We start from the raw sequence: 144,179 nt of genomic DNA on the forward strand, positions 1-144,179 counted from the left end.
GAAACCCCTGGAATTATCTAACATTTTGACCTGCCAGTTCCTATTAATGAGGCATAATAACCCTTCTAGAATCAACATATACTTAGCCTTAATAATAATATAACTGAAACTCTAGGTTGTAAATTTTCCAGTTAATCTTTCTTTTTGCCAACATTAAGCTAATTTACTTTTTGACAGCATGTAGCCAAATATACTTCCCCAACTTAATTTTTGAGCTAAGACAAGTTATGAAAATCATCAAAATTATATTTTCTATATTAAAGATGGCAATTTATGCAGATCTTATTTTAAACCCTTTTGATTATATAGATTAAAAAGTGTGAGTACTTTGGTACACTAGTGGAGCATAAAATAGTGTAAAGAATGTACCCATCAGCCTTCTTCAAAAGGATTTGCATGCTTTTACTAGGGTGACTGCTATAAAGAAGTGAATATTAAAACCTTGTAGGGGATTGCTAGATACTGGCTCAGAGTTAGTGCTAATTCCAGCGACCTAAAATTCCACTGTAGTTGGAGAAATGGTCAGAGAGAATCCAATCCACTTGGACTGATACACAGTAACTACTGGTTTGTTTAAAAACTTGGAGAAAACAAGATTGAAAGTCTGCTGACACAGGTGTCTGGAGAAGAGGTATATAGATGGGCATCTTGGTATGGACACTGCGTGGGAGGGTGTTTGTGTCCCGTGTAAATACAGTAGATGTCAGTCTCTCCCCAGCCACCCGAGTGTTTGGTCAGTGAGCTCATATACAAAGGGACAATGACTGCTTCTATAAGATGAGCTCAAAAGTGGGACTTCTGCTCATGAAGGCTGCTCTGGCTACTACCTGTGCTGAGAGCCCAAACTTTCACCAGCAGAAGCAAATGCTTAGCATTCAATAAGGCACCATTCCCTTGGAGATCAGTAAGTCATTTAGTGATAGTGATTTGTCCTCACCAAGAATAGAATTCTTTTGGGTATGGCTTTGCTTTTCCTCATAGTAATGATTCTGCTAGCAACTCTTTCTATTGATTTAAGGGTCTCTTGGCCACTGCCTTGGTATGCCATTCAACTAAGAAACTAATTTTATAGTGAAAGCGCAGCTATGGCTACATGGAATTCATTGTCTTTATCATACGCTAAGGATCTGGCTTTGCAAAACACTGGAGTGACCTATAAGCATTTTATTTACCATAGCAGTGGTGAAGTTCAAGGCTGTTTTCACCTTAGAATATGTAGGATTCAAGAATCAAGGGGAGTAAGTGGTAATGGTTTCTCTGTTATTGTACTAAATAACTCTTCTCCTGGTAGAAAGTACTGCTTCAGTCATTGCTTAGTCAGGAAAACAGAAGTGACTTTAGGTATTTCAAACAGAAAATTTTAATATATATCCTAATACTGTTGGAAGGACTAGAAGAGAAAAAGGGAGATGATGGGCATATCTGGAGGCACAAAAAAGAAGAGGGTTTTTAATGCATTTTGTAAAGATCTTGTATCCTGTGTACCATAGGAACACAATACATGATTAACTGTGACTTTTCAGTATTTTCTGTGCAGAAAGAGGCATTCTTCAGTATGTTGCATTCAATGAAGCTTTAATTGTTATTTTTGCTTTACATTTTTAAGCTTAGGGCAGCCATTTGTCCTCAAAGCAAAACAAAATACAACTTATTTTCAATACCTTAATCAGGAATTAGTTCTTTTCATAAATGTATAGATTTCCAGAGAAGTTGCAGAGAGAGAATTGTATTATAACTTGAGCCAACTTACTTTTCATACCCATGCATTTTCAACTTTCTATTAAAAGTCATTTTAAAGATTTTTGTCAATTTTATTTTAGAGAGTGAGATTGTGTGAGTGGGAGAGGGGGGAGGAAGAAAAAGAATCTTAAGCAGACTCCGCGTTGAGCCGGATGCGGTGCTCAGTCTCACAACTCTGAGGTCATAACCTGAGCCAAAACCAAGAGTCGAAGGCTTAACTGACTGAGCCACCCAGGCACCCCAAAAGTCATTTCAAATAGAATTCCATGTTCAGAAATGTATTGTCAATTGAACCACCCAGGTGCCTCTGTATTGCCAGTTCTTGAACTTAGATACTTCTATGATGAAATGACTTGTGGGACCGGACCATTGTTTCTGTACCTGGTCCTTAAAGATGTCTGTCCTCTGCCTCAGGTCCGTGTTTTATCTGGGCTCTAGGGTGATTGGTTCCTGCTGCCACTACCTATCTGTCTACCACCAATAAAGCCACTGAGGTCTCTTTTCTCTTCATGCTGAGATATGAAAACTATTCTTAGTTCAACTAAGATACAGTAGGACTTTATTGAGGGAACTTTCACTAAAAAGCTAATGAATGTATGACTAAAGAGAGAAAAAAAAGACAAGAGCAGTTTTCTTATATAGTTTCAGTCAGATGTTGTCTGGTGTTATCTCAAAGGCTGGCTGATACGGGGTGTTGCCCAGAACACCAACTGTAGCATCTCCATGTACTTCAACTTCCTCATACATTGAAGGCCAGTTTCCAAGAGTGTCCAAAAATATTGGGTGAAAGGTATATTGCCTTAATCCTATAGTGTCATTACCCCTATAGTCACGGACCTGCCTAGACCCAGGGGAAGGGAATGTAGACACTGTTGATAGAAGGAGGAATGTCAGCATTACATTGTAAGAAGGACAAGAGATCTTGTTGTGTGGCCATTTTGGAACACAACAGTTTATATCCCTTCAACTACCCAAATATACTCATTCCCTCTTCTCAAGACCACCATGTTTTATTCCATTATGAAATTAGCTTAAAATCTAGGATCTTATCATTTAAATCAAGTTCAGGTTGGTTGAGACAAGGCTTCTTTGGTGTGACTCCTTGGGTACCATTCTTTTGTGAACTAAAGAGACAAGTTAGTTGCCGCCATCTCCCAGCATATAACATCAAAACAGGCAAGGATACGTGCTATATAACTTCATATTCAAAATGGGGCTGGGGGAACAAGAGGCACACAGAATTCTTAGCAATTCTAGAATTGAGCTATGCACGTGTTGCCACTTCTTTCGTTAGGCAGGGCTCAGTCCTGCTACCTGCAAATTATTTACAGATGTTGACTCTGTTCTCTGGGCTCTTGATTTTGGCCTCTGAACTTTTAACATAAGCTGCAAATGAGGAGCCTTCTCAGCCTGCCCTCCTGTTCATAAAAGGTAGGAGAGTCCGAAACCTCTTTTCATTTTATATTATCTCTAGCCCATGTAGTCCAAGGAGTGGTACTTGTACTAGAACATTCCTCTAAAACACTGTCTTCTGTGAATCTTACTGGGGTTCACTCCAATAGATAAAAATAACAACCACAAATTTGTTTGAAATAAACACTTGCACTTAAACCCTACTTTGGGTTCCTGCCACTGCTTCAGGGCCATGTTGTCAATATTTTTGGAAGTCTTGTCTAACGGAATTTGTGAGGCACACTCTTAAGACCCCCAAAGGGCCATTTGTCTGTTTGAAAAATTCTCCAGGGCACCATAGGTCTTTCTGAGGTTTCAGCAAAAGGTTTTATGGTAATACTATTACTGTTTTCATCTTTAAACCATGTTTTCCTGCCAAACCTATTAAAGGTAAATATTGACTAATATAGTTATGACCTGCTGATAAATTCGGTTGTTACTTTATGAACTCTTGATACACTCTGTGCTTTTGCAACATGTTTCCTAGACTCACCCCTAGATCCTGTCCCCACCAGCCTCCCCTCTGCAGAGGCTCTCCTTTTGTGATCACATCTACTCCCAATCTCTTCATGAACATTATTTCAGTCTTACTCTCACCTCCGTTCAGTTGTGAGCTTGCTGCCTGTCCTCTAACTGGCTAAAACTGAGTTCATCATTTAAATTAGTGCCACGTGACTCCTTTCTGTTTTTGTCTCTATTTCTTTTTTGAAAATTTTCTTACTGTGTTCAGTTAGCCAACATATAGTACATCATTAGTTTTTGATGTAGTGTTCAGCGATTCATTAGTTATGTATAACACCCAGTGCTCTTCACAGCACGTGCTCTCCTTAAGGTACAGCATTCTCTGTCCTTTCGCTTAAATTTGTTCATTGTATGTTCATATTAGTATATGGTTACTGATTGTTGTCTGAGCAGTTCTGTGATTTTTGTTGAACTTTCCAACTGTAATTGTAAGCTTTTCACTTTTTTAGTAATGCATTCAACATTTGCTTCCAGTATTGTGGTGTTATGGTGTATCTTCCTGGCGAATTGATCTCCTTTACTTCTAATAATTTTCCCCTTCAGGGGGGAAAGTTACTGGCAGGTACTACTGCCAGACCAACTCTCTATTTTCTTTTTTGCTAGTATTTTCTCTTATCTCCAACCATTCTAGGTCATTGTTTCTGTAATTAAAAAAATTTTTTTAAACTTAAATTCCCCTTAGTTAACATATAACGTATTACTAGTTTTGGGGAGAGTTCAGTGGCTCACACACTTGCATGTAACACCCCGTATTCAGTACCTCACATGCTCTTTTTAATGTCCATCCCCCAGTTACCGCACCCCCACCTTCTTTCATTTTTTTTTTTACATGACATAAAGCTACACTTGTTTTTTGATTGATAATAAGTAAAATCTATTTACATAAATATTATTACTACTGGTATATTTGGACTTATTTATACCATCATTTTATTTTTTAAGTTTCAAACAGGTTTATTAATCCAGAAATACCACCCTACATTTGTAAATGTTGAGATCTTTAAGGATAAACAATTGTTACAGAAACTATAAGAAAACAGCACTGAAGTGCTTATTCATAGGTTGTAGACATAAACCCACAGAATGAAAGAACTAAAACAACAACAACAAAACCTTTCTGAGGACTATACAAATGGATATTTGAGATGAAGGGAGACTTCTTACTCATCATTGAACTAAAATGTTGGCTTGTGTTCATGGTATTAAACAAAAACTATGTTCCCCAAACATCTACAAGGTCAGCTACTAAAATTCCTTTAAAGATCCATAGTAAGGGCCAGCCTGAGGTGCACCAGTGTGGGGCTGCGTAATGTCACTTGACCTTTTGTGTTTGTCTTATTTTCCTTTGTCCTTGCTTGCCTTTTATTGGCTTGAGCAAGGTGCAATGTTAGTTTTCTCCGATCCTTCTTTTATACCACTACTCATTGGGAAGTTGCACATTTTATTTCCATTTTCTATTTCTATTGATACCCTTACACTAATAAATGCATACTTGATTTATAAAGTCTAAAACTATCAGGATTGGGGCACCTGGGTGATTCACTCAGTCATTAAGCATCTGACTCTTGATTTTAGCTCAGGTTATGATCTCAGGGTCATAATATGAAGCGTTGGGCTCCCGCTGGGTATGGAGTCTGCTTGGGATTTTCTCTCTCTCCCTCTCCCTTTGCACCCTTCCCCACCAAGAAAATCAGGATTATTCAGATCCTGAGTAAAACGAGGATCTTAAGAACAATTAACTTCTGATCTCCCTCTCATGTCTTCCTTATCCTTCCTCCCTTCCTTTTTTTAAAGATTTTATTTATTTATTTATTTATTTATTTGACAGACAGAGATCACAAGTAGGCAGAGAAGCAGGCAGAGAGAAAGGAGGAAGCAGGCTCCCCGCTGAGCAGAGAGCCCATAGGGGGTTTCATCCCAAGACCCTGGGATCACAACCTGAGCCGAAGGCAGAGGCTTTAATCCACTGAGCCACCCAGGTGCCCCTTTATCCTTATTTTCTAACACTATAGTTTCACATTGTTTTAAACCACTCCCCAGACTATTTATTATTACATAAAATAGTTTTTGTTTTTAGCGCCATGATATTTATTAGGTGTTTGGAAATTTCAGTGCTTCCTTGATCCTACTCTTTCTTTTAGGTTTAGTTTCCTATTTCATGAAGCAAATTTTTGAGTTGTTTTTTTAGTGAAGACCTGACTCACAATGTTTTGCTTTCATTCTTAATTGATACTAGCTCAGTGTGGATTCCAGGCTGACAATTATTTTCCCTGAGCACACTGAACATAAAATTTCATTATCTTCTGTCCTCTTGGAAATGGGAAATTAGCTGTCAGCATATTGCTTTTTCTCAGTAGGTCATCTGTCTTCTTTTTTCTCTGACAGCTTTTTTTTTTTTTTTTATTTTTTTTTTTTTTTTTGACAGAGAGAGATCACAAGTAGGCAGAGAGGCAGGCAGAGAGAGAGAGAGGGAAGCAGGCTCCCTGCTGAGCACAGAGCCCAATGTGGGACTCGATCCCAGGACCCTGAGATCATGACCTGAGCCGAAGGCAGCGGCTTAACCCACTGAGCCACCCAGGCGCCCCTCTCTGACAGCTTTTAAGATACTCCTCTATAAGTTATATGTTTAGTAATTTTATCTCGATATGTCTAGCTTTGGTCTTCATTTTTCTTTTTTAATTTAAATTCAATTAATTAACATGTAGTATATTATTAGTTTAAGAGGTAGAGTTCAGTGATTCATCAGTCTTATATAACACCCAGTGCTAATTAGATCACTTGTCCTCCTAAGGCCCATCACCCAGTTACTCCATCCCCCACTCTCATCCCCTCCAGCAACCCTCAGTTTGTTTCCTATAGTTAGGAGTTTCTTTTATGGTTTGTCTTCCTCTCTGATTTTGTCTTCTTTTATTTTACACTCCCTTCCTCTGTGATCCTAGCATAATACACTCTAATTCCATCTATGTTGTTGCAAATGGCGGGACTTCATTTTTTTGATGGCTGAATAATATCCCATTGTGAGTGTGTGTGTGTGTGTGTGTGCGCGCGTGCGTATGTACACATATACACACACATCTTCTTTATCCATTCATCTGTCGATGGACATCTGGGCTCTTTCCATAGTTAAGCTATTGTGGACATTTGCTGCTATAAACATTGGGGTGCATATGCCCCTTCAGATAATTACATTTGTATCTTTGTGGTAGATACCCAGTAGTGCAATTGCTGGTTAGCTCTATTTTCAACGTTTTGAGGAACCTCTCTATTTGTTTTCCAGAGAAGCTGCCCCAGCTTGCATGCCCACCAGCAGTGTAAGAGGGTCCCCTTCTTCTGCATCCTCGCCAGCATCTGTCATTTCCTGTCTTGTTAATTTTAGCCATTCTGACTATTGTAAGGTGGTATCTCATTGCAGTTTTGATTTGTATTTCCCTGATGCTGAGTGTTGAGCATTTTTTCATGTGTCTGTTGGCCATTCTTTTTTGGAGAAATGTCTTATGTCTTCTGCCCATTTTTAAACTGGATTATTTGGTTTTTTTGGGTGTTGAGTTTTATAAGTTCTTTATAGATTTTGAATACTACCCTTTTATCTGATAAGACAGTTGCAAATATCTTCTTCCATTCTACCGGTTGTTTTTTGATTTTGCCGACTGTTTCCTTTGCTGTGCAAAAGTTTTTATCTTGATGAGGTCCCAATAGTTCATTTTTGCTTTTGTTTCCCTTGCCTTTGGAGACATGTCAAGCAAGAAGTTGCTGTGGCCCAGGTCAGAGAGTTTGCTGCCTGGGTGTTCTCCTCTAGGATTTTGTTGGATTCCTGTCTCACATTTAGGTCTTCCATCCATTTTGAGACTGTTTTTGTGTATGGTGTAAGGAAATGGCCCAGTTTCATTCTTCTGCATGTGGCTACACAATTATCCCAACATCATTTGTTGAAGAGACCGTCTTTTTTCCTTTGGATGTTCTTTTTGGCTTTGTCGAAGATTAGTTGACCATAAAGTTGAGGGTCCATTTCTGGGTTCTCTGTTCTTTTCCACCGATCTATATGTCTATTTTTGTGTCAGTGCCATACTGTCTTGATGATTACAGCTTTGATATAGAGCTTGAAGTCTGGCATTGTAATTTCTTGGTTGATCCATTTTTTCTTTGGTAGGATGCTCTTCAACCTCCATGTATTTGAGTTCTTTACAAATTTTCTCTCGTGATTGAGTTCCAGTTTCGAAGCATTGTGGTCTGAAAATATGCCAGGGAATGATCCCCGTCTTTTGGTACCAGTTGAGACTTGATTTGTGACCCACTGTGTAATCTGTTCTGGAGAATGTTCCATGTGCACTCGAGAAGATTGTATATTCTGTTGCTTTAGGATGGAATGTTCTGAATATATCTGTGAAGTCCCTCTGGTCCAGTGTGTCATTCAAAGTCCGTGTTTCTTTTTTTTTTTTAAAGATTTTATTTATTTATTTGACAGAGAGAGATCACAAGTAGGTAGAAAGGCAGGCAGAGAGAGAGAGGAGGAGGAAACAGGCTCCCTGCCGAGCAGAGAGCCCGATGTGGGACTCGATCCCAGGACCCTGAGATCATGACCTGAGCCGAAGGCAGCGGCTTAACCCACTGAGCCACCCAGGCGCCCGAAAGTCCGTGTTTCTTTTTTGATCTTCTGCTTAGGTGATCTGTCCATTGTAGTGAGTGGGGTGTTGAAGTCCCCTATTACTGTATTATTATCAATGTGTTTCTTTAATTTTGTTATTGGTAGGTTTATATAATTTAGCCATGTTATGCTCCCATGTTAGGGGCATAAATACTTATAATTGTTAGATCTTCTTGTTTGATAGACCCTTTAATTATGGTATAGTGTCCTTCCTCATCTCTTATTACAGTCTTTGGTTTTAAATCTAATTTATCTGATATAAGGATTGTTGCTGCAGATTTCTTTTGATGTCCATTAGCATGATAAATGGTTTTCTACCCTTTCACTTTCAATCTGGAGGTGTTTTTGGGTCTAAAATGAGTCTCTTGAAGACAGCATTGCTTTTTTATCCAGTCTAATACCTTGTGTCTTTTGACACAAGTCCCCAAATTTACAAGTTTAGGATTTTATCAGTTTACTGAAACCTTCTCAGACTCACAGTAATCAAATTGAGAACAAAGTAAGCTGATACATTAGAATGCCTATTGATTTATTTACCATGAAGTTAGTAACTGAACCAAAATATTTATATCCCGGTTGAGTCTTAGAGGAAAGTTTACATTACAAACTAGAGTATTACCATGTTTTGTTGCTGACTTCTGGGGGTATGGGCCTCAAGCTAAAGTAATTTCTCTTCCACTCAGGTGCTTCTTCTGCTTCGGTAGGGTCAGCCATGCCCCTATAAGGGGAATTTTTTTCCTTTAATCTCTTCTTCCAGGTTCTATGCAGACTACTACTTTTGGTTGACTTTGTCAGTTCTGGTAGTTATCTCAAAATTTTGAAACACAACGGACAGACATCAGTGTTGTTTACATTGCTTTCATTACATTCCTGTTTCCTAAGGATATATCTTGAAGACTTTGATTTGAATGTGATGATCATTAAGTGTCTGTCAGCTGTGTATTTGCAAACCATATCTTCAGATGAGTATTCATTGTACAGGTTCTAGATATCTAGAGGCATTTTGAGTAGGTTTAAATCACTGCTCTTTTACTTCGTGGACTGACTCCAGAGACTGAGATTATGACCATTACATTATTATGCTTACAAGCCAATATAGAAAATATACTGTAGGTAGAGGCTAATAACCCAGATAAAAGGATGTGTGAAAAGTATATGGATATATAGAATTGTAACCTTCCTACAAAATTAATAGAAAGCTGTAGTATTTGTCAGTATATTTTTATTGTATGTATATATATATATGTATACACACATATATAAATATGCTTAGCACATACTTAAGTCATATAATCTGTTTCTTTATCTATTGGAATTATATTTTACTTCTGTAGAATTGTTTTTACAATTAAATTACAAATGTTCTCATTAAAATTACCTATAAACTCTTCTTGTCCTATTACCAGCTTTAGAAAAAAAGATTTCCAGTAGATCAAATTTTAATTATTAATTGTGGTCAAACTACTCAAAAGTTCCTATATTTAATACTTATATCTAATTAGGGACGCCTGGGTGGCTCAGTTGGTTAAGCGGCTGCCTTCAGCTCAGGTCATGATCCCAGCGTCCTGGGATCGAGTCCCACATCGGGCTCCTTGCTTGGCAGGGAGCCTGCTTCTCCCTCTGCCTCTGCCTGCCACTCTGCCTGTGCTTGCTCTCGCTTCTCTCTCTATGACAAATAAATAAAATAAAATCTTTAAAAAAAATACTTATATCTAATTAGTATAATCACCTTGCAAAGTTCTTTGTCCCTGAAGGGAAAGCTGGAACATACAATTTATCTAATTTGTTTAATTTTTTTCTTTTTACCAGTTCTAATTATATATGGTGTTCTTTCAAAATTTACAGCTGATGGATATTTCCCTTTTGCATAGCTAATTTCACCAAATTAACTATAGAAAATATATCATTCTAATTTTACTTGTAATAAGTGACCAAAAATAAAAAATAAAAAAGGGTACTCTAGGATCTAAGACTTTTTTTGATAAATTTTCACCCAGTTTATCAGTAATACACTTTAAACTGTCAACAAAATCTAGTTTGGTAGTATTGGTTGTCCAGGGACATCATATATTAAAATCAGAAGAACAGAGCTTTGAGGGGGTCATAATAACAGGGAGTTGAATCCTAGTTCCATCCATCACCAAGTTCCTAGTTCCAACCTATTACCAAGATAGGTTAACCTTTTTGTATCTTTTTTCCTGATCCAGAAAGTGGAGTTTATAAAAGTTGCTTTATTAAATTACAGAGATTAGAGATAGCATTTGTTCAGTCCGGCACTGGTTAGATGCTGAACAAATTATATTATCCCCAATAATAATGTAACAGCAGCTCATAATAATAGCGAAGGCTTGCATCAGTTCTTGGCTTTAGAGAATGTAAAATGAGTTTTTCAAATAATGCTGTAAGCAAACATTTTCACTTTGTGTAATTACTTTTTTTTTTTAAGATTTTATTTATCCATTTGACAGAGAGAGATCACAAGCAGACAGAGAGGCAGGCAGAGAGGGAGATAGAGGGAAGCAGGCTCCCTGCCGAGCAGAGATCCTGATGCGGGACTCGATCCCAGGACCCCGAGATCATGACCTGAGCCGAAGGCAGTGGCTTAACCCATTGAGCCACCCAGGCGCCCTGTGTAATTACTTTTTTTAATCTAATTTTTTATTGTGGTAAAACATACCATAAAATTTACCATCATTTTCATTTTAAGTGTACTTAAAAGGGTATTCATGTGGTATTAAATACATTCATAGTGCACAGCCATCACACTATCCATCTCTGTAACTTTATTTTTTTTTTTTTTAAAGATTTTATTTATTTATTTGACAGAGAGAGATCACAAGTAGGCAGAGAGGCAGGCAGAGAGAGAGAGAGGGAAGCAGGCTCCCTGCTGAGCAGAGAACCCGATGCGGGATTCGATCTCAGGACCCTGAGATCATGACCTGAGCCGAAGGCAGCGGCTTAACCCACTGAGCCACCCAGGCGCCCAGCCATCTCTGTAACTTTAAATTCTATAATATTCATCCATCTCTATAATTGAAACTGTATTCCCATTAACTCATTTCCCCCCTGTAGCCTTTAACAGCCAACATTTTACTGTCTATGATTTTGACTACTCTAAATATATACACAAAAGAGTTGAAAACAGGGTCTCAAAGATCATGATCATATGATCATAGCAGCACTAGGCTTAATACATAAAACATGGAAACAACTCAGGTGCCCATCAGGAGATGAATAATAGTTAAGCACTATGGCATAATACATAAAATGGAATATTATTCAACCTTAAAAAGGAAGGAAATTCTGACATAGGCTACAGCATGGATAAGCCTTGAGGACATTATGCTAAGTGAAATAAACCATGTAATTATTTTTTAAACTTAATTAATTTTTTCACACTCTCAAAAACTATTTTAAAGATGATATTAATGTAAAACTCTGTCTTGCCAGCAGGGAACATAATATATTCAGTTCTGTGGGATGTAAGTTACGATTTATAAATACCCAAGAATATGCTCTCTCTTCTTTTGGATTTCTAGAATTAGATATTAAACTTGAATATTCTAGCCATCTTTTCCCGCTCCTGAGTCTGTTGCTTTATTTTTTCTAAGTAGGAGGAAAGCTTTGTTTGAATTTTAAAAATTCTAATTGAAAAATTAGTCCATTTAATGCATTGTTTTATTTTTAATTTTAGTCAGATTATTTGGTTAACTTTTATCTTTTTTTTTTTAAGATTTTATTTATTTGTTTGAGAGAGGGATCACAATTAGGCAGAGAGGCAGGCAGAGAGAGAGGGGGAAGTTTGCTCCCCGCTGAGCAGAGAGCCTGACATGGGGCTCAATCCCAGGTCCCTGAGATCATGACCCGAGTTGAAGGCAGAGGCTCAACACTCTGAGCCACCCAAGCGCCCAACTATTATCTTTTTAAAAATTTTGAGTGGATAGGGGCACCTGGGTGGCTTGTTTAAACATCTGACTCTTGATTTCAGCTCACGTCATGATCTCAGAGTTGTGAGATTGAGTCCCTAGTTGCCTCCTTGCTGGGCATGGGGCCTGCTTAGGATTCTCTGTCTCCCTCTTCCTCTGCCCATTTCACCTTAAAAAAAAAAAAAAAAGAATCAATAGTCTTTCTTTTTTATTAAAGAGATCTATTGATAGTGGCTGAGAGCGAAGTGAAATTTGTGTGATTCAGATGAACATGTTGATTATTTAATGCTAATTGCTCATAGATAAGAAAACTCAAAGTGCTTATATAGTTAAGTGTCAGGACTTCTAGTGAGTCTTAGTTCTGCTTCTAATTATATAGCTTTGAGAAAGATGTAACAACTATAAAGATTGTGTGTTTGAGCATATACAAAACAGTTTACCAGAAGCATTTGATAAAAGGCAAATTAAAGAGTTTCTTTGCTTACATTTAGAACTCTTTAATTATTTTTTTTAAAGATTTTACCCATTTCTTTGAGTGAGAGAGTGCGTGTGCACGAGCTGGGGGAGGGGCAGTGGGAGAGGAAGAAGCAGACTCCTCACTGAGCAGGGAGGCTAAGTCCTGGGGCTCAATCACAGGACCCTGAGATCATGACCTGAGCTAAAGGCAGATGCTCAGTCAACTGAGCCACCCAGGTGCCCCTAAAATTCTTTAAAAGAACTTTATATTTCATTTGACTTTATAAAATCATTTAGAGGCAAGAAGATGGTGGTGATTATCCTTTTTATTAGTAAAAAAATCATGGAGTTAAACCAATTGAGATTTAAATATCACCACTCTCTGTAATCTTGGGCAAGTGTTTTGTAACTCTGACCCTTAGTTTCTACATCTGAAAACTGGTTTTCATAACAGCTAATATATATTGACATATGCCAGGCATGTACTAAACTTCTTAGACACATTATTTTATGTAGTTTGCATAGTAACTTTATAGGGTAAATCCTGCTCCATACTCATTTCACAGGTGAACACCAGAAGTGCAGAAAAGCAGGTGATTTGATCAAGGTCACATAACTAAATTTGTGATACTAAAAAAATTAGAGATGATGTATGTAATATGGATGTAAAGCAGTGTCAGACTCTGAAGTGTTCAGCAAGACATTATCTATTAATTGCTGATGCTGTTTTAAAAGAAACCAAAGTGCATTTGGGTCAGATTTGGTTTATAAATAATCTACAAGTTGAGGTTTAAATACTATTTCAGATGTCTGATTCCCCAACTCTGACTCCAGAATTCCAAGGTGAAATTTCCAGATTAACAACTTGAAGAGAGGCAACCATGTCTCTTAATTTTCTCTTATTTATTTATTCTCTTTTAAAATTTTTTTATTAACATATAATGGTATTATTAGCCCCAGGGGTACAGGTCTGTGAAGGTTTACACACTTCACCACACTCACCATAGCACATACCTTCCCCAGTGTCCATAACCCCACCACCCTCTCCCTACCTTCTCCCCCTGCAACCCTCAGTTTGTTTTGTGAGATTAAGAGTCTTTTATGGTTGTCTCCCTCCCGATCCCATCTTGTTTCATTTATTCTTTTTTTTTTTTTTAAAGATTTTATTTATTTATTTTACAGACAGAGACCACAAGTAGGCAGAGAGGCAGGCAGAGAGAGAGGGGGAAGTAGGCTTCCTGCCAAGCAGAGAGCCCAATGCGATGTGGGGCTCGATCCCAGGACCCTGGGATCATGACCTGAGCTGAAGGCAGAGGCTTAACCCTCTGCCCCTTGTTTCATTTATTCTTTTCCTAACCCCCAAACCCTCCACATTGCCTCTCAACTTCCTCATATCGGGGAGATCATATGATAATTGTCTTTCTCTGATTGACTTATTTCGCTCAGCATGATACCTTCTAGTTCCATCCATGTCGTCGCAAATGGCAAGATTTAATTTCTTTTGACGGCTGCATAGTTAATTTTCTCTTATATTCCATGGCTCTTAATATATATTTGAGAAAGTCGTGTGCATTTGATAAATACTTACTGATGATTATAAATTTCTCTTGAAAGGGAAAATGTGGATGTATTTATAAATTAAAAATGGCCATTTTCTGGGGCTCCTGGGTGGCTCAGTGGGTTAAGCTGCTGCCTTCGGCTCAGATCATGATCTCAGGGTCCTGGAATCGAGTCCCGCATCAGGCTCTCTGCTCAGCAGGGTGTCTGTCTCCCCCTCTCTCTCTGTCTGCCTCTCTGCCTACCTGTGATCTCTATCAAATAAATAAATAAAATCTTAAAAAAAAAATGGCCATTTTCTGTAGAGTATTTCATTTCCTTTAAGGGTTAATTATTTCATTCCATTATTTAAAAAGTTGCCATTGGAGGGTAATTTTAGGACACTCATTATAAGAGTCTTTTGTTTTCACATTGGTATAAGAAAAAGAAAATGAGAAAGCTATAGAGAAGGCTGACCGCTCAAGAATTTCTGTGTGGGGAATTACTAAGGCATGGAAGTCCATAAGCCATTTTTCTCCATTTATTTTTTTTGTATATTTTCAACAAGCTGTACTTCTGCTTAGTGAAAGTTGGCATTTTTTTTAGTACCAGGCCAAATTCCATTCTCATCAACTCAGAGTTCATAGGACATATTGAAGTCTAAATTTACCCTAGATTGAGTGTGTTTTAATAAAGATGGCCTAGTGTATTGGGGCCTCACTTTACCTCAAAACAGTCTTTAAGAATAGTAAATTTTAGGGCATCTGGGTGGCTCAGTCCTTAAGCGGCCACCTTCAGGTCCTGGGATGGAGCCCTGCATGGGGCTCCTCCCTGCTTGGCGGGAAGCCTGCTTCTCCCTCTCCCACTCCCCCTGCTTGTGTTCCCTCGCTTGCTGTCACTCTTTAAAAAAGAAATTAAAAAAAATTAAAGTTAAAAATTAAATTAAAATTAATTAAAAATTAAGTTAACATTAAAATTAATAAAAATAAAAACATAAAGATAAACATTTAGAATTAAAAAAATATTAATTTTATAGCAAATTCTGTAATACATATCCTAGTTTTAGAAAACAGCTTGAATAGTTTTAGTCTGATTATAACAGTAACATAGCTGTGAATGATGCTGGCATACCAGTATGCCTTTCTTTGTTAGAACATAATTTTGTGGTATTTAGTCAGACAATCAGATCTTTACATTTGGAGCAAATGCCTTCTTCCTTTGAAATTTAAGATTTCTGTGTTTCATCACTGGAATAACTTGTGAACTTGTTTGTTTACAAGTAGCAATTGATAAGTGGGAGGAGATTTTCAAATGAGCAACAATGAGATATTTTTCTTCATTATCTTCCTGTGCTTGGTCAGGAATTTTTTTTTTTTTTTTCTTTCACAAACTCTTTAGAATTACGATGCTTTGGTTTACTATGCAGCTTTGTCTTTTTTGTTCACTGATGTATCCAAGGGCCTGGAACAGTGCTTGGCTCATAGTAGGACCCAAATATTTGTTGAATGAGAGAATAAAGGGTCTCTTGTTCGGCTCTTGGGCAACTCTAGTATGCATCTTGCTTTTTTACTTACCAGGTATATTCGGAGGTTTAGCCACTATCCACTAGATTTCGACTCATCCACTGACTCTATATTATAGTAGGATATTAATTTATAGTGACACCTGTGCTTTGTGATGGTAAGAGGGAAAGAACGTACAGACTGACACACTGTAGAGACAGAAAGTAGATTAGTGGTTGCTTGGAGCTGGCATTGGAGGTGAGAACAGAAAGTGGCTGCAGAGGCCAGTTAGGGATCTGTTTGGGTGAAGGAAATGCTCTGAAACTGCGTTGTGGTAATAGATGCACGGCACTATAACTTACTAAAAATCACTGAGTGTCGGAGTAAGTGAATTTACAGTATGTGAACTGTATTTCAGTAAAATTGTTAAAAAAACAAAACCAGGTTGGGAGTCTAAAAATTTTTGGAAAAATTGGAAAACTAGCATGATATAATTATTTATTTCTTACTTTAGGTATGACTTGTTGCTATAGATAACTAATTTGCCTCAAACCAATTTTCTTGTGAAGTATTTCAGGACAGAGAGATGTTCATTTATTCTCTGGAAAAGTACTTCTTTGTGATGTTATCTTGGAATATATAAGGCTTTCAATATAAAACATCTTGTTACATCTAATTTCCTAATTCTCCTTTATAGGAATAATCTAAGGCTAGCAAGATGAATAGATGTAAATTACTTCACATTGCTGGTAGTTTATTTACATTTGGTTACAAAATTAGGACATCCTATTTTTTTTTTCCATTGACTTTCTGAAAGATTAACTCTTAGATTACTTTCTTTTCATTTTCTTAAGCGAATTATTTGTGGACTCTCTCACCGATGTATTAACCTCCCCCTCCCATCCTCCACCACTTTTTTTTTTTTTTTTTTTTTTTTTGGTTTGGAGATTATTTATATTTTAAAATTACTTGTTGGGTGAAAGAAGTTTTTCCACGAAACTAGTATTTTTTGTATTCCGTATGTGTCGCCTCCCCAGGAGTACAGCCCCTTAAAAAATTCGACTCTGTCCTGAAAAATTATTTATAAAAGCTTTCCCACAAGTCTAATAAAAGCCATTAATCTAATTAAAGATCTAATTAAGTTTATTGAGATCAGTTAACTCTGAAGTCCGAAGATGTCAAGCATTGGCAAGGATGTGAGGACCTAGAGACATTGTAATTAAAAGGCACTTGTATTTTAAGAATGAATAGAGGTGGCTTGATTTCTCATCAGTTAGATCATTGTGCAGTTATTCTGTGGCTTGGAACTATTAGATGATAATAGTTGTCATTGTTACTCTTACAATATTTAGTGCTGGCTGTATGTCAGATACTGTTCTAAAGACTTTCCTTAAGGCACTCATTTGATTCTGATAATCCTGCGAAGTCAGGATTACTACTATCCTCATTTAACAGATAAAGGAAAATAGATCACACAGAACTCACAGAGTAACAGGGTCACAGGGTCACACAGCTAGGAAAACCAAAATCAAAAGACAACTTTTCTGTTTTCTTTTTTCAAAAGCAAAAAAACAAAAAAACCTTCATCCTGAAAGGGTTAAGAAATCTGTAGTATAAGAAAATAAGAATTAATACTCTGCTGCTAGGTGGAGAAATATGCTCTTCCATTTCCTTCTTTATTTTTATTTTTTCCTTGTTTCCATTTGTATTTTTATGTTTCTGTTATTTATAAATTTATATTTTTATGTCCTTACGTTACTTTCCATTGTGACTTTTATGACTCATTGTTATTCTCAGTGACTGACATGCTCTGTTTACTCATAATTTTTCATACTGTGCTAGGCTGATAGTTGAAACAGTATTACTTGAATTTAGTCAGAAATCTTTTATTAGGATTTCTTTTATGTGTCTGATAGTTTAATCAGTTGTCCACTGGGATTGGTTGAACATTTCTGTGGCAACTCCTCAAGTGTTACCTGTTGCTTAAAAGGTATGAAGTGTAATCGCACCTCTTATTTCTATCTGTGTTTTGAGAAATCTGTATTATTTTAATTCTAAAGGTGAATTTCACATAAGAATGCTTATGCTCGTTGGTTAAGTGGTAATGTAAGTATCAATATAAATAAGCAAAAAATTTTAATAAATTGATCTCTGTTGAATTAAACTAACCATACAGTAAATGATCTCACAGTATGGATATATTTTGAGGAAAAGTTCAAGGTATTATCTTTTTAAATCATTCATTCCCATTCCTTTGTTTTTATTTTATTTTTTAGGATTTTGGCCCCTAACAGTAATTATCAAGATGTTGAGCCCCTCTATAACTTCCTAATCAAGTACGAGGTATGAGAAATATTTTAAAATGTTTATCATATTTCCACCATAAACAAGTTTTACTAAAATAAACATGATAGAGGTCTAAAACCGTCGGAATGCTATTTAACTGGCATTTGCTTTAAATTTTCAAAGGCCACGGAAGTCTGTCAAAGACAGATTAAACTTTTTCTTTCATTCATAAAATAAAAACATAAGAGTCCTATAATAACACACTTTCTCCAGCACAGAATTGTTTCTCATTAGGGGTGCGGTTGGCATTTCGGGAACGGGTCATTTCTCCATTGTGTGGAAAACGGCAGGTGTTCACATTGCTGCTCCTCACATACTACATCCCAATATCTGAGTCAGTGTAACAACCGAAAATATCCTTCTGCCCCACTCAGCTCACAGACCCAGACGGCCCCTAGGGAGAAAGAGCCACCTCAGTTTGAGAACCAGCGATTAGTGAAAAGGAAAGCTATGATTCCGCTTCCTCTGTAGTTGCAGCATATACCCTTGGTGTGAGAGCTGGGGGCTGTGGCGAGGCTCTGGTGTGTTTTGTGACTGAACTTGGGAGCTTTCCTCATCAGCACTGAATGAGGGAGAGTATTCTATTCTATTCTATTCTATTTTTTAAATTTTTTCAGTGTTCCAAGATTCATTGTTTATGCATCACACCTAGTGCTCCATGCCATATGTGCCCTTCTTAATACCCACCACCAGGCTCACCCATCGCCCCACTCAAAACCTTCAGTTTGTTTCTCAGAGTCCACAGTCTGTCATGGTTTGTCTCCCCCTCTGATTTCCCTCAACTCGCTTCTCCTCTCCATCTCCGTGTTATTCCTTATGCTCCACAAGTAAGTGAAACCGTACGGTAATTGACTCTCTCTGCTTGACTTATTTCAGTCAGCAAAATCTCCTCCAGTCAAGGAGAGCATTCTGTTGATCTTCAGTTTCTCTTCCCATGTACGTGTATGTTCTTTCAAGTGCGCACGCGCGCGTGTGTGTGTGTGTGTGTGTGTGTGTGTGTTGTAAGTTTTTAAATGCTCCAAATGAAGGAATGTGACGTATATTCAGGTCTCACATTTCTTATGGAGTCCAACTTTTTTTTTTAAGATTTTATTTGTTTGACAGAGAGAGACACAGTGAGAGAGGGAACACAAGCTGGGGGAATGGGAGAGGGAGAAGCAGGCTTCCCGCTGAGCAGGGAGCCCCATGCGGGCTTGATCCCAGGACCCAAAGGCAGACGCTTAACACCTGAGCCACCCAGGCGCCCCTGGAGTCCAACTTTTTAAAATATATTCACTTTTATTTCTGGTTTGCCCTTTATATATGTCTTTGTATGTAACATCTGACATTAAGAACACAGACAGGGGTCAAACTACCTGTGTTCAAATGTCGGGTCTACCCCTTTTCAACTGTATGGTATGCTCTTAGAAGAGTTACTTAGTTCTCTTTGTCTCAGTTTCTTCATCTGTAAAATGGGAATAACATCAGTAGATAAATAAGAGATATTTTTTAAAGAATAAATAGTTTAAGGTACATGAAGTGTTCTAAACAGTACCAGACACATTGCTAAGGGTTCAGTAGTGTTACCTTGTTTATGGAGTGTATAGTGTTTATGTGTGCTTTTTAGAAAATCAGACTTAATACTGTATTGATAATAAATGTATTGATAATAAACCCATGATGTGTTTATTAAGAGGATTTCTTCTTTGGGGATGATTTATATAATTATTACAGCATACTTTTTGAATTTTAAATGGAGTCATTAATTCTAACAAAAATATATTTGTGGAAACAATAGGGCAATTTAAAAATTACATATCCTGGAAAAATCTGGGACATAGGTCTTTTTTACGTTTAGCACTTCCTATTGCTGGGAGTACTGGGAGAAATGCCTACGTCATTATGTATAAGACTATGTGGCTCTGTTTCCCAGATTTTTTTTTTTTTAAAGATTTTATTTATTTATTTGACAGAGAGAGTTCACAGTAGACAGAGAGGCAGGCAGGCAGAGAGAGAGAGAGGGAAACAGGATCCCTGCTGAGCAGAGATCCCGATGCGGGACTCGATCCCAGGATCCTGAGATCATGACCTGAGCCGAAGGCAGCGGCTTAACCTACTGAGCCACCCAGGCGCCCTGTTTCCCAGATTTTTAAAATCCTTTCTCTTAGCAGCACTTACCCCCTATACCAGTTACTACATTGGAGGGATTTCTCACATCATAAACATCACATTTGAGATCGTCTAAATCTTTTAAGATGTTTAGCTATTTTATTTTTATTATTAATTTTTAAAAATATTTTATTTATTTATTTGAGAAAGAGAGAGAGTGAGAGCACAAGCTGAGGGAGTAGCCGAGGGAAAGGGAGAAGCAGGCTCCCTGCCAAGCAGGGTCCCAAATGCGGGACATGATCCCAGAACACCGGGATCATGACCCGAGCTGAAGGCAGACTCTTAACTGACCGAGCCACCCACTCAACAGCCACTCCTGTTGAGCTGTTTTAATACTCAACTTTTGCCTTTTGTTCTTCATCTTTTAAGGAGTAAAACCAGTATAGCCATTTCTAGTACGTGGCATTCATCATAAACAGTTCAACAAAGAATTGACACCAATTCCATAGTCAGCTCTATAGTCGTACCTCTGTTTACTGACAAAGGCATCTTTTAGCTCTTTTTTCCCTAGGAGTTAAAATTGGACATAGAAATGATGCTTAGCAGTGTAATTTTAAATGTCCCAAAATGAGTGGTTAAAAATGTATCGAGACTGATGAATATGATGCAAAGAGATATTGCAGGCTAGAACCTGTAGTATATATCATGAATTTGTGCTTCAGTTTTCCTTTATTAGTAGTAAATTAGCTGCCTACTTTTTAAGTCATGTGCTGTGACCTGGAGCTGTACAATCCTAACCCGCTGAGCCACCCCGGCATCCCCCCCCCCCCCCTTTTAAGATGTTATTTGTTTATTTGACGGAGAGAGAAATCATAAGCAGGCAGAGAGGCAGACAGTTGAGCAGAGAGCCCGATGTGGGGCTCTATCCCAGGACCCTGAGATCATGACCCGAGCCAAAGGCAGAGGCCTCTTGGAGCTGTACAATCTTTATACCTCAACTGTGCTCTGGGACAAATGTCTATATGTATGTGGGTGATTGCTTTTAAAGCTAAAGCTATATCTCGATACGTTTTTCTTCTAAAATTCTAAAAGTCCAAGGAACTATTTTATATTCATATTTTTTATTTACATCAGGTTCAGAATCACTTCTTTAGCTGAGTTTTCCTCAACAGTTGATGGAGAACAGATTATTTCCTTCATCCTTTGATCAAACATCAGCAAGGTTGTTGACATTTGCCAGCCTTAAGTCTGCATACATTATAAGTCCTGGCATATTGGGACAATAGTGAAAATACCAGAGTCTTATTCACATGAGAGATCACACAAAGAAAAAGGAATTGGACTGTCTGACATGTATATGGCATGTATATGTAAATGTATATCTTAAACATTTTTAGAAGATCTTTTATATTATCTATTTTTTTAAGGATTTTATTTATGTATCTGACAGAGAGAGAGATATCACAAGTAGGCAGAACAGCAGGCAGAGAGAGAGGAGGAAGCAGGCTCCCTGCTGAGCAGAGATCCTGATGTGGGGCTCGATCCCAGGACCCTGAGATCATGACCTGAGCCAAAGGCAGAGGCTTAACCCACTGAGCCACCTAGGTGCTTTTAATAAAAATTATAAAGTACCTAAAAATTAATTATAATTAATTTTATAGTCATTAAATCTAATATTTTATTTTTATACCAATTTTATAGTCATTAAATCTAATATTAAATATATATAATTAACATAAAGCATATAATCTTAATTTTAAGAAAAAATTTAAGATTATATAGATTTAAAATGTTGTATTTAAAAACTACGGGAGGATGGGGTGCTTGGGTGGCTCAGTTGGTTAAATGTCTGCCTTTGGTTCAGGTCATGATCCCTGGGTCCTGGGATTGAGTCCTGCATTGGGCTTCCTGCTCAGTGGGGAACCTGCTTCTCCCTCTGCCTGCTGCTCCTCCTGCTTATGCTCTCTCTCTGACAGATAAATATATAAAATCTTAAAAAAATAAAAATAAAAACTATGGGGGCACCTGCACGGCTCAGTTGGTTGAGTGTCTGTGCAACTCTTGATTTTGGCTCAGGTCATGATCTCTCGGTCATGAGATCAAGCCCTGCAATGGGCTCTTCACTCAGTATAGAGTCTGCTTGGGATTCTCTCTCTCCCTCTCTCTCTGCCCCTCCCCCCACTTGCATAGGCACATGCACTCTCCCTCTCTCTGAAATAAATAATCTTAAAAAAAAACCAGTATTTTTAACCTCTAGTTAATGAAACATGTTCTATACAATATGATAATTTACTCACCCCCAAATTTATAACTATTTAAATATTTTTTAAGTAAATTGAGCTGAAGATAATCTCATTTAGTTTTCCATCACTAATTCAGAATTTGTGAAAATTTAGGCACTGTGCTGTTTGTTATCTGATAAAAAGAATTTCTTAATATCCAGATCTTCCCCTGCACATAAGTAGAATATAACCTGAATTAATAGGAAGCCCCAAGAAATACAGGATTCCATCACTGTGTCCTCCACATGTGTGCCGTGGTGAGTCTTTGTATGATCAAGGACTTCTATATGTATGTTCTATATGTATCAAGGACTTACACTTGTAAGTCCCAATACAGTATTGTAAATTATATCTCTGAATTATATTATGAACTTAAACATATTAGTTAAAGCATTCAGACCTTGTTAGTCTGAAAGACGTATCTTTAGAAAATGTCTGCAAATAAAACTTTTTATAAAGTTAGTATTTAAATAAAAGAGAAGGTTCATCAGTAATAATTTTTGCAAGGGTCAGCCATAGTATTCAAATGTTGTGAAAGTTGAACGGTTAATTTTGTTTTTCAGCTTGAATTATTTCTAATGTTTAGGATATAAATAAGATGTGGCTGCTTCTACTTTTAAAATAGTCTACCTAAATGGACCCAAATCTACTCTAGTCCTTTAAATATAGAGTAATTTTAGCTTCTTAACATTTGCTTCTTTTAGAAAAGATATACTAAATATGTGCTTTAGAAATCTTTTAAAACTCTAGGCTAATTGAAGCATGAATCTTTTGATGAGCGCCAGTAGGAATAAAATTTAATGTTGCATGGAGTACACATTTTTTTCTTTCCACTTGATCTACAGAGTGCTTATCTGCTCTGTTGTGATTCCCATAACCACAGAATCCTAGATCACTTCTTCTGGTTCTATAAACAGATTAAGTTGTAACAAGAGGACTAGTACATTTACATACAGTTCAATATTGTGTAAAACATTGTGATCACTAACTGTGGTTGTTCTTTTGATGCGTTGTGATCCTGAACTCGGGATTGTTCTTTTTTGTAAATGCTAGAAACTTGACATTCTGCTCCCTCAGAATCTGGGTCACTCTACTGGTGCTCTTACTGCTCATTTGACTCCATACACATTTTTAGTAACTACATCTTGGTTCTTTTCAGGTAAATAGAAATGTCCCATTCACTGCCCAGGAACTTTATGATTGTGTTTCACAGTCTGAGTATCGGTAAGTCCCATCTGTATTCTAGGTAATGCAGTTGTCATAAGTTTTTACTGTATACAGCACCACTTGGTGTGCTGGTGAAGGACTCTTTTTCGGGTCTGTACTGTACTATGCTTTTTAAATTATTTTAATATTTTATTTATGTTTTTTTATTACATGAACTATATTTAGTTCATTATTAATGCATTATTTTTATTACATGTATTTTTTATTACATGTACTATATTTAGTATGTATTACATGTATTACTAATATATTAGTAGTAATATTTATTAAAATAAATATTATTTTATTACTACTACTGTTATTACTACAATATTTTTATTCCTACTACACTAAGATTTTAATTATTTATTTATTAATTTATTATTTTATTATTATATTTCTTTACTAATATGAGATAGTTCATACATACCAGAAGAGCCGTGTGTGTGTGTGTGTGTGTGTGTGTGTGTGTGTATAAACATGGGTATAAGGTTTAACGTGGTTCTCAGTATTTTTGGTCTCAAGGCTCCTTTATATTTTACAAAATTGTTGAAGACCCCACAGACCTGTTTTCTGTGTGGGGTCATATCTATATTTGCTATATTAGAAATTTCAAAATAATAACTAATTAATTGCATGTTACGATAAGAAGCTTATAACTATGCAAAGAGTGAGATTCTTTATTTTTGTAAATCTCTTAATGTGTGGCTTCATAGAAGACAGATGGATTCCAATAGCTGCTTTTGAGTTTAGTCTGTTTTGATAATCACATGTCATGTATGACTGGAAAACTATCGTACATTCTTGCAAAAATGAGATTGCAAAAGGCAAATTGTGTCTTGGTCTTGTTATGAAAATAGCTTTGACCTCTTTGACCTCACAGACCCTTTGAAAGACTTATTCCCCAGACCATGTTTTGAAGACAAACTAGTACAAAGACTACTCATGCCTATCATTCATTGGACAGAATAGACCTTTCCCCAGCCCTGAGTGGATCCTTCCTTCCAGCCTCTCCTTAGAGATTTTGTGTTTATATTCTCATCTTTGTGGATGTATGTGTCAATAAAATATGTTGATTTAATTTTACCTGCTTTTGTACTTAATGGTATCATATATACTCTTTTAAAAATAATTTATAGCATTCATATGTAACAAGAAAGGGGGAAGCAATATAAATCTGATTCTTTAATATACAGGGTGTACATGTCAAGCCCTCCAGTCCTGAGTGCCAGCAAACAAATTCATGAAGAACAAAAACCAACTTAACACTGTCAGTGTTGCCCTCCAGTCTTATACTCCCCGTTCCCGTCCTTCTTTTTTGACTCAACATTGAGATTCATTCATGTGGTGGCATGGAACAGTAGTTGGTATATAGTCAGTCCTACTGTGACATAATCTATTCATTCCTAAATATCATCTCCATGCTATGCAAAATCATGCCAGAGAAGGACACTTGGGAAAAATGGGTCTAAGGCACATCATTTAACCCACTGAGCCACCCAGGCGCCCCTATATTAAGGCACATCATTTAAAAACTCAAGAGATACATTAAAAAAGAAGGTAGGAACCTAATCAAAGTGGCATCTGTTTTACAACATGTTAAATGGCTAAAATAGAAATATGTAAATGTGACTATAAATCTGACCCTTTTTGTTGAAAAAGAACCAAAGTTTGCTTGTGGAAGTGGCCCTTGGAATGGTTACAGCTTGTGGGTCAGTGAGAGTGGTAGAAGGAAGGTTATCTGAAATTGAACGTAAAGTCGCAACACCCAAAGTGAATGAGGTTCTGGTACATGTTTAAAGTGTGTGCACGTGTGTGTTTTGTGTATTCCTAAGTAGCTTGGTTGAGCTGGATAGTTTTCTCTGTTCCTCTGAAATTATATGTAAGAAAATGTGAAATTTGCATCATGTTCCATTTGTTCTTTGATACATCAGTGGTATTGGATCAAGTTCATGTGACGGTACTTCTACTGCCGTGTAATATGCCATTTCTGTCACTGAACCACAACTCATTTGCGACTTTTAACTTGCATATATATCTGTGTTGCTATAAAATTTTATGAGCAGGTACAGTGTTAACTATCAAGGTGCATCGGCTGTTAATCTAGACTGATAAATTTATTTGATGCCAAGACACAAGGATTGATAATTATACACAAATGTTATTAAGTACAGCTATAAAAGCTCACTTACTCACTAGATTAAGTTTTCCAAGAAAATCTAAAACCATTGGGCATGCATAGTCTGTAGTAGCTGGGAGTGAAAATGATTTTTTTACCTTCATCTTCAGACTGTCCCTCAGTTACACTCTACTATGGATCTTTACAGATAAGCCACATTGAAAGGTTTTGTGTACAAGAGATTTGTGTCAAAAGTATAACATCTGTTGGGGCACCTGTGGGGCTTAGTTCGTTAAACGCCCAACTCTTGATTTCCATTAAAGTCATGATCTCATTGTCATGAAATCCAGTCCCACATTGGGCTCTGTGCTGGGCATGGAGCCTGCTTAAGATTCTCTCTCTCCCCTTGCCCACCCCCTACTCTCTCTCTCTCTTTCTCTCTCTCTCTCTCTGCCCACCACCAAATACATACATATATACATAAATAAATAAAATAACATGTATCAAACTCAGCAATACATTAAAAAAAGTCATTCACCATGATCACATGGGATTTATTCCTGGGTTGTGAGAGTAGTTTAATATTTGCAAATCAACTTAATACATCACATCAGTAAGAGAAAGGATAAGAACCATATGGTTATTTCAATAAACACAGAAAAGGCAGTTGACAAAGTTGACATCCATTCATGATAAAAACTTTTAACAAAGTAGGTTTAGAGGGAACATACCTCAACATAATAAAGGCTATCTGTGAGATGCTTACAGCTAATATCATCCTCAGTGGAGGAGAAATTGAGAGTTTTACCCCTGAGGTCAGGAACAAGACACTTTTTAAAAAAGATTTTATTTATTTGAGAGAGAGAGAGCACTCAAGGATGAGCAGGCAGAGGGGGGTGGGGAGCCACATGCTGGCCTCCATCCCAGAACCCCAAGATCATGACCTGGGCTGAGGGCAGCTGCTTAACCGACTGAGTCACCCAGGTGCCCCAGGAACAAGGCACTTTTATTAAATATAATACATTGTACAGAAAGTCCTAGCCACAGCAGCCAGACAACAAAAAGAAATAAAAGGCATCTAAATCAGCAAGGAAGTAGCCAGACTTTCACTATATGTAGAAAACCCTGAAGATTCCACCAAAAAACTACTAAAACTAGTAAGTGAATTCAGCAAAGTCACAGGATACAAAATCAATATACAGAAATTGTTGCATTTCTGTACACTAATAAGCAGTAGAAAGAGAAATTAAGAAAAATAATCCCATTTACAGTTGCACCAAAATCCATAAGGAATAAACCTAACCAAAGAGATAAAAGACCTGTACTCTGAAAACTATACAACACCGGTGAAAGAAATTGGAGATGACACAAAGAAGTGGAAAGGCACTCCATGCTCATGGACTAGTATGATATTGTTCAAGTATCTATATTACCCAAAGCAGTCTACAGTTTTAATGCAATCCCTAACAAAATACCAAGAGCATTTTTCACAGAGTTAGAACAATCAAAATTTGTATGGAAGCTCAAAAGACCCCAAAAAACCAAAGCAATCTTAAAAAAGCAATGCAAAGCTGGAGGAATCGGTTTTGGACTTCAAGTTATATCACAGAGCTGTGGTGATCCAGACAGAATGGTCCCAGCACAAAAACAGACACACAAACCAATGGAACAGAATAGAAAACCCAGAAATGAACCCACAGCTATATGCTCAATTTCTCTTCAAGAAAGCAGGAAAGAACGTCCAGTGGGAAAAAGTCTCATCAACAAATGGTGCTGGAAATACTGGATCACTTTCTTACACTGTACATAAAAATAAATCCAAAATGGATTAAAGACCTAAATTGAGACAGGAAACCATAAATATCCGAGAAGAGAACACAGGCAGTAATTTCTCTGACATTGACCTGAGCAAACGTTTCTAGATATGTCTTCCGAGGCAAAGGAAACAAAAGGAAAAATAAGTTATTGGATGACATGAAAATAAAAAGATTCTGACAGCAAAAGAAACAGTCAAAAAAACTGGAAGGCAGCCTACTGAATGGGATAATATATTTGCAAATGACATATCCAGTAAAGTGTAAGTATCCAAAATGTATAAAGAACTTATAAAACTTAATAGCCCCCCCCCCAAATAATCCAAATGAAAAATGGGCAGAAGAGATGAACAGACGTTTCTGCAAAGAAGCCATACAGATGGCCATCAGACACATGAAAAGATGCTCAACATCACTCAGGGAAATGTAAATCAAAACTACAAGTTACCACCTCTACTGTCAGAATGGCTAAAATAAAAAATACAAGAAACAAATCAGGTGTTGATGAGGATGTGGAAAAAAAGCAACACTTGTGCACTGTTGGTTGGAATGCAAACTGGGGCAGGCACTGTGGAAAACAGTATGGAGATTTCCTCAAACAGTTAAAAATAAAACTACGGTATGATCCAGTAATTGCACTACTGGGTATTTACCCAAAGAATACAAGGTCATTAATTCAAAGGAAGGATACATGTGCCCCTATGTTTATTGCAGCATTGTTTACAATAGCCAAGTTGTGGAAGCAGCTTCAGTGCCCATGAATAGATGAACAGATAATTGAATGGAACTCAGCCATCAAAAGAGAAATTTTGTCATTTGCAATGCCATGGATGAAGCTAGAGAGTATATTAATGCTAAGTGAAATAAATCAGTCAGAGAAAGACAAATACCTTATGATTTCACTCATCTGTGGAATTTTAAGAAACAAAACAAATGAGCAAAGGGAAAAAGAGAGAGGCCAACCAAGAGACAGACTCTTGCCTATAGAGAACAAACTGATGTCTACGGCCATACCACCCTGAACGCGCCCGATCTCGTCTGATCTCGGAAGCTAAGCAGGGTCGGGCCTGGTTAGTACTTGGATGGGAGAACAAACTGATGGTCACCAGATCGGAGATGGGTGAGGGGATGGCTGAAATACGTGATGGGGACGGAGGAGGGCACTTGCTGCGATGAGCACTGGGTGATGTAGGGAAGTGTTGAATCACTAAATTGTTCATCTGAAACTAATACTACACTGTAGGTTAGCTAACTGGAATTAAAATTAAAACTTAAAATATATAATGTCTGTCAATGTTGGCCAATATTTTTGAGTTGGGCACTTAACCAACTGAGCCACCCAGGCATCCCAACCTTAACCATATTTGTGAAGGTAGAGAAAGCTCGCTGTGGAGAACTTGGAGGGCAGAGTCCCTTGCAGGATGGCTCCAATCAGATGTCTAAAATTATTTTGACTTTACTGTTGGAACAGTTGGGTTTTTTTTTAATGGGGTGGCATATTGAATATTCAGATTTGAAGTAGTTGTAGTTGGCTTTTTCTTTTTTGTCTTATCACTTTTTTGCCAGGGATTTGAAGTATGATGTCAATTAATAAGCTCCCTCTTATACCCAAAAGGATGATTTTTGAAGAGAGATGAAATATATCTAATATCTTGAATACATAGAAAAATGGCAATTGCTGCTTAGAAGGCTTTTGGCAAAGAGCTTTTAGATTTGTTATTGTGTTGTTGTTTTTTTTTAAATTATGTGCTGTCTCCGGAATGACCAGTAGCTCTCAGACTTGCCTCAGATGTGCTCTGTGGCTTGTGGTTTTCAAATAAGCTGCCGAATGAGAGAGGTCCTTTTGGTTTCTGTGGCATACTAGACACAGGGCCAGATGCACCAGAAGAAAGGTGGCAGAATTTTTCTGGGACACAGAGTTGAAAACAGAAGAATAACTTAACTTGCAGACAGCGGACCACTTTGGGGAATGCTGAGGAAGATGATTACTTATGTTGTCTGATTTAGAAATCTGGCTTTTTTTTTTTAAGATTTTATTTATTTATTAGACATAGCGAGAAAGATCACAAGTAGAGGGGGAGGGGGCTGGGGGGGGGGGAAGCAGGCCCCCTGCTGAGCAGAGAGCCCGATGTGGGGCTTGATCCCAGGACCCTGAGATCATGACCTGAGCTGAAGGCAGAGGCTTAACCCACTGAGCCACCCAGGCTCCCCTGGCTTTTTTTTTTTTTTTTTAAATTTATAAAATGTTCGTGGTGAAAGAGGAGACTGTTGATATGCCTACCACCACATTTATTGAAACAGAGAAGTAATTCAATAGCTCAAGAACAGAAAACTCTCTCATAGGTTCTGATAAAGTAAGGAAATAAGGTTCAGAATGCAAGTAGCTTTGATCAGACATTGAATTCCAAGACCCAGCAGATAGAACCTTGATGTTTATGTCTATAAATAAGTTTGTGTTTTGTCTTCTGTAGTTCGTAGAATTTTCCAGAGGGTTTTTGTGCTTGTGCTGCCGCTTACCCTGAGCAGACAAGGAGCTGGCCTAGAATATCCAAGATGGTAAATTAATAAGATAATCAAATAGATGGCCAAACAAGTATCCTGGGTGATCACTTTCATATGGATGAGAAATAAGGTAGCTGCAGCCTGCAGTTTGCTTTGTTTGCCCTGAGAGTGCCCGAACCGCGTATTCTAGCATGTGGGCAAGGCCAGTCTCGAAGGTCACTTTTTTCTGTCTGAAATGCAAGTTAGTTGTGACATCAGCATCCTGAAGTAACATCCAGACAGTATGCTGCCTAAACCGGCCTGTGAGTCAGAAGCTGCTTGCTTTTCCTTAGGGCAGGTGCTTTTGGGAATGACTGCTTTCTGATGCCAGGAATCAACTCCATGGTAGTATCTTCTAGATTACCTTAGAGTTGTAGTTCACTTCCTTGTGGTTCCTGGGCCTGAGTATCAGCAGCATCTGGGGACTTGGAAGAAATGCAGACTCGAAGACTCTACCCTGAACCTTCTGTGTCAGAAACTCTGGAGGGTGGAGCCCGGCCGTCTGTGTTGTCCACGCCTGCAGGAAACAATCCAGTTGGAGAATCCTTGCATTAAATGAACCACCTGGTCTGTCCAAGAAGCCTTAGACAGAAAAGAGCCATGGAGAAAAGTAATCTGCAAACTACATTTAGCGCTTCAACACTTCTGCTTTAATTAGAAGAGAAAGACTGTTTTCTGTGTCTGTAGGTAGCAGTAATAGTTTGCAGTAAACTCAACTAATTTTTTTTTTAAGATTTTATTTATTTGACAGAGAGATAAGAGATCACAAGTAAGCAGAGAGGCAAGGCTGACGGAGAGGGGGAAGCAGGCTCTCCACTGAGCAGGGAGCCGGATGCGGGGCTTGATCCCAGGACTCTGGCATCATGACCTGAGCTGAAGGCAGCTGCTTAACCCACTGAGCCACCCAGGCTCATTATTTTTGACAGAAGTTACTACAAAATAAACATAGGCACTTTTTTCTTTTTTTTTTTAATTGAGATAAAAGTCGCATAAAAGAATTAGCCATTATAAAGTGTACCGTTTAGGGATATTTAGTGCATTCACTCTCTTGTGCAAGTCATCCCCTCTCTCGGTCCTGAGACATCCTCGTCGCCCCAGAGGAAAGTCTGATGCCCAGAAAGCCTTTATTCCGCCTTCCTCCCTTCCCCCAGACCCTGCAACCCCTCATCGGCTTTCTCTCTATGGATTTGTGTGTTTTGAATGTCTCTTACAAATAGAATCCTACAACCCGTGACCTTTTGTATCTGGTTTCTGTGACTTAGCTTCATAGTGTTGAGGGTCATCTATGTTGTAGCATGTGTCAGTATTTTCGCTGCTTTCCTGGCCCAGTGAGACTCCCTTGTGTGGACAGGCCGTGCTGTGTTTCTCGACTCGTCTGTTGATGGACACCGGGATAGTTTTCACTTTTGGACTGTTGTGAAGTGTTGCTGTTTGCATACAAGCATTTGCATTCTTCCAGTTCCTTCAGATTGGGGGTGGGGGGTATGTACCTGAGAGTGGAATTCTGCATTTAACTTGTTGAGGAGCTACTGCCTTTTTTCCCTGGTAGCTGCACTGTTTTACCTTCCTACCAGCAATAGATGAAGGTTCCAGTTTTTCTGGATCCTTCACAAAATTTATTTTCTTTTATTTATTTATATTTTGATGACAGCTGTCCAAATGAGTGTGAAGTGTGATCTCTTGATTTTGATTTGTATTTCCCTAAGTTCTGATGATGTGGAGCATCTTTCCATGTGCTTATTGTCTGTCTTTGGAGAAATGTCTACGCAAGTCCTTTGCCCATTTTTCAGTGGGCCATTTTCTTGCTGTTGTTGAGTTATAAGAAATCTTTCTGAGGAGTCTGGCTCCAAGCCAGAATCCTACTTGTGACCTTCCAGGCCTGACATGAGGTGTTTCCAAGGCTTTGTCTGGTGGGCTCCCCTGGGGAAAAAGCTGTGTTCCCCATTCCAGATTTTGCACACAGCCAGCGTATGGCTCTCTTCTGGAGAGAGTTATGGGCAAAGCCCAGGCCCCCTCCCCCTAAGCTTGCATGCATATCTGCATTCCTAGCCCAGGCAACTTCCATTTGGTGGTGTCCTTATTGGGGGCTTTGGCTGAGGCATCTCTCAGGCACTTCTGAGAATTTTTTGGAGGCCTTGGCCGAGGTATTTTTCTCCTCTCTGACCCAATGGGTTTCTATTCCTTTTTCCTTTGCTATGTTCTGAATGTTTGTGTCCCTCCCGAATTCATATGTTGAAATCCTGTTGCCCAAAGTGATGGTCTTAGAAGGTGGGGCCTTTGGGAGGTGATTAGGTCATGAGGGTTGAGCCTCATGAATGGAGTTAATAATGCTCTCATAAAACAGGGCTGTCACCAGAATGTGACCCTGATGGTGCCTTGATCTTGGGCTTCCAGTCTCCAGAACTGTGAGAAATTAATTTCTGTTGTTTATAAGCCTCCCACTCTTGGTATTTTGTTATAGTAGCTGGAATGACCTAAGACCCCCACCTCTCAGTCCCCTGGGTCCATGAAGAGATAGGAGCCTTACTTTTGGGATCCTCAGCAATGAGATTATGTCCCCTGTCTGCACTATATATCATCTGGCCCTAAGCCAGTTCCATTCTTTAAGGAAAAATGGAGCACTAGGGCACTGGCACCTTTAACTTTGTCTCTTGTTTGCAGTGTCACAGTAAATGAAAAATGTTGATTTTATTTTCAGTTTAGCTTCTTGTTCTTATTAACCAGCATGGTACCTGGCAGCTTGATGTGTTACATGTTCTGGGTATTAGACTCCATCAGATATATAATTTGCAAATACTTTCTCTCTATACATTGTCTTTTCACTTCTTTGATAGCACTCTTTGATACACAAAAGTTCTTAATTTTTTTAAAGATTTTATTTATTTGAGAATGAGAGAGAAAGAGAGAGAGCATGGGGGGGAGGGTCAGAAGGAGAAGCAGGCTCCCTGCTGAGCAGGGTGCCCGACCAGGGACTCGATCCTCGGACTCCAGGATCATGATCTGAGCTGAAGGTAGTTGCCCAACCAACTGAGCGACCTAGGGACCCAAAAGTTTTTAATTTTGTTGAAGTCCAATTTGTGTGTTTTTTCTTGTATTTCCAGGGCTTTTTGTATCATATCTAACAGTCTACTGCCAAAGCTAAACTCATGAATGTTTCTAGAATTTTATTATTTAGCTCTTACAGTTAGGTCATTGATGCATTTTTGAGTTGATTTTTGTATATGATGTGAGGTAAGGGTCTGACTTTGTCCATTTGCTTGTGGATATCAAGTTGTCCTAGCACCAAATGTTGAAGAGAAAAAAAAAGTTTGGTTTTTTTTTTCCCCCCCATTGAATGATCTTGGCACCCTTGTTGAAAATCAGTCAACCATGTATTTGAGATTTATTTCTGGGCTTTAAGTTTGTTCCTTTGGTCTGTATGTCTGTATGCCAGTACCACTGTTTTGATTAAAGTTGCTTTGTATTTTGAGTTTTCAAAATTGGGAAGTGGGAGTCCTCTAAACACTGTTTTTCAAGATTTGACTATTTGGGGTCCCTTGCAATTCAATGTGAATATTTGGATCAATTTTTGTAAAAAAAAAAAGATTGTGAGTTTGATAAGGATTTTGTTGACTCTGTAGATTGTCTTGGGGAGTATTATCATTGTCTTCCAATTCATAAGCATGGTATGCCACTAGTTTAGGTCTTTAATTTCTTTTGGCAATGTTTTATGGGTTTTAGTGTACAAGTCTTATGCCTCTTTGAAGTTATTTCTAGGTGTTTTACTTTTTTTCATGCTATTGTAAATGGAATTGTCATTTCCTTTTCTAAGTGTCCATTTCTAGTGTATGGAAATGCAGTTAGGGTGCCTGGTGGCACCCAGTTAAGCATCTGACTCTTGGTTTTGGCTCAGATCTTGATCTCAGGGTGGTATGCTCGAGCCCTGCGTGGGGCTCTGCATGCAGTCCAGAGTCAGCTTGAGATTCTCTCTCTCCCTGTCCCCCTTCCCCACTTGCTCTTGCTCTCTCAATAAAATAAATAAATAAATATTAAAAAAAAAAAAGAAAGAAAAATGCAATTGATTTTTTTGTTTGTTGATTGAATTAGCTTATTCTAACTGGTATTTTGTGGTTTCTTTAGTATCTATAAATAGGGATAATTTTACCTCTTTGATTATAATTTGTATGTTTATTATTATTTGTTTTTTGTGCCTAATTGCTCTGGCTAGAATTTTCAGTACAGTGTTGAATAGAAGTGGTGATACGTGGGCATCCTTGTCTTGTTCACGATTTTAGGGGGAAAGCTTTTCATCTTTACTATTGAATATGCTGTTAGCTGTTATGCTATTTTTTTATTAGCGTTACATTGTATTCCATTTTCCTTCATTTGAGATATACACTGCAAATAAATAGAAAAGTTCAGAGATTTGTAAAACAAATATCCAATGTAGACTTTCTTCTTGAACCTAGAAAGAATTTTGGAAAAACTGTCATTAGATCATTTAAGTTCACTACTGCCATGCCATTTTGACAAAAGTAGCCATGGACATGAATCAGATAACCACTAAAATTATTTTTAAATTGATTTGCTCAAATTTCCAGTTTATTTTGACCTGAGACTTGATCAAAGCGAGTTTGATACCCATAATAGGACAATTCAGGGAAACTGGCAGTTTTGTAGAAATCTCTTGAGCCACATAGAATTACAGAACTAGAAGCAAATTCCAGTCTTGAGCTCTCTTCCAGAACAGAGTAGGAGTTGGGATTGTTTAGTTTGCAAAAGAAAAATACGATCACTATGAGACATAAAATATTTGTACTCTGAGATAATGAGTCTTTTTTTGAATTTAGGCAACTCATGTCAGAGAATGGTTTTTTTTTTTTTTTTTTTTTTTTTTTTTTAAGATTTCACTTATTTATTTGACAGAGAGAAATCACAAGTAGATGGAGAGGCAGGCAGAGAGAGAGAGGGAAGCAGGCTCCCTGCTGAGCAGAGAGCCCGATGCGGGACTCAATCCCAGGACCCTGAGATCATGACCTGAGCCGAAGGCTGAGGCTTAACCCACTGAGCCATCCAGGCGCCCCTTAAAGATTTTATTTATTTACTTGAGAGAGAGACAGTGAGAGAGAGCATGAGCGAGGAGAAGGTCAGAGGGATAAGCAGACTCTCCATGGAGCTGGGAGCCTGATGCAGGACTCGATCCCAGGATTCCGGGATCATGACCTGAGCCGAAGGCAATCGTCCAACCAACTGAGCCACCCAGGCGTAGAGAATGTTTTTTTGGTTTTTGTTTTGTTTTGTTTTTATGTCCAAGGAAGAACTTTCTAGAAATTAAGAGAGACGAAATGGGCTACCTCTCAGAATTGTGTGTGCTCTCACAACTTGGTGAAAGCCAACATGATATGACTCAACCAGAAATGCTGCAGAATATTATGCAAAGGCATTAAGGTGCCCCCACATCTGATATTCTGCCAGTCTACATAAAAGCCCTGGGGATAAGGAACTTAAGAATTCCTGTCTTAATACAGTGGAGACCAAGCGTACACTATGAAAAACACATGCTACTTTCCTCAGTCAGCAATAACAACTTGCTGCAGAAGAGAGAATCTGTAGGTGATAATCCCCTGTGAGAATGCTGACTCACACACACGAAGACACCAGATGCCAGTAGGATGAAAAGAAGAGACAGAGCTCACTTCTAAACTGTGAGAGGAGGGGAAAAAAGAAGGAAGACAAGACACAGAAATAGGTTCAAAGTCTAGTTGTAAAGGGTTCCCCCTACCACATGTGGAATAAATCACCAAGAGCAGGAATGGGCCCTTTTTGTTTCATTTTTAAGTTTATGAGAAAACTTACTTGTGTTAGATAATTTATGAGAAAACTAAGATGGTATTTCATGCAGTTTTTCTAAAATCCTTTCTAGGTACAAGAAGAAAATCTAGTGGGTATTTGTTTTACAACATCTCTCCTATTTGGGGATCTCTTAGGGTCTTCCAAAAATCATTTTCTGAGTAGTTATGAAGAATTGACGGCAACATAACATTACTTGTAAGCACCGTAAATATAGGAAACAGGACTAGAGCAACACAAAACCAAAAGTCAGCTTTTAGGCAGTGTCAGAGAAACCACACATCTTGAGGAAGTGAAGCTGCTCAAAATATGGTGTATTTCCTTTTGCTGTCACTACCACCTCTCGTCCTAATCCCTGAATTCCGAAGGGGGGTGGGGCAGTGGAGAGAGGTGGCTAGTGGTCCTCCCCAACACAGTGGAAATGGCCAGAGCATCTTAGAAGCCAAGAAACTAATAGCAGTGTAATTTACATTTAAAAACCGGCCATTTCTCCAACACCTAATGTGCCAGATACTTTCACTGGTTATTCTTCGTGAGCTTATATAGACCATCTCCCAGTAGACTTAAATAGGTTTCCATGAGATTTGGACTCTAGACATCAGATGTGGTGGGTTGGTGCTCTGATGACTTGCACATCCCGTAGTTTGTAGGCCCAAGTCAGCTTCTGAGAGACAAACTAGGCTTAGTCTTAGATAAAACTCCGAGTTGGCATGGCATATAATAGGCATTGCTCCCTGCTTCCCTGCCTCTGGCTCAGAGTAATTAGTTAATACTCATTTGTTAATTTAGCAGTTCTTTTTAAGAGCCGAAGCTCTGTCCACTTGCCATCTCCTCTCCATTATCTGCTCCTGTCAGGAGGTGTACCCTCTTAGTATCCTCCAGGCTACTCGTTCTTTTGTTAAGACAACACTCTGTGATCTAGGCTACAGCATTGCTTATGCTTTGGATTAGAATGCCATCTCATCAGCCCATCTCCTGCTGGGAGAAGTCCCTTAGAGACCATACAAAGGACTATTTTTAAGCATCCAACTTTGCTTGTTTGCAGGAGGTCTGCCATGGGAACCCTTAGTCCCGAATTCTAGGAATTGTACCAAGATCTTTTCCATGTTGACTGAGAAATCTGTGCTACTAAGTGCTTATCTCCCCCATGCTGTTTTGTCTGTACTAAGAAACTATAACTCTTAACTGTCAAAGAATGTATTCAAATCCCAGTGTTGTCCTCTTGTATTAATACTTTTTCATTTATCTGACTGGCTGTCTGGCAGTGATTTAACATTTCTTTATCCTCTAGGGAAAAGTTAACCATTGGATGCCACCAGCTGGTTGAGATGGAATGTTCCATGCAGCAGTGCAGTGCCTCTGTCTATAGGGAGGCCCAAAGCAGGGGATGGTGTGAAGACACGCTCAACTATAGGACCTAAATGCTGATCTGTAACTTCAAAGGAATTGCAGTTGTCTTCAAGAACAAGAGTAGCCTTCAGCCTTTTGAGTCAAACCCAAGAGACTTGTAAAAAATGCCTCATAGGTACAAGAAGGTGGTTGCCTATTGCTGAAAATCTCATTGCAGTTCTAAAAAGCCTAAATGCATCCATTGTGGGATAAACTATGGACTCAACTCATTGGAGTTAACAGTACTTCCCTACCTCTACTCCGGACACTGAGCCAGTTTGTCTGAAGGAAAGGAGAGCCATCTTTTTAATCGTCTTACGGCAGGAGCCCCTTTGGCATCTGTGGACGGCCTGGGGGCAGGGGATTCCCATCTCTCTCAACCCTAAGCATGGGTCCATGACCAGAGACACTTCCAAACCTCAAGAATTAGGACACGGCCATGCTCACCCTGCCACACAAGAAATCTTACCCTGGGCTGTTTTAAGATCAAATCGTCTTCCCTATAGACCTGATGAACTTAACACATGTCCCTTCCACTTCCGCTAAGGTAATGTAAGTAGAATTTTTACTTCAGCTTGTACTTGCTATATAGTTTTCTTCTCTTCTTCCCTGGGTTTGTCACTTTTCAGTGCAATTCTAATGGGAAGAGCAGGGGAGACCTCTATACTGATTTTTCCCTTAAATGTGAAGGAGCATGGATTTATGGGAGTAGGTGGCAGGGAATTCATATTTGCCTCTAGCTAAACCAAGTGTTATAGTTGACTTCTTAGTTATAGAGTAAGCTGGAAATCCTTGTTTACTAGAGCATATTATGCTTTTGTTAATACAGTAGATTAAATCTAATTTGCTATTCTATGGTGTTAATTTATTTTTTACAAAACAATAAATTTTATTTTTAGTACAATTTTGCTTTTTCATTTTACTTCCAAATTGTGTTTCTGAACTGTGACAAGGTATGATGATAAATCAGCCCTCTCCAGTAAAAGAGAATCTACCCAAGATGCTCGCAGTCAGTCTCTGCAGGACCCACTGAGCTGTATGTTTGCATCGGAAGCCGCACCCCTACCTGGGGCTCCAATGACATTAGGGATAGGGATAAGAGCCATGTGGGAGAAGCTTCCAGAGGATCTTCGCTCTCTGCAAAAAACATTCCCTCCACCCTGAAGTTTTTTCAGATCTTTAACCCTCAGCTGCTTCTGGTGGTGGTTCCTGGGCTTTGGTTCTGCTGTTGCCTCCCTCTCCTTTTTGCCTCTTATCTTTTTAACATAGGTTGTGATTTTTAGGAATTTCTCTCCTGCACTTTCACATGTGCATATAGATTTTATCTTAGTTTATGTATCTTTTCCTTTGTACAGTAATTTGTCAATTTCAACCTCCAAATTTTTAAATATTTTACTGATATGTGAAGATGTTTTCCTCTGACTTCCTAGTCTTTTTGTTCTTTTTAAACATTCTTTTAAACATGTTTAGGCTTTGTTTCTTTGAAATGTCAGGTTTCTTTGTTGCCTTTTTTTCTAATTGTAACCGTTTTTTTTTTTTTTAATCTAATCTTAATTTTATACTTTAACTATTATACTGTACTTTTCTGTTACATGCTAGTATAATGCAGTTTAGGATTCCCTCTCCCTTCCTCTTTCTTTTTTGGATCTCTCCTCTGGATTGAGATAACTCAGTTGACCTAAGGATCATAAACTCTACCTTGCAAAACACGTTTGTTTTGGTGGAAGATCCTTGGGAGAGGAACTTAACAGTTCTAAAATCTCCATTCTTCATTATGTATGCCTGTTGTATTTTGGGTAGAAGCCATCCTAAGCATGCCAGTAGGGACAGATGAGGGAAGTCAACACAGGGGAAGGGGTTTTCTACATGATGCCTTTGGCCTTGCCTTAGTGAGGAGTCCTTAATAACTTCATGAGGGACATCCATGAGGATTATCCCAGCAAAGTTTCTGGCACCATTTTCCACTAGCCTTTTCCAGTTTACTTTTACCAAAGATAATGCACTTCCTGAGATTAGGGAGGATCCTTTGGGTGTAGCAGCCCCAGCAATTCCAGCATTCTGGGCCAAGGGAATGCTGGTGTTTCGTGCCCTACTGGGATTTTGTTAGTCCCTGTAGTAAGCAGTTTGCGACTGCACAGATTAGAACCTCACAGATGGTCAACTTCAGTTTCCTGTTGTGGTCTTTGCCTGTCACCTGAAGGGCAAACCTGAAGCTTGTTTCCTTTATCTTTTGACCGTCACCTTCAGGGAGAACGGGAATCTTTTCACTCTTTAGGGTAGACCCAGATTTCTTTAGATGGGTGTCTTGATCTACCTCGGATCACTTTGTTCGTACTTTCTGACAACCCACCCATCTCCTGGAGCCCTTTTGAAACATCCTTTCTTATCCAATGAGTCAGCATGAATTTCTCTTTTCTTTTTAAGAGGGAATATATCTCACTGTTGAGAAATTAAATACATCTTCCACTCTCAGTAAGGGATGCCACGCAAAGCCCTTTTCTGGTTTAGACTGAATTGACAGGCCAGTCAGCCTCCCAGTTAATGGCTCTTTGGCTATTTTACCAATAAAACCCACTCCAGTGAAAACACCACTATGAACTTGAACAATTACCAGCTATGAAACTATTAAGGTGAGGTGGCTCAGTGCCCCTATCTACAAACTTGTTGTCTCACATGTTAATTCTTTTAGTTCTAATCTTTCCTTAGCTTTTGCAATTCTACTGTAGTCTGATGGTTATGGGTTAAACTACATTAGCTCGGTATATAATCCTTGCAAGGCCAGTGGCAATCAATGGTTCCCGGCTGGGATTTCCAGCAAGGTAAAATAGGCTGTTTCCTAGTCCCCCTTTTAGAGCCTTCTCCTTTAAAGGTTTGATACCTTTTGGGGGGCACCTGGGTGGCTCAAGTGATTCAGCAACTAACTCTTGGTTTTAGCTCAGGTGGTGGTTTCAGGGTCCTGGTATTGAGCCCCACATTGGGCACCATGCTCAGCAGAGCCTGCTTGTCCCTCTCCGTCCCTCTCCCTCCATTCCTCCTCCTGCACGCTAAGAAAAAAATTTTTTTAAGGTTTGGTGTCCCTTTGGTTAAACTAGTTTTGAGTTTTGCCAAAACACAATTGCATCATCACCAGCATGATTAAAATATGAATTCCATTGCTCCACAAGACTTCATCTTTTTAATTCCCAAGTAGTATTTCATTGCATGGATGCACCAAATTACCCATTCAGCAGCTGGAAGGCTGTTTGAGTTGGTGACTGAATAAAGCCGCTATACTCACATACAGGTTTGGGAGTGAACAGGTTCTCATTTCACTTGGGTCAATACCTAGGTAAGTGATTACTGTGTCATAGGGTATTTTGTCGGAAACTGACAGTTTTCCAAAAGGGACCTTCCAATTTTGATTCCTCCAGCAATTTGAGTTCCATTGATCTGCATCCCAACCAGAATTTGATACTGTTTTAACAGGTGTGTATGTAACTCTACTGTCCCCATTTCCCCGGTTTAGGACAGTGGGCATCTTTTCATGTGCTTATTGGAATCCATTTATTTGGTAAAGTGTCTTGTTTAAATCTTTTCCCCATTTACTTGTTGTTGTTGAGTTCTGGGTACCAGTCATTATCAGGCATTTTCGTTCAAGCCTGGACCTTTAAAGACTCAGTACCACCTGTTTGAGACAAAACACTTGCTTAATGCAATCAATTTCATCAATTCAATTTTATCAGTTTTATCAATTATAAGATCTAGAGATCTTTGATTTGGGAGTAGCCTTAATGGATAGTTGGCCCTGCTAATTACTGAACTAGTTACATTTGGTAGGTGCCTTTCAACTTTTAATCTGGCAGCTTATTCACTTGCTGTACATTTCATTCAGCTCATCTTGTGTCATCCCTCATTTCTTTCTTTCATCCAAGTTTGGTACTGTGTGTCCCTTTTTCCCAAGCTAAAATTACTCCCTTTGCTCACTTTGAGCAAATGTGTAGCCATCTATTCAGACATATACCCTTTTTAGATTCTTAAAATCCCCCCAGGTATCAACCCTATACACACTTAGTAACTGAGCTTTTGCTTCTCGCTCTTATTCAACCCACAGGAACACATGGAGCTATTAATAGTGAAGCTTCAATATTCTGTTGGCCATTGTGCTAGGACTTGTTGCTCAGTGCATCATTTTACAACTGAGAACATTCTGGTTTCACTATGAAAGAAACTGGTACTTCAGAGAATTCCTTGTTAACCTACTCATGCTTCCTTCCTATTTCTTGATTTTAAAAAAATGAATAAATGTGACATGTAACACTGTTAAGTTTAGGGTGTATAGCTTACTTTGATGCATTTATATATTGCAACATGAATGCCATGGAGTGATACTTACCACATTACATAATTATAGCATCACATTATCTATACTCATCATACTGCACATTAGATCTCAGGTTTATTTATTACTCATTACAAGTCTGTACCCTTAAACACCATCACTCTTCTCCAACCCCCCCCCCCCCAATCCTCTGGTAACCACCATTTTACTACATACATTTCTGTTTCCTTGCGTTTCCCTTTTTCTTTTAGTTTTTTTAAAATCACCCAGTTAATACACCTATAGTCATTTAATGAAAGACTCTTCAAATCCTTTTTTAGAACCAAGTAGGATACAAATAAATGACAAAGATTATAAGGACAAAATTTTCTGTGATCTCATATTCTTCCAAAGGCAACGCTGAAGTTGCAGAAATACTCTCCAGGGACTCTTTCTGTTACTTTCTTCAGTTTTAAGAATTTTAAGATCTGGAGAAATCACAGGGTACATATCCTAGAGTATTAAGCAAGGATTGTAGTACTGTATCACACTTCCAGATCCAATTTTTTCCTCTAGAATAGAAGGAATTATTTTTTAAAAAATTAACATATAATGTATTATTTATTTCAGGGGTACAGGTCTGTGAATCAATAGTCTTACACAATTCACAGCACTCTAAAAGATAAGGAATTCTAAAACATGTTGAAAGGGAAAGCATGTAAGATGTACTAGAGGCCAAAAATCAAAACCCTACAATAAAATTCATGTGTGAGTATAACAAATTATTAATTCAAGCAGGTATTTTATGGTTTTGCTACTGTTTTAGTCATCTAGTACGTTTAAGGTATAGGGTAGTTAGTTATTACCAGTGTTCTTTCTAAACTACCCCCAAAACCCATACTGATGGTAAAAACATTTTTTAAATTTTCTCCTTCCCTCAAGAAAAACATGTACCTTTTAGATGGAAATAAATATAAACAAATGGTCAATGAGCACTTTCCCTCCCCTTTATGGGAGCTTCTAACATACTTAAAAAACATACTTTTAACCACCAAACTACCTGTTTGGCATCAATAATATAGAAAAACTCTGACCCAGAGTATTCACACCTATTATTTGCTTAATGCTACTTAGGAATTAAGAAGTAATTTCAAATATTTCACTGCTGAATCCCCCAACTAAGATTTTATTTCCTTGGCCTAAACAGAACATATACAGATCCATTTAAAAAAAAAGTCATCCTACAAGGCAAATTCAAATCTGCCAACCTGCTTTTAATCCAGAACCAAACCAGCAATAAATAAAGTCATTGACTACATAGCCACCAGGGTGAGCTTTCTTGATGGTGCTTTATGGAATAAATGAAAGAAGGTGTCTAAGTACCAGTGGAACAATTTTCTTTCTAACCCAAGTTAGCCACTGGTTGTCATCTTGTCCTAGTTGGCTCGTTAGATTCTTACGTGTTGGTCTTCTCTGAGAAAAAAATCTTACCATCAGTTCTATTTCAGACATGGCAGGTGACTGTTTTCCCAAATACCTTAAGCTCATCATTACTGGGGTTAAAAACTGTCCCCCAAACTTTTAAGTTACGAATGAGTACACAAACAACATTTGGGTATTAATTCCATGGTGCAAGGATTTCCTGCAAAGTACCTTTAATATGTTTGCATTGGCAGCAAGCATTAGGATGTGCTAATTTTGGCACCATAAGTTATATGTGTAGCACTACACATTCCATAAAGTCACCCCAACCAGTATTTATCCATATAAAGAGAAAAACTGAGCAAAAACATAGTACTGATAAAGGCTGCATTCATAAACCCAATACAGTTTTAATTTTTTTCACAATCGAGGGTGCTATTTAGGATTGTTAATGATAAATAAAGACAGGAATTATTTAGAAAATAAAGTACTTCACCATTCTTTACTGTTATATATTAAGTGTCTTGCTATATAAAATATACCCTCAAGAAGTCAGAATATTTGAAATCAGTGTTTCAAATAAAAATCACAGCTACGTTACTGTTCAGCAACTCCATTCAAATAAACTATTGGTACTGCAGTCTCCCCCCCCCCCCCCAAAAAAGTAGCTGAGGCAAAAGCTTAGAAGTTTGCATTCTGGGCATATAAAAGAAACACTTTACTCTGCATCCTTTAAGACTGCCACTCTGCTTCAGTTATTTGAATCTGCCCTATCTTCAATAGGTAAAGCACTGTGCTGAGAATATAAAAAGTTAAGTTATAAAAAGGCAATCATAAAAGATTAAATCTTGGTAGGCATGTCAGCTTTCTTTTAATAAAAACAAAAATAGTCATTGTCATCTAGTTAAATAAGTCTCTTTTGTATAGAGTGTTCCAGTTATTGAAAAAGGGCCCTTAAAAAAACCCAACTGTCTAGATCTTAAACCCTACCCCCTTGCCCCGTTATACATGTTTGAGGGAAGAGTCATTTAATGTGCAAATTGGCAAAAACAAATGTGGAGGAGGGGACTTCTTGAAATGACATGCCTGATCAAGTCTTGGTTTATTCTTTTACAATATTAATTTCCAAAAAGTAAAATAACCAAAGTAGTCCTAAAAATACACAAAACAGACCTTCATCTTTGCATTCCTTTCCCAATAAACACAAAATGTACAGCATGTTTAATAATATGCAATATGCAAAAGCTTTGTGTTGCTGTTAGCAACATCTGTTACCCACCCACCCTCCTTATTCACAAGTGTACCTCTACTAAACACAATTACATCACTAAGCCTGTTAGTTTGAAAGGGTCTTAAATGTGTTAAAACTGGAAAATCTTCGTGTAGGGGCTCCACTCATTTGACTCGAGGTTATACACTTCCACCGTATTCAGAAATTCATTGCCATCAAATCCGCCCACTGCATAAATGGTGTTCCCTACAGTTGCAATCCCGGCGTTGCTCCTTGGTGAAGTCATGTTTCTCATCATCTTCCATTCATTTCTCGTTGGGTCGTACATCTCCACACAACTGATGGCATGAGAACCATCAAAGCCACCACCTACAAATAATTTTCCTAAAAGAGAAAGGAAACAAGGTAAATCTAAAGAGAGTAAGAAAAAAAAAAACCCTACTTAATTATTTTTTGCTAAAATCAGTGGTTCTTAGTAGAAATGCCTGCTCATTCTGTAGAAAGTACACGCTCTCTAGGAGCTGTGGATACAAATGCAACAAAATTGATGAAAACCCATTCATACCAGGAACTCAGGTAACTTAAAAGGAGAGGGTAGCATCTAACTGAAGTTAATTCCTGTAATTCTTTGTGGTAGCTACTATTATTGCCATTTCACAGATGAAATGAGGCACAAAGTAGGTGGACAATTCACCTAAAAATGCAGCTAATTAGTGGCAAGCCAGAGTAGTTTTGTGCACTGGAAATTTTGTAATAGTCTAGTGCCTAAGAACTGAGATTCAAAAGTTACAGAAAAGCAGGTTTCAGATGACAACATTTTCTTGAGCTTTCCAACTATCTAAAATTACTTTGGCACAAAAACTTCTTGGAAACAGACCAGAAGTTATCACTTATTTTCAAATATATATGCAAAACCGTTAGTAAGTTATTTTCAAACAGATAAAATGTTAGCATTAAATACTTTATAACTTAAAAAAAAATCGTTATTTTCTCATCTGTCACTTAAGCTATCTGCATCTATATATTTATATAAGAACTGACAAGGCTGGGGGTGGGGTGCCCTGCAGGCTACGATCTAGTAGGCTACTGCTGGCATGTCTACACATTTTTGCTTTCAGCAGTTGAGCCACAAGCTTAACTAAGATTCTGCTTTATTCCCAAGATAAGGCTAACTAAACTCTTAATTACATAATTAAACATGTAACTCAATAAAATGGATGTGAAAAGAAAGCTGTTTTATATAAAACCAAGTTTAATGCTTTCAAACGAATTGTTAAAATGTATTGCTTCCAGTTAGGCAGGGAGTAGACAATTAGAAAAGACTAATCTAGATCGGTACTTATTTTTGCTTTGCAGATCAAGTTCTCTGAATTCTTCTAAAGGAACAAACCCCAAAATGATATACTTTGCATATGGTTTATGGAAGGAAAGAACTTAGAACTTCATTCAGTGAACTCATCAAAAGATGATAGTGTGTTGATATATTTATATTATTATTTTAAGAACTGAGTCTCTTTTAGAAAAGACTTCCAAAAAACAAACCAACAATCCCTATCTCACTGGCAAAGATGGCTGTTCTGAGTTCTGATTATACAAGTATATAGTCATCACTGACATTCGTCCAGAATTTTACAAGAAACTGTTGCCACTCCCTATTCCTCACTTTTCCAAATCCCAACACTCACCATCAAGAACAGCTACGCCAGCTCCTCGCCTAGCCACATTCATGGGTGCAATTAAAGTCCAGGTGTTATTTTCAGGATTGTAACGTTCTACTGTGTTCAGGCAATTCCAAGACTCTGCACCTCCAATTATGTACAAAAACCCACCAAGCTCACAGACTGCAGCCTGGTGTCTACCTATAAAATCAAGTTGAGCCAAAATTATTACTTTATCTCCCAAAACTCTAAGTCGTACACTACATATACTGTTGATTCAGAAGTTAAAACATAAACACACACACACACACAACCAAAAAACAGGACACACAAAAAAATCAACTCACGAATGTTAAGAGGAGCACAGCTTGTCCATGACTTTGTTACAGGATCAAATACATCACAGTTTTTCAGTCCTTTTTGACCATATGGATCAGAGCCACCAACGATGTATAATTTCCCATTCAGAGCACATACTCCTATGTGAATATAAAATAAGGTTATATATTGGTAATCTAATTATCATATTTAAATACTGAATATCCCAGAAGAAAAGTAATTTTACCTGCATTACAACGGTTAGTTCTCAATTCTGGAACAGGAGTCCAGTCATCTATGCTTGGATCATACATCTCTCCACAGCTCAGGTCATCTGAGTGGCCATTCGATCCACCTACCACATAGAGTTGGCCCTGCATCAAAAGTGAGAGATTAGAATTTCAGCCATTCTGAAGTATGAGAACAGCTAAATACGGATTACTTCTTGCAACACAGTGCACTCACCATGAGTACAGCCATTTGAAATCGAGCCCTTGGTGTTCTCATGGGAGCAAGAAAGGACCAGTGATCTGTATGTGGATCATAGCATTCGACTGTTCGAAGACACTCCTCTCTGTTATAGCCACCTAGTAAAAGAATCATCAAGATGTATGTGTAAGATATTAAACTGGACCAGAGTTCCTGGCCTAGAAGGATTTAAGTAATCTGCACAACAAGAAAAGGAATTTTATCCATAAACTTAGTGAGGCCCCATTAGTTGATGTTTTAACAACATTTATCAGTAGAAGTAAATTGCTTAGTCTTGCTCTGAAAATAAGAACAATAATTCAGCTACGTTCTAGTTTAAGAATTAGAAACAGACATTTACTTAAAGGTTAGACAACATGAAGGTATTTACTTTTTATTTCTTGGTCTTTTTAAAATATGGGAAAGCAGAATGCCAAGGAAGGCGGCATATATTAAACCCTATCTTCCAAAGTTCCCATGTCACAAGCAAGCACAAATGTCCATTTAAGAGGCTTAGCCAGTTGAAAGTTTTCAGTAAGAAAACACTCATCCTTCTGTTCTTACCTGCTGCTATCAGCTTGCCGTTCATCTCTGCTGTCCCCAGGCCAGACCGTGCATACTGCATGGGAGACATGGGCTTTTCTATTAGCTCATCTGGTTGCATCTCAAAGCTTAAACTTTTAATTAGTTTTGGAGTACTCGTTGGTGAGCTCTGTGGGCTGTTTCGCCCATGAAGGAAAATTACACAGAATATACCATCCAGCACAGCCAGGCACAAGTAAGTGTTATCTGTAAGCAGAAAAGTTCTATGTTTAAGATGCAGTTATTGTTACTTTTGGTTTCCTGCGTGATCCTGAATTGGACTCCAGATTCCAGCATAGAATGATCTGCTATTGTTTTCCAAATTTAGTTGCTTCTGAGTTTTTTCTCCACAGTGACTTTCAAAGTTATTAAATGGTTCCGCTCAACACTCCTTCTTTAAAAATAAGTACTTCAAAGACAATCTGACAAGCATAATACACTTACTTGAAGTCTTTTCCGAAGCAACGATTTTCCATTCATGCTTAGGGCTTTGTACTGTAGCATTTGGAGAAGAGAGACATCCAGTGGAACTGCTACTTATCGGCTTATGGCCATTCTCACGTGGTGGCTTTTTCTGCAAAATCAAAAGGTAGCTACAGAAACCTAGCCAAAGACCATACCTGGTGTACCTTTCTTTGTTCCTGAGCTATTCCACAACACTGAAAAAAACGTGTCTTTCACCTATGTATGACGTTTATAGCATACCTAAATTTAAGACAAACCAACACTTTCCAACTGACACAAATTACTGGCATACATCCATCTCCACTTGTAATGAAACAACTATAACTACACAAATAGCCTGGCCAGGAAAAGCTCAATTTAAGAAATTTAAAAAACACTGTAGATCAAATATCAGAATACTTCAGTGGGGGGTGGGGGAGATGGGAAGGAACCCCCTTCATAATCTACATAAGCTCACATACTCTTTATACTAAGTGTAGAATCATCTTTCAAAAGAGGTTTTTAATTTAAAAGGGTATGAATGATCTGAAATAATACATTTAACCCACTGTCTCTAAGAAATTATCAAATGTAATAATATCATATGTACTATGATATCCTTCATACAATGCCAGCAAAGAAGTGAGCAGAAATTTATCCAATCCAGGCCCTCTGAGAAGTACTTCTCAGGACCACTTTACAGATTTAGAGTGCTTTTCTAGACAAATCAAACTACATCAAAACACAGAAATAAAAAACAGAAACCAGAAATGGAACAATACTACTAAAAGAACCAAACATTCACAACAGTAGAATACACAGGAACACTAATGGGCAAAGCTACAAATTTTCCCAAATAACTTTAAGAGAATCACATTGTGTTTTTATGTATGAATTCCCTTTGATGGTTTTCTTCCAATAACATTAGCCCTTGACTTTTAAAGGATATGATTATACGGAATTAGAGGAGTCAAAGACCCCCTAGGCAGAACTACCAAATAAACAGGTACCACCCTCAGTACCTGATCAAGTCTGCTTATCTACTTACTTTGGTCCCCAGGGCCAGAGCCACATGGATAGGTAAGATTTACAGTAGAAATTTGTTTCTTGTGGAAGCAATAAAGCCAAGTAACAACTCTTAGAGGAAAAGATTTTGGTAGCTACTTGAAGCCGTGAAGTTTGGTCTGGGCCATTCAACAATTGTGGTTACAGCGTATGTAGGCTATTTTGAGAACAGGTAGAGCATGTACTAGGTTAACGGTTAACATTAAGTTCTACTTAGACATTTACTATATACCTAGGTATTATTAGGAACTTTATTCACATCATCTCTTTTAATCCAGTTACGGCCAGTACTGCCAATCCATTTTATTGGTAACAATACTCAGAGAAGATATGCATTGCCTAATGCAATACAACTAAAAGAAAAATTAGAAATTCTGAGTATAAAGCCACTCTTTTTATACTATGCCAGACTTGTGTCTTCTGCTACTAGAATTACAAAGTACAGAAAACCCCATCCCAACCTGTGGGAAGAAGGGATCCAAAGTATCACAAACTGATAATGCTTATATTAAGAGCTTTTATCACAGTAAGAAAACTGTTCCAATGTATGGACTATAATTGAGAAAAAAAATCAATGTAAAAGAAAAGCAGGGTAACAGCAAAGACTATTTTTTTTTTTTTTAAGCAAGTTATACAGAAATGCTGGATAACTCCTTTATATTCCTTCTGCAACATTTCCAAACCCATCCTTCCCTCTCCTTTATCTTCAAACTTTCCTCTATCAGCTCTCATCCAGCCACGCACTGGCTCTGCTTTCTTTGCCTCTGGCTCACCAGAGGGTTATCTATGGTGGCGGTTTCTTTTTCAACCATTATTACTTCTCAAGCTAATGGATTCCTGACCTTAATATACTTTGGAACTTATATCCACTAAAGATTACAAAGTGGCCTCTCACAATTAATGCAGAAGAGATGGTATCTATAACCTTCTTTTACATGACCTCCCAAAGAATGATTTGACTCAATTAATAATTTATTGTCCTCCTTAAAAATTATCTCCACCTATGTTAGGTGGAGCTTTTAATGTATTTTGATTCTAATTTCTTCCTTCCTTTCTAATGGCTTCTTGTCAAACTCTTTTCCTATTCCTCAAGCCTAATGTGTCACCACATCCTGTTTAACTTCATGATCTTTATATCCAGGGAACCACCTTCTAATGAGTCACATATGTCAGAATTCCATTTTCTCAAATTCTTTCTCTTCCTTTTGCTTAATTTTCTTATTCTAAATGATCACTAAGGACTCATTCAACTTTTGAAACTATAAATGTCTAGAGTCCACTCTTCCTCCTCCATGCCCTTGAATCAAGCCCTTGTCATTTTTTAAAAAATGACTTCTTGTAATAGGCTGTAAATTGGTCTTACAAGCTTTACCCTCTGTGCTTGGGTCGTAAAAACTGAAGGGTTTAATGCCATCCTTTACTGGAGTAAGAAATACAAAAGGAAATAAACCACAGATCAGGTGGAGTCCCATGACCTAGAGACCGCCCATCTGATAGTTAACAATATGACTAATGTATAGATTTTTGCTGTATAGAAGTACAGTAATTTAATCAATCCCCCTATGTAACCGACATACCTCTCTCTATATGCTATGCAAACTCTTCTCAATCATAGGGCTGCTCAAATGTTGCCTCCTCTGTAAAATTCCCCTAGTTTCTCTCCTGTTCTTCCATGCCCTCCCCTATATGCCTTTCGAAGACAACTCCTGTAAGAGTGCACCGTTTCACTCTGCTGTAAGGTCCTACAACCCGAAACTATCCCTCATACACGTTAACATCATGGCCTGCCACTTATTGGGCACGCAAACTTTAATTGTTGAAAGTATAACTTTAAAAAAAAATACATCTTTAGAGTCACGAGGGAAAATATTCTAAATGTTCAAAACGCAGAACTACGAATAAAGTTCTCAACTAACTCACACCCTGACACTTTTGTGAAAATAAAGATATTTGGTGACTACTGCCACAGAATACTCCTGTTTTCTTTATTTCACTTTCTATTAAAAAAAAACCATTCCTTTAAACTGGGTTAACTCAGCCTATTCTACAGTTAATGCCTTACAAATACAACACTGAGCTGAAGGCCAAAAAAAAGAATGCATACTACATGACCATTTATGTCCACTCTAAACACAGGCAAAGTAGTCTGTTGTTTCAGAAGGTAGAATAATGGTTTTGTTTGGGGGGGTGTGAAGGGAGGTGACTGGGAAGGGATAAGAGGTTTCCAGGAAGCAGAAATCTCTTCTTGACCCAAGTAGTGTTTAAATTAGTGGGTACACTATTTGACATTTATGATTTGTGTACTTTAAATTGTCTCCAGACTAAAAAAGTTGATACCTAAGATTTAAAAAAAAACCAAAAACCAAAAAATGGAACAGAACAAAACAAAACAAAAAAAACCCCAGGGTCTAACAACACTTATTCCTGTTGCAAACTATTTTTTTGTAACCTAACCCAAAAAATCAATTTCTACTTTGTTTCATCTTATCGGCCTTTCTTACTACTTGTAAATCCTATTTCATTGAGAAAAAAATCTAAATGTGTTGAATTTATTTCTTTTTATGTGCCAAAACAGTAGTAACTGTTAAGAAAGATAGGCTTGTTTTGTCCCCAAAATGTTTCTGTTTAGTTATACCAATGAAATTCTTCCACTTTCCTTTATTAAAGGAAAATTTCAGTATGCTACAAAATGCTCTAATCACATTTTAACCTGAGGTTACCTCAGATGTGCAATGTGTACCTGCACAAACTGAATGTGGTCATCATCACTGCCAAACACCTCAGCCTGTCCATCTAGTAGGTTCCCATCAAGCAGCTTGTGATCAGCTGAGTAGTACAAGGTTTGAACCTGCAAAACAGCAACAGAACACCCATGTGGCTACCGTCTCCATGGCTACTCCACTAGTATGCAGCTCACACAAACGCCTCAAGGTAACCTCCAGTGTGCTTCCTGAACTTGACATCTTGCTCTGGCAGGATCCCGAAGTAAAGAAAATACAGGTCATGGTTGTAAAAATTTAAAAAACAAAAATCAAATACAGAATCTTCTAATACTGGCCGAAGAGTCCTTGTCTTGACTGGCTTGAAAGAAATCTTCATTTTCTCATAGCTTCTATTATATAGCATTAAGAAAAAAAGCACTAGTACAATATATATAGACTCTTAAAGAATATACATATTTACAATAAAATATGGAATATGGTTTACACCTTTGAAGTGGTCTGATTTGCATTAACATATTTCTGTCCTGCAGGCAATTTCAAGAAAAACAGATAAAAAGCAAATGCAAAATGCAAACAAGCTGTAGAGACAGAGATAACTCACGTAGCAGATGCAAACACATGGTTAATGCACCTGATTTTCAAGTGGGAAAGGATATAAAACTTTGGGATCACCTGTTAGCCTTCTTAGAACATAATGATAACAATATGTTTCAAGGCCTAACAGATCTGGTAAGCCTTTAGTGAGTCTGAAAGGCTTAAGTGGAATGACAGATGCAGGGCCACTCTACTGCTCCGTCGGCATACGTTCAATTCCCACCATTTCTCCATCAAATCTTTCTTGTGTTATTTTTAAAAAGTAGCCCAAGGTAAGTGAGTGACTATATGTATGCACAACACCATTGAAAAACACAAAGCTTTAAAGAGAGAATCCTGTAAAGGAGTAAACACCATTAAATCATCATCGCTCTCTGCCCACAGCGGATTTTTCTTAGGAGAACTGGGGCAGGACTGCTGCTTCTTTACGTGTCAATACACTGGAGGTTTCTTCTTGTTTCTTCAGTCTTGGGTATCCTAGTTTTGTTAATAAACCTATGGGGAGATAAATCAATGGGGAGGAACAACCATTAGAAGCTTTTACCTACTTTCAAATTTAAAGCAAAAACCTGTGAAGAAAAATTAAGAATCTACAGAAAATTTCAGTATCACCTCCCATTTCTAAAGCAAATTACATGCTACTTTAAAGGAAGTTAACAGCACATAATAAGCAAAGAAATAAAAAAAGAAAAGCAGAAGACCAAACTGAACGGTTCATTCAGCTCACCTGGACACCCCCCCTGTTTCTCAGCTTAGGGGTACCTATAGCAAAATTTAAATTCTTTAGGGTGATGGTTATAAAATAAAAGTGAAAGGGAATCCTTCATGTTATAGCAAAATAATTTTTAAGAATTGCTGAAACCCATTTACTTTAAAACTAACCTCTTCCATCAGCTCTTCCAGACTGTCTCCATTCTCCCAGATGCTACGCTGCACCCAGTTGATTACCTTTGTGTACAATTTGCCATTGCTGGGCAAGCAGACATTATCTTCAAGCATTACCTCCAACTAGAATTAGGAAAAAACAGTGACACATAGATCAGTGTTGAACCTGTAATTCTCAGCTTACGGCTCAATTTCATAATAAAATGCTCACAGATGCCCAATCACATTCCACATATTTACTCTAATTTATAAGGAAATCAGTAGCCAGGGTGCCTGGGTGGCTCAGTAGGTGAAAGCCTCTGCCTTCGACTCAGGTCATGATCCTGGGATCGAGCCCCACATTGGGCTCTCTGCCTGCCTCTCTGCTTATCTGTATCTCTTTCTGACAAATAAATAAAATCTTTAAAAAAAAAAAAAGAACGGAAAGAAAGAAAGAAAATCAGTAGCCAAAAAAATATACCAATGGGTAGGCAGAAAACTGTTACACTGCCAAAAGTATCATTTGAATGTATTATTTTTTTTTTCTAACCATTACTTACATGCTTGAAACATGGACAAAGATTCCCTGCCTGGAACTAAGAAGTATATATCTTTTTATAGATTTTTACTCACCTTTAGCCGTGGAAGTTTAAGAAACTCCTCCTCTTCTGAAATTTGTAACAAATGCTCCTGAATATAAGCATCAACCTTATTCAACAAACGGGAGTCTCCCATACAACTTGCAAAATTTCGGTAAGAGATGCAGCTGGTAACATCCATTCTAGATAGCAAATAATCACCACAAACCTTGGAAAAGAAACGCACAAGTACCAATACTTACATATATTTTACTTGATGAATATTTAATACTTAGTGTGTAAGCATTACGTGAAGATAGAAAGATGAATTAAGAATCACTGCCCTGGGGCGCCTGGGTGGCTCAGTGGGTTAAAGCCTCTGCCTTCGGCTCAGGTCCTGATCCCAGAGTCCTGGGATCGAGCCCCGCACCAGGCTCTCTGCTCAGTGGGGAGCGTGCTTCCTCCTCTCTCTCTGCCTACCTCTCAGCCTACTTGTAATCTCTGCCCGTCAAATAAATAAAATCTTAAAAAAAAAAAAAAAAAAAAAAAGAATCACTGCCCTAATCAAACAACTTTAACATTGGGAAGAACATATGCATACAAACAATAAACATCAAAGAATAGTATACAAATGTCTAAGTTGTTTAAGGAAAGATGCCACAAACTGAAATGCTGTGATAATGCATATGAAATGTTCAAATATTTCTAACTAGAAGAATTAGAAAAGACTTCATTATGAAGGCAGTATCTAAACTGGGTTCTACATGAGAGATGCTGCTGAATGCAGAATAGAGGAAGCAGGGACCATGACCTGAGAGGAAGACAGATGCTTTACCAACTGAGCCACCCAGGCACCACAAGACTTAAATGCCCTTTACCCTATGAATTATTAAGCAGCTCTCAATGGCATTAAATTCTAGAAGGAGTCCTTTTAAAGAGGAGCTCCAGCGTGTAGAACAACAAATGAACTGAGAATATAAGCTATATGATTAACTCTTGAGGAAAAGCAAGTATTTTACACCCTATCAGTGACTGATACAGCTACCCAGCCCAGAAGACTACTGGAAGAGCAAGGGTTTAGCTCAAATTATCTGAGAGAAGTATGACCTTGCTACATAACTATAACTGAATGGTTAATAAATGGTTAAAATAACATTCAGTTCTCTATGGGAAAAAGGGGGCCATTTTTCAAGTTCTTGAAACTAAGAAATGGCTTAGGACAAATTATGCCCTCTAACCATGTAAAAGCAGACTTGCTAGTAATAGTTCCCCTTATATACTAACTTCTTGTACTCTACCTGCTTTACTCGGTCCATCTTTAGCTTTTTTGCTGCAGAATAGACATCTTTTACCAATTCTTTATCGGCTTTCAACCTATTAAAAAAAAGTTCTTTATCATTTATGATACTAAGGCCTTAAAACACAGATACTTAATTGAAATAAATTTAGAGAGACTTGGAATTTCCTGATGACATCCCCTAATTACACAGTTTATAAAGTACTTACTGAGCAGTGTAGGCGTAATTCAGTAAGACTTCAACAGCTTCCGGATTGAGATCATCAAATTTAACATGAGAAATTCCATGAGGATCACTATCACTATTAAAGATTTCAAATAAATAGGGACTGCAGCAAGCCAGGACTGCTCTGTGTGCTAACATCTCATGGCCACAGACCTGAAATTATGAGGAATTAAAATCAGAAGTACTGTGGACTATGTATTTCTCTAGCTAATTACCACCTGGGATGATTCTTTATCTAATATTTATAAGTAAATCATTGCTTTTTAAAGTTATTTCATGAAATGCCTACCATGAAAAATAAATTAAGCAAATCTGCTTAATTTACTGCTTTTAGTAATAAAATATCAATTTTTATACCTGAAGTCGAACATCACAGAACTGGCCACTTTTCCTCAGGGCATTTAATTTGGCAACAGAAGACTCAATAAAATTTTCGTCTTCAAACATTAAATATCCGTTGGGAATCATTTTTCCTTATAAATTTGGCTAAAGAGCAGAAAGAAAGCTGAGTTATTACACTTGTGAATGAGGAATTTTATGATTATACCTTAAAGAGTAACATGGTACCTTTATTTTCAAAATTCCATCATATCAACACAAAAATGTTATTACACAAAAACACTGTGGAAACACTGGCACTGGATGTCCAAGTTTCTCTACCCCTGTACTCTGGTCCTAAGTCTTTTTGAGGATTCATACAGCAGTGAGTTATCTCAATGCTTTTGGTCTAGGTTTCCATACACATTCATTCTGAGGGGGAAAGAAACATCACCCAAGCTTGGCCCAAACCCATACATTGAGTAACCCTAAGAAGCCTGGAAGGATGTAGAGCAGTCATCACTTACAGGTTTCCATCTTTTGGGCTGCTGTCATTGCTTGACTCCCAAATGAAAGATATATAAGACAAATGTAAATTCTGTTCCCTTTGCAAGATTCAGATATTAGGGATCACTTATCTCCTAAGAATACATGCTAGAAACTTAAAAAAGTTTTAATTCTCTTTTAAAAAATGTTCATTTCACCTTTACTTGTGAAGAATTGACCAATGGCTATACAAAATCCACTATTAAAAGGCAGTAATAAATTTCAGTTTGAGCTGATTTATTTAAATTCAAAACAGTTTACAGAAAGAAAAAAACCAGAAAAGTGTTTTTTTTTCCTACACATGATCACTGACGTTCCCTTTAAGAAAATTATGAAAGGCTGTTAGTATACTGGGCATAGTCTTCGGAAAAAAAATGTGTCTTAATGTTGCCCTGGGCACTGAATTCACTTACCTACTGAACTGGTGAGAAATGGATTTCTGGGAAGTCTTAGATAATCCAAGGACAAAGGAGTGTTAAAACTCAGCAACTTCCTCAAGGTATGAAGACAGGTGGTTGAAGTGAAGGCAGAGGTGTCTTAAGCTCTAAATGGTGATTCCAAAACTATCAGGCTTGAAATGATGTAATCAAGTCCTTAAAAGCTATAGACATGAATTTCTTCTGTGATAATCATGCATCATAATCTGTAATAATGACAAATATCAGTTACTCAGGATGATCAAAGACTGTCATTGATCTAAGTGGATTAAATCAAACAAAGTCCTTATCTTCGAGGAATCTTTTTTTTTTTTTAAGATTTTTATTTATATGTTCGACAGAGAGAGACACAGTGAAAGAAGGAACACAAACACGGGGAGAGGGAGAAGCAGGCTTCCTACGCAGCAGGGACCCTGATGCAGGACTCGATCCCAGGACCCCGATCATGACCTGAGCCAAAGGCAGACACAATGACTGAGCCACCCATTTGGCCCTCTAGAAGAAATCTTGATGTAAATGGACACAAATACAGAAAATAACTAACACAAATGCAGTTATACATAAACATTTTTCTTTTAACCTGCAACTATTCAGGTTGCATTCAGATTAAACAAACAAAAAACACCTTCCCTGGAAGATAGGAGCTAATATATATCATTTAAATGAGATATACAAGCCCAAGACTGGAGAACAAATATAAATACTTGTTAACTCTGAGATTCTTTACTCTTAGATTTTAGATTACAACTAACATACAAACATATGATCTGTCCATTTTCACCAGCCAGCAAGCAACCTTTGGGCATCATTCCCAGACACATATACAATGTTAACAGTCAAAATCGGATACACTGTTCCCCAAAATGTGGTCTGCTTACCCAGCCTCTGCACCTTTGTTCAAGTTGTTTTCTCTTCTTGGAATACCAAAATGTGGTCTGCTCTACCCAGCCCCTGCACCTTTGTTCAAGTTGTTCTCTCTTCTTGGAATACCGTTAATGCAACCTCTGCCAGATGAAGTCTTACCTCCAAAGAGCTCCTGCCAAATCCCCCTAGTTGAGAGAAGTTTCTCCCTATCTTCTTCATTCTGAACACTGTCTGAAAGGCATGTGTAATCTTCCAGCTGGTCTGTTCTGAGCTGGGCTTCTGTGGACCTTCTTATCTCCCTTGATTCAAGGCTCTGGAAGGCAGAGCCTCTGTCTTGCTCACTTTGTATCCATCCCATCTCCCCACTACCAAAACAACTAGCCTAGAAACTTAAATATGAGTACTTGTTGAGCTGAACTAAATAAACAAAAGGGAAAATACCGATGCCTGTTTTTTATATGGTACTTGTACTTATATATAGTAAAAAACTACCAATGGAATTAATTATAGTTCAATCCACATCTTAAAAGTAATCATATTCAGTCCTCCTACCTCCATTTCCCCCCCCTCATTTTCACGTGGCATCAACTGCAAGTGTCAAATTCAGATGGCAATTATTTAAGCACCTGAACTGTTATGACACCACTGTCAGTATAATTTAGGAAATGAGAACTAAATACTTTGAAAGATGTGCATACTTTTTAAAAACGGACATCTTAAAATTACCTGGATTTTCCTTCTACATCTATCAAACCCAGAATTCTAACAATTATGTTCAGGTTAATGAATAATCACTTAACCCAGAACCCACTGAAGGCTGGTCCAGCTCCAACTGAACAAATTGTTAAGTTCAATACATGCATACTCTGTAATGGAGCTGGATGCCACATGCCCTAACTGGTTTCTCTATAATGTAAGTTCTACTTCAAGGACATCCTGGGTAATTCTGACTTAGGCTGGGGTTGTGGTCAATGCTTTCCCCTGCAACATATTATATTAGTATGTAATACTGATTTCCTCTACTCTATAGCTGCATCTAGATTAGTTCAGCTTTTAAGAAATTAGTTCTAACAAATTATTTCCAAGTACCACACAATTCTATGTACACAGAGAGACACACCATCCTAAGGAAACATTCAGACATTTCAGTCAAGATTTATCTAGCTCAAATTAAGAAAATCTTTGTATATATGATACATACTTGGGGGTGGCCAATTCACAGACATAGTTGGTAACTCCTCATTTCAGTTTCATAAACTGCTCTTTTTTTTTTTTTTAAGATTTTATTTATTTATTTGACAGAGATCACAAGTAGGCAGAGAGGCAGGCGGGGGTGGAGGGAGCAAGCTCCCTGCTGGGAAGAGAGCTAGAGCTCCCTGCTGGGAAGAGAGCTAGAGCTCCCTGCTGGGAAGAGAGCTCGATGCCCAGGACCCTGAGATCAGGACCTGAGCTGAAGGCAGAGGCTTTAACCCACTGAGCCACCCAGGCACCCAGTCATAAGCTGCTCTTATAAGAAGGGTAAAGAGGGGGGGAATCCCTCCATGCAGATTATGTTGGTATCATTAAAATGTGCTTTTTGAAAAACCATAAACTTATGTTATAGAGATTTATAAACATATTAAATATTGACCAGTTTTATTCATTCTTCAGTGTTTTTCTGTAAACTAGTCTTGATCTAACCAAGAATAAAAATGACATCTAAGTTCTACCTTAAATTTTGGGGGGTGGGAGGGAGATGGTTAAAATCACTCAGTCCATTAGAAGAAAAAACTGGAAAATTTTGGGAGCAACTCTAGGTATACAACTTTGTACAATATTATTGGTTTGCAATAAAATGAGTTCTTCTACATTTAGAACTTGGAAGACTTTCCAGCATATCAGGGTCTTAATATGAACCTCATCTCTTTAATGATTAGTACAACCCTACTCGATTTTAAGAGCTAGCTCAAGTCCACTTGACATTTTTATTCAATTATTGTCCTCATATGCTGTAGGTCCCTACTAGCACCCCCACCCCTGCCAAGTTGGAGGAGATCGTATCAGCTCTTGCCTGCAAAACCATGTCTTTGAAAGTTCATAGTCACTTTCACTCAAGTAAGCATTTGGCAAATTGAGTCTCAAAAGATGCTAAAAATTTTAGTACATCTTATTTTGGTTTGGGAGACTCAAACTCAACAATTGGTGGAATAAAAATACGCAGATTTTTTTTTTCTTTGAAAAGCCAAACCAAAAGCCCAACACCCTAGAGTTACATAAAAGTATAAAATTTAAAATTTCTTTGTTATTTAAAGAATACAAAAACACTAACCTAAAGTGATATATCCACCCTACGTTTATTGCAGCCTTATTTACAAGAGTCAAACTATGGAAGCAGGCCAAGTATTCATCCACAGATGAACGGATAAAGAAAATGTGGCATATATATACATACATAAAACGGGATATTACTCAGCCATAAAAAAGAATGAAATCTTGCCATCTGCAACAACATGGATGGATCTAGAGAGTATAATGCTAAGCAGAATATACCAGAGAAAGACAAATACCACACCACTTCACTCATATGTGAAATTCAAGAACCAAATGAAAAGAAAAAAAGAGACAAACCGAAAAAAAGACTCCTAACTACAGAGGACAAAGACACGGTTACAGAGGGGAGGTGGGTAGATCAATGAGTGAACTAGTAAGGGGATTAAGAGTATACTTGTGTTAATGTGCACTCAGTAATATATGGAACTGTTAAATCACAATATTGTACACCTGAAACTAATAACACTGTTCACTACACTGGAATTAAAATCTAAAAAAAAAATGTCTTTGCTACTTAAAATATACAATCAATTAATCCACTTTAAAAATTAAAACTGGGGTCAAATACAACATATTCAGGTAAATACACCTTCATTCCTTATTATGGCCAGTGCAAGAAAATGGGAGACAGAAGACTCATAAATGAGTAATTAAACTGCTTCAGTAACACTCAGAAGTTCACATGTTATGTTACCACAGGCCCCAAAAAGATTAGCTTAACTGAAATACAATTCAACAGGTCTTACCCAAGAGTTGTAAAAATGGTGGGCACACTATGGCCTGGCCTCCAAATTATTCTTGGGCCTTCAGTAAGCCCAAGAATAAAATGTCATCAGTTTTAAAAGATAAAATGTTATTAAATTTTCAAAGCATCCTTAAAACCTCAAGGCACGTAACAATTTTATTATTTAAGTTTCAAGGCAATCTTTTGAGGGCAGCCAACTCACAAAATAGCAATGAACTCTATTTTTAAAGGGCAGATTTTTATAATTACAAATTCAATCTTTATAAAACTAGAAGTTATACATTCCACGTCACCTTTCAAACTACGATCTCAAAAGTCAAACTCACTCAATTCCTCCATCCTCATTGTTCCGCAATTCTTATATCCCCATTTATGGCACCAAACATATGGCTGGGACAATCGGGAATGGGATGCTTATAATACCAATGGAGTTAACTCCACTCCCCAGCACTGAACACTTCACAGACCAACCAGAAAGACAGATACCAAGCAGTGAAAATAGTTCAAACAAAAGAGGAAAGGGGTATGATATACATATTCCAGAAACTGCAGCTATTTCTGTTTCAATGGATTATGGTCTGCAGGATGCAGATGGTAAATAGGGGGAGAGGAAGTAAGAAAGATCAATGCTAAGATTTAAACAATGCTGGAGAGCAGAAAAGGATTATAGTAAGAACACTCTAGCAGAATTGGGGGGGATGGTCTAGAGGAACATATAAAATATAGAAGTGGGGACATTAAGATATTATATATTCCTGCTTATCCTATCATTTTAGCTTGGATATGTGTGGCATCAGTATCAAAATCAGTATCAAAATTAGAATTCCGAAAAATGTTTAACAGTTATTTGTAGTTTGCTGCAAGCTCAAGGTTAGTTAGAAGAGGAATTTGCTGTGGGACATTGTAATGCGGAGTTTACTTGCTCAGTATCCAGCTTGATACCAAATGTGTTAAAATACTGATCTGATAGGTAGGAAAATACTGATAGGTTTAGAAATCACTTACAAGGTGGTAGCTCAAGTTTACAAGTGAACATAAGCATGTATTTTCTGTGCATCTAACAAGAACCCAGAGATCACTCCCGTGTTCATAATTTCTCCATTTACACTCTGTAGCCTAAGGCGGGAGGATCTCCAACCTTTTAGAATTCCTCCATGGAGATTGACTATAAAATCATACTGCTGTGTCTCTGTCACATAAATAAATAAAATCTTTAAAAAAAAAAGAAAAGTCAATGAAATTATCTTTAGGAGTACTTTATCTTGGTATCAGTAATTAAGACATTTCCCTAATAAAAGAACATTCTACATTAAAAACCAGATTTGCAAAACTACATTCAATTGCCATCACAAATATACCTCAACCAAGGAAAAAAGCCCACTCCAAAGTAGCCCAAAAGATACCAATTTAAACTAAAACCAAACCTGGGATCTTCTGGGGGTTTTTTTGCGGGGGTGGGGGGGAGGTGGTAGACAAACAGTACAAATTAAGATAAAAGGTATAATTAATATCTATTAACTAACTATATAGCTTTCACATATTAGAAAAATTCAGAGGAAAACCATTCCAGGTCTCTTTTAGGTCAGTGTGTGTTCTAGTCCAATTTTACCACCAACTACCAAACTACAGACATCTGAGAAGCCTGCCAGCTAGCTTTAAAGGATACTATTGTTAATCCAATTCTAAACAGTGCTTGTCTCATCTCCAGATATACACCTGCTCTCCTTAGCATCCTTAAGAGGAAGATTTCAGCACGATTATGCCTGCAACTAACTATTCATCCGTATTTTGTTATCCTAAAATCAACTGCCAGTGCCAGAGTTATTAAAGGAAAATACGGATTCTGGTAGTCTGGCCCACGCTGTACTTGTTCAAAGTACTGCTTCCAAAGTTCTTACTTATCACTAGACCGAAGATCACCACGCAAAGTCCTCAAACAACAGTTTGATACGAGAGTATTCTAATCCTCCATCACTGGCAATAGACATTAGGAAACAAAACCACGCTCTTTAGGCCTATGTCTACTTGCTACAGGTTTTGAAACGTCCGCTGTTTCAAATCTACTATGTATTGAGAAAGTTAATCTATTTCTAAAATATTTGTCGTCCAAGTCTTCTTACATTCAACTCTCAATCTGATATTGCCTGATACTTTCCTACCACCAAGAATTTACAAGCAAACGCCGTTTTGCAAGCCGCGTGCAAGAATGGAAAAAGAGCAGACCTCTCCGCCGATTTTTTTTTTTTTTAAACAAGGCAAGTGGCGATCGCCTCAGAGTGACTCAAGAGTCGGGTAGCCCCAGGCCTTCCTCCCAGCGCGGCCGGGAGGGCGCCCACTCCCAAGGCTGGAAGGCGAGGCGCCCGGCGCCCGCACACCCCCGGCTGGGATTGGCCGGCCACGCAGTCATTCAGCGCCGACACGTCAGGGCAGCCGCTCCCTCCCTCCTCCCGCCCCCTTCTCCCCGCGCTTGGCAAGAAAAGCGGGCAACGTGGAGCGGGAACAAAGGACCCCGCGGCCCACGGCGATCCGGGACGCGGTGCCACCCCACTCCAGGCCCGAGGCACCGAGGCGGCCCGGAGCCGGCTCCCCGCCCACACGCGCCGAGTCCTGGGAGGTCCCAGGGAAGAGAGTCCAGACCTCGTGAGACCCAGACACCCGGAGTCGGTTCCTGACAGCGGGAAAGGAGATTCCCGCGTTCTCCTTCCGGCAGTCATCCCTGCCGCGTGTTGCCCTGACCCAGGCCCCCGAGAATCCCATGGGCAAAAACTCCCGCCCTACTTCCTCTGCCCGAGCTGAGGCGGCCCGCAGCCGCCTCGGCCGCCAACGCGACCCGGCAACCATGGCAGCGCCGGGAGCGCGGGGCCCGCGCGGCGCCAGCTCCTCGCCCCCAGAAAGCGGCAGCAGCGGCTTGGAGCGTCCTCCCCCGGGACCAGGACGCTGCTCCGAGCCTCGCACCGTCTCCCCAGCCGCCCGCGCCATCCCTCTGCTCGGACTCCGGTCGCGCCCTCTTCCTCCTCCACCGTCTGGAACCTGCGCGTATTACCTGGTTCATCCCTGAAGAGATGGAAAAACTCATGTCTGGAGCTTCGATGGGGAGCAGGAGGAAGCGGGCGGGAATCGGCCCAACGGAAAGCGCCTCGAGGCCGCGGAAGGGGGGAGCGGTCGGGCGGGAAGACCAGCGGTCAGCCGCAGAGGCTGCGAGGAGGGGCCGCGCCACCGAGGGTTCGCGGGGACTCGCTCGCTCGCTGGCACTGCCGCGCCGAAGCAGCAGGCGGGGAGACTGTGCAGCTCGGCTGTGAGCGACCGACCTCCACGCGCGTCCCGGAGACACTGCCGCCGCCGCCGCCCCGCTCGCGCCGCACCCCCTCGCACGTCACCACGTGCGCCGCCGCCGTCGCCGCCGCCGCCAATGTCTCCCGGCAGCTTCCGGCCCGAAGCCGTCAGCGAATCACAAGCGAGCACGAGAAAGCTCCCGCTCGCGGCCCCGCCCACCGCTCGCCTAGCTTCTCCTTCGCCGGCTTGGGTTCCTTCCTGCTCGGCTCAACTAGGTCAAGGCAAGGTGATCTCAGGGAGAGAGAGACGGTGTTTGGGGCTCGCCTCCTTTTATTGATCGCGTTGTGATCTCCTTCCCTAGCTTCGCACCCTGGCTTCGACTGTGCCGGAACTGGTTTCCTCCAGCCGCCCTCACCTGTTCTGCCTCCCCCTCGAGGCACAATAGCCGGAGATCAGACGTGGGAGATTAGAGATCTCGACGTCCAATTTACATCTAGGCAACTGCCCTAGACTGGAGTTGGCCGCCCTGGACCTTAGAGTCTGCGGTTGGCGTGGGCCCTCACCTTTGTTGGAGGGAGGGGGGGGGGGCATGGGGCGTGGGGATTGTGAGTGAGAAGAGAGGCACGCTGCGGGAAGGGGTGAAAGGGTTCAGGAACCGGAAAAAAAAACCCTGTTGAAGCGGTCAGAGGAGGCCTTCTGTTATATTAGTGTTGCTATAAAAACCTTCTGCTTTTGGTCCCCGGGATTTGTTTTGTCTGAGCACGGCTCTCCTTTCGGAGGCAGTCCGTTCTTTGCTGGTCTTGGCTGTCTTAAAAAGAAAAAAACAACAACGACGACAACAACAAAAAACCAAAACCTGGAGAACCGGCAGTCCTTATCCTAGTCTTCCGGGGCTTTTCAGACCACATGCCAAACTTAGTTATCCACCCTGCCCCTTTGCCCCCAAGAGTCAAACCTGTCCCCTGGGGACAGGAGGTATCCTGGGCTCTGACGGTAACTTCATGTGACTGAGGACATGGTGGAAAGATTCCTAGATTAAAGGTGAGGGGATTTACAGAGGTGAAGTTGTTGAGAGTTTGGCAGAGGCTTCCAGGCTAACGTCCTGTTAGTTTATCCTGATGTAGGGAGGGCGCTTAGGCGGCGTGTGCCCAACTTTGTATTTGACCACTCAAGTTAATTTGTAGACATTTCCAGGAGCCTACCATTCATTATCATGAAGTATTTATGCTTATGGGAGCAGGAAAAATAAATGTTGGGGCCCTTCATCTGCAATAGAAGCTTTACAACTTTTCTTTCTAAAATCTTGAGGCACGGCGGCTTGTTTTCTCACCCCTGTTCAATTGCGGGAGGAAACAGGAACTGAGATATCTATTAGTATGACTCTTCTATCTTGAGGATAAAAAGACTGCCATTTGCCACTGGGCTCTTGTTTTTGCCTCCTGATAATTAACAGTGTTCACTTTTACTGCAAATGAAACTCAGAGTACATGCCTCTTCAGGTTTTTTAAAATATCATGGGGTTCATTCTTTCAGTGAGAGAGTATGAATTGCCTGCTTTAGAGAAGCACATGACTGTGTGGCCTGCTGGACACATGGTCCCACTTGCTGTACTCTAAATAGTGCCTTTGTGACCTGAAACAGTCAACACTTTTCTTAAAGCTACAGTGTGATCAGTCAGTACATTTTTGCCCTGTATGGAACCTCATATTTACACGTTACCTTTTCTGTAGATAATGGCATAATTAATTAGTTCCATTAGTCCTACAGTCAACTCCAGACTCAAGCCTACTCAAGTACTGTGTAATCTAGAGGAAGACTTGAAAATGGAACACTGGCAATTTCAACCTTATAAAGTAACAAATTATAAGATGTTTTTCTTAATATTTAACTCGGGCAAGATATATGTGGAGAGTGCTTAATAAAAATAAAAACTATCAACTTCTGTTTTATGTCATGCACTGAGAAAGATAAATTGGGAATTGGTGCCCATCTGTAATCTCTCCATTTTTCTCTCGGATCCTGCTTCAAATGTCGTCCCAGTGCTAAACTCTGACTTGTGTTTTATTCATTATATACGAGTTTGCTAGGGCTCCTCTAACCACAAACTGGATGGCTTAAACAACAGAAATTTATTGTCTCACAGTTCTGGAGGCCAGAAGTATGAGGTCAAGGTGTCTGCAGGTCCATGCTCTGCCTGTGGGAGCTAAGGAAGACTCTGTTCCAGCCTTTTCTCCTGGCTTCTGGTAGTTCTTTGGCTTGCATGTCATTTTCCCTGTGTGCTTATCTCTTGGGTCCAAATTTTCCCTTTTTTATAAGGATGCCAATTGTATTGGATTAGTGGCTCATTCTAACTGAGTATGATCTCAACTAAATCAGCAGTGACTCTTTCCAAATAGGATCCCATTTTGAGGTATTGAGGGTTAGGACTTTTAACATGAATTTTGGAGGGGACATAATTGAGCACATTGTATTTTTCAAGTTTGGTTCACTGACCAAAACCACTCGGATATTCTTATTAGAAATGCAGTCCATAGGCTTCACCCTAACAAGTGATTCCCAAAGGAGGAGAGTGATTTTTGCCCCCAGGGCACATTTAGCAACATCTGGAATAGGCCCAGGGAAGGATGTTGTGATATCTAGTGGATCTGGAATGCTGCTCAACCACCTACAAGGCACAGGGTAGTCCCCACAGCAAGAAAATAATCTCTTAATATATTAATAGGGCCAAGATTTGGAAACCCTACTCTAGAACTGCTAGATCAGAATCTGGGAAAGGGGCCTGGAAATCTACATTTTTTAAAAAGGATTTTATTTATTTGACAGACAGAGATCACAAGTAGGCAGAGAGGCAGGCAGAGAGAGAGGAGGAAGCAGGCTCCCTGCTGAGCAGAGAACCCGATGCAGGGCTCAATCCCAGGACCCTGAGATCATGACCTGAGCCAAAGGCAGAGGCTTTAACCCACTGAGCCACCCAGGCGCCCTGGTCTACATTTTGATATGCATCCCAACAACCTGTATCCATACTAAAGTTTGGAAACCACCGCAGATACAAAAGCCTTTTCTAGGCATGTGAACATGAACCATTTTGTTTCGGATATGAGTCACACCTCTTCTTGATTAGCCATGCGAACTATAAGTTAATCTAGGTAAATATTACTACTTAGCAATTCACACAGTTTACTCATCTCACCCTAACATCTTTTTTTTTTTTAAAGATTTTATTTATTTATTTACTTGACGGAGAGAGAGATCACAAGTAGGCAGAGAGGCAGGCAGAGAGAGAGGAGGAAGCAGGCTCCCTGCTGAGCAGAGAGCCCGATGCAGGGCTCCATCCCAGGACCCCAAGATCATGACCTGAGCCGAAGGCAGAGGCTTAACCCACCAAGCCACCCAGGTGCTCCTTCAACTGGAAACATGTTTACATTTTAACACTTCTATACCACATTACCTTGTTTTAGTCAACTGTCTTCATATTCTGGATGTCCATTGCCAAATGAAAAAAGCGTTGCAAATTTATGGTTTGACAAGTCAGTGCTTTGCCTCCTCTTGTCCACTGGTTTCTGTTGTACTCTGAATGGCCCACTGACTTGTCTATTTCATATATTGCTCTCATCTCTTATAGTCTATGCTTGCTGTCCACCCCCATCTTTTTTTTTTTTTTTTTTTTTGTCTCTTTTGGCATTTGAAAATATTTTTGTGGTACGTTAGTGGTGGCTTAAGAGCACAAGCAAGAAAATGGTAGTGTCATAAAAGGCACAAGAAACACAGGGGAGAATCCTAAAACTCCATTAAAGTGGGTCTTTGGAAACTATTATGTATTACAGTATATAACAAATGGAGAACTTGCTACCATTCTAAAAATTGTTTTAAGTATTCCCTTTTAGACTCTTCCATTTTCCTGCTAAGACTTCCATAGAAAATTTGCATCAGACAGATAATATAATCTGATATTTTGATCCTGCATTAGCCTTGCTCTTATATTATCTAAGCCAACTGTTTTACAAAGTCATCACTGGTAAAATTTTAAGAACTCTAGCCCCCTCTTCCAGTAACCAAAACCCCTAATAGTTTCTTTCTTAGGAAAGAACGATTCCTTAGGAATTAAAACGATTCCTTAGGAATTAAAACTTCTCATGTCATTCAGACGTTCTTCTAGTGACATTATATGACCTTCAAGCCTGCTACCTTTTTAGACTATGCAGCCAACAACTGTATATTCAGCTCTTGAATTCTAATGTGTAACCTAAGCTTTACTAAGTCTTCATCCAGAACACCTTTTGTTTAAAAAAAAAATTAATTGTTGAAAATAAGCAACGCATGGAATAAACAGCTGAGTTTTTTTTTAATGTTAGGTTAGTCACCATACTAAGCTAAGTTTTTAATGTCAACGTTACAATCAAATGTATAAACATAACTGTGGTAACATAAGTGCAAATCTATACAGTTCAATCCAGGAGCGATCTTTTATTGTGTTCACATCCAGAATTTGATCCCTAAATGGATGGAAGTTACACACTATAGTTCAGTTGGACTAGCCACGAACTGTTGCCTAGTGTAAACTGATCACCTGATAAATGAAGTCTTTAGAGAACGAAACAGAAAAGATAGAGCAGTGGGGTTGTAACATCGGTTCTCCTTTTTCTGTAATGTGTCCTGCTCTCTGGAGGAGACTGGAATGAAGGACAATGAGATAATACTGAAATTTTACAAGAGTCTAATAAATTAGGCTTTCTAAACTACTGAAGACAGAAAGTCATAAACTTGTTATCTAAGGGTTCCCCCACTCTGATAGTGATCCCTCAAGGCTATGGTCTTCCTAAATTGGTACCCTCGGGAACAGAATTGTGAAGTAAGAGGTTTTCTGTCCCAGTCGTCTCTTCTCTAATATCTTACTAGAGAGAAAAATGTGAAAGGAAATCTAGTGGCAGTGTGTTCTCCCAATACCCTTAAGGGTGACCAGGCCTGAGACACACTTCTCTTCCTTATGGACTTGTCTCTTCTCAATACCTTGCTCCAATCTATATCTTTCAAGACCCAGTTAGTACCTTGCTGCTTCCAAGAAGTGGACTAGTGTTACGGGAAGAGTGCTGGACTGGCAGGTCTAGGCCCATATCTTGTCTCTGGTCCTTAACTATTTAAGGAAAATCTCTTGTCTTAATGATTGTGTTTTCTAATCCTTAAAACGGGAACAATAATACCTCTTTCACAGAATTATATACTTGGCGCATGGTGGGTGATAAGTAAATATGTATATATAAATTTATTTAAATACCTCCCCCAGTTACTCCAGAATACATAATTTTTCTTCTGTCTTCCTGAGCCTGGGCACATCACTTGTTAACACTCACTTAATTCACCACAGGATACTTTTATCCTTGCAGATCTAAGAGATCAGTGAATTGAATATTTGAATTCGTAACAGCAACTCAGGCTCTTAAGTCAGTTGTTCCTCTGCCCTCAGGTATCTTTGAAGCGTTGGAAGAATGAATGTCAGAATCACATTCTTTCATGGCTCTTTCTGTCAAATGGATGTTTCCAAATAATGAAGATAAGTAATGGAGGGCAAGGCTGTGATGGAGCAGAAAAATTAGAAAGGGAGTGGTAATTGGGGCATATCCCATAGCAGAGGGAATAAAGTTACTTCAATGACTTAGAACAAGGACATTGGATCTCCTTACCTAATATCCCTTCCCCTTCTCAAAGAGGTCTCAAATATGCTGAAGGGGCTGTAGGATTGTCAACTCTACTTCATCTTGATTTCTCGTGGTCCAGATTCAAGGTATGTTCTATTCCATAAGTTGTAGGAACCTGAAAATCCATACTGTTGTGAGGAGAGGGTAATCTATTCCACTTTGTGCTCTGTGGGGATAAGGACCGTGGTTCATTTTTTAAAAAAATCTGATCATAGCACCTAACCTAGTATTTTTGTGAATGATTTTTGTCTTCTAAAGATATCTATTGAACTTCTGGAAATTGTTTTTTTTTGTGTCAGTTAAATAGGAAATTCTGCTTTTTCTTTTTCTCTGCAAAGTACTAACATTTTCTTTGCTATTAAGGGGATTCTGTCAATTTATAAGCCTCTTTCTTCAATAACTTATTATAGTGTTGTAAATGATTTAAAGCCTGCCAAATCATGAAAATTTTATTGCTTTTACTCTATCTAGAATGAATTTATGGATATTCAATTTGCATAGTAACCATAAATGAAAGAGAAAGATCCTTTAGTTATATGCATTTTTTAAAGGTAACAGATTGCCTACTGAGAAATTAGCTTCATTAATTGGCCACAGTGTCACTATGTGGAAATTTCTGGTTAATTTTTTAGTGTTGCATAAATTCTTATTCGTTCCATTAAGTTTATGAAATGTGATGGACTCTCTCACCCAAAGGGATAGTAATATAGACATACCTTATAATTAGCCTGAACTTCTATGAGGGTCTGCATCAAGGAAACAAGTTAAATATAGATTTAAAAAATTTTCAAAGACACTGCAGAATCATGATCATTTCTTTACTGTGTTATTTTTTTCTTAAGGATTTTATTTATTTATTAGAGATAGAGAGAGAGAGAGAGAGCGCATAAGCGGAGGGCAGGGGCAGGGGAAGAGATAGAGAGAGAAGCAGACTCCCAACTGAGCAGGGAGCCCAGGACCCTGAGATCATGACCTGAGCCAAAGGTAGATGCTTAACTGAGACATCCTACCATGTTATTCTTGAAGTGGTATAAAGAATTAAGCCCAAGTTACTGAAAGCTTGAACACTTTAATGAATTGACAAGTTGTTTAGAATATATGTACAGTAACAGTATACTGCTTTTCCTGTGTTTCTTCTATGCGGAAAAGTGGTACTACGTAGCTGTTTCTCTGATTTTGCATAAAATTATTTTCTGCCATAACAAAATGAATCCTCTTTTGTTTATTTGTTTGTTATTTCTCTGCATGTCCTAGAAAATTAAGAGAAGCCTGTGAACTGAGTCATCACGGCGGGGATCAAGATTCTTCATGGTATGTGTCTGTGCAGGGATACAATATCTGGACCTAGCAAATCTTATCTTTCACGTTCCTCTTCAGCCACACTGAATCCTTCCCATCTTTAATACACCATGCCCTTTGGACCTGCCCTTTGCACTGATTGAAGCACCCTTCGCTTGGTTAATTTCTGCTCATTTTCTAGGCCTCAGTGTAGAACTCACTTGCTTCAGGCAACATTCCCTCACTGGCCAAAGCTAAATGGGCTGTCCCCTCCTATGAACTTGCCTAGCGCTCCAGTATATCTGTTCTCTCCGTAGCGTTAATCACATGGTAATGAAAATCTCACTTGTCTGTGCCCCTTCTGTGTGCTCCGTTCTGGGAGGACAGATGCCATCTTTTTCATCTTCACAACCGCAGTGCCCACCCTGGGCCAGGCACGTAGAGATCTGTAACACATCTCTGCAAAGGCAGTGGGGACTAGAGAGTGCATCATTACTATTGCCATAAGGCTTGAAGACATATGGATGTAAAAAAGGGACTTTTGGCTGAATTTTTGTAGTGCGATGATCAGTTTGTTTTAGCTTTCACATTCTAACCTAAAGTAATACGCGATGTTCACGGAGTAGTCAAGAGAGTATCACGCAGGTACTTCTCTGTCACTTTTCAGAAAACTGTAGCAGGGGGGCCACTGCAAGCATTTCATGTGACCCTATTTGTGTACGTGGGGTGGCCCACGTGTCAGTGCTTGTTACCAAACAGCAAATCAAGCACACAGAACCTTAACAGATTGAATCATCCCATTTTCTGGAAGATAATGTATCTAGCATTTTGATATAAGTCAAGAGAGGTGTCATTCTAATGTTGCACGTGTGTAAAACCTTTCCTTCTCTGCAGAGCCTGTTTCTGTGTGTCTTAAGCTCCTGTATTACATCATGAGCTCTCTGCATTTCTTCTTTAGGCTTCAACAACCATAGCATCCAGCATGGTATCTAGCACATTGCCGGGGTCTGAGAACAATGAATGAATTACGGAAAAATGAGTTTGAGTGCTTAGGGGCATAGGGTCACTTCACATGTTATTTAATTCATTCCTCATAGCAGCTTCAAGAGGTATTACCCTTCTTGTCTTATGGAGAAGGAAATGGGAATTTTGAGATGCTGGAAACTTACCCAAAGTCATGTTACGTGAATGTTGGGGACAGGAGTTCAGTCCAGGGGAGCTGAAGCCCACCCCTGTTCCACCACCACACTCTGCCTTTCCTTCTATGTTTCCTGACTCAAATTATTAATAATTTCCATAGGAGGCAGATGAGTCATCAGGCACAGCCAATTCATTGGAGGAGGGTTGGACAGGGAGGACGTTGATAGGTTATATAACTGAACTGTTGTCTTTGGGACTAGTGGCATTAGCTATTAAAGATCAGAAGCACAATATAACCAGTAAATAGAGCTGTGAACACACTAACCTAACAGGCAGACATAAGGAAGGGAGTAACTGTTCTTGATAAAAAGCATCCAATCTAACTTCACCTACAGGTCTTTAAGAGAAACTAGAACTTCATGGGAGTATCCTTCAAAGGATGTCCCATGGGGACTTCATGGGAGTATCCTTCAAAGGAAAGAGGAGTCCTCTTCTTCTTTCTTTTTTCTACCTGGCTGGGAGGTAGATGTGATGGATTAAAATCAAGTAGCCATTGTGGATCAGGTGGTGATAGGCCCAGGACTGACCAAAGCAGTGCCATAGGAAGAATCTAACTTCTGTTGACCTTGGAGCTGCCATTTCTGCTCTGGACTGCCAAATTCTGGATTTCTTCTCTATGAAAGGGTAACAAATTGTCATCTTGTTTAAGCCCAAAATGGAAGTGGAAATAGCCAATTTAGTGATTTCCATCATTTAAAAAAGTGTCACTTCTGTGTGTTATTCTGTTTCTGTTCAATTTATTTCATTTTAACAATCCTGCTGCTGTTTCTACTTCCTGGACCTTACACTGCACATTAAAACTAGCAGGCAGCAAATATCATTTCTGTGTTATAGTCTGTTTGGGTATTGATCCTTTCTAACAAGTTCACAGTGAGACCTTTGTTAGTGACTCTAATTAAAGGTCAGGAATCCACATGTAAACCCTACAAATAATCTCAAGTTTTGAATTATCCTACTTAGGAAGTTAAGCCCTCCTTCAGCTTTCCCTGATCTGACCATTATCTAGTGCTACATCATTTTCCCCCCAAATAGCATATTATAATACTCCATACTTAGCAAATGTGTACTGAGTTTGCACACATTAGTGCGTAAAACATTGTGTTGTGTATGGTGAATTCACAGATGGATTGTAAGGGTTTTGATTCTTTTAGAAACTAATCAGTTTATTGAATAAAGTAAACTCTGTGAGGTATACATAGGGAACGGCTTTATTTTTCTCTAACCTTCAATCATGCACTTACTCATTCCTGCCCTGGAGATAACCCTTCATATAGATCTCATGGCTTTCCAGCCACTTTAATACCTGAAAAGTAAGGCTTACCTTCAGGTATTAAAAGACAAGTACAGTTCAGTCTAAATCCAAACCTAATGCCTAATTTTCTAATCTAATTACATCTAATCTCACATGTAGTTCAAAGTTTCCCTGACCACCTCCAGCCCCCAGTCCAGGCCTGAGTGAAAGCTCAGGCAGTACATTATGCAGGGTGTGGTGTGTGGTCTTGCACACACTTCCATTACTCTCCACCCATTGTAGTAAATGCAGCACCATTCTAATCTTCGCCCTTTATCCCTTCGACATTCCCTCTTGCTCACTTTTCTCCAGTCCTGTTGGCTCCTTTCCTCTCCAGAAACTACTAACCATGTTCTTGCTAAGGACCTTTGGGTATTCTGTTCTCTCTGCATGGCTTTTCCCCTCACTTTTAGGCCTTGGCCCCAGTGTCCTTTTATCAGTGAGGTCTTCCCTGATCATTCCATCTCAAGCAACACAGCCACACCCACCACCTACTCTGCTTTATTTTTCTCATCTCATCATCCGATAAGTTGTCTGCTAAGAAGCAAGGCGCCTGTCTCCCCTTCTGCAGATTCCTTCCATCTTTTATGGGGGAAGTTGGGAGGTAACATACCTTTCTCTGTGAGGAGAAATGGGTGAGGAGAGAAGGAAAAAGAACTCAAACACTCTCCACTCCTTTGAATTCCTGCTTCCTTGACCTTCTTCCATGATCTTTCACAATTTGGCCATGTCCTATAAAAGCTGGAAGTGAGGGCTTCACAGAGACTGGACTGATTTGTCCTGTTTTGTTTTTTAAGATTTATTTATTTGAAAGAGAGAGAGCGAGCGAGAGAGAAAGAGAGTATTGGGGGAGAGGTCAAGGGAGAGGGAGAGAGAATCCCAAGCAGACTCCCCACTGAGCTCAGAGCCCATGCAAAACTCAGTCCTGCGACCCAAGTGAACATGACCGGAGCTGAAATCTAGTTGAACGCTCAACTGACTGAGCCACCCAGGTGCCCCTGATTTTTTTTTTTTTTTTCATTAAGTCTGGCCTGTATGTTTCAGGCACTCTCTTTAGAATGGGGCTGGGGGGTGGTGGTGGAATTGTCTCTTACTATTCTCAGCTTTGGGACTTCAGCTACAATATAGAGGCAACACGCTGAGTAGATAAGAACCTTCTCACAAACTGGTGTGCTCTGTTCCAAAAAGAACATTTGAATTTGAGGTAATCATATGATATGAGCAGATGGCTCCATGAATTCAAGATTTCCAAATTTTAGGAAACAGGAACCTAGGCATTTATGTAGCTCAAAAGCAATATAAAATTGGTTATGTCTTATTAGGATAGAAAGCTACTGGTTCTTGCTGCGTAGCATTCACTCTCTTCTGCTTGGACCAGCATCCTTTGGCTGCAGTGAATGTTCAATGGGTGTGTGACCAAATTTGTGCAAATAGAACAAGTACTTGGGTATTGGCTGGATAGGAATGGAAGATATATGCCTAGTGCTGTTCCAGCTGTCACAGGGAGAGAACTTGCCTCAGAGGGAAGGCAATAAACAGGAAAGTGGATGTGAGAGATAGAAAGAGACCAAAGCGCAGTGATGTTGCACTGGATCCAGCCATGCCTGAAGTCAATGCCTACACTTTTTGTATGGGTCAGTTAATCCACACACCCACCTCCCCATAAGCCAAGTGATTTGGCTTTTCATCACTTACAGCCCATTAGGGCTGGTTGTTATGCCATTTATCGACTTAAATCTTTGCCTGTGCATTGTCATCAGAACTGGTATGGCCCTCGCATATTTTCTCAAGATGTACTTTTTTCCAGAGAATGATGATAATTAAAAGGACCTATTATTGTCCTGCTCTGGGATTCTTCTGGCCATGGGGCACATGAGAAGAACTACTATTAGTAATGATTTTGAGAAATACACTAATGTTTTATTTGAATGCATAGTTTGTGATTCAGAATTTTACTGTTTTATGTATGGCTGAAGAAATTTTCTTATTCATTTCCCATAATAATTCAACAAGGAAGGCTTATATTCATTTTTTTCATCATTTTTATTAATCTTTAGAGAAACTATCTAAATATCTTTAGGTTACTAATCTTTCATGTTCCAGTATAAAGTATATAATTAACCCTGAATTACCAAAACTTTTAAAGTAAACTAAAATTCTTTAACATGCAAAGAATTATATTCTTCCTAGTGCCTGAGACATTCTTCTAATAAAGAGACTTAAAAGGAAATATAATCCAGAGTGGTTTATATCTTTGAGAACTCTTTGCAGTGTAATTGGGAGAATTAATTTTTTGGACAAAATCAGAAATTATTCATATTACTGTGATTTTATACACAATAAAGTTCTTTTTTTTTTTTTTTGGATTTTACTTATTTATTTGAGAGAGAGAGCATGAACAGGGGAAGGGGCAGAGGGAGAAGCAGGCTCCCCACTGAGCAGGAAGCCTGATGTGGGTGGGGCTCAATCCTAGGACTCTGGGATCATAACCTGAGTTGAAGACAGATGCTCAACCAATTGAGCCACCTGGGATCCCCAAGTGTGCCAATATTAAATAATAACCAAGCAATGATTAGTGTCCCTATTTTAAGGATGAATAAGTCAGATAAAATATGAATATATATATTGGCCTTAAACACAAATCAAACTAGAATCCTGAGAGTCAACTTAGTAGACAATCTGGGAAACCATAGCTCTACTCATTTCAAAGAAATAAAATAGGGAATAGATAATATGTTCCTTATCTCCCCACCTGAAATTATTTCCTAATGCAACTCAAAACTCAGAATGCGAGTTATAATTCTAATGTGTAAAAGCAGAGATGGAACTTTTGACCCGTCTAAAGAACATTACCACTAGGAATGTGACATTAGGTAGCCAGAGATAAAATTTGGGTTGTTCAAAGAAACTTCTCGAGAATAGTTAGATTTTGTAGTGATTTAATTTAATCCTGGTATTGCAAATAGATTTCAATTTAGATGTCAAGACCAGTTAGTTGACAGTGTTGTTTGCAGTGTTGGGTTGTGAAGAATCAAGACCAAGTCTCAATGTAGTGGAAAAAGTGTAACAATTGATGAATGATATCTGCCTTGTACAGGGAGACAGTGAAGCTCCCCATCCTTGTGGCTACCGTCCCCCTTTTAAGTTATATTTGGAGGTATGTGAAGTCATATAGGGAGCTGGTGACCTGGATTGGGTCAGAAACAACTATTTGGGAAGTATAGTTTCTTGAAAAATGATTCATGGGGCACCTGGGTGGCTCAGTCAGTTAAGCGTCTACCTTCAGCTCAGGTCATGATCCTGGGGTCCTGGGATTGAGCCCCATGTCAGGCTCCCTGCTCAGGGAGCCTGCTTCTCTCTCTCCTTCCTTCTCGCACTCTCTCTCAATATCTCTGTCTCTCTCTCAAATAAGTAAATAAAATATTTTAAAAATGATCAGAAGACCTTGTCCAATCACCCAGTGTATATAACTATATCGGTCTAAAAGGGAGCCATGTTACACTGATTTGGGTTAGAAATGTGAGCTTTTCAGAAATATGGTACAACCCCCAACCCCATAGACAGAGGTCCTTGACAAAGAAATCTACAAATCTCTTTTAGCACACAAAATGTAAGTCTTCAAATTTAGTAAAGTATGATAATTTCTGTGGGGAGACTACATAGTTGATCTTTTCTGAGTACATCAAATTCATGTTCATTGTCTATTTTGCCACTTGGCGCTGTAAATCTTTTTTTTTTTTTTTTTAAGATTTTATTTATTTATCTGCCAGAGAGAGAGGGAGAGCACAAACGGGGAGAACAGCAGGCAGAGGCAGAAGCAGGCTCCATGCTGAGCAAGGAGCCTGATGTGGGACTCCATCCCAGGACCCTGGGATCATGACCTGAGCCAAAGGCAGACGCTTAACCAACTGAGCCACCCACGTGTCCCTGGCACTGTAAATCTTTAGTGGAATTCTAAATATAAAGAGGAAGGTAGTTTCTTTCCTTTAGCAAATGGGGTGTCTGTTGTTTACAGGGATCCCAAAGTCCCTCCAATGGGTGACACTGTCAAACTGAAGGCTACTTCACGGAGAATGGAGAAGGAAAGTGCTGTGTCCTTGTTGGTCATGCTGTATCCAAACAAATCCCAGTGCACATCTCTCGGTGGGACTCATTCTGTTGGTTGGATATGTTGCCACCCAATCTGGGTGACGCACCTGGTGAGTCAGGACAGTGACAACTTCTTACCCAGCTTCCTGGCCAGACTCAAGCCAATTTTGTTTCTTAGCCAAATGACATAAAAAACAACTTGAGGAAAATACAAAGTTATGTCTTTCCAAGACAGTTGGTTTCCAGTAGTGTCTGGTTTGTGGCTAAAATTCTAGACTTGAAATTAGGAGAACTCAGAATCTTGGACAATTCAGCTTCCTTGAGCGCCTTAGTTTTGTCTTATTTTTAATTGGGAAGAGGGACTGGTTAGATAGAGACAGTAAAGGAAGGGATTTCATATTTAATGACTTCTAGACTTTGATTTAGAGTTCCCTGCTCTCCCCAGACCAAACCCATGGCTCCCAAGAAAGGCAACGAGATGCTGATCCTGCAGATTGGAGGAAATACAGGGTCTCCTGACCCCTCCCACCTGCTGCAGGATGTCTCCAAGGTCTGTCACACAAGCGATTTGACCTGTGGTCTCCCTTTTAACCATTCTGAGAGACCACAACAAAACAACAAAACAACAACATTATGTTGTTTTTTATGGCTACCTCACAGTTTCAGATATTTCTGTGGCCTTGTGGCTCTCGAGATGAGCTCAGTTGTGAAGATAGTACCTCACTCCTCACTTGCGTTGTAATCTGTCTTCCAACAGTGCCTCCTTGAGCAGTTTCCCACATGTGTCTGGGTAATGTGGCCTCACATTATTATTTACCAGCACTCTTGTAGATGTCTTTTCCCTGGGAATGGGCAGAAGTTCCTGAGGATTGGGCTGAGAATAATCCAACTCATTCAAAATCACCTTTTCCTCTAGAAGGCCTGCATAGAATCTCCCTCACTGGGTTAAGTTCTTTAAACCAGTGGTCTTCGAAATTCTGTATAACTCTGTGTCTTTGCGCATTTGCAAGTTGGCATCTGAACATGTACAAATAATACATTTTATATTATCATTATGCTTTAAAATCTTTTTCTTAAAATCTCAGACTTGTTGATTTCCCTTATTCAGATAAGACATTGTTCATAAAGTGAGAGAGCAAGTTATTTTTTTCTCCACATTCTCACCAACACTTGTTGTTTTTTGTATTTTTTATTTTAACCATTCTGACAGGTGTGAGGTGATATGTCATTGTGGTTTTGATTTACATTTCCCTGACAATGAGTGATGTTGAGCATCTTTTCATGCGTCGGCCATCTGTATGTTTTCTTCAGAGAAATGTCTGTTCACGTCTACTTCCCATTTTTTAATTGGATTATTGATTTTTTTGGTGTTGAGTTGCATAAGTTCTTTATGTATTTTGGATATTAACTCTTTACTGGATATGTCATATGCAAATATCCTCTCCCATTCAGTATGTTGTTTGTTTTGTTGATTACTTGTTTGTCTTCTGTGCAGAAGTTTTTTATTTTGATGTAGTCCCAATTGTTTATTTTTGCTTCTGTTTTCCTTGCCTCAGGAGATTTATCTAGAAAAATGTTGCTACAGTCAATGTCAGAGAAATTACTGCCTGTGTTCTTTTCTAGGGTTTTTATGGTTCCAGGTCTCATGTGTAGGTCCTTACTGCATTTGAGTTTATTTTTATGTATGGTGTAAGAAGGTGGTCCAGTTTCATTCTTTCGCAGGTAGCTGTTCAGTTTTCCCAACACCATTTGTTGAAAAGACTGTTTTTCCCATTGCATATTCTTGAGTGCCTGGCAACTTATTGGTCTCAGTAGACATTCATTGATTGAATGAAAGAAATAAAGTGTTTGCCTTTGGTTACAGTGTTGCTTTTGACAAGTTTAAAAATGCAAACTTTGAATAGGTTCAGCATCCCTCTGAACATAATGGTTGGCTTTGTGGACTCTTCATCTTGCTTGCTTTTTTTCTTTTTTAAGACTTTATTTATTTATTTGACAGACAGAGATCACAAGTAGGCAGAGAGGCAGGCAGAGAGAGAGAGAGGAGGAAGCAGGCTCCCTGCTGAGCAGAGAGCCCGATGTGGGGCTTGATCCCAGGACCCTGGGATCATGACCGGAGCCAAAGGCAGAGGCTGTAACCCACTGAGCCACCCTGGTGCCCCAATCTTGCCCGCTATTGGCAAACAATGCACAGACTAGGATTCCTGCCCTCACTGAAGTTAAATTAGAATCTGGGTGTTGAGGGGCACCTGGGTGGCTCAGTGCACTAAGCATCTGCCTCTTGATTTCAGTTCAGGTCATGATCTTAGGGTTGAGAGATTGAGCCCTGAGTCCGGCTCCACGCTTAGTGGAGTAGTCAGGTTGGGATTCCTTCTCTCCCTCTTTCTCTGCCCCTACTCCTGCTTGCTCTCACTCTCTCTGTCTCTCTTAAATAATCTTTTTTTTTTTTTTTTTTTTTTAAGAATCTCAGTGCTGAAATGTAATATGGTTAAGTGGCAGATGTCACTCATGTTTCTCTAGTTATACTTCTATTACACATCTCCTTACAGGTTTTTCAGAATGCCTCTGCAATTGTAGGTATATATGATTATGGAACCCGGGCCTGCAAAAAACCAAGCAGCTGTCGGTGTGGACTCTGCCAATGTACTTTGAGAACATGTATGTGTGTATATAATTGCTTGCTCCTTCCCTTCTGTGGAGCCCTTTGGGGTCAGAGCTCAGGGACAATGGGATCTTCAGTGTTTGCTGATAGATCAAGGCCAAGGAATTCAGTTTATAGTGTATAGTGTGTGAAACCTCAGGATGGTAGGAGCACAGCTGCCCGAGAGAAGAAAATATTATGTAATTTGAAATAGTTTTGACATGTTGGATTTATATTTATGTCATTTTTCATTGGCTTTTTAAAAAGCCAGATCACTCGAACCATTGCAATATATTGAAAATGTGTATAGTTAAAAAAAATAATTTCTTTCCTGAAGGAAAGCTATATCCACAATAGTAGTCTTTCAGTTTTTGGTTTTGTGTCAAGTTGGACACTATCAACAAGTTCTATGCAAGTGAAAATGCAGACAGAACTTTACTCCCAGCTGTTTACCCGTAAAGGTAAGTATCTTTAGGACAGTGCAACTAGGTGTTAGCTCTTAGCTTGCTCTTTAAAGCTTTGTGCTGCTCTGTGAGATCCTGGAGCACAGTGGGGAGCATCAGAAACCCAAACCAGGAGCCATGCAGGTACATATCCTGAGCCCAAGGGAGGAGGATCTCTGCAGGACATCACTGTGCTTATAATTAATTCAGTGGTTAATGATTCACTTTTACATTTCAAATTTGCATTTATGCTAGTCAAGCAAAGAATCCTCGTGAAACACTAACTTTAGGGCTCCTCACCTCTTTGCCTGGGTTGTTGTCATTGGGTCCTGACTGGTATGTCCACTTCTGTTTTCAGGGAACTTGAACAGTGATTAGAATCACGAGATAAAATACAGAAGATTCTGTTAAATGTGAATTCCAGAGAAGCAAAATGATTTTTTCTTTTTTTTTTTGGTAACCATTGTGTCCCAAAAGATGTAGTATATTTTGTCCCCAGATATTGTATGGGATCACTATAAGGTATGATGGCATTACTTTTAACAATTTTTTAAAAAGATTTTATTTATTTGACAGACAGAGAGCACAAGTAGGCAGAGAAATAGGCAGAGACAGAGGAGAAAGCAGGCTTCCCACTGAGCAGAGAGCCCGATGTGGGGCTTGATCCCAGAACCCTGGAATCATGACCTGAGCTGAAGGCAAAGGCTTTAACCCACTGAGCCACCCAGGTGCCCCTTAACAATTTTTTTTAATCTATCAGTGCTGACCAGTTCCAAATCTCAGTATCTAGTCTTATCGTGTGCTCTTAACTAAGTATCTCCACTGTGATGGCTTGCAGGTAGTATGTTGAAATCTAAGCTCATTATCTTCCCTACCCATAATCTCAATTTCATCTGTCCATCCAGTTGCTGAATTGTCCTGGACCATTCATCTGCCCCTGGAACCCTTTAGGTAGATCTGCAAGAGCTTTCACAAGCCTCTTTGTTTCTCTCTCTCTAGGTGACCAGTGATACCTTTAAAAGATTCCAGCACATTCCCTCTATTGTTTTCCCTCTTTTTACATCTTTCCTGCTTAATGAAGTGACTTTCAAACTTTGGACAATGACAAACACACACACGTATATGCATGAATATATGTATACACAGAATCAAAAGTTTCCTGCCACTATCCTTACCCTTAAAACCTGAGGGGCATTATGATGTTTTCTATTCTGTTTCATTTTTAAAAAGTTGCAATTTGGTCATCTCCTGAATGGATGAGTCATGACCTGTGGTTTAAAAAACGACTACTGATTCCATTTTGCAAATAACAATCTGACAGTTGTTATAAAACATTGAACAGATTGTGTCACTCCCTTGCTTAAAATCTTTCAATAATTAGCCTTAAGAGAAAGTAGAAGATGCTCACTGTGGCATTAAAAGCCTCCAGCTTGCTCTTTTCTCTCATCAGCTGGTCCTCTTGTCAGAAGAGAGCGCCTCCCTTTTCCCTAGTGCTAACTCCCCACAGTAAACCAATTCTTCAGGCTCAAATGCCATTTGTTCAGGAGGTCTTCACTGACTTTTTACCTAGGTGCATCCCTTTACTAGATGGTCTTCCACACTTAACACTTTCATAGCAGAACCAACATTTAAAAATATTGGTTAGTCTCTCAGCTGTTCAAAATCCTTCAAAGACTCTTCATTTCATTCAGACTAATGTTCAAAGTCCTTGGAGTGGCTTATGCTATCCAATATGATCTCTCTTCCCACATCCCTGGACTTCTATGACCTTCTGCTACCCATTCTCCTTATTTATCCTGCTCTAGACGTACTGGCTTCATTATGATTCCTCCAGGTTGGCCAGGTACCCTCCTGCCCCAGCACCTTTGCATTTGCTGTTCCCTCTACTTGGAACACCTCCCATGCTGCAACATTTAGTTGACATGCTCTCATTTCTCAAATGAAACATTGCCAATGAGGCCTTCTGCGGTCCCCTAATCTGTCATTCTCTATTTTTTCTCTGTTTTATATTAATTTATTTTACTTATGTTGCTTATTATACGTCTCTCTCCACTAGCATGTAAATTTTAAGATGATAGGGTTTTTTGTTCACTGCTAAAATCCCAGCCTAGTGTTTAGTTTGTAGTAGGTGCTCAACAAATTTATTTGTGGAATAAATGAACGAGTCAATAGATACCTCTTATATATCCACTTTCAAATTGTTTTTCTCTTTAAATCTCTTATTTAAAATCTTTTTTTTTGTTTTGTTTTGTTTTTAAGATTTTAATTATTTATTTGACAGAGAGATAAAATGCGGGCAGGGGGAGCAGCAGAGGCAGAGGGAGAAGCAGGCTCCCAGCTGAGCAAGAAGCCACATGTGGGACTCGATCCCAGATCATGATCGGAGCCAACCAAAGACACGAGCCACCCAGGTGTCCTGTCAAATTGTTGTTTTCTTAGAGGAGAAGATACCAGTTCTATTTACCAGGGTACCCACCTTATTGGCTGGCACATGGCAGAGTCTCAAAAAATGGTTTCCTGAATTAAATTCATTATTTATTTATTTATTTAAATTAAGGATTTTTTTTTGGAAAAGATTTTATTTATTTATTTGACAGAGAGATCACAAGTAGGCAGAGAGGCAGGCAGAGAGAAAGAGATAGAGAGGGAAGCAAGCTCCCTGCTGAGCAGAGAGGCTAATTCAGGGCTTGATCCCAAGATCCTGGGATCATGACCTGAGCTGAAGGCAGACTTAACCCACTGAACCACCCAGGTGTCCCTAAATTCATTGTTTAAACTGGGTTTGATAACAGTGGAGAGAAAATAGGGTGTGCCACTTTAAGAATAGTTACATTTGTATTCATAATGTTCCTAACAGGGTCATTACTGCTTTGTACACAATCCTTAAAAGAGGAACTCTTAGTACAGTATATTTTCTTCTTTGCTGTCTGCAAACACTAAAACTCCATACTGTCTGCAAACACTCAAATACTGGACGAGCATTTTATGTGGGAACATGGTGGTAAAAGAAGTTTACTGGCTTCAGAGTAGTGGCACCTGCTATCACAACCAAATGGAGTGTAGGTCCACAGTTCTTTGCTCAAAACCTTTCAGACAGGCTGGTTTCAGGATTCATGTCCCACCCTCAACCCCTCCCTCCTCACCCCCCACAGGTTTCAGAAGGTAGAATGTGCTCATTCATTACATACACAACAGGCTTTGGGGCAGGGCCCCACACTCCACCATGTCAGCACTTCTGCAGAGAAAAGTACAGTTGACTCTAAAACAACATGGGTTTGAACTACATGGGTCCATGTATATGTGGATTTTTTTTTTGATAGTTACAGTCCAGTACCATAAATGTATTTTCTCTACCTTATGATTTTCTTAATAACATTTTCTTTTCTTCAGTTTGATTAACTGTAAAAATACAGTATATAATGCATGTGACATACAAAATGTATTAATCGACTGTTTATGTTATTGGTAAGGCTAAATCAACAGTAGGCTATTAGTAGTTAAATTTGGGGGTGGGGGAGTCAAAAGTTTACATGGGGTTTTCACTGTGCAGGGATTGGCATTCCTAACCTTCATTGGTCAAGGGTCAGCTATAGGACTAGTCACACTTGGTAGGATAAAGACAACAAATAGTCTATATCCATTCCATTCGAGTTATTCCACAGCAGTGATCTTTGATGCCAAAAGCATGGAAAAAACTTGGTTTTCAGAAATTTCAAGTTGTTCTTCTGGCTTAGGGGTATTATTTGTTGTTGCTGGTGGTAACACTGCACACTGCATGGCCAGAGGGCTGTTGGCCACAGGAAAGGTTCTGTTCCTTCTCAGTTGCAATGCCAGTGTTAGAACAAATGACACATGATTCTGATCAAATGACAATTCAGTTTCATCCAATAAACCAATTATCTAATAGTAAATGATTTCGTCTATAATAATTCAAGCAAAAATACAGAGGAGGGAAAATATCCATTTCTATTCAATGTTCCAGAACCATGACTAGAAGAATGTGGTCACATCATTAGTTATGCAGAACCAAGATTTTGATCTGACTGCCTCTAGAGTTTGAAATCTTTAAGTTCTCAAAGGTCAGTGTTTAGGCTCTATAGCAGGGGTCAGCAAACTTTTTCCATATAGAGACAGTTAGTAATATTTTTGACTTTGCAGATTACTTTTCTTCTCTGTATGTGTGCATATTTTCAGTGCCTCCTCTCACCACCTCATTCTTTGCCCAGAGAAGAGTGCCCGACATTGAAACCATCAACATGTTTGGATAAAATGTCAGAAGAAAATATTTGGCATTTGCCATTTGGATTTATTAAGTGTTTTGTAGGAGTTAGGCTTGATCACATAACCAGTCTTCTCACTCCAGTAGATAGACAATAACCAAATTTTTTCTGGCTCCTAGGAAAAGAGCTTCTCAGTGAAAAGCCATTCCTTGGAAAAGAATCACCTCCAGCAGGAGATGGCCTGAATGAAGATTGTGCTGCCATGGAAGGGCTGGCTGATGTCAGAAGCTGCCTTGTAAGTTCTAGATTTTTTTTTCCTAGGATACTGTTTGGGTATACCTTATTGGATCTATATCATCTAACTAAACAAAATCCTGATTTTTTGTTTATTTTAAGTTACCTGACAGCCTGGTATTATTTTATTATCATCATCATCAAAAGGTGATTTTTCACTCCTAAGCACTTTATATCCATTCTTCTGGGTAGACTCTCATCACAATCTCTGGGGATAAGTACTGTTAGGAAACCAAGACTTAGATCAAATGATTTGTCTACAGTCACCCAGGTAGTGTCAGGATTGAGTTTCTAGTCTATGTCTTGCAGAGTCAGCCCCTATATTTCTGAGTATTATGGAGTATAATCTCATAAATGTATATAATTTTTTGCCTGAGAAGAGGAAAGTCGTATTGGTTATGTCTTGATGTTTGTGTAGATGACCCCCCTACCATGAGAAATATTTTAAAAAATTGTTTTTCCATATAGTATACTGGGTGCCATTCTTTTTGTCAGAAGGTTGGTGACATGGACATTTTCTTTTTTAGGGATATGGGCTCTTTTTAGCATAATCTTCTGGTAGATGGTCGTTGCATTTTTCAAATGTGGTTTTTAAAAAATTAGCTTGAATTTTGTCACAAAGATGTTATTCCTAAGGGAGTGTTAAAACCCTTGTGACATTTTTCCATTTAAGTAATTAAGACAGTTTTAGTAAGGTTTGAACATGCATGAGAAACAGTGAAGAAATAAAAAATTGCTAATTTAACACCTATGGTATGACTCACAGTCTTTTCTCAATTAACTTCTGATGAAAGTCTTCACATTTCTTGTTCCTTATGTTTTCTGTATCTAGAGAAGCAATATCAGTACTGATCACTTTAAGCACATTGAAGTCTTTGGAGTCAGTATTTTATCATTAGTGTATGGGCTAAAGACTACTTTCCTCATTATAAGAATGAAGCTTGACTATACCTAGAAAAGCAATAAACATCCCTTTGGAGACTTTCTCCTATGAGAGGAGGTAAGAGGCTGTATCATAAAGGTGATGCAGGAATAAATAGCCTGTTGGAGAAAGTGATGAAAGAGAAGGAAAGAGCATCTATGCTCCTTTTATATTTGACACAAAATACAGGGAATTCCAGGTATTAAAACCAACACAGTATTTTCCATCCGAGTCTCCTTTTGCAGAGGAGCAAGCTCTACTGCTAATTTCTATTCTTGATGTATCAGTTCTTGGCAATAGGTACTGACTATTTGCTCTAAAGAATGGAAAGAATTCTCATCGAAACTTCTATCTAAATTACCATCTTTTGCCTCCTGGTATTTTTAACCCCCATAATATGTTCAGTTCTACAGGTTGCCTTTAATGACTGGATAATATAGATGGTCTCTATTTTCTGACTGATGTTTAGATGTGTCTGTTGACTCAGAGCTATGAAAGTTGGGGAAATTAGCATACATATCCACTGTTCTACTCTTTTCCTCCCACTTTTCCTCAGTTATGTTTTTATTTTTATATTGCCATAGTTTATAGCATTCATATTTATCACATGCTTCCTTGTCTTCTAGCAGCTCTATCAGGTCTTTGTGCTCTCAGGATAAAGTTCTCAACCATATTCTTTATAAATTCTCTACCATAAATAAAATCCTTAACATGCACATGGCCCATCGTATCTCCCTAGCCTAATCTGCAGTTCAGGGTTCTCACTGTTTTTATTACACTATGACCTTTTATCTTGCCGGGACTTTGCATACTGATTAACTCTAACTCTGGAAATCCAACTGCTTTCCTTTCTGGCAAATTCCTGCTCCTACTTCAAGACCCAGATCCATGTACCCTTGGACAGAAGCCTTCTGGACTCCCAGTTTCTTAGGTGTTCAACTCCAGGGACTGCCGCCGTGCCCTTCCTACCTCCAGGATAGCATTTGCCTATTAAGCTATGATTTCAGGTTTATGTACCTGTGTCCTGTCCTTGCAGGTGAACATTAGATTGGGCATTTCATTTCTGCGTCCCTAGCTTTCAGTGTCCTGTGTCCACACTGGACAAGTGAATGGATAAATGGATTAAGAAAAAGTCTTAACAAATATCAAACAATACACTTGGGGTTTTCTTTTTTCCCTAAATCAGTTTTAGTAAGCAAAATTTTCAGTGGCTCCTTCCTGGTCTTTTTTATATTTTTCTTTACTTTAAATTCCTTATTTACCTCCTCAAGGTGGGAGTAATGGAAGGAGAAAATAATTTCTGCTGATTGCTGGTAAATACTCACCTTTGCTGCATTGGGTTCAAAAGTGAGGAAGAAAAAGAGAAACTAATACACCAAAACATCGCTTTCTATCAGTATATACTATTTTAGAAATTCAAATGACAGAATAAAGAGAGGGTGAAATTATTCTGAAAGGATATTTATTTATTTTCCAAGCCACTAGTATTTTATTTACCTATTTATTTATTTGTATTTTTAAAAATTTTAATCCTAGTGTAGTTAATATACAGTTACATTAGTTTCAGGTGTAAAATGTGATTCAGTAATTCTATACATCACTCGGTGCCCATCTTGGTAAGTGTACTTTTTTTTTTTTTTTTTTAAAGATCTTATTTATTTATTTGAGAGAGTGAGAGAGAGAGGGAGCATGAGAAGGGGGAGGGTCAGAGGGAGAAGCAGACTCCCTGCCGAGCTGGGAGCCTGATGTGGGATTCTGGGACTCCAGGATCATGACCTGAGCTGAAGACAGTTGCTTAACCAACTGAGCCACCCAGGTGCCCCTGGTAACCATCTCTTTGTTCTCAATAACTAAGAGTCTGTATTGGGGTTTGTCTCTTTTTAAAAACTTGTTCATTTGCTTTATTTCTTAAATTCCACATATAAGTGAAATCATACAGTATTTGTCTTTCTTTGACTGGCTTATTTCACTTAGCATTATACCCTCTAGATCTGTCTGTGTTGGAAATGGCAAGATCTCATCCTTTTTTATGGCTGGGGAAAATATATCTATATCTGTATCTGTATCTATATGTATGTATGTATGTATCTGTCTATTTCTCTATATCTTCTTTATCCATTCATCTATCTATGGACACTTGGGCTGCTTCCATACTTTGGCTATTGTAAATAATGCTGCAATTAACATACGGGTGCCTATATCCATTCAAATTAGTGTTTTTGCATTCTTTGGGTAAATACCCAGTAGTGGAATTACTGGAACATATGGTAATGCTATGTTTCATTTTTTGAGGAACCTCCATACTGTTTTTTTTTTTTTTTACAATGGCTGCACCATTTTGCTTTCCCAAAAACAGTACAGGAGTGTTTCTTTTTCTCCACATCTTCACCAACACTTTTTGTTTCTTATATTTTTTATTTTAACAATTCTGACAGGTATGAGATGACATCTCAGCTTGATTTTGATTTGAATTTCCCTGATGATTAGTGATGTTGAACATCTTTTCATCTGTCTGTTGGCCATCTGTATGCCTTCTTTGAAGAAATGTTTGTTCATGTTTTCTGCCCATTTTTAAATTGGATTATTTATTTTTTGGTATAAGTCTTTATGTATTTTGGGTACTAACCCCTTAGTGGCACATGTTTGCAAATATCCTCTTCCATTTAGTAGATTATTTTGTTTTGTTTTGTTCGTGGTTTCCTTTGCTGTGCAGAAGCTTTTTATTTTGATGTAGTCCTAATAGTTTATTTTGTGTGTGCTTTTGTTTTCCTTGCCTCAGGAGACATATCTAGAAAAATTTTGCTATGGCTGATGTCAGAGAAATTACTGCCTGTGTTCTCCTCTACGATTTTCATGTTTTCAGGCCTCATGTGAGGGTCCTTAATGCATTTTGAGTTTATTTTTATTTTTGAGTTTATAAGAAAGTGGTCCAGTTTCATTCTTTTGCCTGTAGCTCTCCAGTGTTCCCAGCACCATTTGTTGAAGAGATTATCTTTTTCTATATTTTATCTATATTTATTCCTCCTTTGTTGAAGATTAATTGATCATTATAATCATGGTTTGTTTCTGTGCTCTGTTCTGTTCTGTTGATCTATGTGTCTATTACTGTGCTAGTACCTCACTGTTTTGATTACTACAGCTTTGTAGTAGATCTCAAAATCTGGGATGGTGATACCTCCAGTTATGTTCTTCTTTTTCAAGATTCCTCTGGGTATTTGGGGTCTTTTGTGGTTTCATACAAATTTTAGGATTATTTTTTCTAGTTCTTTGAGTAATGTTGTTCATGTTCTGTTAGGGATTGTATTAAATCTGTAGATTGCTCTAGTTAGTATGGACATTTTGACTATGTTCTTCTAAGCCATGAGCATGGAATGGCTCTCCATTTCTTTGTGTCTTCTTCAATTTCTCTCATCAGTGTTTTATAGTTTTCAGAGTACATGTCTTTCACCTCCTCAGCTAAGTTTGTTCCTAGGTATTTTATTATTTCTGGTGCAACTGTAAATGGGATTGTTTTCTTAATTTCTCTTTCTGCTACTCCACTATTAGTTTATACAAATGCAATGATTTCTGTATATTGATTTTGTAACCTCCGACCTTACTGAATTCCTTTATCAGTTCTTGTAGTTTTTTTGGTGGAGTCTTTAGAGTTTTCTTTTTAAAAAAATATTTTTTAAAGATGTTTATTTATTTATATGACAGAGAGATCACAAGCAGTCAGAGAGGCAGGCAGAGAGAGAGGAAGGGGAGCAGGCTCCCCGCTGAGCAGAGAACCCATTGCAGGGCTCGATGCGGGGCTGGATCCCAGGATGCTGAGATCATGATCTGAGTCGAAGGCTTTAACCCAATGAGCCACCCAGGCGCCCTTTTAGGGTTTTCTATATAGAGTATCATGTCATCTGCAAATAGTGAAAGTTTTGTCTCTTCTTTACCAATCTGATGCCTTTTATTTCTTTTTCTTGTCTGATTGCTGTGGCTAGGACCTCCAGTATTATGTTAAATAAAAGTGGTGAGAGTGGACTTCCTTGTCTTCTTCTTAACCTTAAAGAAAAGCTCTCAGTTTTTCACCATCGGGTATGACATAGATGTGGTTTTTTCATATATTATATTGAGTTATGTTCCTTCTAAATCTATTTGTTGAGGGTTTTTATCATGAATGGATGTTGCACTTTGTCAAATTCTTTTTCTGCACCTTAAACAGGTAGTTATTATCAAGTACTCTCTAAATGAAAATAATATGTCTTTTATTTTTGCTTTTATTTATTTATTTGGTCTACTGAGTCAATCTTTTTAAAAGTTACTAAGTATATATTTGAGAAGAAAACCAATTCCCAGAAGTAGTATTTATTTTAAGTGATTCTTTAGAAATCTACTTTGAGTAAACACAGCATGAAGCTCAGGTTCAGTTGAACTGGCACAATTTCAGTTCTCTGTTGACTAAAATCAGCCCACATGTTGCTCCTCATACACTTATTAGATTTGTTATGCTCTTAACGCCTACTGATGTGAAACTGATTGAAGCTGTAGGTGGAAAGCTGCTAATGAATTGAGCACCCAGATATAATTCTGTGTGTCCTGAGATAATATAATTAGGAAAAAAAGGTATTACAGGAACCACCTTTACAAGGACAAATAAGTGAAGTGGTGAAGACCTGGAGTCTCTCTGCCTGAATTAGAATCCTGGCTCTCTACTGCTTTCTACACGTGTAACCTTGGGAAAGTTATGCAACTTTTGAGCTCCTTTTCTTATCTGTCAAAGGGAAATACTAATGTAACAATACATAGAATGAGCTTAAACAGTACCCAGCATTTCCTAAACACCCAGCAACTACTAGCAATTATTATTTTCATTATAAAGAATACATAGAAGAAACAGCAAATGGTTATTTCCCACTGGTAATCCTCCCAGGGCATTAAATATGTAGGGGTTTTAATTTTTTAAAAATATTTTTAAAATATTTTATTTATTTATTTGACAGACAGAGAGAAGGAGAGAGAGCACAAGCAGGGGGAGCAGCAGAGGGAGAGGGAGAAGCAGACTTCCCGCTGAGCAGGGAACCCAATGGGGGGCTCAATTCCAGGACCCTGAGATTATGACCTGAGCCAAAGGCAGTGCTTCACTGACTGAGCTATTTAGGTGCCCCTAAATACGTAGTGTTTTAAAGAAAGATTTATTTATTTATTTTAGAGGGAGAGAGAAAAAGCATGAGTTGGGGAGTAACAGAGGGGGGAGAGAGAGAGAGAGAATCTCTAGCAGACTACGCTCTGAGCGTGGAGCCAGATGGGGGCTTGATCTCACAACCTTGAGATCATGACCTGAGTCAAAATCAAGAGTCAGACACTTAACCGAATAAGCCACCCAGGCACCCCTAAATATATAGTTTTAACCAAAAAAAGCAGTATTACAAAAGGAATGTTGATGGCACAATGACTTGGTTCAATAAACTCTAAGTGTATAGTTTACAAATAATTTTTCTAAGGAAATTTGCTTCAAAACCTGGTTTCTGTATTACTTCATGGTTTCTCAGTAGTAAGAAAGATGCTGGAAGAAAATACAAGATGTATAGTTACTGAAGAATTCATGATCAAATGTACTCGGAATTCACACACTGTCAGTGTGAATTCAATATTCAGGACAAGCATTCTGGGTGAATAGCCAAACTATGGGGCTGAGTTTCTCTTTAACTTCATATATATATGTATATTGTATTTTAGAAATTGCCCTTCTATGTATTCTATTTCTGGTCATTGAGAGGAAAGCTGTTGCTTAGCAACCAGTGGTTTCTGCTTGGTTGATGTGTAAAATGGAAAGTTGTGCAAATAAGAGGCAAATAATTCTGTCCATTAGGAGTGCTGAGTTACTGGTTTTAACAATTAAGTTAACTCCCAACTTAGTTTATGGTTCCTTGTGTGGAAAATACACGAGATGGAAGCTGTATCATGATATTTACTAATTATTTTTAAAGAACACAGATTGATTCACAAGATGTAAATTAGCGTATAAAAAAGGAATAATTCAAGGATAAAAATATTACCTGAGTTTTGATGTATATGTTTAATATTTCAAACAGGAAATGTTTAATCTTAAAACAAAAAGGAAGAAAACTAAAATACATACTGAATACTCAAGCTGTAGCCAACAAAAAATATGTTTATACCCTTATAAAACTTTCAGCATGATTTTATATGTATTTCCTCTTTTTCTTTCTTTTCTTTTCTTTATTTATTTATTTGGGAGGGGGAGAGAGAGCAATCCAGGGAGAGAGAGAGAGAGAGCATGAGCAGAGGGGAGGGGCAGAGGGAAAAGCAGGCTCCCAATGAGCAAGGAGCCCAATGTGGGGGCTTGATCCCAGGGTCCTGGGATCATGACCTGAACTGAAGGCGACACTTAACCAAGTGAGCCACCCAGGTGCTCCTGCTCCTTCTTCCTTCATTTAGTTTTTTTGCCTAGATTATTCACTAGGAAAAGAGAGCTCATGTCCTATGGTGGTAAGAGATTATATGGTGGCAAGATTCCCTTGTCTGCTGCTAGCAAACACTGACTCTAAAGCTAAAGAATATTGATTGGAATGAAAGGATTTGGTGGTATTGATGGTGAGCTCAGGATTGATAGGATTATTGAGGAATAAGGCTTAGAAATGTCCTGGAATTTCAGGTACTTCAGAATACTTCTTGTGGCAGTTGCTATTTCCTTCTGTCTTACTTAATATTTCAAAAGTCCAGGGGAGAGCACCTGCTGGCTAATTCCTTATATGCCTGCTCTTTGGCTGGGGTCAGTGGGGGACCAGGAAGGATCTGGTGTTTTCAACTTCCATAAAGGTATGCAACTGGATTTATAGGACTGAACACTACTCAGGAGACTTCTCTTCCCCAAAAGTAAATCTGGGTGCTATTAGAAATGAGTGTTGGAGATGTATATATGGCTATAAACATGGAAAAATGTTGTGTAGGACTTACAGTAAGTCTCCAGGGTCTACAGATCAACTCATCTATGACCTAATTGCTTATGTCTCCTGATGTTCCTTACCTCTAAAGTGATATAAAAATCATCAACTTTATATACTTACTAGGTACTATAAAATTATCATTGAGTTGTATCTAGGTGGTATCTAGGTCATTTTAGAGAGGTAATATGTAAGTTTAGTTAGAATTTATAAACAGTATTGTTTGTATATTTTTGTATACAATTTAAGTCATTAATTTTTATGATTTGAAACCTTATTTAACTTTATACTATTGCCAAATATCAAGGACATTGAAAAAATCTGTAGAATCACAGAAATTAAAACAAGAATTAATTAATTCAAGAATAAAATTAAACCAAAGTTATTGAGTGTAACTTTTTATGCAAGGTAGAAGCAAACCAAGAGGCAATATGCCAAATAATACCTTTGCATAACTGGATTTTTGATTCAAAGAAAAAGCTCCTTAGATGGTGAAAGAGTTGGCACATATTTCTTGGGTAAAATATTTTGGCTTCCACTTACTTGGTAAAATATTTTGGCTTCCACTTACTTGGCTTACTTGTTTCCTTGTTCCTCCACCCAAAAAGGCCTCTATTACAATTTGATCTGTCAATTGGATTATTTCCATAATTACCATTGAACATAAATAGTCGAGCTCCCCAAATTATCCCTATGTGTTAGGATACCAATTCAATCCCTAAAACAAAGGTCGAAATAATGGTCTCAAACAAAGTAGAAATTTGTTTCTTTCTCACAAAATAGCCAAGCTTGGGTAGACTAGGGCTGATTGGCAGTTTTATGGTGCAAGGTACTAGTGTTTTTCTATTTAGTTGCTCCATCATCTTCAACATGAAGTTTCCATCTTGTGGTCTAATATGGCTGCCTGTGCAACTGCCGTATCTGCATTCCAACCAGTGGGAAAGGCAAAGGGGAGGGCACATATCCTTTAGCTTAGGTATCATTGACCAGGACCTAGGCACATGGCCATACCTAGCAGTGAAGAGCTGAGATACATAGCTCTTAGTTGGTGGGTAAGTTCTGTTCTTTTAGAACTTACTATAGGGTAGAGTGGAGGTTTTCTTCCATATCATCTCATCACAAACTTATTACTATCTTATTGTGCTAAAATAGAAAATGTCTACTTATTAAAAAAAAATAATAACAATAACAACTTTTCTACTCAAAGAAATAAGCCCTGGAGGAAATTAAAGTAATATCATAAAATGATGTGTAAAATTCCTACAGAGTGTGTTATCTACACATAAACTGTTGTCTTTCAAACTATTAGGATAATACACATTGTACCAAAGAATTAATTAACCTATTGGCACCCCAGAGTTCTAATATCCTTAGAGAGCAAGTGATTAAAGATATATTAGGTATAGTTCTGCCACTTTCAGACTCCTCATATCATTGGTATGTTCCTGAAATTCTATATAAATGTTTCAAATGGTCCTTAGAAAAAGACATAGTCTTATATCAAAACCCTTAAAAAAATATATTCCCTGTGATCCAGAAATTCTACTTTTAGGAGTTTATCCTAAGGAGAACATTGAAGATGCAGGAAAAGATTCATCTATAAGGATATTTACTGCAAAATGTTTTGTTGTTAAAAAAAAAAAAAGAATAACTTAGATGTACCCAAAAAAGAAAGTGTGTGCATAAATTGTTATGTCCGTACAATAGAATAACATACCAGCTTTAAAAATGATAGATGAGAAAAAAATGATAGATGAGAAATATATTTATTGACATGGAAATTTGCTCACAACAAATTGTTAAATGAAATATATACAGAGTAGGAAACCGTATGTACAGTGCCATCCAAATTAAAGGTTTACATTTTTATAAAGATTTATAAATTAAAAAGCTGTAAATATTCTTGAAGAAGGCTCACCAGAATACAAAAAAGCTTGTTATTTCTGGGTGGTGGTATGATAGGTCATTGTTGTTGTATTCTTTTTGCTTCTTGGTATTTTTGAAATTAGAAAAAAAACACATTTGTGTAATCAGTTTTTTTTTTTAACATAGGAAGAAATTAAAAACTGTGTTCTCTTAACTCTCAGCCAGACTCAGACTGTGTAGGAAGACAAACATTCTCCCAGCCTCATCTCCAGGGAAGCTCTTCTTCTGAAAACAGTCCTCCCCAAAGCATCTTTGGCAGTTTGGTCACCAGGAGCAGTCACATCTCCCAGAGACAGAGAAAGATTGTAGATGGTCTTAAAGTTCAAGAGCATGGGTTTTATTCTCTAAGTAAATAGACACACTGAAAGTTTTAAAGCAATGATACAGAGTAAGGATGTATTTCTTCCCTTTGTCTCAAGATTGTCTATGTTGTAGGTACTTAGGAAACCATTGTTGAATGAATGAAGGAGTGATCGGATGGGTGAGATAGTGAGAAGAGAGACCATTTTAATGTCCTAGAGTAGAAGGTCAGTGGAAGTACATTGGCAGGTTATAGACAAAGACTGTATAGAAAAGAGTTGGTGTGTTAGACAACTCTGGATTTAGTATTTAGAAACCGGAAATAAATGACCAAGAGAAACTGGAATTCAGAAGGATTAGCTTTTACTTTTGAAAGGTAATGTTAGTTGGTTGGCTTTGACTATGGAGACATGGAGCATGGAGTTGGAAATGAGAGTCTGGAAATCCAGTAAGAGGACTGAGATTCTTTATGGAGAATTTAGAATTATGCCACAGGCAGGCTAGTTGAAATTTGAGAGTGGATGTTTAGAGAGAGGGATCTGGGGGATTAAGCTGACCTGCATTTGTGGGGGAAGAACATAAAGGGGGAGCTGGTGAAGCAAAGAGGGAGATTGGCCAGTGAAAAGAACCCTTTTTCTATCCTCCATGCCTGAGATGGCTATGTTCAGGTGCTTCTACAGCATATTGTATGCCCTCTATCACCAAATTCTTCCATAGGGAGAAATATATTCTATTGCCCCCCTTAAAATACTAAGGGGGAATGTCTTTTTTTTAAATTAATTTTTAATTTTTTATAAACATATATTTTTATCCCCAGGGGTACAGGTCTGTGAATCACCAGGTTTACACACTTCACAGCACTCACCAAAGCACATACCCTCCCCAATGTCCATAATCCCACCCCCTTCTCCCAAACCCCCTCCCCCCAGCACCCCTCAGTTTGTTTTGTGAGATTAAGAAAATGCATGGATAGCAGTATTAAACATTAGAATATTGTTTTAGCACCAAAAAAAAAAAATACTAAGGGGGAAATTTTCAAATGTATCAAAAAAATTGAGATTAAGATCATGAACTCAATGTACCAATTGCACAGTATATCAGAGTTCAATAAATAAAGCAGAACCACCCAGATGTGTGTGTGTGTCTAAATATAGGTTTCCCTAGCTATTCAAAAGTAGAGCATTCTGGGGCACCTGGGTGTCTCAGAGGGTTAAAGCCTCTGCCTTGGGCTCAGGTCATGATCTCAGGGTCCTGGGATCGAGTCCCGCATCGGGCTCTCTGCTCAGCAGGGAGCCTGCTTCCCCCTCTCTCTCTTTGCCTGCCTCTCTGCCTCCTTGTGATCTCTGTCTGTCAAATAAATAAGTAAAATCTTTAAAAAAAAAAAAGTGGAGCATTCCTCTGAAACCATTCACAAGTCCTCTGAAACCATTCACAAGCCAAAATGGTGTAAAGCAAAAAAGCAATTACCATTCATTTATATAGAAAATTTTTTGAGTGTTCCCAGACTGAAAAAAGTAACCCCTCTCAGGTTTTTCTAATACCTTTAGCCACATCTTGCCAAAGGATGCCCAAAATAAATCAAGATAAATCACAGATGCTCACAGACACAGTTCAAAGCTATGGCGGCTTGATGAGTTGCTGAGTGTCGTCCCCAGGGCAGGAACTTGGCGGTGCCACTCTCGCTGCCTGGGGCACGCACTGCCTCTGGGACCGCTCACTGCCAGACAAACCCTGAACATTATATTTGCTTTTTGCCTTTTCTTAGTAAGAGGGAAAATCCTCTTGGGATTTTACTTGGTTAACCAAAACAGGTACTAATGTAGGTCTTCCGTCAAAGCAGAGTGGCATAACGTGAACTTTCAAAAGTAGGGATACCTGTATACATTATATGTGTGTGTACGCTTGTACGATCTTGCCACGGTGGAACTGATTCCATAGTGTCTGGAAGGCTGTTGTCCTCGTCCTTGCCTCTGCTGCTGGGATTTGAAGTGCCGGGACAGGCAATCAGGAAGGGAAGCTGGGTACAAAGTGGGGGAGCGCAAGAACAAGCCAGAGCTGGGAACTTGGAGGACAGACTGAAACTCATCTTGCCTCTGACCTTAGTCGCGTGGGTGTCCTGCTGAACTTGGGTCCCTTCATCAAAGAGCTAGAGGCACACACCTTGCCCTGGAGTTGGAGAAGCTGAAGAGAGTTCCAAGAGTAGGTGGAACCGATGTAGGCTGTCCATGGTCTCATCAGGCTGGTGAATGAGCAGATAATGTATGGCTATAAAAGTAGCTGCAGCTTTACTTCCATTCCCCAAATTCCACACAAGAATGGCTCCGGTGGACCACCCTAACCAGAAACATAGAGGGAAGAGAGCTCTGGGAAGTGAGATTCCGTGTAGCCAAGCTGACACATGGCGAAGCCACCACACCTCATTGCAACAGTTGTCATCCCACGGCGCGCTTGGTTTCATCAGCTCCTCCACCATCTTCCCATCACCCATCCATCTGGGGGGAAGAAAATCCTAGGCGTCATACCATTTTATCTTCAAATCATGTTGTACTTTAAAAGTTGAGATTTTCTGCATCTAAACCACAAGGTTTTTTGTTTGTTTCTTTGTTTAAGATCTTATTTATTTTTTAGAGAGAGAGTACAATCAGGGTGAAAGGGCAAAGGGAGAAGCAGACTCCCTGCTGAGCAGGGAGCACGATGTGGAACTTGATCTCTGGACCCTGGGATCAGGGCCCGAGCTGAAGGCAGATGCTTAACTGACGGAGCCACCCAGGTTGCCCTAAACCAAGAGCTTCTTGAGAGAAGGATCCTTGTCTTACATAACTTGCACCTCACATGTATAGGTACATAAATGCTTGTTGACTGAGTGATGAATGCCTTTCATGTGAAAGAGTAAAAGTCTAGTGAGAACAAGTTTGATGTAAGGCAGGCTTTGCCCTGAGGAATTGGATTCAAGTGTTGCTACCTCCATAAAGTTGTCAGTCCTTTCTCTCCAGTGCCTCTAAGTCGAAATACCCACTCCTTTGTGCCCCATGGTGAGCCAATGTTCATACTTCTAGCACAGTACTCTTATACTTTATTTTTAATTTGTTTACATATCTTCCCTTTCTTTAGATCTAAGCATCTCTAAAGAGAGAATCAGACTATTGGACCTCTCTGGCTTTTATCTTTTAAAATGATCAGATGTGAAACTGACAATATTGGCCTCCCTCACCAGGATTCCTGTGAAAATTTTTTGTGAAGGGAAAGAGTTGGACTTTTCTGTTTTTATTATTCTACTGCCTTGGATTCATGACAATTACTTATATATAATTTTCCATTATACCTTAATAGGTTCAAGGTCAGTGCATGATGTAATATACATAGGGAGTTAGAGACTCTTATCAGGACAATGGAAGTGCTGCTTTTCTCACAAGAATTGTAAAAGGAGGGGCGTCTGGGTGGCTCAGTGGGTTAAAGCCTCTGCCTTCAGCTCGGGTCGTGATCCCAGGGTTCTGGGATCGAGCCCCGCATCAGGCTCTCTGCTCGGCAGGGAGCCTGCTTCCCTTCCTCTCTCTCTCTGCCTGCCTCTCTGCCTACTTGTGATCTCTGTCTGTTAAATAAATAAATAAAATCTTTGGGGAAAAAAAAAGGAATTGTGAAAGCATTATGAGTCCTACTTTTCACAGTAGCCAGGACTCTGGACTACAAGTGACAGAATCTAACTTGAACCAGAGTAAACAAAATGGTGACCATATTAGCTCATATAATGAAACTGCCAGGAAGCAGGAACCACAAAGCCTGGGAATTTGATGGCATAAGGACTCACACTTGCCTTCTATTCATCCTTATATCCCTTTGTATGCCAACCTCATTCTCTCAAGCCTGTTTTCCTCACAGGGCTAACGTAGCCCTGACTTCTCTACCTAAGAGGAAAAGCCTCATTTCTTTAGACCTTAGTTAAAAAATTCTGAGAAAGGTGCTCACGTATGTGGGAAAGGTAGGGAAGAAGTATGGGTTATATGAGAGGGATATATGAGAGGGTACTGTGATTAGCAGTCTTCATCAGAACCACATAGTTGGGGTGAGGTTGGAGCATTTCCCCCAAAGAAGTGTAGTGCAGGGTTCCCAAAGCAAAAGACAGTGGCTGCACCTGTGCACCATTTCACTACAACGAAATTGGAGCAGATATGAAGTGCTAAACAGCAAGAAAAACAGCAAGAAAATTCTGTTGCTAATTTTACAGACATTTATCACTGTGCTAGGTGCCACAAAATAAAAAGAACAGAAATAGACTTTATTCTTAAAAAGTTTATAATACACAGAGAGATTAAAAAATGCATATGTAATCATGATTCAAAGGAGAATACTGTTAATCAGCAGAAGCACATGAAGTGCTACAGAAAGTTTTGTGCAGAGGGAGAGACCCTATTGATTTGAACAAGGCCTTTGGTTTGGACTTCATGGAGCATCAAGTTTGATAAGCATAGTTGGAATTTTGGACAGGTGATGAGCAGGTACTTCTAGCTGAAGCTACATGCGGAAGTCTCCTCTTTGGAGGAGGTGTGCAGAGTGTTTGGGGACCTGCAGGGAATCCATCTGCAAGCTGGAGGAATGATTTAAAGTCATACTGGGGTGGCCCTTGGCTTCTGACTTACGGAATGTGTGCTAATAAATCCTATGCTGTCTCTCACTGAAACCAATGGGAACACCAAATGGGTCCGTGGAGGGAAAAAATGTGATCTCTGGATATGTCTTCCTGCAGAGCTCTCATAGTGAGAAGAAAGCATGGCAGTAAATAAAGGAGAAACAGGTGTCAGCCGTGCTGTTATCGTCAGCACGTCTGATGTTAGAAAAGGCCTACAAAAAGTCAATGACCTAGAGCTTGAAGTGGGAAAATAAAACAAGATAATTTTTAAAGTACTGGATGATGTAAGCAAGTGGTTCTCAGAGTGTGAACTTGGGACCAGCAGCAGCATCACCCAGGAGTTTGCAAATAATTCAAAATCTGAGGCCCCATCTCCCACTTACTGAACAGAAACTTTTGGAGTGGGCTTCAGCAATATGTGTTTTTTTTTATTAAATTGATTTATTTTCAGAAAAACAGTATTCATTATTTTTTCACCACACCCAGTGTTCCATGCACTCCGTGCCCTCTATAATACCCACCATCTGGTACCCCGACCTCCCAGCCCCCCGAGCAATATGTGTTTTAATAAGCCTTCCAGATGATTCTGATAAGTGCTGAATTTGAGAACTTCTGTATACTAGGCTGAAAATAAAACCCCAAAAGATCCATGTTCTAATCCCTGGGACCTGTAAACTTTACCTTATTTGGAAAAAGGGTCTTTGCAGATGGGATTACAAATCTTGAGATAAGAGATTACCCTGGATTATCTGGGGGAGACCCTAAATGCCCTCACAAGTGTCCTCATGAGAGAGGGACAGGTAGATTATACAGAAGAGAAGGAGGTCCTGTGCCCGGGAGGCAGAGAAGCAGCCAGGAGGGAAGGAATGTCCACATCTACTACACAGAAGCTGGCAGAGGCAAGGAATGGACCCTCCCTCAGGCAAGGAATGGGAGAGTGCAGGGTGGCCTTGCAGACACTTTGATTTCCACTTGATGAAATGGATTTCAAACTTTTGGGGTCTAGAACAGTGAGACAACAAATTTCTATTGTTTTAGGCTACCAAGTTGTGGTAGTTTATTAACCAGCAGCCACAGGAACTAATACACACCAAAATAAGAAGAACTGTAGGATAAAGTACTTAAAAATTCACTAGATTCTTATAATAAGAAAATGTACTTGCTATTACTTTCAAATTCTAAAAATAGTTATTCTTTTGTATTTAGTGAAATTTGCCACATCTAAAACATTTTCCTAACACAGTTTGCTATTGAGTGTTAAAGTGTAATAATTTTCATAATGTTGGCATCAAAGATTGCCTTTATACACCTTGATTTCCTATGATGGCTAATCCTGCAGGGAAAGGAAACAAATCCTGTTAGGTTAAAAAAAAAATGCAAACAGGAGACATTTTGCTTATAGGTAAGATTTGCATGAGTTACAGAGCTGTAATAAAGTTTCTTTATGGATAAGAAAATGTTCTTGAAAAATAATAGCGACATTTATTTAAGGAAAATGCTTCAGAATAAATGTGAGAAGATGTGTTTCTGTCTCTAATTATGCTACTTGGTAAAATACTCAAGCTTTTTTAGAATACATGGACCAGGGGGCACCTGGATGGCTCAGTCATTGGGCATCTGCCTTCCGCTCAGGTCATGGTCCCAGGGTCCTGGGATCGAGCCCTGCATCAGGCTCCCGCTCGGTGCGGGGACGGTGGTGTGTGCCTGCTTTTCCCTGTCCCACTCCCCCCACCCCGCCTGTGTTCCCTCTCTCGCTGTCTCTCTCTCTATATCAAATAAATAAGTAAGTAAATCTTTAAAATAAAATAAAATACCTGGAACATCGTAATACTTGTAATAACATTTCTCTTGTGCCTAGTGCTTCTCAGATACACACACACACACATATAGTAATCTCCCCTTATCCACCGTTTTCGCTTCCACAGTTTCGTTGCCCACTGCCAATCGCGGTCAGGAAGCAGATGATCCTCCTCCCCACGAATCATTGGAAGGTCAATGGTAGCTTAACTTTACATCACAACGCCTGGGTCATTCACGTCTTTTCGCTTCCTCTCATCCCATAGGCATTTTATCATCTCCTGTCATCACAAAAACGGTGAGGACAGTGCAATAAGATATTTTAAGAGAGAGCACCTTACATAACTTTTATTACATTTATTATTATAATGGTTCTATTTTATTATTATTACTGTTAATCTCTCACTGTGCCTAATTCATAAATTAAACTTCACCATAGGTGTGACTAGGTATAGGAAAACATATCCTATATAAGATTTGGTATTTTCCCTGGTTTCAGGCATCCACTTGGGGGTCTTAGAATGTGTCCCCTGCAGAGAAGGGGGGACTCCTGTATTCCCACTTACTCATTGCAACTACTAGTGAGCTGTGCAGAGCAGGTATTTTTATTTTTCTTATTGTACAAATAGGAAATAGTGATGCCCATAAAAGTTGAATGACTGGCCCAAGGTCACAAAAAAGGTAGCTATTAGCTTTGAAATTAGAAACAACCAAAATCTATACAATGCTGTTTCCAGGGATCTGGGTTTCCTTAGCTACCCTCAAGAAGGTGTATTAATATTTGTGGTAATTATGCGTGGCTAATTACACTATGGTTCTTGTGGCCTGTTTCATTCCACCCGACAGGCATTTGCGAACATCTGTTGCATGTCTAGAACCAACCATGCTAGTTGGTGTGGGGTCCTTTGTAGAAAACAGGGGACATGGTGCTTGCTCTCAGAGAATGCATGTTATGAGGGAGGAATACCTATGTAAATAGAGTGAATACTCAGAGAAAGAATAAAATCAAAGGCTGCAATCTGGGAGACTTTATGCAGAAAACCTTGAAGAATGGATCTGATCCAGAGGGGTGAAATGTGGAAAAGCATTCTGAGAGGCACCAGACCTATGTGTTTGTGTGTGTGTATATGTGTGTGTGCGTGTGTGTGTTTGTGTGTGTGTGTGTGGCAGGGGTGAGAGTGAATGGGAAGAAGTGTACAGGCTGAAGCAGCATGTGGACCTGGGGAAGGTGATAATGTGATCTGTCAGAAGAACAAAGTGTGTGTGCTGAGTAATGGGAGCTAGGCTTCGTGGTGCCCACCTGGCTTCAGAGTTACACAGCAGCTGAGAATCTTTTTAATATTTCCAGTGAGCACTGCACCCTAGAAAAGTAAGGAAAAAGCCGTACTCATATCTAAACATTAAAATACAACTTAAAAACCTCTCTCTTTCTGTTCAAGTCTCCTGTTCTAGTCCTATGGACATAGCTCCTCGGAACTTACAGCTCTTCTCCTGGGTTTTCTGAGGATCACAGGTGTGTGTGTGTGTGTGTGTGTGTGTGTGTGTGTGTGTACGTGCTCATCCATGTCTGTAGGTGTGTGTCAATGTATTTGCATACCAGGTCATTAAGTTCCTCTTAGGAAAATGTTTTCAGGATGCAAGGTGAAGACATAGTCTGCAAATAGGGAAATCAAAGTAACACTTACCTAATAAAGCGACAGAATTTAGGAGAAGGGGTTAGCAGGAGCCAGAGGGGAAGGGAGGAAGTAGAGAAGGGAAGGTAAGAGCAGGGGAGGGCAGAGCCTGAGGGAAAAGTACAACAGGTAAGAAACCCTTGGGGCTAGGGCGGTTGAAGGACTCTCAACAGGGCTAAAAAAGGAAAAAAGAACAGGGCTATTTAATTTTTACTTTTAAATTATTTTTGGTGCTTCCATGCAATTCTACGCCATTGCCTTGAATCCTCCATAAAAAGTTATACCCAGGGACGCCTGAGTGGCTCAGTCAGTTAACGACTGCTTTTGACTCAGGTCATGATCCCAGGTTCTGGGGATCAAGCCCTGTGTCAGGCTCCCTGTTCAGCAGGGAGTCTGCTTCTCCCTCTCACACTCGCCCTGCTTATTCTCTCTCTCTCTCTCTCTCTGTAAATAAATAAATAAAATCTTAAAAAAAAATTTGTACCCAGAGCCTTGAGTTGGTGATCCTTAGGAAGGCACATACAGTGTGTGTGAAGGCAGCAGGGTTACGTCTAGCATGAGGCAACAGCGATGTAGCTCTCATGCAGTTCCAAAGTGGTTGGCCGACCAAATTAAGTTGGAACCAGTGGTGACAAAGACAAATGTAGGTACATTGTCCTCCTTCCTCCAGTCCCTGCAGAAAGTGGGAAGGATACCGAGTTTTCCATTTCATGGAGCTGGGGGCTCCAGCCAATTTCCCCTGAACAATATAGGACATGGTAGCCCCTGCTTACATGTGGGTTACACCAGCTTGTGGTCACTCACAGCGATGCTCAGCCTCTGCTTCTTGGGGCTCTCTGTCACCAAGGAAAGGCCTTTCTGTTTGCTGAAAATCGCCAGGCGAGTTAGCCAGCTCCTGGAGGAGGAGGTAGAGTTAAATTGGCTAAGGGTAGAGTCTCCAGAGAGTGACTCAGGTTTGGCTTCTCTTGGCTCTAGAGCCCATTTTCTGTTTACCAGCGAATTAATCATGGTTTCCAAATTGGTCTGCCAGGACGCCAGCAGGGCTGGTTAAAGAAAGCAGAGGTGCTGAGTTTGGGATTTTTCCATGCCCTGGTCAGTGATTTTCAGCAGGAAAATGAAGGGATGGGAATTTTCCTTTCTAGCCTTGCAATGAATTATTGAGGGTCTTAGAATTCATCTGATTCTGGTCGCTTGTCTCAGAATAAACTCGTCAGGTTTATAGCAGCTGAGGTGAGATGCCTGACTTCTTTCTTTTTTTTGCTCAGGATAAGAGTGAATTTGTAGTGTTTATTAACCAGATTTGGTAGGTATTTGATTTAATTCACCCTAGCAACTATTTAATAAACAGCCGGCATGTGCTAGGCTATAGAAGGCTAACGCTGATATTTACAAGGATCAGGGAGGGTTTGGAAATATATAGAAAATAAATAATAAATGAAAGAAAGAAAGAAAGAATGAATGAATGCTTATATACATGCATACATACATACATATTTAGTCCTAGAATGGGTTTGAGCCTTTTTGCTATATTCATTACAACCCTTTTAGGATATGCTTTTTCATATATTTATATATAAACAATGCATCAACATAATATCTTGCGCACTTGACAGTGACATAACGGAAGAAGTCTTTTTAGAAGCAATAATGGGCTTGCTCTCATTTGTTGCGTTGTTTACCATAGGGGGTGGTTTGATTGCTTTGCACTGTTGCTACTTCCACAGATACCAAGACAGATTCCATTTCCCAGTGAGGGCGAAGAAGCTCTTAAAAACACGAGAGATCATTTTATTTTTTATTTTTTATTTTTTTTTAAAGCTGGGTAGAACATTGCTTGCCCAGTATTTTTTTTTTTAATTTTTGAATTTTTAAAAAGGTTATTTATTTATTTGAGAGAGAGAGAGAGAACGCACAAGCAGGGGGAGCAGCAGGCAGAGGGAGAAGCAGGCTTCCGCCAAGCAGGGAACCTGATATGGGACTTGACCCCTGGACCTTGGGATCATGACCTGAGCTGAAGGCAGACACTTAACTGACTTTGCCACCCAGGCATCCTGAGAGATCATTTTTAAACGGAGAACTTATTTTTCAATTAGCTAAAGTGACCTTAAGTAATTTGTGATAATGGTGCTTCCAAATTTAATATATAGGTGTTTATTCTTATATCGGCAAGAATAATCTCTAGCTGGGAAAATGGTGTTAATCTCACAAAAAGATTTTTGTTGTGAAGTAGATTGGTAAAAGAAACGTGTGACAGGTGTATTATGGTATATTTTGTTTTATCAGTTTTTTCTTTCAAAGTAGTAAAAAAATTAGAAAGAATAGATAGAGAAAGATAAAGGAACAGATTCCTGTATTATAACATTGCTATTGGGTCCTGATTAACCTGCATCCCTTCGACCACTTGTATCATATACATTTGCATTTGCAACACATAGGGACTAGCATTATTGTGATATATGCTTTGATTAGAACATAGATAGATAGATAGACAGACGGACAGACAGCAAAGAAGTACTCTTGCTAACTAAATCTCCAAACCCTACTGATGCCTGAAATGCCCCTTCCTCCATAGTGTTGGGCATAGTCCCTTTCAGCAGTGTTTTGCACGTGTGCTCTGGGCAGCGACGCTACCTTAAGGAGCACTGATCATTAGGAAGTGTGGCATATTCGAGGAGCATGTTGTCACCTTTTGTGATACCTTTCCTCTGTGCCGTTAACCTGGCACTTCTTACTGGACAAGAATGGTGATAACCAAAAGTCCCTTCAATATTCCTGACTGATGAGATAGAAAAGAAAGTAAATATTGGGATAATCGTTCTCACACACTCTTCTGAATCTGACTTAGGCTTGCAGAGGTCAATCACACAGAGCCAGTGAGGATAAAAGTGGCACATAAAGTTGAATTCCTCAGTCTGAGGTTGAGGGTTAGGGAGTCCTAGCTTCCAACTGCTCTGTGGACTTGCTGAACCCTGGGCCTCTGTGATGACCAAGGGAAAGGAGGCTGGGATTATGGCAGAGCTGGAGGCTCCTGAGTGCATCCTTAGGAGCTGTACACTGTGGTGTTTTAATAAGGCTCTTTGGAAAATCTTAAAGAGTTGCCTGCTCTGTGTCCATGGAAGCAAGAGTTAAACAGGAGTATTCAGTTGAGGGAAACCTTTTAAAACCTTTTAAAAATCATTTTGAAATCTATGGTTGGAAGGGCTTTAAAGGTCATCTGATCTACCTCCCCATCTGCTCTAAGGACTCCTCTACAGCGTCTCTCACGAGTCATCATCTATTCTCTGCATGAACTCCTATCATGAAATGGAATATACTTAAATACCCATTTTGATAGTAGCCTTTTGAGGCATATTTACATATTCCCCTCACATAGTTTTAATCTTTGAGAAACATTCTCTTCAGTGTGGTAGCCAAATAACCTTTTCCTTCTAGGTTTCACCATTTTTGTGCAAAAGCACATGCTAGATACTATAGAGAGAGGAGAGGATTGAATAATATAGAATCAAATTCTGGCTTTAAGGACATTTCAGTCTAGTGGACGAATTTAGGCACAGGATGCACTTTGGGAGGAATAATCAAGGAAATTTCAGAGAAGAGATGGCATGTGAGCTTAACCTTAAAGTGTGGGTAAAATTTGGAAGGACTTTTCCAAAAATGGCCTAGAAAATAAGCAAAATTCTATCACATGGGAGAATAATGCAGTAGAATTCAGGTTACTTGCTTAAGGAATCTTATTTCCCAGAAGACAGAACCAGGAACTTTCCATCAAAGGACCTGGTTTTGGGAATGTATATTATTGCACCCTTTGATTTTTCAAAGATAATGTTAGTAGTTCTCTTTTTCAACAGAAGTTTCCTACTAAATCATATTTCCTCTCCCCAGAGTGATCTTAAACTGAATAGAAGAAGGAAGTAAATAGAGTTCCAGAAAGCAACCTTAAACCATATTTATTTTGAAAAAATATCCAAAGGAGACATTTTTAAAGGTACTTTTATTCAGAACTTTTTTTAATAAAAAGGAACAAAAAGGCAAGTAGCCCAGATATTGTCCTGTAGAATACAAATGCGTCTAAGAGGGAGAGCCTTGGCATACTTACTCTGCAGAAGTTTGAAGTCTGAGGTTTTTTGATTTACATTCCCTGGATGTGCCATATGGGTTCCTCATGGCCAGAATATAAGCTCTTTTGTTCATCACCCCCTTCCTTGGGCCAGTCCAGACCCAGATCTTCTGTGTCTCTTTGGGTTTGCTTACTGAGCGCAGAGGAGGGATATGGTCAGTGGCTAAGCCACAGCGTAGAACGCTGTCTCTTCCACCACTGACTCACAAGGTGGCTGGGCCAGCTCACTTCCCCTTCTGAAGTTTCTGTTCCTTTGTGTATAATGGACAATTTTCACTTCACTTCATTCCATGGAAAGGAATGTGTATATTTGTGAGTATTTTTTGAAACAAGAATGGAAAGGAGAGTAGGCAAAGCACAGAATTACTTTCAATTCTATTACTGTTGCACCAACAACACCCATGGGATAGCCCATCAGGGATAAAAACAGCTTTCTCAATGTTGGCTTGTTTATTGCAGGGTAAGAATGAAATCTTAGGCTAACCAACTTATATTCCCATGTTGACTCACTTCCTTACCTTCCTCCTAGCTGCTAGAGCAATAGGGCCAGTTGCCAAAGGGCTTATTTTGCCTTCCCCAACCAGGGTTGCTCTTTTGCCCTTGAGTTCAGTCCACAAGCTAGATTCTTACTCTTCTACAGATACAGAGGTGCATTGCTTTCTGCAATAGGCTCTTTATAGGATGAGTGTGGTGAATAGTAAATATCTTCAAACAAATCAGATTTCTCTCCTAGTTGGATTTATTATTTCAGAAGAGTTTCTTCTTTGTTTTGAGTTGACTTCTTAGGAAGAGCATAGGAATAAGAAATAGATTAAGCTACCTGTTCTGGTTGTGTCTGTAATTAACTATGTGACTTTGGACAAATAGCACTCTAAAGTCTTGCTAGTTTATGATCTGGCCACGTGGAGTGTCAGTTTTGCCATGTCTAATATTTTGGATTCAGATTAGGTGGTTTTTACAGTCTAACTATGGAATTCTCTAACAATTTCAGCCATCTATAATACTGTTACTTTAAATGTCTTGTTTTTAGTCTTTTCTTAAGGAATTTATGATAATTATTAACTCTTGAGAATTAATTCAAAAGATGAACGTATGAAAGTTAAATAAGCTTGCATTTTACAAGCAGGCTTCCTATTTAAAATTGTAACTTAAAAAAAAAAGATTTTATTTATTTATTTTATTTGAGAGACAGGAAGAGAGAGCAGGAGTGTGAGCAGGGTTCGGGGCAGAAGGAAAGAGAGAGACTCAAGCAGACTCCGAGCTGAGCATGGAACCTGATCCAGAGCTTGATCTCAAGACCCTGAGATCATGACCTGAGCTGAAATCAAGAGTAAATCACTTAACTGACTGAGCCACCCAGATGCCCTGTAACTTGTCTTTTCTAGCAAAACATTGGACCATATATTTTTAGCAGTTTGATACATGTTTTGCACATGGGCCACCTGCTTAGCTCTCCAGTCAACGGACTCCATTGCTCTCCATGCTCAGTTCCGTAGTGATTTGTATACCTGTGGCTTTAGATTCCAAGTCTTCATCAGTTCCAGTAGATTTACATATCCAGCCCAGGCTTCTCTCCTAAAATCCAGACTCGTATTCTAACATCAGTGACATCCTCATTTGAATTTCTAGTAGGAACCTCAGACTGAACGTGTCCAACACAGAATGCCTCCTGTCTGCTGCCTCCCAAAATACCCCCCACACCCCCTGCTGCTCCCCATCACTGTTGGAGCGACTTAGACCTTCCACATGCTCACGCAACAGTTTGGATGTCATCCTTACCACCTCTCCTCCTCTCACGGTTCACTGTCTCCTAATTGGTCTCCCTGCTTTCTGCCCCCATTCTTTTATGAATCATTTTCCAAACAGCAGCCAGTGCAGTCCATTTACAAATGAAGTCAGAACTCGTGTCACTGGTCTGCCCAAAGCTCCTTAACTTATCTGAGTTAGTAATTGATTCTTGATCACTCAGAGCACAGGCAGAAACTCAGGCCATGGTATCCTTTTCGATTTCATCTCTGGCCCCCCCCTCCCCCAAGCTCACTAGTCCCTGCCACGTCTCTCTCCCTGGAGCTTGCCAGATGTGTCGGTCCCTGAGCCTTTACATTTGCTGTTTCCTGCCCTGCGATGTTTTTCCCATAGATAATCCTCAAAGCTCCTGCCTTGTCTTGCCCAGGTTTTTGTTCAAATGTTATATTCTTATTGTATTCTTCCCTGAACTTCTTCCCTGCCCTGCCCTCAATTCCCCATGCCCTGCCCCTGCTTTCTCCTATCACCTTTTTCTGACCTTTTTCTCCATAGTTCTTGTCACTACAAAATACCGGGTTTCTCTGCGTTGGCACTTTTTTTTTTTTTTTTAAAGACTTTATTTATTCATTTGAGAGAGAAAGAGAGCATGATCAGGAGGAACAGAAGGCAAAGGGAGAGGGAGAAGCAGGCTCCCTGCTGAGCAAGGAGCCTGACTCTGGGCTGATCACAGGATCCTGGGATTATGACCTGAGTGGAAAGGAGACACTTAACCAACTGAACCACTCAGGTGCCCCACCATCTTGGCACTATTGACATTTTGGAATGATTCTTTGTTGTTGGGGATTACTCTGTGCTTTGTAGGATGTTTAGAAGCATCCCTGGCTTCTTACCCACTAAATACTAGCAACTCTTTTCTTCTTCCCAGTTGTGACAACCAAAAATATCTCCAGACATTGCCAAATGTCTCCTGGGGAGAAAAATCATCCCTGGTTGAGAACAGCTCATCTAATACGATATGTGTTTTTCCTATTTATTCACCTCCCTTTTCTACTGCTAGAATATAACCTCCATGAGAACAGTGATTTTTGTCTCTGTTCACTGCACTACTGCGAGTGCCCAGAATAGTAAGTGCTTAGCAAATATCTAATGAATGAATGAATGAATGGACTCCTACCTCATGCCTCCGTCCTCACTAAGCTGTAGTCATACTAGCCTTTCTTCTGCCTCTTGTACATCCTGAACTCATTCTCACCTTCCTGTCTTTTTCTTTTAGTTTCTGCTTCTGGAAAGCCCTATCGACACATCATCACATAGGGGTGGACCCCAGCTTGTTACTTAGGTCCCTACTCAAATGTAACTTGCTCAGAGAAGCCTTCCCTGAGGACTCTCCCTGCCTGCCAGAGATACTGTGTATCATGTTACTGTGATTAATTTCTTCATTACATTTATCTCTGTAATTATTTGTTTTATGTAGGTTGAATTATTCTTTGTTTACATGGTGAATTTCTGTTTTTCTCTCTCTTACAAGGATGCTCTCTGAGCCCTCAACCTTATCTGCTTTATTTATCATGGCAGCCCCCTAATGAAAACAGTTCCAGGCCGAGAGTTCGTGTGCTGATTGAATGAATAAGCCTATCTCCTAAGCAATTTCAGCATGGAAGAGATTCTCAGTAGTTAGAAGTGAAGGGTGCTATGTCTGTCAGGGTTCAGTTGCAAAGAATAGAATCCATTTTAGCCACCTTAAGCAGAAAGGGATTAACTGTAGCATGTGGTTTACGGAATCCCTGAGAGGGCTGAAGAAACAACCTCCAGGTTGGGCTTTCAAGAACAACCTGGAAAGCCACACACTGACTGAGCCCCCAAGGGAGCATTCAGGAGCCCTCTCTCCTGCCGGACCAGGAAGCTGAAGTGTCCTCTGCTGGCTCTGAGACCCAACCATGACTGCCAGGATCACGAAGTTAGCATGAGAAGGTCAGCACTGTCAGGAGCTGTCAAGATTGGGAAACTGCCCCGGAAAAACCAGGTACTGTCATCTCTGCGTTGGCCAAAAGAAAGAGCAAAACGACCAATGCTTCTGCTTTGGCTTCCCTGATCTCCCGGCTCTTGTGCTTCTGATTAGTGGGACAAATTAAAACTAAAACCCTGGCTGCTGACAGGTCTGGGAGATGTGGATTTTTGCTCTCCAGTTTCTGCAGCCCAAGAAGGCATTTTGGGACGCTGAGGACGGGCCACCTAGAACACAGGTATGGTGCTATGGAAGGATGGAGAGATGAGTGATAAAAAAGTAAATGAATCTTCAAGTTTATATCTGCCAGGAAATACGTATTCATACTAAAAAAACAGCCGAATAATCGAGAGTCCCTTGTAGGTAGTACTGATCAGTAGCATTTACACGACTTCAGAAATAATTACTTTTCCCCAATGATGTGCAGCATGTCTGTGACCACAAGTAGCATGGCGGCCCTGAAGCAGCAGTCTCAGACGAACCAAGGTCAATAAAACCATGATCCGAGATCTCCTGGAGGTCAGAGCAGTTTATAGCTTACAGCTCGAAAAGTGTGAGATTGTTTAGCCTGAGCACTGACTTTCATAGCTGGCCATGTACATTTATTTCTACTTTAGAGCACTGGTTTAAACTTAAGTCTTAGAAAAGGCTTAAATTGCATAGAATCTCGATTGGCAATTTTTATGTTGGCTAAGCTAAAATACTTGACTTGATTTCTTTTTTATTATTTGACATCTATAAAGGTTTCTTTATTTGAATAGATCTATTTTTGTAAGATTACTGTGAACCTCATTCATCTTACACCACCGAGTGGTTATATATTATTTAATTCATTTTATTGGAAGAATAAAACCCACACAGTCTTCTATTCTTAACTTTCCATCTGCATGCTTTTCAATATTTAAAACCTAATTGCAATGATACATGGTTTATCTGTTTTACACACTTAAAAATCTAACTCTAAACAGAATTAGTATGAAGTTATAACTGGGGGGCCATTAAAAAATATAGAGATACAGGGGTGCCTGGGTGGCTGAATGGGTTGAGCCTCTGCCTTCAGCTCAGGTCATGTTCTCAGGGTCCTGGGATCAAGTCCCGCATCAGGCTCTCTGCTCAGCTGCGAGCCTGCTTCCCTCTCTCACTCTCTTCCTCTCTGCCTACTTGTGATCTCTGTCTTTCAAATAAATAAATAACATCTTTAAAAAAAAAATAGAGATACAGAAAAACCTGAGCAAGATTTTAGAATACTCTTTATTTAATTTAATTATTTTATTTTATTTATCACATATAGGAAGCTTAAAACTCTCTACAACTTTTAAATTCTTCTCTTTAAGTACTTCACACTTAAAGATAGCTTGAAATTTCTTCCATCCTTTCTCTCCAATTTTCCTTGTGAAGGATTTTCTTAAACAGCTACTCTTTTTGAGTACATGCTGTGGACTAGGCCTTGAACATTTTCTCATTTAATCCCCATAGCTTCTCTTTGAGGTGTGGATATTATTTCTGTTATGCCAATGTGGACACTGAGGCTCAGAGAAATTGCTTGTTCAAAGACTCCTGGCTATGAAGAGGCAGAGCTGGGGTCACAGACTGGCATTCGACTGCATACCCTCCCAACTTCAAAGCTCACTCCTTCTTCTGCAACGTTTATTTATTTATTCACGCATTTATTCATTTATTCAGTTAATGTGCTCTAGTGCTTACTATGGGCCAGACATGTGCTGTTTGCTGGGATTAAAATGACGAGCCGAAAGAGGGGTACCATCCCTGCCTGTGTGAAGCCGAGAATCTCTACTCCCTCTAGGTTAGTTGCTTATTCAGGATTTATAGATGAGGATTAACTTCCTGCAAAAACAGACAGGAATGTAAAGATTGCCTTTTTTGTTTTATGGAGGAGATGACCATTTTATAAAATATTCCCTTGTGAAAGAATATTAAAATTGATTGCCAGCCCCAGGTTATATGTGTTTGCCTAGAGTCCTTGATGACTTCAGGATTAATGAAGCACAGAAATTAATTAGAGAGGCTGAAACTCAAGAAATCCCTGGTGAGGAAAATAAGGTTTATCTGATTTTTATATGAGACAGAAGCAATGACAGAAATTGAGTTCCTGTCGCAAAGGATCAAGTATTTAAGACATTGTTTAATAATGTTTCTGGGGTGCTAGTGGCCTGAGCACATTTGGAAGGAAAACTGCCAAATTTCTGAGTAAAAGGACTAAACTCACCAGCCATCAACTAGAAATGGCAGAACCTATGACGCATGTCAGGACGTCAGTGCCTGGAGGGTCCAGTCGGTCATGTGCTGGGTGTGGAGCGCCAGGTCTATTAGCAGGTGGGAGTTTTCTTTACTTCCACACACAAGAATGTGTTTTCTCCTCTTTGTCGGTCTTTCCCATTTTGCTCCTTCTGAGAGACACATAGATGTAGGGGATGTTTCACTTTCTGCTTTACCATAAGAGAAACAATAGGCCCAGGGCAGTGATGAATGGCAGGTAGTCAGCCTCTGGGGAAATAGTGTGGAGTGCCAAAGCCTGTAGCACCCTGGAAAGAACATGCCTTATCTAAAGGGGCAGCAGATACTCAGCTCCTGCTAATTGTTGCCACGGAAGAGGACCCAGTGGGGCCAGACATTTCATTTCTTAAAGAGAAGCCAGAAATCTGGATTTTTTTTTTTTTTTTATGAAACTACCTGATAATTACATCTTGGCAACTAATTTAATATTTTATTTATTTATTTAACAGAGAGAGAGAGATCACAAGTAGGCAGAGAGAAAGGCAGAGGGAGAGCGGGAAGCAGGCTCCCCACTAAGCCGAGAGCCTGACTTGGGGCTCGATCCCAGGACCTTGAGACCATGACCTGAGCCGAAGGCAGAGGCTTAGCCCACTGAGCCACCCAGGTGCCCCTTGGCAACTAATTTAAAAAGCAAAACAAAACAAATAACACTTCTCAGGCAAACACTTTTATTTTTAATTTTATTTTTAAAAAAAGATTTTGTTTGTTTGTTTGGAGAGAGAGAGGGAGGAAGGGCAAAGGGAGAAAGAAACAGAATCTCAAGCAGACTCCATGCTGAGCATTGAGCACAATGGGAGGCTTGATCTCACAACCCTGAAACCATAATCAAGCTGAAATCAAGAGTCAGACACCCAACTGACTGAGTCACCCAGGTGACCCTTGGGCCAACATTTTTAATGAGGTGATCAACCATCCTGGTTTGTCGGGAACTGAGAGTTCTCCTGGGAAGTGGGTCTTTTGGTGCTAAAACAGGGAGAATTCTGGAAAAACTGGGATGGCTTGGTCCTTCTAGAATGTGGAGGATAATGGAAACACCTCTGTAGGCTGAACAAAGTCTGTAGGTGGTCAGTTGATGATCTCTGATGAATAGGACTGGGAGCTAGAATAAGGTTCACACAGTCAGATTTTCAAGGAGGGGAAGGTATTTGACAGACAGAGAAGGACCACACATACAGAACCAGAGCATATCCCCCTGTTCACTTCTGTTCTTCTGACAGTTCATATAGGATGTCCATGACCAGGTGAGAAACTACTGTGATAAATGATCGCAGTGTTCTAGTGTTCTTTTTTCTTTTCAGCTGTTCATCTTGAAATGTGTTCAACCAAGGAACCCACTGGGGAGGAAGCCCTTCCCTGGAGAGTGGGAGATCCAGAAGGTGGAAGGAAGAGACTGTGTTTTCTGAAAGTATGCAGACATGTTGGAAGATTATCTAGAAGTATCTTGGACTAGACTACTTATATTCTACCTAAGTTTTGTAATTGAAACTGCAAGGAGTTAACTTTTCACAAGCTTTTCTTTAAACAAATAACAAACATTTTTTGGTGGGGGTGGTATACAGAATATTACCATGGAAAGGGAACTTAAACACCATGTAGTCCCAAACTTCCAATATTGGAGAAATTGAGGCCCAGTGTTCCATAGCTGGTTAGTGGCAGAATGGTTCAACCTGGATCTGTTTGGAATGGTGTAGATGGGTGCCAGTAGCATGGTAAGTGGGGGCAGCATGGCTTCTCTGTGTTGCATTGCCAGTAATGAAGAAGGTTCTGTGGCACAAAGAAACATAACCATTAAAAGCTAAAAACAACAAAAGTTATTTCAACCATTTGGGGGTTGATGAAATAAGAATAAGAGTCAACAAGACACAATTATGAAACATTGTTTTGGGGGCACCTGGGTGGCTTAGTGGGTTAAGCCTCTGCCTTCAGCTTAGGTCATGATCTCAGGGTTCTGGGATCGAGCCCCGCATTGGACTCTGCTCAGCAGGGAGCCTGCTTCCCCAGCCCCTCTCTCTGCCTGCCTCTGCCTACTCGTGATCTCTCTCTGTCAAATAAATAAAATCTTTAAAAACAAACAAACAATCCCCCCCCCAAGCCCCACATTGTTTTGGTGTCCACGTCAGATTTTTTATTTAGGAAATTCAATGGTAATGACTCACTAAGTGGTCATATTTTTGAAACTCAGTGCAAATTGTTTAAGATGAAGGGCACTAAACAGGAGAATCCCCTATTGAAAAAGCTACTAGGTTGTATCTGGGTCATTTCATGTGGGCAGCACACATTTCAAAGTAAAAACCTATGATTTGAAAAACATAGACAAGGAAGTTTAAAAAAAAAATCTTTGCAACCATCATTATAGACAAGTATATATTTAGTTTCATTCTCCAGTTCCTGAAGAAAGGCATCATTTCTTCACAACAGAATTTGCTTTGAAGTCTGAGAGTGAACTTTGTGGTGAGGATATGCCCCCAGGCCCACACGGAGCAAGTGAAAACAAGACCGATTTTTATCTTATTACACTGGCATTCTGGACCAGCCAAAGAACTTCCTGCTCATATTTCCAGTCACAAAGAGTTCTCATTAAGGTCCAAAGATTCACAGATTCCTTGTTTGAATACTTAGAATGCTCCTTGCTTCCTTTTGGGCCAAAATGAAAATACATAGTTCATCTTTAGCACGTGTTTGTGTAAATTCCTAGAAATCTCAACAGGGTAGGATAGAAACGGCCCAGTAGCAAGAATGTCACACTAACAGACCACATAAGCGAACCTAAATCCAATGCAGCCTCATGGAGAGTCTTCTAGAGGCTAGAAATCAGTGTTCACACTGTCTTTATTGTGGGTAGATTCCCTGTAGCTGTAGGCCACTTTAATATAAGCTTGGTGAATAGAATAGGGTCCGAATGATTTGATATGAGAGGCCAACACTCAACAATGAGTTTATGGTTAAAAACCAGACTCATAGCTGCCCCAGAACTTACCATTCTCTTCCTGAGAAGATCCAGGAGGGCAGTGAGATGGGAGAAATATGTTAGCTCTTGATAACCATTTGGGGGCTGATGAAATGAGGACGAGATTCAACGAGACACAATCCTAAAACATTGTTTTGGTGTCCAGGTCAGATGTCCTCCCAGGGAAAATCTCTGAGGGAGCGGTTTGGGTATTCTATTTCAGGGGCAAGTCCTACTAGTATCATTGCTGGTGTGTGGGGGGTGTGCGTGTGTGTGTGTGTGTGTGTGTGTGTGTTTAAGCTCAACATAACAAACATTACTATCGCACATGATTTCCGAGGGCCAGGACTTTGAGAGTGGATTAGCTGGGTAATTCTGTCCTAGGATCTCTCATGAGGTGGTAGGCTAAGGATCAGCCAGAGCTGTGATGATCTGAAGGCTTGACTGGGGGCTCCAGGATCTTCTTCCAAGATTGTGTGTCATTGGCTCAAGGTGGCTCATTCACATGGCTATTGGCTGGAGGCCTTAGTTCCTTACGTTTTGCCTTCAACCTGTCTGGGGGCCTACTTGAGTGTCTTTATGATAAGGTAGCCAGTTTCCCTCAAAGGGCAATCTGAGAGAGGAGGTAGGATTCTAATCAGTGTGGCTTTTGGAATTGGACTTTCGAGATTTACAGAGTCTTGACGCCAATAACTTCACGCCTCTAACAGCAGAGTGTGGCTTCCCCAGGGTGTATTTCCCAGGGTGATTGTCTAACTTGCTTTAACTTGAGAAGAAAATGAGTCCACACTTCAAGAGGCAGAAGGAAGGAGGTGGCTATGGCACTGAAATCAGGAGAAGTCTTTTAAATAAATGACCATTATGCGTTGCTGAAAGCAGTGGTAAATTATCCTTTTTTTTTTTTTTTTTTTTTAACGTTTGGGATAGAAGGGTTTGAGCAAATGTTTAGCCCAAACCTTTCATTTAAAAGCTTTTATTTATTTATTTATTAGACACAGAGAGAGAGCTCGCAAGTAGGCAGAGAGGCAGGCAGAGAGGGGGAAGCAGGCTCCCCGCTGAGCAGAGAGCCCAACGTGGGGCTCAATCCCAGGACCCTGAGATCATGACTGGAGCTGAAGGCAGAGACTTAACCCACTGAGCCACACAGGTGCCCCATACCTTTCATTTTAAAGATGAGGGCATGAGAAGTGAAATTCTAAATATTTGACAGTTTTTATTTAGAAGACCCATCTTCTTTAATTAACCTTTGTTTGTGGGTAGATTATACAGGAGAGTATAGATAAGCCATCTGTGGACTCTCCAAGCTCATAACAAAATGTTTACACACCAGGCGGTAATGTTATTAGTGCATTAACATGACAGAAGGAGATGATCATTCTCAGTGAACAGATAAGATAGAGACGGGGCGATGAAGACAGGAAATGCAGTTCTCAGCAACCTTTGAATTGTGTGAATTCGAATGCAGGAAAAGGATCAAGATCATAAACTTAGTTGTTCCCCACACAGGTGGGACAGTGGGTTGTTGGGAAATTATAAATAAAGTTTCTTCTTAGGCTTCCAAACTTTCAGAAAAAGTAAAGGAAAATCTTGGGTAAATTGCCCAACCTTGTTAATGCCCATTTCCTCTCTGTCAAGTGAGGCTGTTGTTCGCAACCTCGTGGGATTATTGTGATAATTAGAAATAACCCTATGCTAAACTCGGTAAGTGGTAGCTGATTCTATTAATGTTACTGTTATTATTGTTATCATGATCATTTTTCTTCAAGTTATTAAGCTCACAACCAGTATGCCCTTATTCCTACCTGGGAGAACTTTTATACCCTTGGTTTGCAAAACTACATCTAAGTATCTGAACGTTGCTGGTTGACTCCCCAGTCTCCTGCAGCGTGTTACGTAGTGTTCCCCCTGAGACCACTTGCCACGGAATTACCCGGTCATTTGTTAAAAATGCAGATTCTACCTCAGATCTACTGAGTCAGCATAAGGATGAAACCCTGTAATCTGCATTCTTCCAAGCAACCCAAATGATTCTTATGCCCACTAAAATTTGGGAATAAGATGTATTTTGGAACCCTTGTAAGGCTCACAGAGGGCTAGGCAGCTGAACTGATCTTAACCAGCAGTTTACAAATTTTTAAAATTATGTACCCCCATTAATAAAACTTTTATATAATGTAATACTAATGCTTACATACTTATATTTATTTATTTATTTGTAAATTATTTACATGTACCACCATGTACAATAATTTATAATCCAAAATATACAAAATACAAAATAGATTATACTACAGAATAGAAATTTTAAAAAGATGATGAATATTGTATGTAAAAATTTTAATATTTGCTTCTCATAACCTACTGGATTATATGATATACCCTTTGGGATTCATAGTCCTTAACCTGGAGACCACTGGCCGGATTATAAGTGGTCACTATGGTTGTGTTTATTCAATCACCTATTAAGCAAACATTTACAGAGTTCCTTGCAAAGACTCCAAGACCTCACCATGAATGACCATCTTCTCCTGTACTATGGAAGCATTAATAACATCACTACCTCATCATCTGCAAGCACTTTGTCACTTCTAGGTTTTGTGGGTAGGAGGGTTTAGTTCATCTCCAGGCACAAGAGTGGTATTACATCTAATCTAGTTCATGGCTATGTTTGAAGTCACAAAAATATAATTTAACAGAATATTTGGAATTGGAATAAAGTCCCAGATAGTCTTGGTACGTCATTAAGAATCTAAGCAACAGGGGTGCCTGGGTGGCTCAGCGGGTTAAAGCCTCTGCCTTCAGCTCAGATCATGATTTCAGGGTCCTGGGATCAAGCCCCGCATCGGGCTCTCTGCTCAGCGGGGAGCCTGCTTCCCCTTCTCTCTCTGCCTGCCTCTCTGCCTACTTGTGATTTCTCTGTCAAATAAATGGATAAAATCTTAAAAAAAAAATCTAAACAACAAATTAAAATAGGTAAACAGTCCTCACTGAATTAGATAGAGCACCCTGTTTGGGAAGGTTATGTGGTGTTGTGGGGAGAACACTGGACTTGGTTTTGGAGGACCTGTGTTTGTGTCTGTGCTTCTTTCCTTACTGGCTGTGTGCCCTTCTATAAATTATTTACCCTCTCTGAGGTGCTTTAAGTGCTCTTTTTGTTTGTTTGTTTGTTTTATGATTTTACTTATTGACTTGAGAGAAAGAGAATGAGTGAGAGATATCACCAGTCGGGGGGAGAGGCAGAGGCAGAGGGAGAAGCAGACACCCAGCTGAACAGAGAGTCCAATGTGGGACTTGATCCCAGGATCCTGGGATTATGGCCTGAGCTGAAGGCAGATGCTTAACCAACTGAGCCACCCAGGCACCTTGTAAATGCTCCTTCGTACCATAAGGATCATGACACCTTCTCTGCTTCTCTGACCCAGTTGATATCACAAACTCACTCTCCTCATCTTCGACGATGTTCTCATAGAATTCCAGGCTTGATCAATCAGCTGTCAATCACTGCACATTTATTGAGTGCCTGCCGGATATTCCAAAGTGCCACCAGGTAAATGGAATTTCACTTGTCTTGATTTTGTAAGAACAAGCAAGATTTTATTGCCCTGAATTTAACAACTGCTCACCTTCTGTCTGTGACACTTCCGCTGTCACAGAGGTTAAGAGAAGTGACTTCAAGACTGGCTTTGTCATTCTGACATTCTACTACCTTAAGCCTTCGCTCCTTCATCTGTGAAGTAAGAATAATGATATTTACCTCCCAAATTACTGTGAGGATTATATGAGATAATTTATGTGCAATGCTTGGTGCAATTGAAACATAGTAAAAACCAAATAGTGATTATTACTTAAACGGCAAATATGGTGAGGTACTCTTCCAACATTTTGGTCAAAGCAACTGCAACTTGATATATCTGTTCAGAATTGGATTTCACTTGGTGATTCTAGAAACATCAAGTGGTTTGACCTTACATCTGTCAAATGATTAACCTTTTTATACTGGTCTTTGAGAATGAGGTTAAAAGATTTCTTTTAACATTCAGGTAGGGAATGAATAATGACTGGCTTGATAGAATGGAACTTTTTATCAGACTGTTTTAGACTGCTGTAGGTTTATGAATTGCCCACCAAAGAAGACTTACTATATACCAGACATAAAAATGAAGGGAAAAAATATTTTTAATGTGATAAGGTATAATCATGAAGTAAAGAGCTCGTAGTTTGCATGTGCCACAACAAAGTTGCCTTCTTGACTTTTAAACTATGTGGCACAAGTCTTACCCTAATATTTAACAACGGATTTCTTTTTCTTGTTACACAAGCTATTGACATAGCTTAAGTGACTCACTTAATGACTCATGATGCAATGGACTGGCATTTCCTTCTTCCTTACTTTACAAGGATGATTTGATTGTACACATTTCAGCTGACCATAGCTTACCTTCGTAATAGCCCTGCAGCTTAAGAAAGGCCCCACAGACTGACCAGTACTTGTTTCTGAGTGAACTTACATGCAGTTTTCCTAAATGTCCTAAGTACCAACCTAATCTTTAAAACACGGGCTCATGTCCTGCTGCTGGAGTTTGAGGTTGATGTTCTGTGTTGTTATTTCTCTTGGTATCTTACTCTGCTTTTTGTTGTTGTTGTTGTTATTTATTTATTTGAAAGAGATCACAAGTAGGCAGAGAGGCAGGCAGAGAGAGAGGAAGTAGGCTCCCGGCTGAGCAGAGAGTCCGATGTGGGGCTCAATCCCAGGACCCTGAGATCATGACCTGAGCCGAAGGCAGAGGCTTTAACCCACTGAGCCACCCAGGCGCCCCCTACTCTGCTTTTTCTATCATTGTAGACTCATAGTGGCCTAGGGTATCAGAACAGGAGAGAACCTTAGAGGTAATCTAACTCCACTCCCTCAGTTTTCACATATGAAAACTATGATCCAGGCAAGTCAGTCATTTTCATCAGCTTCGGAGTATAGACTAGATCATAACTCTGAGCTCTCTGTTGATGGTTTGTATTTCTACCCAACTCAGCTTCTTTCAATTTCTCTGACTCCTGATTTAATTTTTTTCTTCAGACGTATTAAAGTGTGGGAAAATTAGATTAATCTGAAACATCATGTTCAGTCTTTTCTCTAGAACAAGCCTTGATGTGTGAGTGGAAACACTGGTATTTCGAGATTCTCACCACTGAGGTGTGGCAAATTGGCCATAGGACATGCTGTTGGATTTGGCTGTACTCATCCTATTGCGTGTTTGGCAATTGCAACTCATAAATTGTGTGCAAAATTGTGCCTAATTTTAGTGAATATTCACATCGAAAAATCATGTTTATTTCTCCTTATGCATTGCAGTATGACTTCAAGTATTCCTTACTGAATTAATTACATAGCAGTTACTGAGCCAAATTCAGGATTTATATATATTCTTTTTTTAAAGATTTTTTTTTTTAAATTTATTTGACAGGCAGAGATTACAAGTAGGCAGAGAGGCAGGCAGAGAGAGAGAGAGAGGAGGAAGCAGGCTCCCTGCTGAGCAGAGAGCCCGATGTGGGGCTCGATCCCACGACCCTGGGATCATGACCTGAGCCAAAGGCAGAAGCTTTAACCCACTGAGCCACCCAGGCGCCCCTAGGATTTATATATATTCTAAAAGGATTTTTAAAAACATAAACTTTGATTAATAAATCAGATATTGGAGACCCAAAACTCATTATTGGACTTCAGTCAAGAACTTCTTTTCTTTGGAAAGAGCTAATCTGATATCCCAGGAGTTGTAAATATTGTATAGGAATGGCATATATCATATTGTTGAAACAGAAGATGATATTTATCAAAAGCTGAAGTAAAAAAATTACCAAAAAAGGCAAAGTAGGTGTATGAGTGGAGCACCAGGATGGTGTATGGCAGATAGAGAAAAATGGTATCATGGAGATTTGGATATACCAGATGAACACAGCCTAGATGTTGCAATTTCAGAGTAGAGAGTTGTGAATAAAGAAATCATCCCAGAACCAGATAATGCATTTTTATTTATTAAGGAACAGCATGTAGTGTGAGGAATCTGAGATTTCTAGAAAAGTGTTGATTGCATCCACTTCCTTATTTTTTTAGCCTCTGTACTTGTTTCTACTCCTCCACTCTCCTGAAACTGCTTTCAGCAAAGTCACTAACGAATTGCAGTTTGCCAAACGTCCATCTTCAAGAGGAATTTGACATTTGACACTATTGTCTACTTTCTCCTGTAGACTCTCTTCCTTCTATAATGTTGCTTCCATGATATTGCTATTGCTGTGGAATAGTTTTCTGCTGCTTTTTTCTTTCTTTCGTTTACTCCTCTCATAAATATTGATATCCAGTATTCCATACTTGGTCTTTTTTTTTTTTTCCCTACAAAACAAAATTGTGAACAGAGCGTATGAACCAAATTACACATGCCCAATAGCAGATACTGCTAATTGATTTTGGCAATTTTCTCTCAGTCTCTCATTCTCACAAATGGTTCAGGAAACTACCAAATGATCAGAGTTCATGTATGAGAAGAAATATTTTTCCCCACGCCTGTTTTACATGTCCATCTCGGAGGAGCTCATCTGCAGTCGTGACTTTAATTCCAGAAATCCCAGGGCTTATTCTTTACAGTCTCTAGTCTCTTGCCCAGTGCCTGGAGAGCGTAGTTTGAGTTGGATAAATATTTGAAGAATAAATGATGAAATGTTTGATTAGTTAGCAACATCTGAGTATATTCTGACATACTTTTGATGCCTGAGTGCAATTAAAAATTGAAATGCAGTGATCATAGAGGATATACAAAATAGTGACAATATTACAATGACATATGTGCATGTTGAGACATTTTGTTTCTAAACAAAAATTATCTTCTATATGAGACTATATAATCATTTTCAACCAGGTAAACTTAAGATCCGTTCAGGAATGAGAAACACGCAGGGAGCTGAAAAAGCTTGAGTTGGGGGTATAAAGAGGTAGTAGTAGGTAGTTCAGTGTGGTATTTTCCTTAAAGTTGTAAATTTCAATCCAATGGCCAGTGAGAATAAAACGTGCTTTCTATTTATTTCTAACCAAGGTTAAAATAGTAACATACAATTTTTCACTGTACCTTACAACTTTTTGAAAGAATTCTAAATCTTCAATAATCAGGGCTGCAAGCTGATATTTTTTTTCTGAACGTTAATAAAGTAAATGAATCACTAAAATGTTTACTACAAATATGCTTCCGATAAAACATGTTTAAAGAAGTAGAATAAAGTGTTATCAACTTGGAGCCTAATTTTTCTGCTTCCTCATTTTCTCATTTTTAGAGGTCAATAAAAGAGGATTATTATACAATAGGGAGTATTATCCACTGAGGCAATATTACCTCATTTTATTTTATTTGTATTCCACCATTATCATTTTTTCCCCTGTTTTATGAAAGCACAATAGTACCTAGTATATAGTGCTGAACAAATGTTGGATATTACAATTGTGTATTATCAAAGATACCTGGCTCAAGTTGGGGGTGTGAAGCATACATTTTTCAAAGCATGTAATAGTGTGGTAGTTCTCAGGGGCCGGGTTTGAAGGCCAGAAGTGTGAGCCACCCACTCATATGGCATTTACACTAGGAAGCCTTCAATTTCAGGGTATAGCCAGAAGGCGGAAGTCCAGAGGTAGGGTAGAAGGGCCCCAGACAGAAGGGCCAGATTGTTTGTGATGTATTAATTTTCTAATGCAGGTGTTGGCAAACTTTTTCTGCAAAGGACCCCTTGGTAAATATTTGACACTTGGTAGGCTGTATGATTTCTGCTGTAATTATTTAACTCTGCTGTTGAGACAATACCTACTCTAATAAATACAACCGCAGATAGTACATATTCCAATAAAGTTTTATAAAAATAAGTGGTGTTCTGGATCTGTGCCAGCAGTCATAGTCTATAGACTCCTACTCCAGTGGTGAGGTTTTGGTGCTCAATTAGTTTTCTTAACAAATTATTTTTGAATCTCATTTTATTTTTTTGAAACTCTGTGTGTGTATGTGTTTGTCATTGCTAAGTCACAAAATTTTTTTTAAAGATTTATTTATTTGACAGAGAGAGAGAGAGATCACTAGTAGGCAGAGAGGCAAGCAGAGGGAGAGGGGGACGCAGACTCCCTGCTGAGCAGAGAGCCCGATGCGGGGCTCGATCCCAGGACCCTGAGATCATGACCTGAGCCGAAGGCAGAGGCTTACCCCACTGAGCTCCCCAGGCGCCCTATGAATTTTTATCTTTCAATGTGGATTAAACTTTAGTTTGCTCTCCTCATCTGAGATTTGTTTCTCTTCACTCAGAGGAAGGTTTATGAGCTCCATAATGAGATTAGAATGACGTGCAGTCTTTATCGGAAGACCTGAGCCCTGTTCTCTCACCTGAGGTTTTCCTAAGTATTCTATACTAAAGATCAGTGAAACTGGTTGGGAGTGCATTTTATTCTTGGACAGATTCTTTTAGGTGTTAGTTCATTCCCCAATTCTTTATGGAGTCCTGGAAAATGGTAAAGCCTGGAGTGTTAACCAAGCCTATGCACTCTTTCAGTTCTCTAAATGACTCTAAATTTTGGGGGTGGGAGAGAGGAGAGAGGTGTTAGCAAGAATTTTCCGGATTTGCTTGACTCAGAATATTCAATATTGCTTTTGGTAACTAGAAATAGGATTGGTAGCACACTCAATGCCTTTTATTTCCTTTTTTTTAAGACTTATCTTTTCAAAGTTTATGACATAACCTTAGACTCTTGCCTTGTCTGGTGGCTTTTTTTTTCTTCTTTCTGCTTTCACATTGCTTACATGCTTATTTTGTCTATTTGAGAGCAGGGTAATATGGTTGTTAAAAAGATACAAGCTTAGACTGCTTGGGATCAAATCTCGGGTCTCCCAATTACTACGTAGGACCTGTGCTTCAGTTTCTACATCTGTAAAATGAGGATGATGGTAGTATTGGTTTTCACAAAGATATTATATTATCAAGTGGGTTAATAAGTATCAAGTCCTTAGAATAATGCCAGGTAATGCATTATAATAAGCACTGTTCACATTTTAAATATTATTGATAGCATATTTTTGATTTTTGTTTTCTCAAATATTTAGATAGGTGGTCGTGCTATTTTGTTCCCTCTGCCATATTGGCCTTCAGATTTACTATTCTTGAAGCTTTATAGTCATTCTTTATTAGAAATTAAACCTAAAAAGCTGATAACAAACTGACTCATAAGCACTTACGGACAGTTGAAGAAACAGAAAGAAAAGTGGGCATTTAATATATTTATAGATAAGTAAGTTGGAAAGGGTTGGTCCTACAACTCTGTTTATAGATGAGACTGCTTCATTTTCAGCTCTGGGTAACCTTGATTGATTCTTCTGGCCTGGCTCCTACGTGACTTGACTCGCCACAGAGCATACACTTCCTACTGTGTTTTGTCTGTTTGTCTCACCTCAGGCTCTTCCAGATCCCCTCCCTTGACCTTGTCTTTTGGCCACAAATGCCTTTTCTCATCTCTTGCCATCCGTAATGATGTTGGTTTCACTCTGTCCATTACTTTCCATGTAAAGGTAATGTTTGTATTCCTGGCTCTAAGCAGCAGAGAGATTGGTCCTTGCTTGCTGAGTTTCCACACAACGTGTTAGGTACAGATCGAGGTTCTTCATTTAATTAGATTCTGGAGTTTAGGGTGAAAGGATCCTGTCAAAACCAGGGACACTGGCGCCTTAGAAATCTCTTGGCATGTAAAGATTAGTGGAACTTTTTCAGCAGGTTGCATTAGGGACTTCGGATTTATGGACGAGTTTGGTTTTGGTTTCTGTTTTTAATAAGTCAAGATTTTTATTTTTTATTTGTGTACAGTTGACACACAATGGATAGATCTAGTTTTGCATAAATTCTTTATAAGGTCTTCTCCCAGTCTTCTTACGGTGTGAAATTTTTAAAAAAATGGTTTCTTTTATTTGACAGAGATCACAAGTAGGCAGAGAGGCAGGCGGGGAGAGAGAGGAGGAAGCAGGCTCCCCGCTGAGCAGAGAGCCTGATGCAGGGCTTGATCCTAGGACCCTGGGATCATGACCTGAGCTGAAGGCAGAGGCTTTTGTAAAAATCTGTAAAAATCTAGTAGCATGATAAACCTTCAATACATCTGGGTTGGAATGGTGACTGTCTTATCCAAGTTTGATCTTGGAAAGGATGAACTGGGAACTGCCTGACAACACCAGAAAAAAAAGCCTTTGACTTGTCACGACATGCCTATTATGCAAAAGACCTTGAAATGACCTTCCAGGCGTCAGGGAAAATATTCACTTTAACAGTGATCGAAGATATTTGAAAACTAACAAAATGAGAAAAGAAACAGCAAAAAATTGATTTGACTGCATAAGAGTTATACTAATTAAAAGCATCTGTGTGCTTCCATCTACATTTATTGTACATGATATCAGATTTCACAGATTTTGTGCATTTATTATATATGTTTTATTTTATAGCAACATGTTCTTCCCATTGGGCCTCTCAGACCACATCTGAGTACAGAGAAGGGGCACAGTATGGGCTTGGCGGCCGTCGTCATCTGGGTCTGAAACCCGCTGCACCTTTTATTGGCTGTGAGGCCTGGGATAAGCTGTATAAATTCTCTAAACTCAGTTTTCTCATCTGTAAAATGGAGATAAAAAGGTGAAGGGCATGTCTTAAATCTAGGATTTAATACATGTAAAGGACATGGTGCTTTGCTAACTAATAGTTGTATCATTATAATGAGTAATAAGTATGGCTATCCAATCAATTTTGAAAGCTTGAAACAGTTTTTTTTTTTTAAAGATTTTATTTATTTATTTGACAGAGAGAGATCACAAGTAGGCAGAGAAATAGGCAGAGAGAGAGAGGGAGAGGGAGAAGCAGGCTTCCTGCTGAGCAGAGAGCCGGATGCGGGGCTCGATCCCAGGACCCTGAGATCACGACCTGAGCTGAAGGCAGAGGCTTAACTCACTGAGCCACCCAGGCGCCCAAGTTTTGGTTTTTTAATTAGAGGAAAACATTGTCCTCACCTCCCTTTATTCTGCTGTTGTGTTTCTAATTTATAGTCTCACCTCCTCACTGCCGCCCATGCTGGGACTTCTATATCCTTCAGCAAACGCAGTGACTCGCTGAGAGAGGAAAAGACAATAAACGGAGTAGAGGGCGGGAGTAGCAGGAGCATGAGAATCAAAGGTGGAGGCTATAGTAAGTTTATACAACAACCTCCACTGACACACAGCCGAAATAGATCTAGCATGGTGAACAGAAAAGGGACCATTCCTCGTGATTCTTCTGGAGTGAAAGGGCAAAACGTTCACAGCAACGAAGTAACCAGGTTTGGTGGAGAATAGACCTGTTCACTACGCAGGCATACTCTTGTCTGGTCACACAGAAATACCCAGCATCTAGATACAACCACTCTGGTCGCACCATCAGAATAGCCAAGACAGGGGTGCCTGGGTGGCTCAGTGGCTTGGGCCGCTGCCTTCGGCTCGGGTCGTGGTCTCGGGGTCCTGGGATCGAGTCCCGCATCGGGCTCTCTGCTTAGCGGGGAGCCTGCTTCCCTCTATCTATCTCTGCCTGCCTCTCCATCTACTTGTGATCTCTCTTTGTCAAATAAATAAATAAAATATTAAAAAAAAAATAAAAGAATAGCCAAGACATCTAAAATAGGAGCTGGTGAACCCAGAGGTATGTTCTATGGGATTTTAAATGATGGAACGGGGGAACCAGGAGATACCATTCTAGGGCTTGATACTGGCCTTAAACATATGATACTAAATATGTATAAATTGGAGATGACAGAAATCATCAGCAAAGTGTGCATGAACGAATCAAGTGCTCAGTAATCCTTGGGAAACTAATGTCTGATACTCCTTTTATTAAAGGGGAGGAGGAAGTAGATCATAGGCTCCTCGCTCAGAATGGAGAGCGGGTCGAGCATCTGAGCCTGTTGAGATGAAAGAGGATGCTTCTGGGGGCCTGGAGGGCAGAGAAGCAGGGAATCCTCCCAAGAACATGCACTGGGGTCTTCATGAAGCTCTCAGTTGTGTTTAGAAGAGTATTTATGTTTGAGATAGTATACAAGAATCTTATCAATGGACCAACTTCTAATGGATACGTAGTTGGAGAAACACTTATCATTGAGTCACTGTTTGCTCCTGGGACCTCTATTTAATCTTTATCACTTTATCTGTCAATAAAATATGGGAAAAACTATGGCCTCACCCTGCATTTCAGAGAACTGCATAAGGGGGCTGCCACCCATCAGGAGAGCTGCCTCTCAGGCATGGAGTCCTGACAAAAACCTCTGCTCTGCCACAACCACCTGTGGAGGATGGAGTGGGGGGGTTGTGAGCTCTCATGTGTAAATTCAAAAAGTGTGGGACGCCTGGGTGGCTCAGTGGGTTAAGCCACTGTCTTCGGCTCAGGTCATGATCCCAGGGTCCTGGGATTGAGCCCCAAATCAGGCTCTCTGCTCAGCAGGGAGCCTGCTTCCTCCTCTCTCTCTGCCTGCCTCTCTGCCTGCTTGTCATCTCTCTCTGTCAAATAAATAAATAAAATCTTTAAAAAAAAATTCAAAAAGTGAAAAATGAAGAAGAATGGGTGAGAAGACTCAGGGGCCTGAGGTATCATAGGAATATGAGACAAATCAACAATAAGAAAATACAAGACACCCCACCCCATGCTCCTTCTGATAGGACCCAGTCAAGCTTCTGCTGCCAAAGTGGCCCTTCCTCTTGGACTCCTGCTCCTTCAGGGCAGGCCTCAACACCACTTGGGAAATCGCACAATGCCACCATAACTGCTGGGACACACAGCCCCTTCACTGTGCCTTATTCTTCCTGTTTCTCCACCCACGGCCACCCTACTCCCTAGGTTCCCGCCCTGCCCTACCCCACCCCATCTGCCCTTTCACTGACTCCTGTGCTTCTGCTTTATCAAACTGAGCACAAGTTCCAATCATATATTAGTTTACTAAGGTAATGGAGGCAAGATCCCTCTCTCTGGGCTTCGTTACTATATTGTAGCTCCTAATACTGTTCTGGGCGCTTGGACGCCACTCAGTAACACATTTTCAATGGATGGATGAGCACATGGCTGCCTGATCCCGCTGACTGTCTCAGGCAAACCACTCATGGTCAGGTGCAGCCTGTGCCACAGGAGGGCTTGTTTATTGTCCCCGGGGCTTGGCGTAGAGGAGAAATCTACTTAGGAGTTGAGTGCCCCCAGAAGGACTGCTCTCCTAGGAAAACAAAGCAGCCACTTCTCTGGGAGGGTTCCTGTCCTCCACTGTGCAACTGTCCCTCTCTGGACCGGACGTATAGGAATAAATCACCACCCTTCAAAAGGAACCCCCTCTCTTCAAAGACTACCTCCCTGCTAGAAACACCACGAAGCATTTTCAACCGTCCACTCCTTCCTGCCCACAGCCCATGCAGACAAACCCTACCTGAGAGGCCAGGTCCTCTACCCCTTGTGACAGCAGGTCCTCTTCAGATAAAAGGAAATGGCAATATGTTCAAATTAATTTTAAAAGGATTCTGTGATTTGTAGTGTTGTCTAATAGAAAAATCAACAGAAGCTTTTCTAACCAAAATAATGTAACCCATGCTAGTGTTGAGGCTCCTGGATGAAATGTGCTAAAACGAATAGTCTCTTTCATACCCATGCAGCAGTGAAGATGAAATGCTCCCAACACCTGTCTTTTAAAACACAGGTATTTTATCCAGGTCCTGCTCTAGATCTTTATTTTCTAGATCTCCTTTATGTTCATCCTCAAGAAACACCTTCACATTCCCTAGTAAAAGATGCAGAAGGTTGGCATGAATTTTTCTGACTGACTTGGTTCCCTACCACAAGGTTGCTTCTTCACCTGTTAACATTTTTGGTTCAAATAGATGCAGTTCATTTTTGAGTTTCCCAGTTTGGGCCTCAGATTTTGACACAAATTTCTCAGCATGGAGAAAAAAAAAAAAAAAAAGAACAATTAAAATATGTGCTTGCTCACAGGTTATTCTGATCCTGAGAATTGTATTTGCTTCTCTTTAATCCTCCCTTATTAAGTCTACTTCTAAGAAGTGACTTCATGCATCTTGCAAGACGCCACACCCTTTAAAGTGGAACGCCGACTAAAACCCTGGGCTGCTTTGCATAATGTTCCCCAAGCCCTTATATTAGAAAGAAGATAGGCATCTGCTAGTGCCTCTTCTTGTATCAGTTCCCAAAGGCACAAAGCATGACCTACATGTCACAGGCTCTCTATAAATACAGGAAAAGCCATTGCCATGGAGTTGGCTACATTTAAGGTCATTTTAAATTGTCAACTTTGCTTCTCTATTTATGAAATGGCCCGCCACCACGACAGAGCTCTCCTGGGGCTCTAGGACTCAGACCCAGGTCACTCTACCCTCTGCTGTTCCTTCCGCACCCGTGGGAGAGCATCTTAGCCAAGAGGCTTCTGGGTGAAGTCACCTCTTCTTGCTACCACTCTTCTTCAATATTAATCTGTCTTTTTCTTAGTCTGAAGGAAATCTGTCTAGCAAAATCTAGCAAAACCTCAAAGTTTTTTACTCACTCCAAAAAACGCTCACAGAACAAGGATGTCAGCCCGGATTAAGAACATATTCAAGCAAATGCAAGTTAAACAATTTTTTATTTCTCTTACCCAACTTTAGTTAGAAAAAATTACCAGGAAGGACTAACAAAAAGAAAGAAGATTATACTGAGTCGTTTGCTGGGATTCCATGATTCTTCGTTATTTTTCCCTTAATCCTGGCCACTTCTCAAATATTCTTTACTAGTTCCCTTCTTTGACTCCTTTTTAAAATATACTTTTAAAATGGCTAATGTTAAATTGAGACATAATTTACATACCATAAACTTGACATGTTTTAAGTGTCCAGGTCAGTGATTTTTTGGAAAATTTAAAGTCACACAACCATGCTAACTCAATCCAGTTTGGGAGCATTTCCATCACTCCAAAAAGGTCCTTTGTGTGCATTTCTTTCTTAGCCAGGAGCTTAGTCCTGGACCACTGCTCTTTACACTCACATCCTAGATGATCTCATCTGGTCTCCACATTTTAAATACCAGACGTATACTGATGACTCCCAAATCTCTATCCCCACCCTGAACCTCTCCCCTAAACTCCAGACTCATCTCCTCTTAGATGTCTAATAGGCATCTCAAACTCAGCCAGCCCAAAATGGAGTTTTGATCCTTCACTAAAACTGCTCCTCCCACAATCCTACCCAGTTAATAGCAATTCTTTATTCCAGGTGCCCCTGCCAAAACCCTGGGAGCCATCCTGACGCCTCTCTTTCTTCACACCCCAATACCCAATCCACCATGAAATCCCGTTGGCCCCACCTGTAAAATACTACCAGAATCCAGCTGCTTCTCATGCAGACGCCGTTGGCAGCGGGGTCTAAGCTGCAACAGCTGCCGCCTGGATTCCTGCCATCGCGCCACTACTTCTCTCCTGCTCCGGTGCTTCCGCCTCACTTTCAGTCCTCAACACAGGTGCCTGACGGATTCTTTTAAGTTTTAAGCCAGACTGTGTCACAACTCCATTCAAATCCCTGCAATGGGGGTGCCTGGGTGGCTCAGTGGGTTGAGCCTCTGCCTTCAGCTCAGGTCATGATCTCAGGGTCCTGGGATCAGGCCCCACATTGGGCTCTCTGCTCAGCAGGGAGCCTGCTTCCCCCATTCTCTCTGCCTACTTGTGATCTCTCTCTCAAATAAATAAATAAAATCTTAAAAAAAAAAAAAAACCTACAAAAAAAATACCCTGCAATGGTTTCCCATCTCATTCAGAACAAAAGCCAATATCCTGACAGTGGCTCACTGGTCCCCATATGCACTCCCCAGGAGCATCTGTGGTCCCCATAAGACCACAACTCCTAGTGCTATTCCCCTTGTTCACTCTGCTTCAGTTTCACTGGCCTCCTTGTTCTTCTTCAAACACACCTGGCTCAGAACCTCAGTACTGACTGTCCTTTCTGCCAGTATGACTCTTCCCCAGGAAACTGTTTGCCTAATTTCTTTATCTCTGCAAGCCTTTCCTCAAGTCTTACTTCTCAATGAGGCCTACCTCCATCACCATGTTTAATACCTTAGATTCCCTCCTGCACTTTTATTCCCCCCCCCCCTGCACTTTTAATCCCTCTTGCCTTATTCTACTTTTTCTCCTTGCATAGCATTTCCCACTCTTTAACTCGATAAGCTGCTCTTAAATTTAATAGGAAAAAGCAAAGGGCAAAGAAGAGCCTAGATAATTTTGAAGAAGAATGAGGAAGGATATTATTCCTACCAGATATAAAACTTACTATAAAGCTGCTATCATTAACAAGGTACAGCAATGGGGCAGAGATGGAAAAAATGGGACCAATCATATAGCATAAGGACCCAGACAGAAATAAAGCCATGTCTACACAGGAACTTGGGATATAACATTTTTGCAACACAAATCATTAAGAAAGAAAAGATTATTTAATAATTTGTGCCAGGACAATTGGCTTTCTATTTGGAAAAAAATAAAATTAGATGTCTATTTTATACCATACACAAAGTATCTATTAATATGTATGTATTAAATATTAACCCAGAGGGATTAAGAGGCTAAACACAAAAAGAAAAACTTAGAATAAAATATAGGAAAATATATTTATGACATCTCGGTAGGGAAAGTTTTCTCAAAAAGACAAAAAATACACAACCATAACAAAACTAAAAGGCAACCTACAGAATGGGAGAAGTTATTTGCAAATGACATACCCAACAAAGGGTTAGTATCCAATATACTTAAAGAACTTAACACAACTCAACACTTAAAAAAAACAAAAAAATCGAATTGACAGATGGACAGAAGACACGAAAAGACATTTCTCCAAGGAAGATTATACAGAATGCTAAGAGACACATGAAGAGATACTCAACATCGTTCAATTCAGAGAAATGCAAATCAAAACTACAAGGAGATATCACCTCACAACTGTCAGAAAGGCTAAGATCAATACCACAAGAAACAACAGTGTTGGCAAGGATGTGGACAAAAGGAACATTCATGCAGTGTTGGTGGAAATGTAAACTGTGTAGCCATATTGGAAAACAGTACAGAGGTTCCTCAAAAAGTTAAAATTAGAACTACCCTATGGTCACTATGCACTACTTTGTATATACCCGAAGAATACTAATTCAAAGGGATACATGCATGTCTATGTTTGTAGCAGCATTATTTATAATAGCCAAGACATAGAAACACCTCAAGTGTCCATGGATTGATGAATGGGTGAAGAAGTGGTATAGATAGATAGATAATAGTGTACACACACACACACACACACACGACATTTTATATATATAGATGAAAAAGCCATAAAAATAATACTAAAAATTGGGCACCTGGGTGGCTCAGTGGTTAAGCCTCTGCCTTTGGCTTAGGTCATGATCTCAGGGTCCTGGGATCGAGCCCTGCACTGGGCTCTCTGCTCAGCAGGGAGCCTGATTCCCCATCCCCCACCTGTCTTTCTGCCTACTTGTGAACTCTGTCAAATAAATAAAATCTTTAAAAAATAATATTAAAAATATACATGTGATGGAATATTACTCAGCCATAAAAAAGAATGAAACCTTGCCATTTGTAAGGACATGGATGGAGCTATAGAGTATAATGCTGAGCAAAATAAGTCAGTGAGAGAAAGAAAATACCATATGATGTTATTCATATGTGGAATTTAAGAAACAAAACAGAGGATCATAGGGGAAGGGAGGGGAAAATAAAATAAGACAAAATTAGAGAGGGAAATAAACCATAAGAGACTCTTCACTATAGGAAACAACCTGAGAGTTGCTGGAAGGAAGGCAGGGAGGGAGATGGGGTAACTGGGAGATGGACATTAAGGAGGCACTTGATGTAATGGGCACTGGATGTTCTATGCAACTGATCAATCACTGAACTCTACCTCTGAAACTAATAATATACTACATGTTAATTAATTGAATTTAAATAAAATTTAGGTGCACCTGGGTGGCCCAGTCAGTTAAGTGTCTGATTCTTGATTTTGGATCAAATCATGATCTCAGAGTCGTGAGATCAACTCTGCAACCCACTCCATGCTGGACATGGAGCCTGCTTGGGATTCTCTCTGTCCCTCTCCCTTTTCCCCTCTCCCACCATGCTCGTGCATGCTCTCTAATAAATAAAATTTAAATGTTTATATATGACGAGGCAATTTACAGAAGAGGAAATGTATCTGGCCAGTGTACATATGAAATATGTTCAACCTTACTAAATGACATGTAATTAAAATGATAATCTTCTTTAACTGGCTCCACATAAAATAAAAGTAAATCTAATAATGCAAAGTGTAATTCATAAAGATGTAGGGGGAAGTGAAACTTATACATCTTGATGGGGTATGTAAATTGTTCTAACAACTTTGGAGAACAAGCTGACAATATCTAATAAAGCTGAAAATGTATGTATGGTACAACCTAATAGGTTCATTTTTAGAAATGTACCTTAGAAACTCTTAATGCATACACACAAAATTTCATACAAGCATGTTCATTGTAGCTTTTCTTGTGATTGCAAAAAATAATGGGAAATAGTTTAAATAGCCATCAGTAAGAGAATGTATAGATAAATTGTGATATCCTATGCATTAAATTCAACATAAGAGTAAATTTTAAAAACATCACTAAGAATTTTTTTAAAAAACAATGTGCAAAGCCATATATTGAGTAGAATATTCATTGTGTTAATTTTTTAATACAAAATATTATTTATAAATATAAACACACCTAAAAATGTAAAGCCACATACATGAAAAAAATACACATGCTTTGTAGTAAGTCATAGAAATAGACACAATCCTCCTCCCCTCCTAGAAATCCATCCCCCTTTATAATATTTACCACTGCTTCCACCAAGAAGCAGTCTATTTTCCTGTCTCTTCATTCTGGTGTCTTTGTTGACACTCATTTTCACCAACAGATTGCAGTAGAAGCAATGTTTTGCCAGAGGCCCTACACACTTCCATTCCACTTTCCCTCTTAGAGCCTCTCTGTCACCTTGTGAATAACCCTGACCTAGGCTGGCCAGCCATTCCAAACGCTTCAGCCTACAATCAGTTAACCACCAGACACGTGACTAAGACTGTTACCACAACAAGCCAGCTCCCTGCTCACCCACCATCTGACCACAGACATATGAGCAAGCCTACTAAGATTAGCGCACGCCATTTCATATCAGTAGAATCACCCCGCTGACCTGTACACTCATGAGTAATAATAACAGGCTGTTGTGTTAAGCCACTGAGTGCTTGCAGTAATTTTTACATACAGCAACGGCTTAAGTGCTGCGTACACCATCTTCAGAACAATGACCTTTCAGGATTAAGAAAGACTCTTAAGGAATGGAAAGGGAAGAGTATTAGGGAGAGACAGATAGCTTTACCTTTTACATGGAATTTTTTAAGGATTTATAAGTCCTCAAATCCTGTGTAAAATCTGGATCACAGTAACTTGAGAGTCTGTTATATTATTTTCAGAATTACTCTGCTTGAAATGTTGCCTAATGTGATTAAAGAAGCATGCCACTATTCTTTCCATTTTTGACATATTCATCTCAATAGAGTAGAACAAGACATGACTACAAGATTTGTTTCCTCACTGGGATCTCATGTAGACTAGCTACACAGAAACTTGGAGATATTAAACCTTGACTTATGTTCCTGACATCACGAGCCACCATGACTCAGACTGACTAAATATTATGGTCACACCTCATTCTGTGGTAGCGTATAAACAAGAGCTACAAGAAGAATATCAAACCCTCAATTAATTAAAACTCAAGAAACACATTTTCTTTCATGAACAAAGAAATCTATTTTGGGGAGGAAACAAAAACAAAATGTTATCAAAGATCTTCTTTGATTTTCAGATTAAGTGCCAGCATCAACACTGAGTCAACTTAATCTTCTCATGTTCACTATTAAGGTAGGAGAGTAGTTGTACACTTTTGAGAAATATTTTCATTAAAGGCTGAGATAAAAATGGGTTTCTATTTGATCTTTATTTTACCAAAAAAATTAATTTCACTGTGCATCCCATCCAGCCCTGCTCCTTTTATTAAAAGGCTTGTATCATTTTACCAACATCTCCCCATTTCCCATACCCTCCAGCCCATGGTAACTACCATTCTAGTCTCTCTGAGTTCAACTTTTTTTTTTTTTTTTTTTTTTTTAGCTTCCTCCTATCAGTGAGATCATGCACTATCTGTCTTTGTTTGGCTTATTTCACTTGGCATATTGCCCTCAAGTTTCATCCGTGTAAAGGGCAGGATTTCCTACGTTCTTATGGATGAATAATATTCCATTGTATGTACATACCACATTTTCTCTAGCCACCCATCTGTCAGTGGACATTCATGTTGTTTCCGTGTCTTGGCTCTTTGAGTAACGTGCCATGAATGTAGGGTACACAGAGTGCTTTGAAATCCTGATTTCATTTGGATAGATATCCAGAAGTGGGATTGCTGGATCATCTGGTAATTTTATTCTTAATTTTTTGAGGAGCCTCTATACTGTTTTCCATAGTGGCAGCACCAATTTACATAACCCACCAAGAGTGTGCTTGTGTGTGTGTGTGTGTCTTGTGGGGGAGGGTGCCAAGTATTCTGATGTGGCTATGAGAGGATTTCAAACTCAAGTTTTAACTTGAATTAAAACTCAAGCGCTCAGCCGCGTGCTGCTCTTTCTCCTCAGAGTTTAGGGTTAACACGAAGAGAAACTTCAGTCTCTATTCTGGATAGTTTCTTGGGAAATGTTTCCAGCCTTGTTTCTATGTTTCAGAACCAGCCACAAAGTTTGTCTTTCCATTCTCACAAACCAGCAGACGTCATCTCCAACGTCATCTCTAAACAGGGACGGGGGGGGGGACAATTTTGGTGAACAGCTAAACCGAAAATATGTATGAAAGGCGTATGGAAACTTTCATGAAACGTTCAGGATGCTATAGGAGCAACTTAAAACACAAGATTTGGATGTCTAATGCGATCAGAAGGCTGTGCCTTAAGCAGAAAAGAGAGATCTCTGTTTTAAAGCTCACTGTTTTGAGGGGCGCCTGGCTGTGGAGTGTGTGACTCTTGATCTCAGGGTTGTGGGCTTGAGCCCCATGTTGGGTGTAGAGATTGCTTAAAAATAAAATCTTTAAAAAATAATACATAGATAAGTCGCACTGATTGTTTTCAGTGTTCTTTTAATTTTACCATCCCATTCCTTATGTATCTGTTAAGTTCTGCCAGTCTGATATCTGAAAACAGTCACTGTAGGGCTATTTGTGTCTGGTAAGAGATCATAAGGTCCTTGAGAGTATCAGGAGGGCCTTATTCATAATAAATCCTTTTGAGATATTCATTCAGAATTCAGTTGATTATCTTAAAGAATTTTTCTTAAGGGAACATTGGCAAAAGTACGCTGTAAACTGTAGAGTCATGAATAACCTTTAAAATAGACCCTATAAGGATCTTAGCCTTAAAGGAATGATTAAACTTATTCTGAATCACCAGACTAATGGGAGAGCAAAGGGAGAGTGCAGAGGAAGGACCTTTCCAATCCCAGTGACGTTTTGGGGGAGTGGTAGGCTTTCTAGGGAATTAGTGAGTTTCTGGTCACTGGGTATGCTCACATGTGACCTGAGCATCTACTAGTCATGACTATTGTAGGGAGCCCTTTTCACTCTGTCTTACAAGTGTATGGTGGAGTTTTTTAGATACTACCTGATTTGTGATTTCACAAGTGACTAAATAGAGATAGATATATGAGAATCCAGTTATCTCCTGTCAAATTGGGCATTAAAAAGCTTTGTAAAAACATAAAGTGATGCCATTCTTGTAACTAATTTTTGTTTTGTGAAATTGTTATTTTTCACCAAAATGTTATCTGTGTTAACATGTACTGTGTATATTTATCACTGCTGTTTTCAATGAATTAACACACAAATATTTTTAACACGCTTCAGTTTTAATCTCTAGTAGGATAAATACTAACAGTTATCATTCACATAAATGCAAACTGTTTGAGGCCTCCTATTTATTATCTATTGCTATGTAACAAATCATCCCCAAATTTAGTGCCTTAAAACAACAAACATGTACTATGTTGCAGTTTCTGTTTGTGTGGAATTCTGGGTCTCATGGGGTTGCTGCCAAGACGTTGACTGTAGTTGCTGTCATCTGGAAGGCCCACCTGGGCTGGAGAATCGTCTCTAGCAAGGCTCACTGGCTGTGGGCAAGAGGCCTCCGTACCTTGTCTTGTGTGTTCTCAAAACTTGACAACTGGCTTCCTCTAAACTGAGTGATCCACAAGAGAAAGAGAGAGAGAGAAAAATGGAAGCCACATTTTATGACCTTTCATAACCTAGCCTCAGGTCACACCCCACCATTTTGCCACATTCTCTTCATTAGAAATGAGTCACTGCGTACAGCCCACACTCAAGGGGAGGGGAATTAGGCTCTGCTGAAGGGGTGAGTATCAGAGGATTTACAGACATCTTAAAAAGGCAAAGTCCTCTTTAAGAACCATTGGACTGGATGATCTTCAAGGGTATTTTTAACCCCGAGTTTCCATGGGCAAGGGAAATGAGGTCAATGATTAGGTCAGAACAGAGATCCATGGGGCCCTCTCGAAAGGATTTCCCTCATTACCTACCTGGCAGATTTCCACTAATTCTTTGAAACTAAGTTCAGAAGTCACTTCCTTCAGAAAATGTCTAGGTCCCTTCCTCTGTACCATCTCTGTTCCTACGTGTACATTCGTGATGATGCTTTTCTCCCTGTGTTGCAATTCTTTTGTCTTTTTATTCTCTCTTCTTATTGGACTGTGAGCTTTGGAGGTCAGGGATATTCTTTCTCCCATACCTCATGCTTTGTCATACTCACCCATCTTCTGTAGCCACATTTATTCTGCATTCATTTATTCGTTCACACTCCTGCCTCTTTAGTGTCTGTCGTGCACTGTGTTAGCCCTGGGCAAGATTCCTGCTCTCACGGTGGATTTTGGTAGGAAGACACACAATAAGCAAATAAACCAACAAAAAATATCATTTCAGAAAGGGATGCACATTACGCAGAAAATAAACAGACTGAGTTCTGTGGGTTGTGGTGAGTTCTGGGTCTTGTCAGCTTAGGGCAGTCAGAAACTATTACATCCCAGGTGCCGTGTCCAAATGAGAAACAGATCTGAGGTGAAGAATCTGTAGGGTCAGTGTGGCCAGCAGTGGCACATCTGTCACTTGTCCGTACCATATCTATAGACACTGAGTGTCTGGTTGTTTGGGTAGAAACGTGTGCATGAAGGAGGCTGGGAATTATCCAGGGTCAGACTCCACCCAGTTGGGCCTCACACCCAGGCCAGGGGTTCAGTATAGTGACCTTATGGTTGTTTCTACTGAATGCCCAAACTCGCTGGAGGGCGATGAAGCCCGCCTATGTTAAAGAACTAGAAGAGCAGAGGTGGGTGTCAGTGTGGTGCATGTGGGACATGGAAGTGCAGAGCAAAGTGCCAGTGAGCGTGGTACTGACAGAACTTGTTCTGGCCTTCCAAGTTCACACTTGTCCCTGCCTCCTCGTTGTCCCATCGCTTCAGGCCCATCCAAACCTGCTCTCAGGGAAAATTCCCCAGTCCTGGAGACCTGCAATTGGTGCGTAATGAAGGTGTGGTCCAGCTGGTTTCCATGTGGCACAGGTGCCGTGTTCGGGAAATCTCACTGGGGAAAGATTCCTGTGGGTGTCTCTTGACTTGGCAAATATTTGCAAAATTAAGCCTTAATGACCTAAAAATAAAGCAGTTAACAAACAAACAGTAAAAGCCCCCAAATCTCAAATGTTGACTCCTCCATCAAACCTTCTCCCCCTGTTATTGTATATTGTACAATTGTTTACAGGTCTCTCTCCTTTGAGGGCAAGAACTTACTTTTATTCATTTTTAATATATTTTACATGGGTAGATGCTCAATAAAGTTAAAAAAAAATCTAAAACCATGTACACTAGAATACAAGGGGCTGGTGTTTGCTCGAGATGCTGTCCCTTCCCCAGAAAATGTAAATGTACAGCAATAGGAGTTTCCAATAAGGAAGATGCTTATGTTATAATGTTGAGTAGAGATGGAGCTGATTGAATTTAATGTAATATATAATCATGCATAGGAGAAAGATCTGGAAGGAAATGGACCAAAATGTTTAAATGATGATCTCAATTATAGCATTATCAATTATTTTAATTTTTATCCATCAAATTTTCTGCACTATCTGAAATTTCTGGAAGGAGCCTGTATTAACATATATCAATCAGAAAACGAAATTTGATTTTCTCCCAAAATATTTCCCTCAGAAAAAGGGGAGTTAGCTTACATTCTCATCCTTCCAGAATGTTTTGCATTATGGGATGTTCTCTTTGACTTTTTTTGAACTACAAAGTACTGGTTGGAGAAAACACATTAGCTTGAAATGACATCAAGAAATCATAACTTTTGGGGCACCTGGGTGGCTCAGGCAGTTGAGTGTCCAACTCTTGATTTTGGCTCAGATCATGATCTCAGGGTTGTGAGAGCAAGCCCTGTGTCGGGCTAGGCATGGAGCGTGCTTAAGATTCTCTCTCCCTCTCCCTCTGCCCTTTTCCACCCCTCTCTGTCTCTCTCTCTCTCTGCAAAAAAAAGGGGGGGAATAAATCATGAAATTTTAGATGATTATGGTGGCCTTTTGGCTAAAAAAAAAGAAAGCAAAAAATATAATGTGAATTTAATGAATTTGTTCTTTGGGATAAGATCCCTAAAGTGCAAGCCTAGCTGTCCTCATAAACCTGCTTTCCAAAAGTTCCTTACATGATGATCCTGTAAGTGATTCCCCTGTGAAGATCATGAATATACACTTGTAGGATGAATAAGACAAACCATTATCTTAGTGTTTTTTTGAATGGGTACTTGTGGCTCGCCATTAAGAACGTCAATGGCAACATCAAATTTGTATTTAAAAAATACAAATTAGGTGTGAGGGAGGGTGATGTTTTCCATCTGGAAGACTGTCAGATGGCTCAAAAAGTGTCTTGTGACATGGAGAGTACTTGCCACTAGATGCATCTGGCGAATGTAAATCAAATACCTTCACAGAATGCAAGAGTGGAAGAAAGAAATACTTTTAAGTCGAACGTTGTTTTATATGTTATTTTAAATATGTATGCTTAATTAAATTAATCAGCAGCACCTGGGTGGCTCAGTGGGTTAAAGCCTCTGCCTTCAGCTCAGGTCATGATCTCAGGGTCTTGGGATTGAGCCCCGCATTGGGCTCTCAGCTCAGCGGGGAGCCTGCTTGGAGAGCCTGCTTCCCCCTCTCTCTCTGCTTGCTTGTGATCTCTGTCTGTCAAATAAATAAATAAAATCTTTAAAAAAATAAAATAAATTAATTAATCAATTAAACATTGAAATCAGATACATAACTGTTTTGTTGATGTCTCTCCTTAAAGGCTTATATTCCAACTGGTAAAAACTAACTTTTTTTTTTCCTCTTTGGGAAATGACCTTACTTTAGGGTCACTTTCTATTCCTGTACACTTTTATAATAAGAGCAAAATCAAAAGCACAAAAGTTGTTATCCCTTCCAGGGACTCTTAAAATTTAATAGACATTTATGCTTTTATGTAAGTAATTAAACTTTAATGGTGAGATCCGAGGCATGAGCCAGTGGCTGGGGGAAGTACTTAGGGAGGCGGCGAGGTCTTTGTACTTTTTATCTTAAACCTAAGTGAGGCTGGCTAGTAGGAGAGGTTTCCATCAGGGAAAACTTCTTGGAGGAATGACTTTGAAGTTCAGGCTACAAGAAGGTGATGGGCATATTAGGAAGAAAGGAATTAAAAAGCGTGTGTTAGCATGTCTACTGCTACATTACAAACTACTCAAAACTTAAGGGCTTAAGAGGTCCCTCATTTGTCACTGTTCTTTGGCTTGGCAATTTGGGCAGAGCTCAGCTAGGATGGCTCATCTCACTCTGCGTTTGTTCGTAGTTGTTGGTGGGTCAGCTGGTCACAGAGGGCTTTGCTTACAGCCTGGAGCCTCAGTAAAGGCTCCTAATGGCTGGATGGCTAGTCCTGTCCTTGTGGTCTCTCGTCCTCACAGATGGGCTTATTCACATGGCCTCAGTGTTCAGAGTGTGAAAGCAGAGGATTTGGGGCTTCTGGAAGACAAGGCTTGGAAGTCATAGGATGTCACTTATGCCACGTCCTATGGGACAATGCAAGTCATGAAGTCAGCCCAGATTCAAGGCAGTGGGGAAATAGCTTCCACCTTTTTATGGAAATTGCTGTAAAAAAATCTGTGGCCCAAAAACAGACACATAGATCAATGGAACAGAATAGAGAGCCCAGAAATAGACCCTCAAATCTATGGTCAACTAATCTTCGACAAAGCAGGAAAGAATGTCCAATGGAAAAAAGACAGCCTTTTCAATAAATGGTGCTGGGAAAATTGGACAGCCACATGCAGAAAAATGAAATTGGACCATTTCCTTACACCACACACAAAAATAGACTCAAAATGGATGAAGGACCTCAATGTACGAAAGGAATCCATCAAAATCCTTGAGGAGAACACGGGCAGCAACCTCTTCGACCTCTGCCGCAGCAACATCTTCCTAGGAACAACGCAAAAGGCAAGGGAAGCAAGGGAAAAAATGAACTACTGGGATTTCATCAAGATCAAAAGCTTTTGCACAGCAAAGGAAACAGTTAACAAAATCAAAAGACAACTGACAGAATGGGAGAAGATATTTGCAAACGACATATCAGATAAAGGACTAGTGTCCAGAATCTATAAAGAACTTAGCAAACTCAACACACAAAGAACAAATAATCCAATCAAGAAATGGGCAGAAGACATGAACAGACATTTCTGCAAAGAAGACATCCAGATGGCGAACAGACACATGAAAAAGTGCTCCATATCACTCAGCATCAGGGAAATACAAATCAAAACCACAATGAGATATCACCTCACACCAGTCAGAATGGCTAAAATCAACAAGTCAGGAAATGACAGATGCTGGCGAGGATGCGGAGAAAGGGGAACCCTCCTACACTGTTGGTGGGAATGCAAGCTGGTGCAGCCACTCTGGAAAACAGCATGGAGGTTCCTCAAAATGTTGAAAACAGAACTGCCCTATGACCCAGCAATTGCACTATTGGGTATTTACCCTAAAGATACAAATGTAGTGATCCAAAGGGACACATGCACCCGAATGTTTATAGCAGCAATGTCCACAATAGCCAAACTATGGAAAGAACCTAGATGTCCATCAACAGATGAATGGATCAAGAAGATGTGGTATATATACACAATGGAATACTATGCAGCCATCAAAAGAAATGAAATCTTGCCATTTGCAACAACATGGATGGAACTAGAGCGTATCATGCTTAGCGAAATAAGTCAAGCAGAGAAAGACAACTATCATATGATCTCCCTGATATGAGGAAGTGGTGATGCAACATGGAGGCTTAAGTGGGTAGAAGAATAAATGAAACAAGATGGGATTGGGAGGGAGACAAACCATAAGTGACTCTTAATCTCACAAAACAAACTGAGGGTTGCCGGGGGGAGGGGGTTTGGGAGAAGGGGGTGGGATTATGGACATTGGGGAGGGTATGTGATTTGGTGAGTGCTGTGAAGTGTGTAAACCTGGTGATTCACAGACCTGTACCCCTGGGGATAAAAATATATGTTTATAAAAAATACAAAATTTAAAAAAAAAAAAAAATTAACCTTTGAACAGATTTTATTTCCACCCTAGAAAAATGCTACTTATAGCCATTACTCTCTATTATCTGTCATCAGAATTTGATGTTCTTGTACTACGTATACTGTGCCATCTGAATCATAAGCATAAAAAAGGTGATTCAAAAAAAAAAGAGTGAGATGTTTAGATAATTCAAGTAAATAAACCACTTATCTCCTTTAAAGGACCATTTCAAGACCATCCTCTCAAGTCTGTTCATTTTGGAGAGCACTC

The 144,179-nt window shown here is 39.4% G+C and overlaps 2 protein-coding genes and 1 long non-coding RNA gene across 5 annotated transcripts in view; 2 read left to right on the forward strand and 1 right to left on the reverse strand.

The window, feature by feature from the left end:
- The window catches only part of SWT1 (SWT1 RNA endoribonuclease homolog), a 104,369-nt gene extending 66,075 nt beyond the window's left edge, over positions 1-38,294 (forward strand). For 2 of the 3 annotated variants that reach the window (XM_059412778.1, XM_059412780.1), the window contains exons 17-19: positions 18,053-18,119; positions 23,652-23,716; positions 37,293-38,294. In XM_059412778.1, coding sequence (XP_059268761.1) covers positions 18,053-18,119; positions 23,652-23,716; positions 37,293-37,422 — 262 coding nt within the window. In that variant the 3' untranslated portion in view covers positions 37,423-38,294. Of the gene's footprint in view, positions 1-18,052; positions 18,120-23,651; positions 23,717-24,581; positions 24,752-37,292 lie in introns of those variants that run through there. The other variant, XM_059412779.1, reaches the window with a different exon arrangement.
- A 5,015-nt stretch (positions 38,295-43,309) lies between these two features.
- On the reverse strand, positions 43,310-64,185 carry IVNS1ABP (influenza virus NS1A binding protein). The gene is made up of 15 exons (XM_059412782.1): positions 63,421-64,185; positions 56,435-56,664; positions 55,515-55,643; positions 55,141-55,310; positions 54,933-55,008; positions 53,690-53,863; positions 53,075-53,200; positions 51,616-51,723; positions 47,811-47,940; positions 47,349-47,573; positions 46,782-46,903; positions 46,564-46,690; positions 46,346-46,477; positions 46,026-46,199; positions 43,310-44,724 (listed from the first exon to the last, which is right to left on the reverse strand). The coding sequence occupies exons 3-15, from the start codon at positions 55,623-55,625 to the stop codon at positions 44,471-44,473; spliced, it is 1,929 nt and encodes a 642-aa protein (XP_059268765.1). The 5' UTR covers positions 55,626-55,643; positions 56,435-56,664; positions 63,421-64,185; the 3' UTR covers positions 43,310-44,470.
- Positions 64,186-70,595: 6,410 nt separating this feature from the next.
- On the forward strand, positions 70,596-111,461 carry LOC132026089 (uncharacterized). The gene is made up of 3 exons (XR_009406766.1): positions 70,596-70,654; positions 84,685-84,800; positions 110,374-111,461. It is a non-coding gene; the product is annotated as an uncharacterized LOC132026089 (long non-coding RNA).
- The last annotated feature ends 32,718 nt before the right edge of the window (positions 111,462-144,179 follow it).

The sequence above is a fragment of the Mustela nigripes genome, chromosome 10 (assembly GCF_022355385.1).
Source record: "Mustela nigripes isolate SB6536 chromosome 10, MUSNIG.SB6536, whole genome shotgun sequence".
In the NCBI taxonomy this organism is placed as follows: Eukaryota; Metazoa; Chordata; class Mammalia; order Carnivora; family Mustelidae; genus Mustela; species Mustela nigripes.

Excerpts from the sequence above, each read along its gene's own strand:
- IVNS1ABP (XM_059412782.1), bottom strand. The coding sequence starts at position 55,625 with ATGATTCCCAACGGATATTTAATGTTTGAAGACGAAAATTTTATTGAG. Across the intron at positions 51,724-53,074 it reads TGGAAGAGCTGATGGAAGAG|GTTCAAACCTTGTACTACTC; the intron begins GTTAGTTTTAAA and ends GCTGTTTTGCAG. Across the intron at positions 46,478-46,563 it reads AACTAACCGTTGTAATGCAG|GAGTATGTGCTCTGAATGGG; the intron begins GTAAAATTACTT and ends ATATTCACATAG.